At 43.7% G+C, this 144,179-nt stretch overlaps 1 protein-coding gene and 2 long non-coding RNA genes across 4 annotated transcripts; 1 reads left to right on the top strand and 2 right to left on the bottom strand.

Moving 5' to 3' along the window:
- Window positions 1-55,444: 55,444 nt before the first annotated feature.
- LOC115528362 lies at window positions 55,445-94,588 on the bottom strand. 2 transcript variants are annotated; one of them, XR_004344303.1, is made up of 4 exons: window positions 94,070-94,588; window positions 61,309-61,481; window positions 55,913-56,672; window positions 55,445-55,660 (listed from the first exon to the last, which is right to left on the bottom strand). It is a non-coding gene; the product is annotated as an uncharacterized LOC115528362 (long non-coding RNA). The 2 variants fall into 2 exon arrangements; XR_004344302.1 differs by lacking the exon at window positions 94,070-94,588 and having other exon boundaries at window positions 61,309-63,519.
- Window positions 88,519-93,917, bottom strand: LOC115528361. The gene is made up of 2 exons (XR_003973236.1): window positions 93,682-93,917; window positions 88,519-90,779 (listed from the first exon to the last, which is right to left on the bottom strand). It is a non-coding gene; the product is annotated as an uncharacterized LOC115528361 (long non-coding RNA).
- Window positions 94,589-94,922: 334 nt separating the features above from the next.
- On the top strand, window positions 94,923-127,176 carry GATA6 (GATA binding protein 6). The gene is made up of 7 exons (XM_030336443.2): window positions 94,923-95,187; window positions 96,582-97,747; window positions 102,297-102,463; window positions 106,079-106,204; window positions 107,064-107,151; window positions 107,245-107,348; window positions 125,816-127,176. The coding sequence occupies exons 2-7, from the start codon at window positions 96,619-96,621 to the stop codon at window positions 125,981-125,983; spliced, it is 1,782 nt and encodes a 593-aa protein (XP_030192303.1). The 5' UTR covers window positions 94,923-95,187; window positions 96,582-96,618; the 3' UTR covers window positions 125,984-127,176.
- The last annotated feature ends 17,003 nt before the right edge of the window (window positions 127,177-144,179 follow it).

Below are 144,179 nucleotides of genomic sequence, written 5' to 3'. Positions count from 1 at the left end.
ATAATGTGTTGTTATTGTTGTTGCTTCGTTGGAAAAATGCCGTTTGGAGGACCAGTGACCAGCTTTAACTGCAGGTTGATGGTGTCTGAACTCTAGGTGTGTCAACCCCATGATGATGAATTTATAGGTGGGGGAGACTCGGAGGTCCTGGGGTCCACAGGAGAGTAATTATGTGTTAATTTTTCACACGTTGCTTTGAACACACTAAGAGAGAAAGCCATAGATCCTCACTGATGAATAGGATCTTCATAATAAAGTTTTTATTGCAGAGGAAAGATCAATCTTTTAGGTAATTAGCAATAAATATTATCGAATGCCTGCCATATACATGACACTCTGGACAGCATAGGGGATGTGGCAGAATTGGATCCAGGCCCTCCTCCCTCAATAAATTTGCCATCTTGATAGGGGACAAGACATACATGTAAATAGATAACTAACAACTCAAGATAACATATGTCAAATACCAAATGGGTTGTATTGTAGCACAAATGTATTTGTGTCTTATCTTCTACTCGCTCTATGAAGACAGAATCCACATCTGTCTTGCTCACCATGCTACTCCCTCTGCCTGCATCTGCATTATGGCTAAGACTTACTGAACATTCACTACTCCCCAGGCAACATTCTAAGCCCTTTCTGGCTACTAACTCCTTTAAGGTTATAATACAGGCTGTCGTGGAAATGTTATCAACCACCCCGTTTTCAAGATGAGGACAGTGAGACACAGAGAAATTTAAAAATTTGCTCAAATTTACACAAGTCCACTCATTGCCCATATGCAACGTCAGGCACACATTCTCCCTGTGCCTAGTGCTGTGCCTGGCGCAGGCAGTGGGAAAATGCATTCACGAGGGGCCCACCAGTGTTCCAGACACTGCACCGGGCACCTTCATAGACCGCCTTGCTTCATCTTCACAAAACTCCATTGAGAAGGGTATGCGATTTCATGTTAAGGAGGAAGGGGCTCAGAGAGGCCGAGGACACACCCAAGTCACTGGCTGGCAAGGGGTGCTGCCCGAATGTATTCCTACACGAATGACCTGACCTGGACTGGGACAAATGTTTGGAGTTCAGAGGACTAGATGGTGAAGGAAGTTTTCTTCAAGATGGAGTGTGTCTGTTAGATTCTGAAGAAGGAGCCAGATATAGATAAGCAGAGAATGTGAGAGAGAGCTGGAAATGGTCAGAAGGCTGCACAGAAGGTCCGTGGCTTGTACCAGAGGATGGCTGGCATGAGTGATATGTGTAAGCAGGAAGTGACAGGGACAGTGAGAAAGGTAGATCAGGGACAGATTATAAATGGCCTTGCGTACTAAACAAAGGAGGGGACACTCTGAAAGAATAGACTCCACAGAAGTAAGCTGGGCACGTCTTGAGTGCTTAATCTTTCTGGATCTCTAGCTGGGACCAAACATTTGGTAAGACTGGCATGGCCTTTAATTTCTTCAAGCTACAGTTGTATTGAATTACAAACGTGTTTAATCAAGGCCACTGGAAAATTACACAAAATGTTTGCTTCCTGTGGCATGAGAAAATTTAAAAGGCTTGCAGAAAAATGCCAGTGTTCCTCTCTCCCTCCCTCTCTTCCTTCTGTACTTTTGGGTTAATGGGCACTCTGAAACGGGGCTGCCTTATCACTGAGGGAATGGAGCAAGCAATGAATCCCAAGGTGTGGACTTGTAACAGGAGTTCATGCTGCTAGCAACCGCTCATTTCAGTTCCAGCTTCCCTGGGGTTCCGGACCTGGTTCTAGGGAGTTTTGCCGTAAGCATCTTTGCCACAAATGTTTTCGCCATATAACGAATTGGCTGTAATGCAACTTTGCCATAAAAGATAGAAAAAAAACCGGTTAACCGTTTGGTTTGACAGTTTGTTGGTTTCATCAACTGGCTGACGGTTGGGTGTCATCTCTCCATTGACACAACACTCCCACTTTTATATAAATCTTAGCCACCATCATGATCTATACCGTGGCAGAGAGTTTTGAATGCACATTTCCCATCGAACTTTGCAATCATTAATGAACATGTGACAATATGCCAATAACAAACGATAGTGTAGAAGGCTTTCACAACGCCATACAAAGCTCAGTTACAAATAAGCATCCTGATATTGGAAACTGATACTTCCCTTGTTGAGGGAAGAAATTTTATTTATTTATTTATTTATTTATTTATTTTTATTTTATTTTTTATTTTTAGAGAGAGAGAGAGAGCACATGCGAGCCAGGGAGAGGGGCAGAGGGGGAGAGAGAGAGAGAGAGAAAGAGAGAGAAATTGAGAATCTTATGCAGGCTCCACATTCAGTGCTGAGCCTGATGTGGGGCTCCATTCCACGACCGTGAGATCACGACACAAGCTGAAATCAAGAGTCCAATGCTCAACCAACTGAGCCACCCAGATGCTCCATGAGGGAAGAAATTTTAGTGAAAAAAAAAAAAAGAGAGGGAAAGATGCCCAATGAAGAGAGAAATCAGCAAGCAAAAAATGTGTAACACTATGAATGAATGAAAGACGTTGAAGACTGTGCTTAGGTACAATCCACAAAATAAAATCGGTTATTTGAGCAGTATTACCATGAATTTACACACATTTTAAGTGCATTAAAATATTTTGTATTTTGCAGTAAAGTCTTTTTGCTTTTGTTATTCATTTTTCATGTTCCATTATGCCCATTTTGATGAATATCCCTCTTTTATTTTTCGTGATTTTATCTCTTACGGCAAAACTGCCTCATAGCCAATTAGTTAGGTGGCAAAAATGTTTGGTGTGAAAATGCTTGTGGCAAAGATGTTCACAGTGAAAATACTGGATGCGCCCGGGGCCCATAGCAGTCTGCCCCTCTGGCACTAGTTTGGGCTTCCAACTGTGGGTGTGACCTTTGCCACAGCTCCTTGCCACTCTGTTTGTTTTTCCACCCGTGGAACAGAGGATCCTAGTGGTTCTGTTCCCTTTGCTCACACGAGCATGGTGATGAATAAGGCAGTGTTTGCTGAGGCCAATGGGAACCTGGGCATCGCACAAGCACCTCAATTACGTCTCTGGGTAGGACCCAGATGGTGGAGGTGTTTCTCTATTTGCTCTGTTATAAAGGCAGAATCTCATCCGACGCCCAGACCCCTCTTTGTCTCTTCCAGTGAAGCCAGGGTTGGGGATGGACATGGGTGGAAGATGGTGGTATGACAGATGAAGTAAAGGCACCAGGACCGTTTCTTGCTTTTTGTTAGCATTTCTTATTTGGTTTGCTGTGCTTTCTGGACATTTGGAGAGTGTAAACAATTTAGGTAAATCGGGTATCTCACAATCCAATATGGAAAGTGTATAAACTTTGCCGACATTAAACGTTGGAAGGGTGAAGACGCTGTATTTAGTTCCCTCCTTTGGTATATAACACTTTGTGTTTCTTTTTCATTCATTCTGGGAAAACACTTTTTTTAAAGGAGAAAAGACAAAAATAGCTCCTTAAACTACCAAAAAGTATTTATTAACAGGTTCTTTGTAGGATCTTCTCTTATTTGCTCGAAGGCTCAGAAAAGTAAAATCTGAAGTGTACCCCGTGTTAACCATGGTTCCTATAGGACTTGGAACGGACAGGCAGACTCCTCTGGAAATACTTCACGCATTTTCCAAATGGATACTTGAAAACCTCTGCTGGGGCAAGCCAGCCTTCTTGTTTTCCTGTCCTCTATCAAGATTCAAACTAAGTTGGCCACCCACTGATATGAATCTGTAAATAGACTAAATCCTCCCTTTGAACACACTGGTCCCTAACTTGCTATCTTACGAAAATGTTTGGGAGATGACAACATCACAGGGCTCGGCAGAGACTAGCATGTCTGTCCTTTGCTAAGGAGACCTGGAAGGCTGTGGGTCTCTTGGAGATGATGGGGGTGTCAGGGAACTGACCACAAGACGTGCCTGCACAGAATCTAGGCTCCTTGACCCATTCCTATCGCTGTATGTGTGTGTATTGTTTGTGTCATAGGTGGTATGTGTTGTGTGTTTGGTGTGTGTCTGTGTTGTGTGCATGGCATGTGTGTTGTGTGTGTGTGTTGTGTTGTGTATATGGTTATGTGTGCTGTGTATGTGGTACGTGTCTTGTGCATATGGTATGCGGTGTGTGTGTGTGCGAGTGTGTGTGTGCGTGTGTTGGGAGTGGAGGATGCCGGTTCTGCAGAGATCTATATTTCATGTTAGCTTTGTGCCTTGTGGTGGGAGGGAGAAATTTAGAGAACAGAGCTCAAAAATTTTTTTAAATGAGCTATGATTGATACATATTAGTTTCATGTGTACCACATGATGATTTGATATTTGTACATATTGCAAAATGATCATCACAGTAAGTCTAGCTAATATCCATCACCCCACAATGACAAAAATTTCTTTTTTCTTGTGATGAGAATTTAAAGATCTACTCTTTCGGCAACTTTCAAATATAGAATACAGTGTTGGTACCTAGAGTCATAGTGCTGGACATTACATCCTCGTGACTGATTTTTTAATATTATTTTTAACTGCCACATTACTAAAGCCCGATTTTTCATTCTGCTCCATTCCCGTAGCTTCCAGTGTTGTATATTTTCTCTTGTTTCTTCATTTCACTGTTTTCTTTAAATAAATCCTTTCTGCTCCCACCTCCTTTAATTTTTCTCCCACTATCCCCTTGTTGTCTGTTTCCTAATTTTGATTTTTCCCTATTTCTCCTAAGTCTACTAAACTTCCTCCCTCCTATTTCTTTCTTGCTCCTCTCCCTGGGAGCTGTATGTCAGAGAACTTGAACTTGACCCACAGCACAGCCAGAAGCATTGGTTATACTCTATATCAAGTTTCTTTAAAATAAAGCCTGCCAGCACGAGAGCCTTATGGAGTTCGCTATGGCACAAGTACACAAGCCTCTGCCTTTGTTCTGAATTCTGAATCCACATTGTGACTTTAATTGCTGCATCAAACGGAGGTGGCTGTCTTTCTAGTTGATGGTGGGTTGCTAGGAGCAAAAGAACAAAAGTGTGACAAGGAGTTGGTGAGGAGTTTGAGCTGGAGAAATAAATGAGCTGCTTGTTGTCTTTCTTCCACAGTCTGTGCTGACCTGCGTTCGGTTTACCTGGTGGTTACAAAAGGGATCCCCAGAGTTTCTGAACTTAAAATAAAGCTTTAGAAGTCATTTACAAACCTCAGTTAACCATCTGACTTTGGCGCAAGTCATGATCTCACGGTTTGTGAGTTCTAGCCCCGCATCGGGCTCTGCGCTGACAGTGCGCCTGCTTCAGATCCTCAGGCTCCCTCTCTCTCTCTCTCTCTCTCTCTGCTCCTCCCCTGCTTGTTCTGTCTCTCTTTCTCTCTCAAAAATAAATAAACATTAAAAAAATAAAAAAAAATAGAAGTCATTTGCAAAAGATATTACAGCTGCAGAAAACTGATCAATTAACCAGGGTGGGGGTATCGGAGTCTGTAGAAAAGAGAAGACTGTTTGAAGTTAGGGACCATCTGAACATCTTTTCCATATGCAACCGGGAGCACCTCTGAGCCCTGCACCGCTCACCTTTTCCTCTCTGCCTCTACACTGGTGTCCGTGTTCAGTGACTCAGGGGCTCTGGCACAGTAGTTAAGGTTCTGGGGTGAGGCTAGCTTTGATTTTGCAGCAAATAACCTCTCTCGGTATCAGCCACCTCAAAAATAGGTACAATAGGACCTGTTGTTAAACGAGATGATTCAAGGAAAACATTTGGCATCCATGTCTGACACTAATAAGTGCTCAGCCTGTTATTATTACCCACTATCGAGGAAGTCTTGAGTCTCAAAAGGAGTTAATGGAGAGCTACCTGGGCACATGCTCCTCCCTCCCAGGGGGAGAGTCAGAGAAACTGAAACCACACCCGGGGCAGAGCCCCTCCTGATTTTGCTCACTTCCTAGTGAGCCAGGAACTACCTTGAAGGAAGGTGAGAAAGCCTTTTAGCGTTGTGATAGACATTTACCCTCATATCAGCTATCTACTACCGTGTAGCAGATCAACCCAAATGGCCTCAAACAACCATTCTTATTCACTCGTGACTCTGGGGGTCAGCAATTTGGTTTGGGCTCAGCAGGGCAGTTCTGCTGGTCATGCCTGGGCCCGCTGGTGGGTCAGCTGGGATGAGGGGGTCTCAAATGTCTTCACTCACATGTATGGCATTGGTGCGGCTCTTTGCGTGCCCTCTCATCCTCCAGGAGGCTAGCCTGGCCTCCTCACAAGGTGGCAGCGGTCCAAGAAGCCGCAAAGCCTCTTGAAAGCCTAGACTTGAATGTTGCATGTGAGCCACAAATTGCCTTTGCAGATTGAGAACGTGGAAAATAGGCTCTACCTCTTGATGGGAACCACAGCCACGTCCTGCTGCAAAGGGATGTGCATCCAGATATGGGAGAGGTTGTTGTGTCCATTTTTTTGCAAATAATCTACCAAAGTCCACCTCCGGCCATAATCAATCACATCCCTTCTCCATAAAAACCCTGAAAGGCTCATCCCATTGGCCTGAAGTCTGAGAGTCCTTCAAAATAGGGCCAGATCTGGATGAGGCCCCTCTGGTACATCACACAAAGCACCACAGTGCACTGAGGACCAGAATGGTGCAGAGAATGTGTATTTTTAGTTATATACTATGGTGAGAGATGCAGACAATGCTGTGGGCCCCCACCCAGAAAGGGAAAACTAGAGGCACGTGACAGTTGTGAGTCCTTGACAATTCTGAGACCCAGCTGGACACATATTCTCAGGCTCCTCTACCGTAAGGGCAGGAATTTTCCTCAGTTTTGCTCCCTGGGAGTAGTATCTTAGTTCACCGTTCCTCTTGACTCTTGGTTCTCCCCTCTGGGCTCTTGGCTGTGCTTTCTCAGATGTTATTTCCTCTCCTCTAAGAATTGCTGAATAGCATTCTCAGCTTGCTTCCTGCCCTAGAAAGTTGGGGACCCAGAAGACTCTTTCTGTTTTGAATGTACTCTCTCCTTTTTAGTGTCATATGGTATGCCCCCCTTAACAACGGTGTGGATTTCTGGTACGGCAGCCTGCAGTCCGCTCCAGTAGATAGACCTCTCTTCACTTTAGGCCATGAGTCAAGCAGCTGCCGGAAAATGGTTTTAAGATTTGGAGAGTTCCTGGGGCACCTGGGTGGCTCAGTCAGTGGAGCATCCCACTTGGGCTCAGGCCATAATCTCACAGATCATGGGTTCAAGCCCCACATCAGGCTCTGTGCACTGACAGTGTGGAGCCTGCTTGGGATTCTCTCTCTCCCCTTCTCTCTCTGCCCCTCCCCCTGCACTCTCTCTTTCTTTCTCTCTCAAAAATTATAAACTTAAAAAAAATATATTTGGGGAGTTCTTTTGTCCAGTTGAGACGGTCTACTGAGTTTTCTGAGGTATTCATAGAAGGTATTCAAGCGACATCTTTGGTTTCATGAAGGCATTTATCACTCTGAGACTCTTTTGCCAAATGGAGACACTTGGTGAAAAATGATTGTTTTTCAACCAAGCACGTAGCAGGCCTTCTACATTCCCTCTTTTTTTTTTTTTTAAATGTTTATTTATATTTGAGAGAGAGAAAGAGACAGAGGGCAAGTGGGGAAAGGACAGAGAGAGAGGGAGACACAGATTCTGAAGCAGGCTCCAGGCTCTGAGCTGTCAGCATAGAGCCCTACGTGGCACTTGAACTCAACGAGCCATGAGATCTGACCTGAGCTGAAGTCGGATGTTTAACTGACTGAGCCACCCAGGTGCCCCTATATTCCCTCTAATTCTGCTTGCACACTGCATAGTTTCTCCTTGAGCTTATTTCTTTCTCTAGGAGAGAATCTCCTTACTCAGCTTGTCGGATACATTTTCTACTTTCTGAGTTATTGTAGGCAACCTTTTGCTCCTGAGACTACAGACTTTTCTGGCAGCTTCCTCACTATGTGTCTAGGAGTTTGGGGTTATTTATGGCAGACCTTACTTCTAGTATCAACTTCTAGATCAGTTGTTTATGGCAGCTTAACAAACCTCAAAATGTAATGGCTTTAAGTGCTAACCATCCCTTTGCTCACAATTCTGTGGGCAGTTTGGGCTGGGCTCAGCTAGGCAGTTTTCTGCCAGCCTCATCTGGGGTCACTGGCATGACTATATCAGCTGGTAGATAGGCTGGGACTGGACTGTCTTATGGCCCCATTCACATGCCTGATATTGGTGTTGGCTAGCTCCTGGGCCTCTCTCCCCATTGTCTCTCACCCTCGAAGAGGCTAGCCTGGGCTTCTTCACAGGGGTGGCATTCAAAGAGGGCAAGAGTGGGAGCTGTAGGGTGTCTCCTGGCTTAGGCCCAGAAGTCTATGTCATTTCTGCTACATTCTATTGGTCAAAGGAAGTGGTTGCAAAGCTGGTCCAGATTCAAGGAGTAAGGAAATACACTTCACCTCTCAGTGGGAGGATTGGCAAAGGGGTGCGTATGGGGGCATCTGGTTGGCTCAGTCAGTAGAGCATGCAACTGTTGATCCTGAGGTTGTGAGTTCAAGCCCCGTGTTGGGCATGGAGCCTACTTAAAACAAAACAAAACAAAACAAAACAAAACAAAACAAAACAAAGACAAAGGGGAGTATATGAACAGAAATGGGGGAATAATCTCAGCAATTTTTGCAAGCCATCTACTACAACCGCAGTCTTGACATAATGTTCCAAGCCCATCTGTCCCCTCCCAACTCTACATGTCACATAAAATATTCTTCCTCCTCATACTTATTTTTTTTAAGTTTATTTATTTGTTTTGAGAGAGAGAGAGAGAGCAGGGGAGGGACAGAGAGAGAATCCCGAGCAGGCTCTGTGCTGGCAGTGCAGAGCCTGTTGAGGGACTCAAACTCATGAAATGTGAGATCATGCCCTGAGCTGAAACTAAGAGTCAGATGCTTAACAGACTGAACCACCCAGGCTCCCCTTCCTCCTCGTATTTATTAACCTGTACACCATTATCTGAGCTTCTCCTACCTCACCTCCTTATTCAATTCCCCTATTGGTTGCCTAGCTTAAATGTATTCAGGCATCAACTTAAAGCCAAAACTCCACTGTGTCTCTCCCCATTCCACACCTTTCTCATGAAAAGCCAATAAAAACGTGAGGCCTTGCTGTAGTAGTAAATTCTCTCAGGTACTCCTGTCTTTTTCCTGAGTCTACACATACAAGTCACTGTTTAACTTCCTGGGTATTATAGTTTACTGTCTGATGTCTTAGTCATTTCCAGCATCCTGGGAATAAAGTTGGAAGTAGGTAAGAATTATTATCCTTGACATACTGCTGAGTTTGTGGCTTAGTTAGAAATAAAACCAGCCACTCCTGATTCCCCACTGCCTCTCCTATTCGAGTTAGAATGTGAATAAAATGTTGTATTCAAATTCATGGATATTCTGATAATTACGAAATTACTCAGTCAACCAATTGTTAGTGAATCTCTGGGTAGTGAATTTCTGGTTTACATCATGAAGCCATTTTCTGAAGGTATCAAAACGAATCAGTCACGATGATTAAAAATGTTGATAAGAAAATCCTGTTTCATAAAGATGAAATGATTTCAAACCTTTAGAAATCAACTGGGAAGTTTGGGGTGTTATAGGGGAATAACGAAAAAGTCCCATTTGATGGATGATACAGTATGCTATTTTCCAATTCCTCCCAAAAAAAAGGAGAAGGAGAAGGGGAAGGGGAAGGGGAAGGTGAAGGAGAAGAGGAAGAGGAAGAGGAAGAAGAAGAAGAAAAAGAAGAGGAAGAGGAAGAAACCCCCAAACACTCTCTACCCGAAAAAGCCTCAATAACGCTGAGTTTCTCTGTGTACCCTGACTGTCCTTGCTCCATATTCCCAGCCGCTTTTTGTGATCCAAATGTCTGTTTACTTTCAGAAGAAACATGCAAAAAGGAAACACTGAAGGGCACCTCTTTCAACATTGACCTTCACCAACATTTTGGCTCATTCAGTTCAGCTTCTCTTTACTAAGAAACAACCGGCAACCCACAGCCTGTAAGGGGCCGTGGAGAAGGCAACAGGCATGAGAACAACTAGGAGGCTACCCTTGTGTGCCCTTGGACAAGCTCTCTTGCTTCTCTGCAGGCAGGAGTTAGGGCCTCCCTTTTCCCAGGCAGCTGTACTGGGTGCACAGGCACGTACAGTGTGGTGGGTAAAGCCTGGACTCAGGAGCTTGACTGCCTGTTTTTTGAAGCTGTGATCGTGACTTATGAGCTGTGTTATTTTGGGCAAGTTGCCTAACCTGTCTGTGTCTCAGTTTCTTCATCTGTAAAATGGGAGTAATTGTAACAATACTTCCCTCTCTGGGTTATTGTGAGGATTGAAAGATAAGAAGAGTGCTTAGCACTCAGAAATGTTATACATACTCAATAAATTAATTAAGAAAAAGAAGACATTTTAAAAGCCTCTTTGATGGATCTGTGCATACAAAGGGAATATTGTTAAATATAATTAAAATATCCAATGACTGTGAAGCTGTGTTGTGAAGAGGGGCTTTGTTTCCTACCTAGTGTCCTTGTTAAGAAAAACTGTTTTCTGGGGTATAAGATAAGATTGTCTGCCACTTGGACCAGGTCTCTCACAAGGCCAGACAACTCTGCAGTTTACATTTTCCTGTAAAATGGGTGTGGGGTTTAGTGTGAGGGTTAGAAGAGACAAATCAGTAAAGCACTTAACACCTGGATCCATAAGATGTGTTATTATTATTATTACTACTATTACTGGAAATGTTTCCCCTCATCCCAGATCATGTTGTCCAGACTGAATCTCTGTGAAAGCGGGAATGTTATCCTGCTCCCTCTTTCAGCCTCCTACAAAGGTCATTTATGTTAATCAGCAGGTGATAGTTGTTGATAATATAATGATGATTGATGCTAGAAATTCTGGAATTTTTTTGGAGGACCAAAGAAAGAGCAAGAAGAATCCTGGCCAGGAATTCCAGAAGATCCATCCTGAGGCCAAAAGGGAAGCAAAGGTATGGAGCCTCTGCTTTCCGTATCCAAAATTCTTTGGTCAAGAGCCCCATTCTTGATCAAAGGGAGCTATTAATAACTGATTTATGTTACTGTTGAAGTATCAGCTCTGTGTTATTATATTTAAACTTCGTTTTTTTTAAGATCCCATTTTCTAGCTTTACATGAACAATAATTAGCGTTAATGAATGAACTGTCTCACACACAGAGTCCCATTCTTGGCCTTGCCACTGAGTTGCTGGGAAAATCACCTGGCTTTTCTAGGTCCTGGTTTCCTCATTTGAAAACTATGAGGGTATCCTGAAGGACTTCTTTACCTCCGAGATGCCTGGGGAAGGAGGAAGGTCCCAGATGGAACTGGTTCCAGCCAGGTCATCCACCACTCAATACTGGAAAGGAAACCAAACAGCCAAAATGAGGAATTTCCTTTCAACAAATATCTTGTAATTATGCTGATTTTTAAGCCACATAATCAGTCTAAAAGCAAATCCCATCTCAATGGAATTTATAAAAGGATTAGGAAATGGAGAAAATGGGGGCATGTTGGCAAGCCCATTTGATTTAATTTAAGCCTATTTCCCTTGTCTTTTACTATTTTTTAACCAAATAGGGTGGAGAGCACAAACAAGTCATTGGCTTCCATGCCTGCGTTTAATTTTCTCTCTTCTTGGCTGGTTAGTATCTGACCTACTTTTAAGGGGCTCATCCCTTCAGTTCTGATACCGAAGGTACAAGAATAAAGAATCGCTTTGGGAGCGGCCTGTGTTGATACCCGAACAAGGAAAACCTCAGTAGGAAAAGACACAAGGACTTTTCGAGTCTCGATCTGGAAAAAAGGATGCAGGCCTCTTTGTCTCAGTCGTGCTGTGGGCTTGGAATCTAAGGCGGTCTTCTGCTTTGCTCTTGTTTTATTTTTGCAGGTAATGGCACATTCCGAATAATCAGGCTGTCAAATGAAATTCCAATCCATCTGATTAGCGCAGAGACAAGTTCATATGCCTTTTTGTCACTGTGGATTGAGTGGATTAGCTGTCAATTTATCCAAAGTCAGCCACATCCTAACCTCCTCCCTGAGATCTGGCCAAACTCTGGGTCACGTTGTCCTGTACAAAAATAAAGCAGTGAAAAGAAACAATGTCCAGCTTTTCATCTTTGGCTTTGGCTTTAACCTTGGAGATAGGACACTAATTGATTTCAAAATGGCACGGACATTTGGGTAGTTCTTCCAGTGTTCAAGCACCTTTATGTGCATGAAATAAATGTATCCCTGCAACAGTTCTCCCAGGCAGGTCCTGTTAGCAAACTTCTTTTTTTACTTTTATTTCTTATTTTTTTAATGTTTATTTATTTTTGAGACACACACAGAGAGAGAGAGAGAGAGTGTGAGTGGGGGAGGGGCAGAGAGAGAGAGGGAGACACAGAATGCGAAGCAGGGTCCAGGCTCTGAGCTGTCAGCACAGAGCCTGACGCGGGGCTTGAACTCACGGACGTGAGATCATGACCTGAGCTGAAGTCAGATACTTAATCGACTGAGCCACCCAGGGACCTCTGACCTTCTTTTTTTTTTCCCCCAGATAATTTACTTGTAAATGCTTTAGGATTTTCAAACTGTAACTTTATTTTTTATTGTAGTACAGTGACATGTGTTGCTACATTAGTTTTAAGCATACAGCATAGTGATTCAACAACTCTATACCTTATACTATGCTCACTGCAAGTTTAGCTACCATCTATGACCATACAACGCTTTCACAACATCACTGACCATATTCTCTGTGCTGTACCTTTCATCCCCAGGATTATTCATTCCGTAACGGAAGCCTGTACCCCCGGCTCGCCTTCACTCATTTTGCCCATGTCCCCAGCCCCCTCCCCTCTGGCAGCCATCAGTTTGTTCTCTGTATTTATGAGCCCGTTTCTGCTTTCTGTTTGTCAAACCACAACTTCAATGCTCTCGGTAAATTTTGGTGTTGTCATCGTGAGTTTTAAATAATCGAATTGCGATCTGTAGTTTCAGTGGCTTCCCCGAGGTTTGGGGCTACTCTGCAGGCCACGAAGGACCCTAGGTCTCAGTCCCAGCTCATGGGTGACACTGAGGCGTTCTGGCCCCACATGATACCAAGTCAACTCCAGATGAACTCCTGAGCCTTGGAACCTCAGCTTCTCTCCCTTCTGTAAATCTACCGATGCCCCCATCAGAGTGCTTACTTTATAATATTTTAATCGCCTGCTGGCCTGCCAGCCTCCCCTCTGTGAATTTAGGGCAGGAAGTGTTTCTATCTTTGCTTTATTAATGCCCAGAAGAAGTGTCTGACACATCTGGGAACTTGACAAATGTCTGTCAAGAAACAAATAAACAAATGAATTCCCTTTACTAAGCAGATTCCAAGGCCTACAAAATATTTTACAGGTATAGCAATTATTATTTTTTAAGTATCTTAGTGTAAAAATTAGAATTTTGACGACTCCTGATAAGAAGTATTAAGAGTTTTTGTGTATGAAACCATTCATTTTTTTTCCTTAGGCAAATGTTGTCCAGTCACTCTGATCTAAGCCTCGGAATCTTATCAATCAACAAATATTTGAGTATCTAGTATATACAAGACACTGTGCTAGGCGCTGTAGGGGATCAAAGAAATCTAAGAGGCGAGCCCTTCTCTCAAGGAATTTATAACTTTGTGGAAGGCTTGGCTTTTCTTTGTCCACTCAAAGTTTTTTCCATGGAGTTTCTCATACAAATAACAGTTGGGGGGTTGGGAAGAACCAGAGGGAATGTGAAGATGTTTTTCAGAAAGCCGTCCAATTGTCCATGTAGGGTCTTATAGTTCAAGGCCTTCAGCTACGGCTGGTCGGGGAGATGAGTGTATCCCTTAGAAGTTAATTCTCCAGATAAATAAGAGGGTCACTGCAGAAGCCTACATGTCACAAAATGCAGGAGATGGGGAAGTGCGGGGAAATAACCACCCTTTCATCTTCAAGGGGAGAGAAAGTATTGCCTGGGTCCAGGACAAGCAAGCCATAAATTTCAGGCTTGACCCTAGCAGAGCTGCCTAGTAACTGTGGCCCAAACTGCTGTCAAGACTGAGTCACTCTCGAGGCATGAGACACGAAGGAGGAGAATCTCTTCTCTACAGCCAGGGGCAGCCAAGTTCCCATGGGCTGACCCTGTCTCTCTTGCATCCAGCTTTCTCAACGGTTCCAGCATCAGAAAGTGACAAAGAAGTCAAAACCCAGTGGTGACAGCCAAGAACATCTCACACACCAGGAGGAAAGGGTCCTCCTGCAGCCAGAACTTGTTGTAAAATTCCCAGAGCCAGACAGAGAGAAGGAGCAGATTTCTTTGGGGGTTCTGTTGTTTATACTTAAGTGTTTGGTCTTAGAAGACCACAATGGTCCTGTAAAGGCCTTGCCATTAGAGATTACAAAGGGAGCTTCTTTGGTGTAGCCAGACACATCATTTGTTTCTATTTATTTCCTTTTCAGTGTCTTAGCTTTTCTATTCTGACAGTATTGGAGGCCTTCTATATGGTTCTGTGTCTCAGAATCTGCATATATTTTGAACAACGAAGGTCAACATTTATTAAGTACTTACTACTGCCAAGCGCTGTTGTAAATGCAACAGCCCTGTATGGTGGGTACTATTATCATTGCCATCCCCATTTTACAGGTAGGAGCTGAGTACAGTTGGTAAGTGGTGAAATTGGAATTTGAACCTAGGTCATGTGTCTCCAGAATCTGCTCACATAACCACTAAGTTATAGTGACTTTTAATAGCATGTATGGGATAGGTATGTATGGGAATTTTCTACCATGCTGTAGAAAATTCTTTCAGAAAGTGTCCTTGGAGACTCAAATTCTGAGGGCACAAAGTCAAAAGGGATTAGTGGAGCACTTCTTATCCTGCCTGTCACAGTCCAAGTTAGAGGGTAGAGGCCAGCCACACATCCCCACATGTAGCCTGCCTGACGTGCTCATGGAGAAACGGAGCCTGCCTACATTGGAACTGAGAGATCACTGGGGTATGTGTGTAGTGGGAGTTAGAAGCAGGTACCAAACACTAGGGAACAAGATAAGTCAGCATTGGTGGATATAAACTATAGAATTCTGTGCAGCATTTAGAGGTAAAGAATTTGATATAGATGTACCAACATATATTTTTAAAACATAGAATTGATTGAAACAGTAAGAAACAGAACAAGGTGTCAAATTACTAACATTAAGGCAGATTCAAAATATGTACACAAATGGGCACAAAGTATTTTACAAAGATACATATGCTTGGGAGCCTAAGAAAGGGAAGAGAGACTGGGAATGAGAATCTGAAAAAATAATTAATAAAAAAGAAAGGAGAAAAACAAACTCTGGAAGGGGATAAGACACAGGTGGTATAGGAGAAAAGTGCAAAGACTCTGGGATTAGGTAGATGGGGTTCCAATCCTGGTTCCATATGTATTTGTTGGGTGGCCTTGGGTGGCCTCCCAAAGATTAGATTTACTAGGTTGCAAAATATTTGGAAATAACATCTAATTCATAAGGTTGAAGGGAATAACGTACGCAAAGCTCCTTGCATGTAGTACTTGGCCCAGAGTATATATAGCAAGCCCATAGTAAACAGTTAACTACCAACTCTGCTATACTGGTGATCAGAACAAAGGAAGGGGCACTTGGGTGGCTCAGTCGGTTAAGCCTCCCAATTTGTCTTAGGTCATGATCTTGGGTTTGAGCCCCGGGTGATTCAGGCTCTGTGCTGTCAGTGCAGAGCCTGCTTCGGATCCTCTTGTCCTCCTCTCTCTGCCCCTCCCCTGCTCGCACTCTCTGTCTCTCAAAAATAAACATTAGAAAACAAAAACAAAGGAAGTTCCTGCAGTCCGGTGGAAAAAATAATCTTAAACACATAATTATATGAGAAAATTTAGTGACAGAAATTGGTGCTACTAAGGAAAAGGTATATATAGGGTGCGATGAAATAATTTCCAAAGTTCTGGGGGCGCCTGGGAGGCTCAGTCTGTTGAGAGTCTGACTCTGGCTCAGGTCATGATCTCATGGTTTGGTTTGTGAGTTTGAGCCCCACATTGAGCTCTGTGCTGCTGTCAGCTCAGAGCTGCTTTGGATCCTCTGACCCCTTCTCTCTCTGCCTGTCCCCCGCTCATGCTCCCTCCCTCTCTTTCTCTCTGTCAAAAATAAATTTAAAAAACATTAAAAAAAGTTCTGAACTTATTCTGGGGGCTTATTGTTAGGACTTGAAAGATACTTAAGACGCTGAATAATTTAAGAGTCAGATTGAAGAAACCAATCATGAACACTTACACAACAGTGTTCGAGGATACCCTGAGTGCCAGCAGGAGTGGCGATGCCAGGCAGCAAATGTGTGCCGAGGGCCAACCAGCACAGCATTCAGAGGAGGGCAGAGGTCTCAGAGAGCGCCTGGAGCTGAGGTAGCCTGTGGGCTAGTAGCAGGGGTGGAGGGCTGGAGGGAAGTGCAGACATAGTAAGTGCTGGAGGCAAGAATATGCAAGGTCTGCCTGCGGACTGGGAGTAGACCCCCTGGCCAGAGAAGGAAGCCCAGTTCAAACCATGCCCCCTTTTGATAAACATAAGAATCTTATGCCCTTCCCCCCACCCCCACCCCTAGAGATACTGATCTACTTTAAATTGGGCTGGTCCCTGGTTACCTTCTGTGGATCTCCATTGGCTAAGCTTTTATTGAGCTTTTCTTTCTGAAATTTATATTGGGACAGCAATAGGCATTTCTTCTCATTTTTCACATATAAAATGATCATACTAACTATGCCGTTCGAGTTATATCTCCCCCTCCCCCTGATTTTCCCTTTGGCCACTGATTGTAAAAAAAAAAAAAAAAAAAAAAGTAGTGTGGGTGGGGTGGCCGGGAGAGATAAACTCCTCTGGAAAGTAGGTTAGGGCCAGATAAGAGGGCCTTAAATGTTGCTAATGTCTCCACTACTATAACTACCCCTACCGGAGGCACAAATTCTTCTTGCAAGAAGAAGGCCAAGGGGAGGAGGGGCATTTGGGGGCACCCAGGGGTGAAGTGAGCTCACTTCTGTGGGTCCCCCTTCTGCAAGCTGGCACCTGGTCCTTGATGAATGAGGAGAGGGGAAGACTGATATGTAAAAGAACTTGGTTTGGTCCAACCTCAAGGCTGGGGAGTTGAAAGACTGATTTTCCACAAGATCTATCTCTGAGCCCACTAGCTTTTCTTATCCCAGAAAATCAGAAGAAAAGAATTCTTCCCATTCTGCAAGCTCCAAAAACTTCACTCCCTCAAGAGGAGCTCAATTTACCGTCTTTAGTTCTCACTTGGAATCTCTAGGTAGTACTGGCGGCAGAGGGCAGTCAGTGGAAGTTCTTGAAGTCATTTTTAATATTACAAATGGCAAAAAAATTAATGTACTGACCCGGGATGAGATGCACAGTTTAAAGAAATTCAGGGTTTTTTTTTTTTTGTTGTTGTTGTTGTTTGTTTTGGGTTAGAATTGCATCTACCCAATGTAGTGACGCTGGTCATCTATGCTGATTGCAAAGATGTGTCATTTAATAAATGCAGTTTGTATGAGAGGATCTTCAGTGCATGGAAACTGTGGAATTATAGTACTAATGATAAGAAGTAGTATTTGAGCAGATTGGGGTCCCCTGTTCTCAACAATTTGTTGAGGGGCGCCTGGGTGGCTCAGTTGGTTGAGCATCCGACATCAGCTCCGGTCATGATCTCACAGTTTGAGTTCGAGCCCTGCATCAGGCTTGCTGCTGTCAGTGCAGAGCCGCTTTGGATCTTCTGTTTCCCTCTCTCTGTCCCTCCCCCACTCCCACTCTCAAAAATACATAAAACATTAAAAAAAATTTTTTTTTAAAGATGTTTAAAAAATAAATAAAAGTCTTGTTGAATAATTGAAGGGAGAATCCAGTTCTGCTAAGAGGAAGTGGGAATAAGGATACAGGAGAGTGGCTAAGCCTTGCAGAGCCACCTTAAACCCAGGGAAGGGTCATGGTCAAGACCACAGAATCTGGGAGAAAGGAAGGCGAGCACTGGTGTTCTGCCACTCATTTTTTATTTGTCTTTGAGTGAGTTGCCACTTGCAGCCAATCTTAGGAAGATGATTCTGAATCTCCATCAGACTCCCTATCCAAATTTGGCATTAGCTGGTATCTACCTGTTGATGCATGAGTAGTACTGTGTTTACAAGGACAAGGTAAGCAGCCTGAAACCTACCTCCCTATTCCTGCCCCCAACCCAACTCCCAGTCTAGGGAACCACATTCAAGTTAGCTCTGTGCAGGAGTTGACATTTAATTCATTCAATTTTGATGGTAGGAAAGGCTTTCTTCATCCATCTATTTTCCTATTCATTCATTCATTCATTCATTCAACAAATGATATTTGTACACAGTATTGTGGGGCTATGGGGGCCTCTACCTCTGAGCCCAAGGTCCATGAAGTTGATGATGCCCTAAACATTGTGATATCAGCTCAGTGATGTGGTAATGTGGGTGCTGATTCTGACACTATTACAGCTTCAGTGATGAACTGTGTTTAGCCAGTGTTTGGCCCGGTAGTTAGAAGACTCCTAAGCCTCACTGGCTGGGAGAAAAGCCAGGCTGGAGTGGGGAGGCAGCTGTGGTGTCAGGAGGAAGTGAGTCTGTAAGCAGGACTAGATTCAAAGAAGTGGTCTGGCAGCATCAGTCTGAGACCCTGCTCTCTCTCAGGGGTGCACACCCCTACAGCTTCTGCTTCCACACCTGGGTAAGGGCTTCCTCCCAACCTATTTCAGGAAGTGGATCAAGAATGGATTGAGTGTGGGTCCTGAGTGCAAGATTCTCACACGTAATGCTTTTCTGAGCTGTGGGTGTCCTAGCAGGTAGTACTCAGGAGACCAGAGATCCATGTGCCCTTCACCTTCTAGCCTTTGTCCCCTAAAACTCTAAAGTTTGGGTGATTGACATCCTGGCAGGTGTCGTCTGCCAATGGATCTGTTGCCTGCATTGATGGGAGGGTCAGAAGCAGGTTTCCTGGTGTTAGCTAACCCCAGTGCTCTCAAAAAGGTGGCGAGTGAACATCAGTGCACTTGACTGAGCACAAGCCCTGGCATCCTCCAGCCTTAGCCAATGGTCCTGCCAACCAGAGGCTGATAGAGGTGGACTGCTCTTGGGTGAGAAGAAGGAAAAACAGGAGCCCCATTGAGGATCTACCAAGCTAGCTCCCGCTTTGGCATCTCAAATGGTCAATTTTAGCTGATTGGGTTCATTTCGCAACTTGGTTATGTGATTCCCAAGCATTACCTCTTATCTATAAACAGAGGTGTGAAAGCAGAATTGACTTGGCACAGACTGGCTGCCTAAAGGAACGTCTTTGTGTAAGGCTTGTAGGGTGGAAAAAGACACAGGATGCCGCCCCCTATGCTCCTGCCTCAACTCACCTATTTTTGGTTCCCTCCATCCAAAGGAGACCAGACACAGGGCCACTGCATAAAAAAGTGGTCCCTGTAGAGAGGAGAGTTAACACTTGTGCCATAATGTGGGGCTTTGGCCTCTGCCGGGGTTAACCTGTGGCCCCAAATGAACTACTCAGATAGCTTATGGACATTTCCCAAATGTGTAGTGAGGCTTACACACAAATATGCATCCAGCACTGTTCACCGCCTCTTGGGATTGAGAAGCAAGATGGCGCCATGCCAGCAGCCTCACAAAGCAGCGTTGTTAATGCTCCTTTAGATGCTCCTGTGTGGCTTCATCGGAGCAGAGGAGGATCTGTTTACGCCGCAGACTCCTGTTGATTCTTCTGGGGGATGGGAACTACAATGCTGGCCTCTGTTAGTCTCTGGAGTGTGGTAGGAGTGGCCAAGGCTTGAAGGTGTCCTGTGGTCCTCTTGGTTGATGTGATACTGAATTACACCGTTGGAGGGTGAGCTCATTCCGGGCCCCTGAAAACAAGTTTCTGACCAGGTTTGGGGCAGAGGGAAAACTTGAGGCATCGGATCTCTTGAGAGGCCCATTGTCTCCTTGCAGTGAGTGGAGGGTAAATGTTTTTCAGAGTTGGGTCCCTCGAAAACTGGACATCCAAGCTCATCCAAAATACACATGACAGTGAAATCTGTGGGGCTGAAACACATCTTTCTCCAAAATCACTTTAATTGTAGCCATGGTCTCTTTTGTTGAAAACCTTCAGAGGTTGTTTGGCTGTTATTTTCCCCCTTCAGAAAGGCTGTGGTAATTTCAGGCCCTTTGTTCTGCTTAAAGGGATTACAGACTGAGTAAAGGGAAGCCATCAGCTGGATCAGGAGGTAGGGCCCTGGGTCAGAGAGGATCCCAGGCCAGAGCTCAATAGCCAAGTCAGTCTTGAATCTCCTCCTACTTTCTTCCAGGGACTGTCCTTAACCCTGGGCTCTGCCCTAGTATGTACTTACTCCTTGTCAATTCTTACATGCCTTTCTTTCAGGAGAGTGCAAGATCTACTTCAGCTCCTTGTTGAACAGTCTTCATCACAAGAAATGCACTGTGTTAGTAAAATCAGTATATTCCCTAGTCACCTAAAAGGGACGGTTTCCAAAAAACTATCCCTCGAATCTCAACCCCTGGCTCCCAACCTACCAGTTGAATAAGGCACAAAATCCACACCACTCTTGTGCCTTGAAAGCTCTCCAATTTGGTTGGAGGGTCCCTTATCATGTCCCTATGTACAGAACTCTGTGACACGTGAGCCCATTTTGTCTCTAGTTGGGCCTCCCTTCAATCCACTCTCCTCCCTGTGGGCAAAGTGAATTCCCTAAAATGAAAACCTTCATGTCATTCCCCACTTTTAAAGGTTTTGTTTCCTGTAGTTTCTATCGTTTTTGAGAAAAGTCCTTATATGTCATTCAGAGGGTTTAAGGATCTGGCCTCTTCCTTCCTTTCTCTCTCCTTATCCCATCTCATCACACACCAAATTGCTTAAGTTTGGTGCTGCTCCATGTCTCTGGCCATCTTATGTTCTCCTGCAGCCCCTTTACGACTTTACCACTGTGACCAGATCTGCTTTTCCTTCCAGACTGTGAACAAATGAAGACAGACATGGCGTCATCTGTCTTTCTATCCTCAGCACTTTACAGAGGTGGCAAATACAGGTGCTCTGTAATTGTTTATTCATTTTATTTTATTAAAATTTAAAAAAAATTTTTTAGAGAGAGAGAGAAAGCTAGTGGGGGAGAGGGACAGAAGGAGAGACAGAGAATTTCTTTTAAGTTTGTTTACTTATTTTGAAAGAGAGAGAGAGAGAGAGAGAGAGAGAGAGAGGGAATGGGGAAGAGGAGAGGGAGAATCCCAAGCAGGCTCTGTACTGTTAACAGAGAGCCAGACACAGGGCTCCATCCCACGACTCTGGGATCATGACCTGAGCTGAAATCAAGAGTCCGACACTCAACTGACTGTTGCTCATTTTAAATAGAAATCTTCCCGATATGCATTATGGGAAGTGTTCTTGACACCAATTAAGAAAGCGTTCGTGACAACATTTACCTATTTTGGTTGATGTGTCGTTTCCCTCAAGAGACTGTGCTCCATCACAATTGTGCCTAGGAATTGTGGAGAGGGAGCTGGATCTGGAGTCCTTGTGCCCCAGACCTGGAAAGGAAAGCAAAGCATTTTCAGGGGGCACTCTTGTATTAAGGAACAGCTTTTAAAAATGGGCTTGACCAAAAAATTTCACTTCCAGGATTCTAAGATCTCATGGAAATGCCGTTTTTGAGAGCAAAATATTGGAGCTGATGGTTAAAAGACCCAGGAAAATTCATGCCACAGAAAATGATGTGACTATTAATAGGAAGGGAGTAGATTTGTATTTCCAACATGGCAGGATGTCCATGGTGTTGGGTGAGGAAGTGAGTTGGTGAAAAATTTCAACGGTATCACCTCAAATATCTGAATATAATATAAATGGTCTGGAAGGATACATACCAAATGAACCCCTTGTCATTCCTGGGAATAGGATACAGAAAAGAGCAGAGGTGGGGAGATTGTCAATTTTACATGATATTTTTTGGAGTGTCTTGAGTGTTGAATTACCCAAATCTAACGAGGATGGTGTAGGATTAGAGTACATGACCTTGGAACTTTGGCATTATTAGCACTGGCACGATTGATTTTTCTCTGCCTCTTGCCTGCTTTCTGTCAGAGGCTACTGTCCTGCCCTCATGGCATTTAAATTGGGATTCTGGAAGATGGGGAAGGTTTTCCAAGAACCAAGGCCCTGGTCTGCCAATGGAGAAGGTGATGGCAAAGGAGATGCTTTTGGTCAGGAGGCTTGCCTGAAGTGACCCATGTGGGGCCAGCATGGGTCTGGGCCTACAACAGCTCCTATCTCAGGTGTGACGGGCCTTGCCACAGCACCTTGCTCTCGTCAGTTATGGTGTCAGAGAGCTAGTCTGGGTTTGGGCTCATGTGCTGGGGTGCACTGGAAGAGGAGCAATATAAATACTAGTAACTATCATTTATTAATTAACATTTATTAATTCTGAGCACTTATTGTGTCAGCCCTGGACAAAATGCTTTATAAACATTTCCCCCACCTAAGCCCATGATTAATTTTTCCTCATATAATTGATAAGGGTCTTTTCTTTCGCATGACATGAAAATAAAGCTCCTAGATAAGTGCTGAAGCAAGATTTGAACCCAGGTTCCATGCCTGTTCCCACTGCAGGGCCTACGGGAGTATACAGAGAGTGAACCGTAGGCACAATCATACGGGCATTGGGGGTTCCCAGGAGATGCCTCCCTATATACAGAGGCAGGGCAGTGGAAAGAGCACAGACCTCATAGGTGGACACACCTGGGTTAAATTATGATGAACCTGATAACAGGCAGAGCAAGTACCTGTCTGGGCCTCAATGTTGTCATAAGGTGGACCCACAATCCCTACTTGGCACGCAGGGAAGAAAGCTACTGGCAATGTGGATTTGGACTCTATTTCCTGCTGTAAGAATAATGAACACTTTGGTTACCTGGGCCCTTTCACAGGCATTATTTCTTTTGACCCTCCCGAGGGGCCATCAAGCTATCTTCTGATTCTCTATGGCCCTGCTTCAGAGAAGAGTTGTTTACACTCAGTCTATGCTTCCTCACCTCCATTTACACCTCAGATCACTGGAATCTGGTCTGGACCACCACTCAGCCAGGAACTGCTCTGGCCAAGGTCACCTACTTACAGCTTGCCTGGGGCAAAATGGAGCAGATACTTTTCTGTCTCTATCTCGCCTGACCTCACAATTAACATTTTCCCTTCAGCTTCCAGATCTTGCTCTCTCCTAATTTTCTTCCTTCCCTCAAGTTGCTGCTTCACTAACTTGATCTTTAACTAATTTATTTTTTTTATGTTTGTTTATTTATTTATTTATTTATTTTTGAGAGAGAGAGAGATACAGAGCATGAGCAGGGGAGGAGCAGAGAGAGAGGGAGACACAGAATCCGAAGCAGGCTCCAGGCTCTGAGCTGTCAGCACAGAGACCAACACGGGGCTCGAACCCACGAACTGTGAGATCATGACCTGAGCCGAAGTCAGTTGCTTAACGGACTGAGCCACCCAGGGGCCCCACTAACTTGATCTTTAATATTTCCCAAACCAGGGGTGCCTGGCAGGCTCAGTGGGTAGAGCATTCAACTCCCGATCTCGAGGTTGTGAATTTGAGCCCTACGTGGGACATAGAGATTACTTAAAAGAAAATCTTAAAAAACAAAACAAACAAACAAAAAACACTTCCCAAACCCACTGATTTCTCTTTGCCTAGCAGCCAGAGTATTTTTCAGATCTGAATGTGCCTTTCCCTGCGCCCTCAAACCCACCTTTTGCTCTCAGGTTAAAGACCACAGTGTTCACTCACCATGGCCAGGAGGTCCTGCCTGTCAGGCTCTTTGACTGTCTTTCAGGCTTCACTGTGCCCACTTGGGTCTCATGCCCTGGGCTTTGCTGTGCTGGGCCCTGTGGGGGAAGGCTGTTCTTTCCCCTAGGCCCTTTGCACGCGTGCTTCCTTTTGCTACCTGCTCCCCCACAGCCCCCCTCCCCCCACCCTCCCACTTCATCTGCCTCCTTACTTTTGCCAAACCAACCTCCAGTCTTGGTTTAAATATCACTTCCTCAGGAAGCCTCTTCTTGATACCCCATACCAGCTGAGGCCCCCTGGTTATATGTTTTTCTTGGCACACGGTACCTCTCCTTCCTCATGTTTATCATAATTGCAATTATTTGTGTGATCATTTGTTGAATATTTTAAAATAATTCCCCCCAAGATGGAGGCTCACTGAAAGTCAGCCCCGTCTGTCCTACTCCCCCCTCAATGAACCCAGTGCCTGTAAGCGTCAGGTGAATGGATCTGCACCTCTGGTTCTCTCCTGGCAGCTCCCGTCCCCCACTCCAGTCCCCACCCAGCCTCCAAACCACAGAGTTAGGATTCGAAACACAAGCCTTGACCATGTCATTTCCCTACTTAGAAAACTTTGACCTCCAACTGCATAAGATCTTCATTCTGCTTCTCTCTCCAGTCTCATTAAAAAGTTTTTTTTTTAATTTTTATTTTTTAGAGAGGTAGAGAAAGAGAGAGAGACAGACATAGTGTGAGCTGGGAAGGGGCAGAGAGAGAGGGAGAACAGAATCCGAAGCAGGCTCCAGGCTCTCAGCTGTCAGCACAGAGCCCGATGTAGGGCTCGAACCCACGAACTGTGAGATCACGACCTGAGCCGAAGTCGGATGCTCAACCGACTGAGTCTCCAGTCTCATTTTAAAAAAAACAAGCTCTTCCTCGGAATTCTAGGTTTTGTCAGATTTAACTGAACTGCTTCTAGTTCCGAAAATTGGTCCTCTTCTGTCCTCTATCAGATTCCATATGCCCTAGTTCCTGCTGTTTCCTCTGCCCAGAATAGAATGAATATATACTCACCCCCACTCTTTTTCTGGCTACTTGGTCTCCCTGGCCTGGCTGGGGTGTGTCTGCCATGCGCCCCAGTAAAATCCAGCGCTACCCCAAGCACTGTGAGAAGCTCAGCGTCAGCTCACACGTCTGACTTTTCCATCAGGTGGCAAGTTCCTCGAGGACAGGACCAAGACTTGCTGAGTACTGTGTCCTCAAGCCCCTAAAACCAGAGCCTGGCACGCAGAACAGACATTCAGTATATTTTGCTGAGTGATTTGTATAGGCTGCGCTCACTGCCAGCTGCACCGTTAATGTCGGACCAACATACTGGTTCCTCTGGAATATCAAGGAACAATCGCTCCAAGGAAAGCTCTGTTATACGTTATCTGGTCTTGGGGAGAGGGGGGCTGGTGAGAGAGGAAAGAGCACTTTTTAGGGTACTCATCTCTCTAGTGCTCTTCTAATGCACGCTCTTTCTCCTTTTTCTAAGACAAAATGAAATATCTTTCTGCATTATCTGTCTTATCTCCTTATTATTTTCGAGGGCTGATTGGAAGGATCTGTCAGGACAAGTGGTGAAATATGTTATACAAGTACCAACTTAGGATTCTCTCTAGGTTTGTGATATATACAATAGCTTCTCCTTTTGTTTTCTGTCCTAGACAACAAGAAAGAAATCTGGCCAAAGAGAAGAAAGCCTTTAATACTTGGGGTTAGTACCAAGGCCCACTAATACCTCGGTGTCCCCAAGTCTGCAGGTTCTGTCCCCCCCTACTCACCTCCTATGCCCAACTCTGTACAGTGCAGCTCTCTTCTCCCCAGAAGTCCCCAGCGTGCCCCTCCTGCTTTACAGAAGTAGTTATCACCCCCAAGCTGTGCATTAGAATCATCAGGCTTTTAAATACAGGTGCCTGGGACCTTCTCTACATCATTTGAATAAGAATTTCTGTGATGAGCTTGGGCATCAGTAGTTTTGAAAGCCTCGCAGGTGATTCTAAAATGCAGCCAGTGTCAAGAACCATTGCCCTAGACCTTTGCTGGTCTTCCTCATGGAGGGTCCTCTCTGCCCCCGACCACACCCCCTCCTATGAGATGCTGCTTACTTCATACCTTATTCCCTAAGGCAGCAAGTCCAGATGGTTCTCTCATGGGGCCCTGGAGGGCACTCTGAGCCATTCTCATGATAGCTCATTATGGTTATTTGTGATGGGTAGACTATCTGCTTCTGGAGGACCCTCAGTAGCATAGATCAGAATGCCCAGATACTGTAGGTTTTTAATAACTATTACTTAATTGAAGTCAGTGGAAACTTCAGCTGCTTTTAAATTCCCATGGGATGTCAGGGGATTCGATCCTCCCTTCCTCATCCACTCTGGGCTGGCCAAGAGGCTGCACGCTTTTCTATTTTGCCCTCCTTTTTTTTTTAATTAAAAAAATTTTTTTTAACATTTATTTATTATTAAGAGACAGAACATGAACAGGGGAGGGGCAGAGAGAGAGGGAGACACAGAATCTGAAGCAGGCTCCAGGCTCTGAGCTGTCAGCACAGAGCCCTGCGTGGGGCTCGAACTCACAAACCACAGGATCACGACCTGAGCTGAAGTTGGACGCTCAATTGACTGAGCCACCCAGGAGCCCCTCTGTTTTGCCCTCTTAACTTACTTTTCATGATGTGGGTCACATTGACTGCAGTAAGTCCAATCTGGCTCAAACATTAATTTACAGGATTATTTTGAGGACCTTGGAATGCACGTGGAATGGTTCTGGCCAACATATATGAAGATACTACGGCAGTGAACTGGACACTGTTCTGCAAATAGATTGATCAATTGATGAACCTCATAGACTTTATCCTAAAAAAAAAAAAAAAAAGTCCTCCCAAGTCCCAATTGCTGTGACATCTGAAGCTTCCTTTTCCAAACTCCAAGTTGCCTATCATAACCGTAACCAGTTTCCACTGCTTCTTTTTATTTTTTTAAGTTTATTTATTTTGAGAGAGAGAGAGAGAGAGAGCGAGAGAGCGTGTGCACAAGTGGGGGAGGGGCAGAAGAGGAGAGAGGGAATCCCAAGCAGGCTCTGTGCTGTCAGCACAGAGCCCAAAGTGGGGCTCAATCTCACAAACCTCAAGATCATGACCTGAGCTGAAATCAAGAGTCAAACGTTTAATCCACTGAGTCACCTGAGCACCCCACTGCTCCTTTTTAAATATTCTATCCCGACAGACCACTAGCCACTCTGCTATAAATGTGCATCTTATTCCTGACCCTTTCCTCACACTCTTCCCTTACCTAGAATGGATTTCGTGTTATCACAGGAAATCCTACCCACTCTTCAAAGTCAAATTCAAATGTCATCCCCTGGATATCCCCAGCCAGGAACAATCCCTTTGTCTTCTGTGTTTCTAACATACTTATTTTCTTACCATTTAATCCCTCATTCATCTACAAATATTTATTGAGCACCAAATATGTGCCAGACTCATTTATCCATGGTCTCATTCTACACTCTGTTATAATTATTTTTGTTTTATCCTCTTGGGGGCAGTGGCTGAATTTTGTCTCTTTTCTCTCTCTCCTCTGCCCTCCCTTCTAAGAACAAAGCTTTTCATAGGGTCAGGTGTAATGATGAGGTTGACAGAATTGGGTCTTGTTAATAATACTCTTGGTAACATGAACTGGGCACAAATTTTCTTCTGGATAAAGGGATCGATTTGACCTATCAAGGCTCTATAAGTTGTGACATCTACAGAAGTGACTTTAGAATGAAGGAAAGTTTCCGTTTAGGTCTCATCATGTAGTGCTACCCTCCAAATTTTTCCAACTGTGTTTAATGGATAAGAAATGCCTTCTCCAGAGTCACTTCCTTGGCAGTGAGGACCGGAATAGTTTGGCAACTGAGGAGTGGTGATGACTTCATTGCGATCCTGCCTCCACTGTCTCCATTCATTTCATGTGATTTGTACATGGCTCTTTCCTGCCAGAGTCGGTGCTCTGTGTCAGCAGATGTTCTGAGCTAAATCGCTGGAGTGTTCTCACCGTGAGCGTGTGCACGGGTGGAGCATAAGTACAAAGCTTCACCAATCTATTCCTGGGAGGGTCGAAATTTACCCGAACTCTTGCCAAACACTCTCTTGGATTTCCTCTGCTTGTCTTTCACTTCACCTTTTGATGGCCATCAAAGGCTTCTCTGGCAAGGTATTTTGCTTTCCCAGTGACCAAGTGAGAGCTGCTGTTTGATTTCTTTTTTTTTTTTTTTTTTTTTTTTTAATTTTTTTTTCAACGTTTATTTATTTTTGGGACAGAGAGAGACAGAGCATGAACGGGGGAGGGGCAGAGAGAGAGGGAGACACAGAATCGGAAACAGGCTCCAGGCTCTGAGCCATCAGCCCAGAGCCTGACGCGGGGCTCGAACTCCCGGACCGCGAGATCGTGACCTGGCTGAAGTCGGACGCTCAACCGACTGCGCCACCCAGGTGCCCCTGCTGTTTGATTTCTTAACTAGACTGGGGTTTTCCTAATTCTATTTCCTAATTCTAAGACGACGAAGCCCCTTTTCTAAAATGCTGGAAATAAATCCCACGCTAACACTAGTTACAAATTTAGAACCCAACAAGCTTGCAAGCACCCCCCACCCTGCCGTCCCCAAGGTCTGTTCCAAAGTTACAAGGACTGGTTATGCCTTTCTCCTTCCCAACTTGAGAGTGCTTTCAGCTCTTCCAGGCTTGTCAAGGACAGGAGAGCTAAAGATGAGACAGAGACATAGAGACTGTGAGAGAGAGAGAGAGAGATGTCACAAACCAATGACAAAAGCTGAGAGAAATGAAAGATTACCCTGAGGAAAGGCAGCCCCTGGGAGGCACGAAGGGCTGTTGAATGGAAGGGCGGCCTTCAGGTGACTTTGTAGAGAACGTAATGAAAGAGGTTTTACAAAGTCAAGATGAATTAGTTGTGTTCGTACGAAGATTTTTTTCTTTCTTCCTTCTACAAATGATCAAGGAAAATGGATTTTTAAAATGTAAACATTCTCTTGTAGTATTTACAGCTTCTCTAATACAGGAGGACAAAGGTCTCAGAGTTTAAAGTAAAAAGCAAGAACAGAGAGATAACAGTTCTTTTACAGTTTGATTGTAATCTAAATATAACAGGAAAATCACTCTTTACATAAAGCACTATGATGGAGAAATATCTGGGTGAGGAGATTATTGGGTCTTTTTTCCTTTTTCCTTACTTTTTCTTCCCTCTGAGTTTTCTTTGTCTTTGAGAAAGGCCTTTAGTGATGAAGACAAATAATGCTTGAATGAATAGCCAATGTTGGGCTTTGCTGATGGAGGGTTTTGGGGAAACAATTTGTTAGGGCAGAGAAGCTAATAGATTAAGAGTGAGACCTCAGAGATCACCCAGTTCAATCCTTCATTTGACACATAAGGGTAAGTGAGCCCAGCAGGTGCACAGTCTGAGGAAGCACAAAATCTCAGTTCGGGAGATTTCAGGACTCACCTATGTCATGATATATAAGAAGTACACTTATTATTATTATTTTTATCAAACTGCTGGCTAATGATCCCCCCCCCCCACCCGCCAAGGAACAAAATCCTTAAATGACCTCCAAATGACCTCTACTCTCTTTGATAGCAAAGTCACTTGCTGATAGAAAGTTTGCTAATTGGGGAAGTTGCTATTCTCCACAGGCATCTAGTTCAACGTTTGCTGAATTTCTGCTGTGCTGGGTCTCTATTGCTGATCCTTCAGAGGTGTCCACACCTGTAGGTCTGGCTCCCCACCCCCTAGCTGCTCAAAGTGTCTCTCATCCCCCTGGGGAGCACTGGTGAGCATTGCGGGACCAGGGGCAGTGGGGATGTGCTGGTTTTCTTGTGCTCAGGGCACAGTTCTGTGGGCTCACACGTGCAGTGTGACAGCTGATTCCTGCCCCTCTTGGCTTCATCCACTGGTACCAGCCACAGGCCTCAGCCTTTGTTAATGTTGTCTGGGGTGAGGGCGTCCCCATCTGTGAGAAGGGTGAGCCCCCTCAGGCCAGGAACCCAGTGGCGAGTTTGGCCATGTTTTCCCTCCAGGGAGAGGGGTCCTGCCACCCTCTCTACTCCTTGCTTGGACTTCCTATCATTCTTTCATAGCTGCTTCCAATCTGTCTGCCCCCACAGAGCCCTTGGATGACAGTGACTCAGTGTCACGTATCTCTGTATCCCTGGGTTTAACCCAGAATGGCACTTGATAGATGTTTTGCAAGACGTGATGCTAAATGACCATTCAAGTCTGTGAAAACCGAAAACCCCAAACTGCAAACCAGACAAACAGGCCTTTCATTTCAATCCATTATTAAGTAAGGAGTCTTTGAGCCCATCATATAGGAGTGCAGGGTAGTGTTGGAAATATAGCCCTTGCTCTCAAAAGACTTCCAGGTAACTAATATGACAAACAGAATTGAGCAGCTCAAAGTGTGTTCACCAGTGGCCTCAAGATGGGACTAGACCTCATCTTCACCACAGGGGCACTAGGAGACAGTGGCTTCAAAGTCATCTTAGATATTGTTGCCGTTGATAAAGTTCAGCTGGTGTTTGGTAAAGTGAAGGTGAAAAGTAATGCTTGGGCTAGCCATTCGTGGTTTTGCCACCCATTCAGTCTCTGTGTACCTTTTTTTTTTTTAAATGTTTATTTATTTTTGAAAGAGTCAGAGTGCAAGTGGGGGAGGGGCAGAGAGAGAGAGGGAGGCACAGAATCCGAAGCAGGCTCCAGGCTCTGAGCTGTCAGCACAGAACCCGATGTGGGGCTCAAACCCAAGAACCGTGAGATCATGACCCAAGCTGAAGTCAGACATTTAACGGACTGAGCCACCCAGGTGTCCCTCTGTGTATCTAAAAGAATTTCTTCCTGCAGGAGAGAGGCAGACTCAAAGCTTTCCGTTAAAATCACTTGGCATCTCAGCAAAGACATTTATGAAGTGTCATATGAAAACACTGACTTGTCTCCTACGTCTTTCTCTATTAATCTTCAAGAAATTGTCTGGATGAGAGTTTATGTCCTCCTGGAGAAACTGCCTTTTACAAAAGATACATTGTGTGACACCAGCAGGCGAACTTGCAAAACGTGTCCTAAGCCCCAAATATACCATATTTGCCTAGGAAACTAAGCAAATTACATAAAATATGTTTTAGAAAATGCACTCCCCTTCCTCTGCAAAATATTCCTGAGTGGAGAGTATATTCTGCCCTTGTTTTGTCTGTTTTCAGGGAGGGAGACTCGGGTGGGGGGACGCTCTATTTGCTCAGCATCCAATGCCAGCCCTTGCTCGTGACCGTCCAAAATGTGGCTGTGAATAGCAAGTATATCACAAGGGTTCTCAAATACGAAAGTGGGGTTGAAACAAAGAGCAGGCACCAGACTTCCTCTGTTAAAGATTATCCAACATGTCACCTGGGTGCCAACATTCCCATAAACCCCAGCAGTTCTGTCTCACCTAGGGTAACTTAACGGCTTTGAAACTCTGCCCAGGACCTAGTAGCATTCCATGAAACAATCTCATCACAGGGGAATGAACTTTATCTCTAAGACTGTAAGTGTGTTTGCTTTAAAAATGATTTACCATGCTCAACAATTACCAAATTTCGTAAATTAAACCTGATCTCTTGTCATAATTATATATCTGACAATTTCATCCAGAGGAGTAGATCAATGAGGGAGGGTAAAGCTCTCTAGGTTGACTCAAATAAGCCTGCAGGCTGGTTCCCAGACCGGAGGAAGCAAAGAGAGGAAGGTTTCTCATCTGGGAAAGGCTGAAACCAGAACCAGCGCCTGGTCAGAAAGATGGGTTGGAAGAATCCTCCTCCCGACCTCTGCCCCATCTTCCTCTTTCTAGATCCTAATTCCTTGTCTCTTTTTCTTTTAGAAATTGAGGCTCTCAAGGTTCGTGATTTATGAAAGAGAAAATATGTTTCTCTTTTTCCTTTGTTAAGGCCAGTGGGAAAACCCAGTCATGGCAATGACTCCACCGAATTCGCAGTGACGCCAGTTCCTTCCCCAGTCAACCTCTGCGCTTGCTTGTTTTCTTCATTACCAGCAACTCGTGAACAGATAAAAGGCAGTAGAATTCAAAAGGAGAGTGGATGGTCCATAGGGGCTAGAATGGTCCGCAAGGCTTCGTGGAACGTGTCGATCCTTGAGCTGGGCCTTCAAGAGTGCGTAGGGTTTAGATGGGCAAAGAGCAGGTGTTCTGGATGAGGGAAGTGTCATGGCATCGGTAGAAGGCAGTACATGCTTATTTTAGAGATGTAGATTTTTTTGTGCCATTTTGTGGAAACGTGGCAGAGGCAGGCGGGTTTTTTTGGTTTTGTTTTGTTTTGAAGTTTATTTATTTATTTTGAGAAAGAGAGAGAGAGAGCACATAAGCAGGTGACAGGAAGAGAGAGGAAGAGACAGAATACCAAGTAGGCTCCATGCCATCAGCGCAGAGCCGGATGCGGGGCTTGAACTCATGAACCAGGAGATCATGACCTGAGCTGAGATCAAGAGTCAGACACTTAACCGACTGAGCACCCGGGCGCCCCAAAGCTAGGTGGTTTAGATGTAGAACCACTGCATGGTGCTTCTGAAATTGGGCAGCAGGCCTTGGGTAGAAGCTGGATTAGGGAACCATAGAAGTGCTTTTCCAGTTCTGAAAGGCAGGTCCTTTCTAGGTACATAGATGTGTGTGGGCACTGATCATCCAGGATACATTCTGCTAACAGGACATCACTTAGCGTTCTTTAGCTGAGGTCATCTATTACAGGTGACAGCAAGGGACTGCAGGTTCAGACAGAGCCAGGAAGAAATTCTGACTCCACTCTAACAAGCTTGAGCTATTTTGGGTACGTGACTTAAACTCTTTACAAAATGGGAATAATGATGCCCTCTTTCCAGAGTTAATCTGCAGGAAAAAATGAGGTAATGTATAAAATGCCAGGGGCTCCATAAATGTTAATGTCCTTTTTCCCTTCCTGTTTCCCTCTTCTGGAGGATTTTTCTCCTCCTCTGTTTTATTTTGTCTGGCTGGGACTTCCTTTCTCACCTCCCCCCACCCACCCCAAATTGTCCCTGGGCTCCATTTGAAGGACCCAAGTGTGTGTGTGGAAAGATTAAGCTGTCCTTATAATGGAGAAGTGTATTCAAAATGGGGCACATCAAAAGTGAATGTAGGTGACAAATGTTTATATTTGGAAAGTGCTTCTGCTTTGATCCTGGTTTCTATTTTTTGAGAGCTTGACAAATGTGCCCTCTGGGCCTTGGCTTCAAACGTCTTCAGTCAGCAGAGCACTTTAGAGGAGGTGAAACTCATTTGATCCTGTACTTGCTGCTCCTCCTGGCCCAGGAGAACCACAGTCAAGGAATAGGTGTCCCCTTGTCTCCCTGGTGCATGGCCCGGAGCTAGCATGGCTGGCGCCCAGGGGCCACCCCTTGCCCCAAGTCCAGCTCTCAGGGCTACCGATGCTGGAGGCGGTGGAGGCTGCCCCTGGTTCCATCCTCCAGAGGCTCTGGAGTGTACTTGGCCATCACAAATGGTTCCCTGACCCCTCTGCCTTCCTTCCTGCCCCATGAGGTCACACCGAACCTTTACCGAACAACCTCTGGCCCCCAGCTTGGGAAGGTGCCAAAGGTGACTCCCCAGGGGGAAATTCATCGGGGCTGACTCTGCGGTGACTGAAGTCAGGCGAAAGTCTCCACACAGCCCCAGAACTGATATTTCCGGGGTTTGGAAGAAAAATCTTGACAGGCTTTAAAAACCATGTTTAGTCACCATGACTTGCCCAATTCTTGTGAGTAGGGTACAAAATGTCTCCGTGTGGGAGATGGTACGTGCAGCCTCGTGGTGGTGTCCAGCACTCCAAACGTGAGCTTCCCTGCCCATAAAGCCGTTTCCTCCTGTCCAATTTCCTCCTGCTCTTGGATATTGGACTGAAAGCAGGACGGAAGGACACTGAGGTGGTATCTGCTCTTCTTGCCGGGGCAAGTGTGCAACCAGTGAAAACAGGACAACCCTGAGTATTTCCAACAGAAGGACTTTACTGCCAGGAGTCGCTTATGTAGGTCGAGGAATGGCTGAGAAGCCAAACGAGGGACAGCGAGGCAGCCAAAGAGGTTACCTACAGCAGGAAGCCACCACTGCCTCAGGCTGGAGGGACAAAAGAAGGAGGTGGCATTCCTTGCATGTAGAGGCTGGGGTCATCCAGCAGAAGCAGGATCTGCAGGGGTTCTATCATGCAGGAGCTGGGGCTGGAGGAGATGCACGCTCTATTTGCAGAGAGGAAGGGGAAGAGAAATGCTCTTCCTCCTCCTCACGTCCTGTGGGAACCCCTCATCGCCCATCGGAGGTTCCCATTGTCACCATTGCCTGGATAGACTGGATAGAAGTTGGTGACACAGACCCTGGGGAACAGCCTGCAGCGGTCAGCCACTCTCTCCCCACCCTTAAGCTTTAAAGCAAAGGAGGGGAGAGTGAGAAGATTCCCTGGCTCCCGGTGTCTAGAAACCTGCTTTGGGACTTTCTTCTCTGAAAACCAGGAAGCCACAGGAGGAGGGAAGGCCAGGGTACTGGAAAGGGAATTCGCTCACCCTTGTGCTAAGTGCAGACAGAGCCACACTCCCCTGGGGGATGCTCACCAGGCAGCCCTGTTCCCAGAGAAACACTCATCCCTAAATAACTTCTGGAGCTCCCTCACCAATGACTGTGATCCATGCCTCTGTTCTCAGAAGGGCTGGCTTGGGCAGGTGGCATTTCCAAGAATGCTCTGGCTGGGATTAGCAGGTTATGAATTCCCCAGGGGGTCACTGAGAAATGTGACATGCCTTGATAACTAGGAGGCACAGCTGTTTGGCTTCTTATGGTAAATGCTGGCTTGTGGTGACATTTGGGGTATGAGGACACCGCTGATTCTGGGAATCTGCAGTCTATTCCACATCTTTTACTTGATTACTCTCATAGAGCGTTACAAACACTGCCTGCTTTCTTATCTAGATGTGTCCCGTGTTTTGATGTGTGAGAATATATTTATTGAGAGGTTGGGGGGCGGGGCACGGGCTGCCAAGCAGCTCTCTGGAAACCAGGGCTACAGAGTTTACACTTCTGTGTCACCTTGGGAAAGGTGTTTGGCTGCCCTGGTCCTCGCTTGTCTCTCTTTGGCAAATGGAAGTTATAGGCACTTCCAAATAACCCTGCCACCCTCAAACATGCCTCTTAAACACACACTTTTTTATGGTGTTTAATAACATATTTTTTTCCCTGGGCCGCCTGGGTGGCTCTGTCGTTTAAGTGTCCGACTTTGACTCAGCTCATGATCTTATGGTTTGTGGGTTCAAGTCCTGTGTCAGGCTCTGTGCTTACAGCTCAGACCCTGGATCCTACTTTGTATTCTGTGTCTCCCTCTCTCTGCCCCTCCCCTGCTCACACTCTGTCTCTCCCTCTCTCTCAAAAATAAACATTAAAAATTTTTTTTAAAAAACATATTTTTTCCAGCTTTGTAAATATATGTTCATTGTAGAAGATTTGGAAAACAGAAATATTTAGAGAAGAAATTAAAGATTACTTACAATTCCATAACCCAAAAGTAACCATTGCTAATCATTTTGTGAATTTGCCTTCAACTTTTTTTTCTAATGGAGTATATATTTTACATTGGGGCCATACTATACATATAATTACATGCTTTCTCGTCTAATAGTCAGTAGAGGGCATGAAAGTATTTTATTTTTATTAAAAAACATGTTTTTTTAGGGGCACCTGGGTGGTTCAGTTGGTTAAGCATCTAACTTTGGCTGAGATGGTGATCTCGCCAACGGTTCGTGAGTTCCAGCCCCGCATCCGGCTCTGTGCTGACAACTCAACGCCTGGAGCCTGCTTAGGTTTCTGTGTCTCCCTCTTTCTCTGCCCCCCACCCCCCACTCTCAGTCTCACTATCTCTCTCTCAAAAATTAATAAACATTAAAAAAATTTTTAAAAAACAACATGTTTTTTTTAAAAAAAATTTTTTTTCAACGTTTATTTATTTTTGGGACAGAGAGAGACAGAGCATGAACGGGGGAGGGGCAGAGAGAGAGGGAGACACAGAATCGGAAACAGGCTCCAGGCTCTGAGCCATCAGCCCAGAGCCTGACGCGGGGCTGGAACTCACGGACCTCGAGATCGTGACCTGGCTGAAGTCGGACGCTTAACCGACTGCGCCACCCAGGCGCCCCAAAAAACAACATGTTTTTAAAATGAGTGAATAGCCTACTGGTTGCACAGATGTACTGTATTTTGTTTAGTTATTCCTTATTATTGGGTGTTTATACCATTTCCAGTTTTTTTTTCTTATAATTATAGTGTGATCGACCCTTGTCCCATAAACTTCAAAGTTGGTACATCTAAAAATACAAATACAATTGGGCTGCCTGGCTGGCTCGGTCAGAAGAGTTTGTGACTCGTGATCTTGGGGTCTGTGAGTTTGAGCCCCATTTGTGTGTAGCGATTATATAAAAATAAATAAATTAAAAAAAATTATATAAACACAATTAAGAGATGTTGAACTATGAAAAAAATATTTGCAAAAAAGCTTACAAAGGATCAATGTTCTTAATAAATGAAGAGCTCTTTTCAATCATTATGAAAATCACTATTGCCTTAATGGAAAAATGGACAGGGAAGTGAAATAGAAAAATTATCCAGTACCAGTAAATATGTGAAAAATGTTCAAAGGCACCGGTAGTCAAGAGACACAAATTAAGACAACAATGTGACCTTGTTTTTGCCTGTAAAATTGGCAAAGATAAAAGCAAAACGAAACACAGAGAGTGTAATGTTGGTGGTAGTAATCATTTAGATGAGAGAGAAGCCAGGATCACAAAATTCTTCGTGGAATAGTAGATTGATATGTCCTGTTTGTTTTAGAGAGATTTTGTTTATTCATTTATTAGTCAATGATCATCAAGTCCCTATTATACTTAAACATGTTTTTAGGTGCTGGGAGTCCTATAAAAATATGTGGGATATAGCCCCTGTTCCTTACGGAGGCTATGATCAAGTAAGAGATCACAGGTGTCCAAATAAAGATAACACAAGGTCAGGTGGACTGATAATAAGAGCATTGGATTTGGAATCAGAAGACTTGGGTTCTAATCTTGGTTTTGGCCTCTTGTTAGCTGTGTAACTTTAGAAAAGTCACTTTACCGTCTCGGGCTTTGATTTCTCCCTTTGTAAAATGGGTTGTAAGAGAACAAAATGAAACCAGAAATCTCAAAATAATTTGTAGATTGCTCAAGCTTTTCGCATGTAAAGCTGGTAGCTCTGTGATTTCAAAGGATGAAGTCATTATTTCCTGCTGCGGAGACTTGGAAGGCCAGTGGATAAGGACAATCATCCTGTGCTGTGGGGGCAGATTTTGACACGGTGAATCTGTAGAGAAAGGATGGGCCAAGTGGCAGGAATCGTATAAGAAAAGCTGGGGAGGCAGGAGAGGGTAAGGAGAGTTTAGGACCCCGTGAGTATAAGGTATCTGGCTGAGGTGTAAGAGACCTCTGGGGGTTGAGATAAGCCTGGGGAAGCTGGACTGGGAGCTAATTGCGAGAGAGCCTTGATGCTAGGCCAAGGAGCCTGGACTTTGTTCTGCAGATAATCAGAGCTACAGAGATGTTTCAGCAGAGGAGTTACTGAGAGTTAAGGGTGATGCCTGGAGTAGGCAGAAAATGATAGGTGAGCCCAGCATGCAGATCTAATACCATTTTCCAGTAAAAGGAGCAAGAGCTCCTTGGAGAAAGGCCAGTGTTCAGGCTGCGGCAGGGAAACAGAGGATAAGCCTGAAGCACCTCGTAGCATTGGAAAGTAAGAAAGTGCTAAAGCAAAGCAAACCCAAACAAGAGGATGGAGGCATGTCAAAGGGACACGGGAGCCAACCTGAAAGAGGTTTCAATGGCCAAAACTGGAACAATTTGAGCAACAAAATAAATAAATAATGTAGTATAGAATTATTACCCAAAGTGTAAAATAAATATCCATGTGCCTGTACTGATGTAAATAAACCAGGGGAGAAAAAGCAAACCTTTCTTGTCAAGGATTCCAAATACAGTAAAGCCTTCGATTGCGAGTAACTTGTTCTGTGAGTGTTCTGCAAGACGAACAAACGTTTCCGATAAATTTTAACTTGATAAGTGAGTGACGTCTTGCAATATGAGGAGTCCATGATGCCAAATGTCACATGATCACAACTGAGCCAATGGTTCTTCTCGCTCTCTCTCTCTCTGTGGGATTGTGTGTGATTGTCTCCCATGCTCAGATGCTCGGTCTCAGGCTACAATGTTTGGCAGAAAGCAGTGATTTTTCAGAACATTGGAAGGTGCTCACAAGTGGCACTAATGTATTTTTTGTCCCTTCAAAGCACCTATGGACAGTCCTTTGCTTTCCATACAACAGTAAACTTGGGAATGCTTTGCTTCATTCTAGGTCAGGCTGCCTGCAGATATAGACCCTTTGCTCTGTTGCCTTATTGCCAGTTACATTCAATACAGTATATGGCAAGAGTGGAATACTATACTGTAGTCAACATCCATGTGAGCATATACAATAGTCCTCATGCAGAACAAGGCTGACAAGAAAGACAGTAAGAAGAAGGAGATGGTTACAGTGGAATTTAAGAAGGAAATCAATGAGAAATATGAATGAGGTGTGCGAGTGGCCAAAATTGCAAGATCTGATAAGAAGTCTATGTCTGCATCTCATCTGCAGAGGAGGAGGACCAAAAGATGGAGGAACTCCTACTTCAAATGAGATCAGGGAGATGTGTAAAATGTGGGAAACAGTGTAAAATTTTGTAGAAAGCACCACCCGAATACGGCTGGAGCAGCGCGAGTGAAGAATCTGTTTCACGACAATGCAATGTCACATCTCCACAAAATCCTCAAAAGGAGGCAAAAGCAAGTGTCATTGGATAGGTTTCTTGTTAAAGTTGCACAAAAGTAATAAGATTCCCTTGAGCCAATACATACCAGTGATTCCATTAGTGACAGCGAAAGTCGTCCTACACAATAACCCTCCTCTCTCTTGTCTCCCTCACACCAGCCATGAAGGTTTTCAAAGGTAAGTGCAGGTTAATTTGTTTATTTTTCTTTACATTTTGTATTTTCTTTATTATTTTATATTATATTACAGTATTGTAATCACTTTTATATGAATATTTTTGTATTGTGGAACGAATCGTCTGAGTTTCCATTATTTCTTTAAATGATCTTTTACATTGTTTTCTCAAAATCAGACTCTTCTCTGAAGTGAGTAGTTTGACATCTCATATCATACGATAGGTTGGGGTTATCAAGAGGAACTGGCTGATGATCCCACATCAATTGTTATAAATTCAGTTGGCTCACCAGGGTGCCTGGACACACAACAGATCAGAATGGTCATCTCTCAGGCTGTGGTGCCCAAGTTTTCCCAATCTAAAATTGATAATGATGATTTCATATTTGATAATCATCTGATAATGATAAACACACTCACAGGGACAATAGCTCAGAGGGTTTAAAGGCAGGATCATTGCTCACATGCAGAATTTCTCTTGCTTTCATAGCAGGGGTCACTGGAGATATTCACCAGTCTTCCCCCTGTGGCTGTCCCCGTGCCCTTCTCTGACCTGATGGAGGCCCACTGGATGACACAGCAAGACCTCTAAGAAGCCAGGCTCCACCTGTCTCCTCATCTCTGTGCCTGGGTAGGTGCCTGACACATGTTAGGTCCACATGAAACACACTGAATGAGTTCATTAATGATTCCCACTTTTTTGTTTTTTTGCTTTTTCTTGCAAATAGCTTTGGAAGCACTCTCCTATTAAATCTTGCAAAGGCTTTGACTTGTGGGTAGGCAGAAAGAAAGTCCATTTTTCATGAAGAAAAGAGACCCAGTAAGCTAAGTGAATCACTCATAGACTGAGCAGACGGAGATGCTTCTGGGGCCACCAACCCAGCCTTCTGGTGCTTCCCCATCACTCTGGCACACAGACCAGCACCATTGCCTCAAGTTGTAGAGACAAACAGCGAGAGCAACAAATGTTGGCTATAAACTCTCCTGATACATCGGTTAACTATGGAACTTGCTAAGAGGAGCATCAAAAGCATTTGACAATTTACTGTGAACCTCCCTTGAGAACACATTTTTGGAAACAAGATGTTAAAACCCTCAATGGGGTAGAAAAGAGAAATGCCAGCTGAAACCCGATCTATTCTTAAGTATCGAAACTTCTCCTCTTACCTGTCCCCTCTCCACTTTTCTTTTTTTAATAAACAAGACATAAAGACTAGGAACAGTATGTCTAGGATCATAAGCCAATTTTCTATGATTTAAGGAGTATTTTAAAAACAAAACAAAACTCTGGAAGATAGTTTGAGGAAATAAAAGTCTTAACCTCACGACGAAAGAGGTCAGTGGTAGTTCTAGGTGTCTACAAAAGGGGAACTAATACATCCTTGTTATTAGGAAAAGCAAAAGGAGAACCAAGCTGTGACTGTGCCCTAAAGGACAGCAGAAAGGCCAAGAAAAAGAAGAGTTAGCAGAATAAAGCAGTCTTCATGGAGAAACGTACTGGGAGAAAAAAAAGACAAAAGAAGGAAAATCTGATGTTTAAATTTTTTTTCCGAAAAAAAAAATGTTTTTTTTTGTTTGTTTGTTTTTTTGTTTTTTTTTTAAGTAGGCTCCATTCCCAGTGCAGAGCCCAGCAGGGGGCTTGAACTCATGACCCAGAGATCAAGACTTGAGCTGAGATCAGGAGTCTGACACTTAGCCAACTGAACCACGTAGAGCCCTTGAAATATCATGTTTTTAAAATGTTGCTTATTTATTTATTTATTTATTTATTTAGAGAGTGTGTGCACACGAGTGAGCAGGGGAGGGGCTGAGAGAGAGGGAGAGAGAGTATCCCAAGCAGGCTCCACACTGTCAACACAGAGTCCAATGCAGGGCTCGATCTCCCAAAGTGTGAGATTATGATCTGAGCCTAAATCAAGAATCTGACACCTAATCAACTGAGCCACCAGGCACGCCATGAAATACCATTTTTAAGTAATACCACTTTCTCTGTCTCCTATGCACTCACATAGACAGACAGATAGAGGATAGAAAAATTCTGGCTTTTGTTTGGTGGTAGAAAAGTAAGTGGCAATAGAAAAATACATACACATGAACAACTCAGAATTTTGGAAAGGAATCAAAGGGCAGCCTTTTCTCTGGTAGAGGATGGATAGCCAACTGCCTAGAAAGGTTGAATTGCTCATTCGCTCCGCACCAGAGGACACTGTTTTTGGCCACCCTGAGGGTGGGCAGACTGCATGGCTCTAAGTGGCACCCAGCAGTTACGTGGCTGTGGAGACCTCATCATTCTTCATCATTGTTTACCTTTTTATTATCAGGTAACTTTACAGTTCTCATTCTGGAATAGGACTTGGCTCTCAGATCTAATAACTGTGCTTTTTTTCTTTTTGCAAAATATTTAATGTCTCTTTATGGGCAGAGCTGCAAAATGAATTTTCAATCAGCGGTTAAAATGCAGAAAAGTCGATACATTTTGTCATGTGGTTTGGGAGGTCAACCTTTCATTTCTGTCCTTCTGTCCGCCATTTTGCTTCTCATTTCTCAGTCTCGGTCAGATGGGCAAAACAGACAGAGATTTACCCATTGGCTCACTTGTGGTGGTCTAAGCACCAGAGGCCTGATTGAAAGCCATTGGAAAAATGTTAACTGTAAAAGGCATTAGAGAAGAAAATCAGAGTGGTTTAGTGAAATACTGACTCAGAGCAAGGACACGGACTCCCCCTTCCCTCCTTTCACCTTGGAGCTATGTCTCAGGTGGACGTCAACACTTTTCTTAGTGAGGTTTGGTTGGGGGAAATTAGCACTTCCCTACCCTCCCACCCATCCTCCACCCCTGGTTTGCTGGAGGGGAAAGGCTCTGAGGGCAACATCCTTCTCATGAAATGAAGCTCAGCTCCAAGCCCACATTTTTAAAAAATTGAGATATAATTGGATTATTTTGAGGTGTACAACATAATGATTTGATATAGGTTAACACAGCAAAATGATCACCACAATTTGTTTAGTTAACATCCATCACCACACACAGTTACAATTTTTTTTTCTTCTGATGAGATCTTTTAAGATAGACTCTCTTAGCAACTTGCAAATATACGATGTAATACTGTTCACTATAGTCAACCTTGCTGGACGTTATATCCCTAGGACATCTTCGTCTTATATCTGGAAGTCCAAACCCATATTTTACAACTCAGATTTATTTCCATTCTAAGCCAATATCCCTTTTCATGGGTCCTGACAGCTGTTGGTGCATCTGTGTGTTTGTGTGTTGGAATATGAATGGGGGCTAGAGATCACCATTGTGGAAGATGAAAGCCTCTAGTCTTGAGTCATTCTTGGCTCAGGGGTTTTCATAAAACAAGGTGACCATCACTCTGCTTTTTGAGCTGCTCACACAGGCTGGAAAAGGCTTTGAAGGAAAAGATCCCTTTCCACTCAGAAGTCTGAGAGCTTTGGTAGGCAGAACTTTCTTTGACTCATGAGAGCTTTGGAAAAGTGCCTCCAGACCAAAGTACCTGGGTCATGGTGGGCTAACACACTGATTTTATCCTGGGCTGCTTATAATGCATCTAACGTTATATTCCAGAATTAAAATTTAAAAATGAGTGTTTATCATATTCTTCTGACAAAATGGGGGAGGGGAAAAGGCTTCTTTTCTTGAGTTAGTTTTTATTTTCTTGTATCTTTTTTTGTCTGGAGGTATGAAGGATCTTTTGTGGGATTCAGTTTTGAGGAAAGGTGCTCTCCAATGGAAAAGGTGAAAAATAATGCTAGGAATTCCCCCACTTCTAGAGATATTTTTGACTAAGTCTTTCTGAGCTTTCTGGACTTTCAAAAAACCTAAAACCACAAGAAGAAAACAACTATGAATCTCTTGTTTCTTGACAGTTAAACCTGTAACTTATGTAGGGTTTCATAGCCTGATTCAAGACCAGGCTTTCCCTCCCTCCCTCCCTTCTTTCTTTCTTTCTTTCTTTCTTTCTTTCTTTCTTTCTTTCTTTCTTTTCCTTCCTTCCTTCCTTCCTTCCTTCCTTCCTTCCTTCCTTCCTTTTAAAAAATGTTTATTTATTTATTTTGACAGAGAGAGCACATGCGTGTGTGCCCGCAAGCTTGCACTTGAGCTTGCACATGAGCAGGGCAAGGACAGAGAGAGGGAGAGAGAGAATCCCAAGCAGACTCCACACTGAGCTGAAATCTCACAACTGTGAGGTTATGACCTGAGACAAAATCAAGAGTTGGATGTTTAACCAACTGAGACACCCTGGCACCCCGAGACCTGGTTTTTCTGTAAGTTTCATGGCACAGCAGGAACGGATGGGCTGTTGAAACCCACATGCCAGAGCACTGTCATAACAAGTTGGGTTAGAGAAGTTCTTGATAAGAAACGCTAGAGATTTTAATCCTCTTTTCCTAGTCACAGAATGGGGAGGACGTGGAGGGTGGGGAATGAACAGCATTTCCATGAGTAAGTTTAATTTGACCTTTAGGAATTTATTAACTTGTTATTGGGTTGAAGTTCTACCCTGACGTCTAAGGGTCCCATTCAACAATATGCATGATTTGGGGTGGGTGGGTGGGAGGTGCATTAGTCATGGATTCAGTTATCAAGAAAGCTTAGAGTTAGGACAAAGTGTGGCTCTGTATGCAAGTGTCTCCCGATACCGTCTGCCTGATATTTGGATTTCCCATTGTTCTCCTTGTGAGGTTACACCTTCCAACCCACTACCTGATCCCCTTTTGAGTTTCTTTGTTCTCAAATGCCTCTGAAAATAAGGCTGCCAGAGGGGCAGGCAGGCAGCTATGGTGTCTGGAATGCTCGCTTCCATGTTCTCTGAGCCTGAAGGTGGTAGGGATAACAACAGTTGCCCCTTGGCCAGCCCTGCCCCGATGCAGCCAACCTGACTTTGATGGTCAAGGGGACAGCTGGCCTGTGTATGGAAAGAACACTAAGGAAGAGGGACCACAGGTAGATCGTTTTGTTCAAGGGGGACGATGGGCTTCAAGACCAGTTCTGTCTGATTCCCATCTTCACTGGAATGACTATGTCCATCCTGCACAGGACCAATGCTGTGGTCATGCGAGCTCTGGCCAACAGGACTCCGTCAATTACTCAACTCTTCCTTTTCTTCCACTCCAATGGACAAAAAGATCAGGATTTCCTGGCAGAATTCTCCTCCTTTCCTTCTCCATTCCTGGACTCCCTTCACAACAGCTTCCCAGTCTCAGCAAAGATCCAGTTTGGGAACTCTATGACTTTTGTAGGAACTGGAGAGCCTGCTCCCTTGTGGACTAGTCTAGTGTCCGTGCCGTGTTGAGGTGAGTGATGAAGATAACAGGACCAGAGAGAGTCCCACAGAGCCCTAAGAACCTGCACCCACCAGCTCAATGAGGGAGGCCGTCACTGGGCAGAAGAAAGGACTTTCTCCTCTGGAGCCCGGTGAGAGGCCTGAGCAAGAGGAAATGTGCGAAGTTGAAAAGGATTTCATCCTCAAGAAGAAAGCACTTAGCAGATGTATGAACTCTCGTTTGGAGGAAGGGGAGATATTATGCCAATTAAATCAAGACAATAGCATCTTGTTCCCCCTGCAGTGAACCCTGATAAAATTGCCTGTCCAGGGGAAGGAAAGTATTTCATTATTGCACCTTTGAAAAAGGATAATCCTTTCTGTATTTCCTCTTTGGGGGATGGTGTCCTTTGTTCTTGCACCTCTGACTCACAGCTACTCTCCACCCTTAGTTTCGGGGGAAAATCTTGGTAGTTAAAAAAAAGAAAAAAAAAAAAGAGGGTATGATTAAATGACCAAGCTGTTAGACAAGTTGAGGACCCATCTCAGGATTCTCATCAATAAACCAGGGGTGATGCCACTGTAATTGCAGAATGTCCTCTGGGGCAGGGCACTGACACTCAGGAAGCTCCCTCCTCCCCGGGGGATCAGGGGCCTCCACTGGGCCCTGCAGAGTTGACTCCTGTGGGGCAGGCATTCTGAGCCTGGTAGACATGCAACTCTGGAGAAGACTTTTTAGAGCCCTGGGGAGGAGGGGGGGCTGTGGTGCCTGGGTGGCTCAGTCGGTTAAGAGCTGGACTTCGGCTTAGGCCATGATCTCACGGTTCGTGGGTTCGAGCCCCATGTTGGGCTCTGTGCTGACAGCTCAGAGCCTGGAGCCTGCTTCAGATTCTGTGTCTCCTTCTCTCTCTGCCCCTTCTCGGCTCACACTCTGTCTGCCTCTCTCTCTCTCTCTCAAAAATAAATAAACGTTTAAAGAAAAAAAAAAAAAGAACCTAGAGGCCACGGGTTACTACTCTGATGACCTCACTCTAGGACAAAAAGCCTAACAGGGGAAGGAACCACTCTTGCAGAATCACAAAACTTTGAAGCAGGAGGGGATTCTAAAGCCCATCAAGTCCAGTCTCCATTTTACAGCCGGGGACACAGAGGCTGGGGATGGACGAGAGACATTCCCAGGTCTGCTGAATGAGTCTAATGTGCTTTGCAGCAGTCAGGGCTCATCCCAAAATGTTATAGGTTCCAGGAGCATTAGGAAACGAAAGGGAAAGTTAGAAGCTCTGCTTAGCATAAGTTCTCCAAGTCACTACATTCTTAGCATGATCAGGAAATTTCAATCATCCTTTTATCAGTTGTAAAAGTTGTTTTAATCATAAAGTGTCTCTCGGGGCACCTGGGTGGCTCAGTTGGTTAAGCATCTGACTCTTGGTTTCAGCTCAAGTCACCATCTTTTGGTTCGTGAGTTATAGCCCCTCATTGGCCTCCATGCTGACAACATGGAGCCTGCTTGGAATTTTCTCTCTCTCTCTCTCTCTCTCTCTCTCTGCCCCTCCACTGCTCATGCTCTCTCTTTCTCAAAATAAATAAATAAACATAAAAAAATAAAATAAACTGTCTCTCACTGAGGGACGGGAGCCTTCCCAGGCATGAGCAAAGAATGTCTATTTCTCAGAGTGTCTTGCTTCTTCAGGGTGACCTTCTCTTCCAGGTTAAATGCAAAGACCTGGCCTTTGCTTAGAAGAGCAAGTGACTAGTTTTGTCAGACTGGTTATCACCTTAGTGTGGTCCTAACTCCAAAGAAGTGGTGACAATCGGGTTTCAGACCGCTAAGCTGGTCGTTGTCCCACCCCGGGGGTGGGGGAGACCATTTCTGGGAACAGTCTGGGTATCTTTAGGGGGATTCACTAATTGATAGTGTGTTGGGGACAGTGGCTTTCCTGGGGGGCTTGATCCCAGGTACCTGCTCCCATCCTCACTGTGTGTAAAAACCTAGAAGTATTGATTTTTGGATGAGCAGTATGTTGGAGAGATACGATGACACCAGCGAGGGTACAGTGTGTGCTGGGGATTGGGGGAACTGGACTTAATTTTGGGGGAAGGACATTTACTGAAAACGGTAACGGGAGGGGGGTGGACCTTGTGGAAATACCTATCTAACAGCAGATGTTCTTTGATGGCCACACAGAAAAATCTCCAAGTACCAAGAGCTAACCCTACTTAGCCCTCAGTACTGTAGTCACACCACGCCTGTTGCTTAGGATTTGGAGAATATTTTGAGCCCTCCTAGGGCACCTATCCTTGAACATTTTCCATCATAAATCCTGCCAACTTCTCTTCTTAACAAAAAAAGTCTGAGACCCTGGTTTTACTTTTATTTGGAATTAACAGTAGTTTTGATACTTTTGATAGTAAGAGGATAGTAAAGGATACCAGATGGAGAAATCTTCACTGCCTAACAACTCCCTGATCCCCCGTTCAGCTCAGAAATAGGGCAGAAGGACCCCAGGACAAGGAACGGCATGCATGAATGTGCAGTGGCACTGCTGGACAGAATTACAGTGCATGAGCACCCTTCCATTGTTCTTGCTATGACCTCTACATTCGTTAGACTTCTCCAGTATGGAAGACAGCAGTACTGGGAGGGAAGGGCAGAGCGCAAGAGGCAGCCAGAGGGGGTTTATTAGGGCTATTTATCAGCTGCTTGTAGCACAGACGGAGGCAGAGCACCGAACTCCTCTGAATTATGGGCAATGTCGTTACCACTTGTGAGATGCCTACATCAGGCTCCGAACAGCCTACTCAGACTTGATGGCTTCCCCTGGCAGATAGGACCACTGCCATTTTCTGAATCGTACAGAATTTCAATTTTTGGTAAACCCCCCGAAAAAGCTGCTTGAAAACCCCAACACATCAGTGCAGTGTCCCACCACGCCCCAACCATCGGAAACCCTCTGCCCTCTGGCATGTGACTAGCTTGCCAGAACTGAAAGACCAGCCTTTTATTATTTGTGAAAGCCCTCAGCAAGCCAGAAATAAACACGGACACTGATGGTGATTTGAGAACTAAAGGATATCTTTCAAGTCTAATAGATGTGATGAAAATAAACAACATCCTTTCATCAATTTCATGGAGCATGGCTCGGTGTTTATCTTGTGTCATGTACTCGAGATTACCCCACTGGAAGAAAAAAAACACTTGATTGATGCAGGGAGTCCATTTTGTAATCTTCAGTGGTTGGAAAATATTTTTCTACTTCCTGCCAGGCCCCTTTTTGCTTCTCTAAGGAAGTTATTGATGGTGTACTTTATAGTAATGAGAATGCAGCAATTTCCAGTGAGAAATCCAATGGGCTCCTTTGTTGCAGCCACTCTTCCATTTGGTGATTAGTTCAGAAAAGATTCTCTGCTCTCTTGCTTTCACTCTGTGGCTGAAGTTTTTCTTTGGGGGTTTATGACATCTGAGAATAATAATAACAGCAAATATATCTAGCACTTTCGAAGTACTGGACAAAGCACTTTTCATCAGTTGTTTGCCCACACAATCCTATGAGGTGAATACTGGTATCATTCTCAGTTTACTGATGAGAAGCTAAGGTTTTTGAGGTCAGATGTTTTGCTCAAGGTGGTACAGCTACATCATCCCCTTTGTTTTGCTCAAGGGGGATGACGGGCTTCAAGACCAGTTCTGTCTGATTCCCATCCTCACTGGAATGACTATGTCCATCCTGCACAGGACCAAGGCATTGAATGAAGGGTGTTCATCCTATTCATTCATTTATTGTGCTCGAATATGATTACAGCATCTACTGGGTACCAGCCCTTGTTCTAGGTACTGGAGATACCAGACCAAAGCAGACAGAAGGCCTGAGCATTTGGAGCTTACATTCCAGTGGGGTCCAGTGAAGTGAGATGTAAAGTCAACCAAATAAATGAACAAATATATACTAGTTAAATGGTGACTTGTGCTATGGAGAAAAATAAATCAGAAAATGAATATATAAGATATGAGAGCAGGAGTTACAATTTTAAATAGAGCAGTCAGGGAAGGCTTCGTTAAGATGATATTTCAAGAAAGAGCAGAAGGAAGTGAGGGAGTAAGGCCCGCGGCTATCTGGGGAAAGAACCATCTAGACAGTTGGAATGTGCAAAGACCCTGAGGTAGGGCTATGCTTGGCATGTTTCAAGAGCGAAAAGGAGACTAGCATGGCTGCAGAAGTACAAGCAAGGTGAGGAACCACTGATGAGATGAGAGAGGTACCTGGAGGTTGGGTGGTGAGAACCTTGTGAGCCATATAGGGCTTCACCATTTATGCAGAATGAGATGGGGGAGCCATTGGAGGGCTTTGAGCAGAGAAATGACATGATCTGACTTGGTGTCAAAAGGATCCTTCTGGCTGCTGTGTGAAGACAGACTCAAGAGGGCAGGGTGGAAGCCGGGAGTCCCGTTAGGAGACACTTACAGGAAACCAAGTGAGAGGTGGTGGTGGCTCCGACCAGGGTGGCAACGAAGGAGGGGATGAGCATATTGAGTGGTGGAAATAAATGGAGGCAAACTGGAGTTTGTCAATGGACTGTGGGGTATGAGATAAAGGGAAGGGTTAGGATGCCTCTGAGGTTCTCATCTCCGGCGAATTCCATGAGAGGGATTGTGAAGCAGAGACTTAAGGTCATACCAGAAATGTATTTTATTTTCTTTTTAAAGTAATCTTTATCTTCAGAATGGGGCTTGAACTCATGACCCCGAGATCAGAAGTCGCATGCTCCACCAACTGAGCCAGCCAGTTCCCCCACCCCCAGACACGTTAGAAGATCACAGAGAGGAGCTTGAGGAGGGAAAAGGGGATTTACAACAGATATGAGGCTTGGGCTTCCGTGAATGTCTTTTACTCTAGGCAGTCAGCTTCTTGACAAGCAGGAGACACTGCAAGGGGGCTCCTAAGAGTATACATGGTGGATGCAAATTGACAGGAGGTTATCCTGTGTGATAGAAAATTCTACAAAGATAAGGCCTTTTTCCTGTCTTTTTTTCCTTTTGAGAATATCTTGTCTAACTCACCCTGAGGGAAGAACATTTTGTCACAAACCATCATCACACAGGAACCTACAATTGTGTCTGAATGGGGACAGGTCAGCTAGTGGATTATGGGGGTGGATATTCTGAGGGTCAGGGTGGGTTCTGAGATATGCAAAGCTTGACTGCTCACGGAGATATGCTTATCAGAGCAGAATCTTGCAGGTTCCTAGAGGAAGTAAGGAATAAGGAATGGGGGAAGGTTTAAGGGGATCTGAAGTAGGGCAGAAGGACCTTTATCTGCTTTGGGAGACTTAATCCAGAAGCCATTGGGCATTCTAAAAACCAAGGCATGGGGTGGGGAGAGGAAGGGGATCATTTCCATGGATCAAGGTACTTTAGGGATTGGGAAACCAAACCATGCTAGAATTTCCGGCAAATGCTCTTCTCCTATCCTCACCCCCACCCTCGCCTATCACAGTGTTCTTGACTGGGGCATTGATTTTAAAATTAAACCTGTTCCTTTGAGGGAACTGAAACAATTTCTTGACTCTCAGTTGGCATACTTGTCAAGCCCTGGGCTGTGCCCAAATTGGAAAACTCTGGGAAAACCAGTGGTCTATGGTACAATAATGGCAACAGCTTACCTTTCCAGAACACTTGCTAAATGCCGGGCTCTGTGGCAAACAGCTGAAGTGCATTTGCCCATCTAATCCTCATACAATCTAAGCAGACACACACTACTATTATCCGTATTTTGCAAATAAAGAAATGGAGACTTGGAGGCTCCAGTGATCTGCCCAATCTCATCGAGCCAGTTAGAGGCACATCTGAGAGCCTAAAACCATCCAGTTGACTGTAAAACCTGTCCTGTCACACTGAAGCCAGGCACAGGGCACACACAAGGCAGACTGAAGGGCTATTTGGGGGGAAGAGGAATTTCTTTCCCGTGCTGTCTCAGAACCGGGCCACAAAAGGCTGAAAGCCAGTTAACCTTGATCTCAAATTAAGAAGTCGTTAGCGTTCTCAACATTTAACTCCGAAAGAAACACCTCCTTTCTTCCTTCTTGAAGTAATTTAATTTTCACATTATACTTTAAGGGATATCCTCTATTTACCTAATGCTTTCCTGTTCAGTCATTTCAGACTATGAATCTTGTATATTTTATATACACAAAGGTGACTTTTCCTTCCTTGAATGACCAACGCTTATCAGCACAAGCAACCGATACTGAGCTCATAAATATGTCACTTGGAGTTCAGTCTCTGCCCTTCTCTTTTCTAAGAGTAATTCTCATATGACACTTTTTCACCCCCTTTCTTTTCCTAACCTTGTGGAGACTGCACTTGTGCCCCCGAAGCACCCTTGGAGTCTGTTTTGGTTTCACTCCCCACTGGCATATATAAAAATGAGTGACCGATGCTTACACACCAAAGTCGTTTCAGCAGGAGTCTGCAGACAATATAAAACAAGGCCCGTGGAGCCAGCGCCTTCCGATTCCAATTAAATATTTCCTGTAAGCCTGTGCCAATTGTGCATCTTGTAAGAACATTTGAAAGCAGAAGTTTGAACTCACAGGGACCCCGTTGCCTTAAAAACCTGTTTCCTGTTTGACAAGATTTTACTAGTAGGAGCAAAGTAGCACATTCAGCAAGAAAAGTCATTGTTAGTGGCTGAGATGTGCAAAGGTGGTGGTTTCCTCTCCCCAGTGCCCCCCGTCATAGCCTCACTGGGTTGCAGATTTCTTTCTTTCAGATACATCTTTCTGAATATTTGAACCCTATTCCAAAGGGCCCTAATGACATTTCCAGGGTTAGAGAAAATATTTGCTTATCTCCCTATCTGCACATCCTACCTCTCGCTTTCTGGTGAAGTTTGAAAAAAAAAAAAATTAAAAAAAAGTTTTTTTTAACGTTTATTTCTGAGAGAGACAGAATGCAAGTAGGGAAAGGGCAGAGAGAGACACACAGAATCCGAAGGAGGCTCCAGGTATCAGTCCAGAGCCCAACGTGGGGCTGAAACCCATGAACCATGAGATCATGACCTGAGCCAAAGTCGGATGCTTAGCCGACTGAGCCACCCAGGCCCCCCACAAAAAAATTTTTTTTAACATTTTTTACTTTTGAGAGACACAGAGACAGATCATGAGCAGGGGAGGGGCAGAGAGAGAGGGAGACACAGAATCCAAAGCAGCCTCCGGGCTCTGAGCTGTCAGCACAGAGCCCAATGCGGGGCTCGAACCTGTGAACCGTAAGATTCATGACCTGAGCCGAAGTCAGACGCTTAACCAACTAAGACACCCAGGCGCCCCTATCTGATAAAGTTTGAAAAGCTTTCAAGACAACTTTAGATGTTATTGCCTCCATTTTACAGATTAGGAGACTGGGTTCATATGTTATTAAGTTTTGTATAGACCATTGTAGATTAGCAGGGACTAGGTGTCCAGGGTGCCTCTTGTGTTACCACTTTGCAAGTTACAAAAATGCTTGCTGTCTCAGTTTTCTAATCCATAAAATAGGGTAAATGGCAGCAGGAATTTGACATCACAGATTTGAAATGCCTCTTTTTTTTTTTAATGTTTATTTATTTTGAGAGAGAGAGAGTGCAAGCAGGGGAGGGGCAGAGAGAGAGAGGGAGAGAGAGAATCTCAAGCCAGTTCTGCTCTGTCAGCACAGAGCCTGACTCGGGGCTCGATCTCAGGAACCATGAGATCATGACCTGAGCCGAAATCAAGAGTCGGAAGCTTAACTGACTGAGCCACCCACTTGTTCTTCAAATGGTTTTAAGTCGTTCCCCAGAAAGTCACTACAATAATCACAAAGTAGTATTATTATTGGAGTATCATTATCATCATTAAAACACATTTTTTTTTTTACAGCGGAAACTCAAATTACTCCATTACCTGGCCCTAGCTAGCCTGGTAGCCTACCAGCCTTTTTTCCAGCCATAATCCCCTCCTGTCGTACCCCAGTCACCCACACATACCCATACGTTATACGCTTTCTTCAAACTTTGTCCTCTGGGTCTCTTCCCACATGATCCCTTCTACCTGGAACCCTCACGACTGCTTCTGTGAAGCCTTCCCAGCTCACTTGGGGATCAGGCTGGTGCAATACAGAGTTGGTACCACAATCAGAGAGCCACGCATTTGAAGCTTCACGTATTATCAATGTGGTTTAGGCAACTTACGTGGGTTCCCCCAGTCTCCGTGCTCATCTCTAAGATGGGCTAACACCCTTTACCTCACAATATTACTAAGACTCAATGAGATAACGCATGCAACACCCAGGGCACAGGACAGGCACAGAATACACCTGAGCCCCTACCTCCTACCCCTCAAGTAAAATTCCTCTCTCCCTCTCTTGGGCTGTGAATGTGCTTTGCTTGTATTTCTTTTATAACAGGCACCAAATCCTGCCTTGAGCTATTGTCCCTAGTGATGTCTCTGCTGCTCACATGAAATTGTGGGCAGGTCCTTTGAGATCCAGGAAGATACTGATTTATTTTTCTGTCCACCACTGTCCTTACCTCACAGTGAGTCCTCAGTGCCACTGATGGAACTCCAGAAATGTTATCAACTGGTTCCCCTGGACCTGCTTGCATTGTGGTGTGGGCCAGTGACTAACACTCATGGCTAATTTGTAGAGCATGGAAAACCAAGCCAAAGAGGGATAAAGTGAGTCAGACAAGAGGCCTGAACTTTCCAGAGCTCATTCGTAGGCTCTGCCTCCAAACTGTCTTCTCTTACCACAACAGCTTCGCAGAAATTTAAACACTTGAACTTTCCTCTCGACCATATGAGTATAATTTGATAAAGTAAGATACAAACATTCACTTAACAAATATGTAATATCAATATTTTTAATGGGTACGTACTACATTCTAGGCATCTAGACCTCTCACGCATATGATATTAATCTCATGGAAATCCTGAGAGGTGGTATTTTCCCCCCATTCTACAGCACAACGATGCTTAGACAGTACTTGTGATATCCTGTGCTAGGTTCTAGAGGTATCCATTGGTGAACATCAAGCTTCTGTTTGTTAAGATCACAATATACTGTCAGAGACAGGCAAACAAATCATTGAATGCGGTAGAAGGTACACACACTAAGCTATAAAGTGGGGACCCAGAATGGAGAATAGTTGACATTGGGAATGAGAAATTATCAGGAAAACGGGCACTATTTGAACGGATCCCGAAGGATGAGCATTCGGGGAGCAGATAAGGGGGAAACGGCAATTCTAGGAATAGGGAACAGTATGGTGAAAGTCAAGGAAGAAAGAACAGCATCTATTTCAGCTACAGTGGAAAGAGGATGTGAAAGTTAGCCTGGGGCAGGAGGACGGGCCTGATCAAAGAGCTTGGCCTTTTTCCTGTAGGCACTGGGCAGCCATTGAGGCTTGTACACAGGAGGAATGACTCTGGTGTCTTCAGACGATTGCTTAGGTAGCCTTGGAGTTGGAGGAGACAGTGAAGATAACCTGAGCATGTTAGCTATGAAGTTATATCAATGTTAAAAGTTATTCTAATGAAAATGTGTATGAGTTACTATCATTATTATGCCTGGGTATTAGCAAAATTAAGCTTTTCCTATTTCAGTGCTTATTTCTTCTTTGGATAAAATTGAGAGGAAATATGCTATATTCCAAAACACTCTTTTATAGGGGCAAAAGATCTCGAAGAAGTTTCATTTTGTGGGGGGAAAATGGGTGATGGGCATTTGAGGAGGGCACTTGTTGGGATGAGCACTGGGTACTGTAAGTGAATCATGGGAATTTACCCCCAAAGCCAAGAGCACACTGTATACACTGTATGTTAGCCAACTTGACAATAAATTATATTAAAAAAAAAAAAAGAAGTTTCATTTTGTGGAATGTTCTGGCCCACAGGATGGTAACTGTTAATCTTTTTTTTTAAAATGTTTATTTATTTTTGAGAGAGAGAGAGAGAGAGAGAGAGAGAGCAAGTAGGGGAGGGGCAGAGAGAGAGGGAGACACAGAATCCAAGGCAGGCTCCAAGCTCTGAGCTGTCAGCACAGAGCCTGGTGTGGGGCTTGAACTCATGCATAGTGAGATCATCTCACTAAGCCTCTGAGCCAAAGTCAGATGCTTAACTGACTGAGCCACCCAGGAGCCCTGGTAATTGTTAGATTGTATTTCTTTCATCAGTGAGAAAACAGTCTGAAGGTGTCTCTCAGGACACTTTCCCTGGCATTCTCTTTCCAGCGCTGGCCATCCCCAGCACCACGGCAGACACAGTTTTTGTAGCATCTGACCTTCCTGGCCCAGTCCCCTTCACCCAAAATGAACAAAATCTCTAGACACACACTGCATATGTATTTATATATTTTTAAGCAGGGATGGGCAAGAACATGTAGGATATGGGGAAAGATAATCCAGAAACTTTCAGAGAGCCCAAAGTTTCCAAAGATTTCCCTGTGCTGGCTGGTCAATTTCTGTCAAGCAAAGTCCTGAGCTGCAGAGCTCTGTGTCTGCAGCCCATGCAGCTCTTGGCTTGGCCCCAGGGAGGCCCCCGGGGTTCCTGCCCCTATTGCTCCCTTGTAGCTGCCTCATGTGACCAATCCTGCACCGGAAATGTCCTTGAACACCTTTTCTTTCTTTCTTTCTTTCTTTCTTTCTTTCTTTCTTTCTTTCTTCCTTCTTTCTTTCTTTCGTTTCTTTTAGAGAGAGTCTCTTGTTGGGGCTTAGGGCTTGTAGATGGGGGGAGGGAGAGGGAGCGTGGAGGGGAGGGGGAGGGACAGGTGAGGGAGGGCGAGGACATGAAGGGGAGAGTGCGGAGAGGGAGAGGTAGTGGAGGGGAGGGGAGGAGATGAGGAGGTGGAGGCGAGGGTGGAGGGAGGAGGGAAGGGGGGCTGATTTTGGGAGGTTGATAGGGAGGGATGTTATGGGTTATGTGTTAGGATGGGATTGGGCGGTGTGGCTGTCGGGATTTCCTGGCTTGGATTGGATGGATTCTTTCTACAGTTTTCTTTAGAAGTTTATTTATCTTTCGTTTTCTCTTTATTTTGATTTATTTATTTCTAGTTCTTTCTTCTTTCTTATTGCCTTTCTTTCTTTGTTTCTTTTTCTCTCTCTTTCTTCCTTTCTTTCTCTTTTCTTTCTTTCTCTCTTTCTTTCTTTCTTCCTTTCCTTCCTTCTCTTTCTTTCTTTCTTTCTTTCTGTCTGTCTGTCTTTCTTTCTCTCCTTCTTTCTTAACAACACCTGACTAATCTCGTGTAAGATGTTCTCAATGAAGTGAGCTCACCAACAGATGGTGCTGCTGGGACCCATCCTGGTACAAACAACATCTTCATCCCTTGGCAGGGCTGGCTCCTCCTGGCTTTCCATACCAGGCTTTTCTCATTCCTTCCATTTTCAGGCAATGGAGCTCTTGCAGTGACCTATAAGGGAGGCCATTGTGTGCATTAGGGCAAGTGTTTGCTGGGAATTTGAGTCTCCCACTGTCACCTGGGTGGGTCATGCTTCCTCTGTGGCCCCCACCTGCAAACCCCACTTTCCCCATGTGTGACCTGCACAGGCCATCATGAAGTTCTACAGGCTTCTCCCAAGATCGCCCGCGTTAGCTCTGGGTCAGCGGAGCTTCCTGAACCTTGGAATTCTGCCCTGCAGTCTGGTGTCGGAAGCTTACCCACCTTATGGTGGTAGGCAGATCTGACACAGGCCTGCTAACCCCTTCACATGGTGAAGAAGGCCTTTAGGGTGAGTGGCCACTGGGCTGGATGTTGCCCCAGGTGTGGTTCCTGTGGAAGTGGTGAGTCACAGCCCTGGTTGCTGGTCTGCTCCTTCATACATCTGCCTCTGGAGGCATCTCACTTCCTCCTGAAATGGAGAGAGAGGAAAGCCCCAGATGCTGGGGCATAAACTGCTTTGGCTCTGCCTAGTTACTTCATCTTCCTCAACTCACATTGCCTTTCACCAACTACCACCATTACCACTGGAATCACCCAGAGAACAGAGGAAGGAAACAGGGGAAAGCATAAGTGTGCCATCACATCAGGTGCTGGATCCGCTCAGGTAAGTTTAGAGATAGTTCAAGGAAACAACAATAGTTCAAAGTTCAAAGTTCAGGGAACCTGAACCCAGTTCATGGGTTGGGTGGAAGGAGGAGGTGTGGGGTGGGAGAGGCATGGATGTTGGTGTCAGGCAGACATACACTGGGATTCTGGCTTTCCTACTAATGAACCCTGTGACCTTACCCGTTACTTGAGCTCTCTGAGCCTCAGTTTCCTCATCTGTAAAGGGAGAGGCACAGTGTTTTCCTCACAGATGTGCAGTAAAGGTGAGACATGATGGTGAATATAAGGCATCATGTTCTTCTGTCACCGGCCCTGGCTCCAAGTCAGCCAGCACCTTCCAGAGCTGGGACAAGACTGTCGGGAAAGCGCCAACCACCTGAGGACACGCCAGAGCTTTAGGAGGCCGAAGGGACTTCACAGTATCTGGTAAACTCCCTGCATTCAGCAGGTGCCCAAGGTAACCTGGGAAGGGGAGCCAGGAGCCTGTTCGAAGGGGACCCCAAAGGCAGGGTAGGAGAGTGGAGTGGACCACGCTGGCCCGGGCGAGAGGGAGCCACTTGTGTGACAGTGCCATTTCCACTGATGCCTTTTTACCCTCCTCTGTAAAATGACACTTCAGAATAATTATTCCAGTCTTCCTTCAGACTTCATTTTTCTAGATCTGAGAGTCCTTCTTATCAACCTCGGTGTCTTATTTTGGATGACATTTCTTAAGCTTTTAAATGTCTAGAATGATAGACGTAATGATAGACATTTAAATGATAGAAATAAGGGTGCCTGGGTGGCTCAGTCGGTTAAGTGTCCGACTTCGGCTCAGGTCATGATCTCGCAGTCCGTGAGTTCGAGCCCTGCGTCGGGCTCTGTGCTGACAGCTCAGAGCCTGGAGCCTGCTTCCGATTCTGTGTCTCCCTCTCTCTCTGACCCTCCCCCGTTCATGCTGTCTCTCTCTGTCTCAAAAATAAATAAACATTAAAAAAATTTTAAAAAATAAATAAATAAATGATAGAAATAATGATAGACATAAATGATAGACATATCACGATATGTCTATTTAAATGATAGACATATCACGATATATCTATTTAAATGATAGACATAAATGTGTGTGTAAATTAAAATGATTTTTAGCTAGAAAAATGAAGTCCAGTTGACTGAATAAGGAAAATACCCAAAATTGCATTAGATAACTCATTTGATTTCTTGGGAGCCATATTTGCTCAAGAGCAAAGCATTAGTCACTGCTTAATTTTAATATTTTTCATAAAAGACATTAAAATTGTAAGCCAATGAGCTATAAATCATTAAAATTTTTTAATGTTTATTTATTTTTGAGAGAGAGAGAGAGAACAAGCCAGCATGAGTGGGGAAGGGGCAGAGAGAGACAGAGACACAGAATCTGAAGCAGGCTCCAGGCTCTGAGCTGTCAGCACAGAGCCCGGCACAGGGCTCGAACTCATGAACCACAAGATCATGACCTGGGTGGAAGTCTAGACCTTTAACTGACTGAGCCACCCAGGCACCCCAACTATAAATCATGTTTTAAATTAACAACAATAACAACAAAACCATTGCAACGCTCTGATTGTATAACAGAGAAGGCAACTTAATAAACATTCAAAATATGGCACAAAAACACTGAAAATAAGATGTGGATTCAAGACGGCAAAATGAAGATGTTTTTGCCCACTTTAGATTTTGGAGAGATACATTTACGTTAAACATTTCAATGAGCCTGGAGAAAGGACATTTTCTGAAGTTATTATTGAAATTTTATTTAAATACGGGTACCTGGTTGGCTTGGTCGGTTAAACGTCCAACTTAGCTCAGGTCATGATCTCACGGTTCATGAGTTCAAGCCCTGCGTCGAGTTCTGTGCTGACAGCTTAGAGCCTGGAGCCTGCTTCGGATTCTGTGTCTCCCTCTCTCTCTGCCCCTCCCCTGCTCACACTCTGTCTCTCTCTCTCAAAAATAAACATTAAAAAAATTATTAAATTTTTATGTAAATATTAGATATTGATGTATCTCATTTTTGCCATCTACTCTATCTGTTGATTATTCCAGCATTACTTCTAGTTCACTTGTGGCTCTGTGGAATTTCAAGCAGACATCTGGTTCTTCTGGTGAACATGCACCTGTCCCCAACTCAGGGTGAATTCCAGGGTCCTCACTTGATCTTCCATTGGCAGTTCCCTACTTCTGTGAGCCTGGCTTGCCTGCCCTTTCCCTGCTTGCTCTTGTTCTGTTAGGATCCTACCTTTCACTGACTCAGGATACTCACTTGCACCATGGGAGGAGGTAATGCAGTGGCTCAGGCCCAGCCATCAAGAGTATGGCCTTCGTGAAAGATATGTGTCCCCAGATTGAAACCAGGCACTCCCTCTACTGTCACCCTAAGAACCTTCACATCATAAGGATCAGTGGGGCCTTCATCAAGGGAGGTGGAATGGGTGAGCTTCTTCTGGTTGTGGGGGAGTGACAGGAGCAGTGACAGAGTGAGAACAGTTACCCTCCTCCTGTGCCTTCGTGGCCAGCACTTGCCATCAGTACTTGAAAAGTTCCCACCTGGATGAAGACAGCCTTAGCATCTGGACAGCAGAAATCCCCTTCTGAGTTGGAAACTGCTGTCTTCCTGTGCAGAACCCAAGCTCTAAGACAAGGGGAACAGCAGGGTTGCCCAGATCCTACAGGATAGGGATAGACCTTCCAGTGTCAGTGTTTTATCGCTCCATGGATAAGTGTGGTTGTTGTGAGTCTTCAATTCATTGTAAATTTTAATATACTTTTGGTTATATTAAAAGTGCATTTTCACAAAAGTAGAGTTTTGGCCTTTTTTTCATATATTTTTTAAAAAGTTTATTTATTTGTTTTGAGAGAGAAAGAGCATATGAGCAGGGGAGGGGTACAGAGACAGAGAGAGAGAGAGAGAGAGAGAAAGAGAGAGAATCCCAAGTAGGCTCTGCAGTGGTGGCACAGAGACCAACTTGGGGCTCAAACTCACGAACCGTGAGATCATGAACTGAGCCAAAATCAAGAAGTCAGGCGCTTAATCAACTGAGCCACCCGGGCGCCTCTTGGCTTTTTTTGTCTTTAAGTAGGTTCCGTGCCCAACTTGGGGCTTGAACTCACCACCCTGAGATCAAGAGTCTCATGCTCTACTGACTGAGCCAGCCAGGTATCCGTTGGCATATTTTTTAGTAAACAAATATGGTTGGCTCTTCTGTTACACTTCTAAATACATGTCAGGGATCGTATAAATCAAACTGATTTCTTTTCAGGTATATATTTTCAATGGCTCTATTTCCACTGAGGATTGAAAGGCTCTCACACTGGCGTTAACCGATGGTTAGCATTATATGTGTGCAGGCACCTGCTTTATAAATATATTGGGAATTTCCTCGAAAGTCTGAGATGTGAGGCTGCTGTGCAGGGAGCATTTCCTACACTGTGCTATGGCTTGCCTTGGATGGATGGCTGCCACACTTTATCTAGAGTTATCTGGAACATGTGGGCCTCTTTGATTTATGTGAGTGAATGAAAGAAAACCATTAATATATCTAAACAATAAAGATAGCAGGTGTGACAGCTGAACCCCGTAGTGAGGAGACCAGATTCCTGCAGTTGCCTGCCTGCTATGGCCACACCGGAGGTACCCTGTACCTACGGGTAACTGGCATCCCCCTGGGTCATCAGGCTACAGCACTCTGGGCATCCAGTCTGAGGGTGGGGAATCTGCTTTCACCAAAGAAGTTCCGAAGGGGCATGTGGCTTTGTGTAAGGCTCATTTCCTTAAGAGACAAATGGCCTCCTTGAGGTCTAATGAATTCAGATTTAGCTGGACTTTTGTCATTAAGCTTGAGTGTGTGGGAGAGATATATATATACATACATGTCACTTGGAGTGACCTATATGGTGACTCTTTCTGCATTTGAAGACCTACCCATAAGGCATCCCCGAAAGGGAAAATTATGGGGTTCAAATGAATAGGATCCTTGTAAAAGACCTACAACTTATACACACAGAATTATCCCATAGTACTCAGCATCCCGGTCTAGGGGATCAGGGACAGGAGGCAAATGTTCCCGTGCTCGTCCACATCTCTCTGGATTTGTGAGACAGCTTTTCTCCCTTTTGGTCTAAAGTTAACTTGCAACAGAGTTCATCTGTATGAACATATTCGTGGGAAACAGGGAGGTGGGTGCCTAATACCCTGTCAGGGACAGCTGCTTCTCTAACATGCTGGCTCCAGGGTCTGGAGTTCCGGGTAGTGCCTATTTGAATACATTCCAAGCAGAGGGACTGACTTAATGCACTTTCTTCAAAAGAAGAAGGGCGCCTGGGTGGCTCAGTCGGTTGAGTGTTCAACCTTCGTCTTGGCTCAGGTCTTGATCTCAGGGTAATGAGTTCAAGCCCTACATTGGGCTTTATGCTGGGCCTGGAGCCTACTAAAAAAAAAAAAAAAAAGCCTTATTGATGGACAGGTGTCTATTTGGGAGGGGGAGACTAGTATTCTCAACACTGGCTGCCTGTTAGAATCATCTGGAGAGCTCAAAATCTCAGGGATTTTATGGTTTCTTTGATGAATTGAAAACAGAAAAAAGATGATTCTAACAGACTATTTCTTTTGGAAACCAACCTCCAACACCTTGCTTACTCTTAATTAATTTACTGGTGTTGACCCAAATAGAAAGGTATCTCACCTCATCCACCTCCCCTATCTGTCACTCACTAAGGAAGAGAAAAGGCTTAGGAAGCAGAACTTGGCACTATGCATGCTGGATGACACACAAGCCGATGGAGGATACTCTGGCGAATCAAGAGCGACCCTTCCCTCACCCAGAGATTCTTCCTGCATGGTCCGCGGTACTAGGATTTCTACACCATCTCATGTCCCAATCTGTACGCCTGTTTCCAGTCACTTCAGTAGAAAAGAAAGTCAAGAGGAAAACAGCCCCTTTCTCTTGCAGGAGGCATCTAAGTAACTGTACTTAGCAACAAAGACAAAAAAAACCCACCACACCCTGAAGTGTTTCAAAGAAGAGGGTCAAATTCTCCCGGTGATGAAGATTGCATCCTGGCTGAGAAAGAATCTCCAGGGATGGACGGCTGGAGAATCAGAAGAAGTGGGAACTAGGGACTTATTTGTTCTTCTCGATGGCGCATCTTTCAGTGGGTTCAGTTGGTGCTTCTGTAGAGCAAGACACAAGAAAAAAGAAGGGGAGGGGAAGTTAAGTCTTGGGAGAACCAGAGACTCAAGCAATTACTTTTTGTTGTTGACGTTGCAGGTTGTTTCTTTCACGGTTAGTCCATAAAAGAAAATAGGAAATTAAACCCTTATTCTGCTGCTTTTCTGAGCAGCCTGGGGAGGAAGAGCCCAGATGGAATATATGGGGAAACTCTCAGATGGGTTTGGGTCTCCAGAGTGTGTTTTTCCTCCAAAACATATCTGTTGTTGCCCCTCTAAGTAACTGTATATAGTTTGACAGATGTCTCGGTGGCAATGTTGTAAAGGAAAACCAGAGACACAAACTGCCTTAGCTTAATTGCTGCCAGCATTGACGTCACTTAGAGTATAGGGCATTTAGGAGAATCTTAGAGTCACACAGAGGACACTGTCACACCCTGTCATTGAGGGCTGGCTGTGCTAGATCAGTGACAAGGTTTGATCTCGTCACGGTTACAGAAATGTTGTAAAAGGTAAAACAAATTAAAAACAAAACCACACTTCAGAGTGGACGTTAGTAAGGAATATAAAAGGGTGGCAAAGTCACCATGGTCATGTGACTTCCAGCTTCCGAAGTCTGTGCTGGTGCTTTGTGAGTATTTAGGTAGGAAGGAAGGGTTTGGTCAGGCTGGAGGGGAGACTAGAGGAAAGGGGTGGGGGAGCTGTTCATTGCGCTGGGAATGTGAGAGGGGAGCATGGCCAGAACCTCCCAGGCTGGGGCTGGGGAGCCAGGGCAAGATCCAGGTAACTGTGCACGTTGTGTATCCCTGAAACATGAGTACAGTCCTTCAGGGAGGGTGTTCATGCCTTTAACTGTGCTAGGCAGGACCCAGGCCCTTTTGGGCTATCCTGTACCCTGAATCCTTCCCAAATACTTTCCAGGGTCATAAATACTTTCAAAGAGCAGTTCACCTATTTGGGGGACAACGCCGAACTTTGATCTGACCCTTTAAACATGGAAGTTTTAAGAAATGTATTAGTATGATCATAGATGCATGGGGAAGGTAAACTTAAGTCTCCATGCATCATCCAAAGGTGTCTCGTGTTGCCTGTTTTACAGTTGGAAACTCTATAGATTTACATGGTTGGGAAAGATAAAAATGAGATCTTTGAATGTCTTTTGAGTATTTGCAGGGTGGGAAGGGAAAATAGAACTAAACAGAAATAGTATATTTCTTCACAGGTAACTGCAGTTTCCAAAAACACTTCATGTCACATTAAAAAAAAAAAAAAAGAATTTTCCAGGTCAAGAATATGTTCCCAGAGTTATGAAGTAATGTAGGAAAATAATTGTGTCCCCATAAAACAAATCCATTCAAAAGAAGACATAAAAATACCCTCTAGGAATGGCGAAGGAAGGAAGTTGTGCCTTGTGTCCAAGCCCAAATGGGTGAGGTTGACGTTAGTAAAAATCACTCCCAATGGAACAGTGCAACTCACCACACATCCAAATCGTTTTCGTTTCCACTGGTTTCCTCCTCAGTAATCGGATCTTCTAATTCACGTTCGGAAAAGAATACTGAAAGTAGACTTGCATCTATATTCTTTTAAATTCATGGTCCCAACATGAATATATAAATATATAAAGATAATAGTTTGATCCAGTGTCCTGACAAGTGTTTCAAGTTTGACCAGGAGAGTTCTCACCTACCAGACTGCCACCTGCTTTAAGTCCTTCTGATCCCAAGAAAGACACGGTAACTCACAGGCTTGCTGAAGCGCTCTGTATCATGTCACATCAGGTAAGTGATGATCCAGCAGGTGCCTGCTCTTTAGACAAGTGGAGAAAGATGAGGAGCACACAACTCCCCGTAGACAATTTGCCTTCAAGGCTCTCTCTTCCATCCACAGTATTATCTCCTGAGCACTTCCCAGTGGAATTTTAGGAATTCTCTATTTTAATTCTATTTTCTAATAATAAGAACAGAAACTCCTTCTTCATTTCAATGATAAAATCAAATTTGTTTCCCAGATTTTTTCCCTTCTGCTTTATCATCATCATTAGTATTTAATGGTTTCATCATTGGACTCTACTATAATTATTCTTTAAAAAAAAGTTTTATTATTTTACAATTATAAATAAAAATGTGGGGAAAGAAGCAAAAATAAGAAGGGGAATGTCACAGATTTTTTCACCAATGAAAAAAAAACAAATGAAATTTGTTTGTTTGTATTTTGAGATTATTTATGCTGTCTTTTTTCCACATAATGATTTTTTGGAAAATCCAATATAGACATAGCATAGAGAGTGAAAAGGCAAGACATTCTTGGGAAAAGATACTTGCAGTAAAGTGACACAAGCCTCTTACCTAGAATATTAAAAAGTTCCTACAAATTAAAAAGAAAAAGACAATCTAATAGAAAAATGGGCAAAAGGCTTGAATGGGCATATTGCTAAAAAAGATATTCAAGGGGCCCCTGGCTGGCTCAGTGGGTGGAGCATGTGACTCTTGATCTTCGGGTTGTGAGTTTGAGCCCCACATTGGGTGTAGAGTTTACTTTTTAAAAAAGATATTCAAATGGCTAATAAACATATGGAAAAGAGTTCAAACTCATTATTCATAAGGGGAATGCAAATTAAAACCACAATATCATACCACTACATACTTCCTGGGATAACAAAGATTAAAATGACTGATAGTATCAAATGTTAACGGGGAGGTAGAGTAACTGGAACTCTCATACGCTTTTCATGACAGTATAAATTGGCACAACACTTTGGAAAACTTTAAGTCAGAATTCACTAAAAATGAACACACATATACCCTACAACCAACAATTTCTCTCCTAGGTATATACCCAATAGAAATATGTACATTTGTGCAACAAAAGTCATGTATAAGAATTAATGCTTATTGAAGCACCATTTGTAACAGCCTAAAACTAGAGAGGCAAAATGTCCATCAATAGAATAGATTTAAATGCTATACTTACATAAGGGAACACTACACAGCAATCAGAAAGAATTATTGCTAAAGGTAGCAAAGTAGATGAATTTACAAATGTAAATTAAGCAAAAAAGAAAGACACCAAGAAGTACAGCTGACCCTTGAACAACAGGGGTTAGGGGCCCTGACCCCCCATGCAGTGGAAAATCCACCTATGACTTTTGACTCCCCAAAAACTTAACTACTAATAGCCTACTGTTGACAGTCAATTAGCACATACTTTGTATGTTATATGCATTATACACTGTATTCTTACAATAAACTATAGAAAAGAAAATGTTATGAATAAAATCATAAGGAAAAGAAAATACACTTACAGTACTGTACTGTGTTTATTGAAGAAAGTCCATGTAGAAGTGGACCCTCACAGTTCAAGCCCATGTTGCTCAAGGGTCGACTGTACATATTCATGGTCCCACTTATATACCTCAGAATTAGGCAAAACTTATTTATGATGATGAAGTTTGGTTATTTTTTTGTGTTGTGGTGACTGAGGGGGCCTGAGGGAGCTTTTGGGGTACTGGAAATGTTTGATTTCTTGTTCTGGTGTGTACATGTCGGTGCTCACTTAGAGAAAACTTATTGAGCAATAAATCCATGGTTTTATATTCTTCTGTGTGTGTAAATGTCACTTCATAAAATGCCATTTAACAAAGAAAAAGACGCTGTTTTCAAGGTATTCATAAAGAGTTAATTTTTCCCCCTAAGCTGAGTGGGAAAAAAGCAACATTTCAAAATTACCATTTTCTTTTATATGGTATCTGATTTTGAACATATGAAACAAAATTAAAATTAAACACTATAACTAAAACTACATAGTTTTAAGTCTTGTAAAAATGTCATATCTCACTTTTTTTTACTTAACATAAAAAAGCATATTTAGCGTTCCTAGAGATTCATCATAAATATAATCTCTAATGTATATTGTTGGATCAAAATTTGTTAACCCTTTTCCTCCTGTAGGACTGGGTAATTTTAAATTTAGGGATATTATTAAAAATGCTACAATGAATATCTTGGTGCATAATTTCTTTCTAGAGTTCAAATCATTTGCAGATGTGGAATTACTGGGTTGGAGAGCACAGAGATTTTTAACTCTTAATGTATATTATCAAATTGCTTTTTTATTTTTTCAACGTTTTTTTTTTTTTTTTTTTTTTTTTTTTTTTTGGGACAGAGAGAGACAGAGCATGAACGGGGGAGGGGCAGAGAGAGAGGGAGACACAGAATCGGAAACAGGCTCCAGGCTCTGAGCCATCAGCCCAGAGCCTGACGCGGGGCTCGAACTCACGGACCGCGAGATCGTGACCTGGCTGAAGTCGGACGCTTAACCGACTGCGCCACCCAGGCGCCCCCAAATTGCTTTTTTAAAGGGCTGCTCCAATACACGCTCCAGCGAGATATGATTGTGCTTACTTGATTTAAGTTTCACTGATGCTATTTTTTTTGTTTCTTTAATCTTTGATAATTTGATTTGTAAAAATGCATCTCATTGAAAAGATCAAAACTTATCCTGAAAATGCTGCATGTGCTGAAAATTTCTCTTTTGCATTTATCTGCATAATAGATTTACCAGCCACGTAAGACTGTCGTTAATGCAAATAATGTTGTCCAGCATTAAAAATGCTTATGTTGACCAGACATTTGAAGAATCATTTCAAACCTTGTTGCCAGTGGTGTCTTAGAAATAAAAAGTATGGGGCGCCTGGGTGGCGCAGTCGGTTGAGCGTCCGACTTCAGCCAGGTCACGATCTCGCGGTCCGTGAGTTCGAGCCCCGCGTCGGGCTCTGGGCTGATGGCTCAGAGCCTGGAGCCTGTTTCCGATTCTGTGTCTCCCTCTCTCTCTGCCCCTCCCCCGTTCATGCTCTGTCTCTCTCTGTCCCAAAAAATAAATAAATGTTGAAAAAAAAAAAAAAAGAAATAAAAAGTATTAGTATTTCAGTATGCATTCTAAAAGATAAGAACTCTTAAAAAAATATAGGCACAATAACATAATCATACCTAAAAATATAATTCTTTAATTTCATTAATTATCCAGTCAACATTCACATTTTCTCATTGTCATAAATGTATATCAGTGGTTTTTTTCCTTAAATTCAGATCTAAATAAGTCCATAATTGTGATCAATTGATACATCTGAAATGTCTCTTAATTTATGGTTTTTTGTTTAATTTCTTTTCCACTGTACATTTATTGTTGTGGATCATGTTGAGGACAGTGGTTGTTAGTCCTATACGGTTCCTATAGTCTGGATGTACTGATTATATTCCTGTGGTATTTTTAGAACATGTTCAATATCCTCTATTTTTCCTACAAATTGATAGTACCTGAGACTTGATAAGATGCAGATATTTTTTTAAAAAAATCAAGATTACTTCATAGGTAGTATGTATACTTCCCTTAGGAGGTACATAATGTCTGGTTGTCTCTTTTTATGCTGTTTGTAGCCATTGATGGTCATTGCCTGGACAATGAATTCATTAGGACTTGCAAAAATTGTGATGAGTTCTATTAATAAAGGGAATCTCTTAATAAAGGGAATCTTCTCCCTCACCTATTTAGTTCCCCCGAGATACTGTTTATGTAGGAAAAAGGCACATTAAATGCTTTGTCTACCAGTTTTCAAAATAATGACTTTGTTCCCTGCTATTTTCCACAGGCGAACAACGAGTTTCTTTATTAGTATCATGATTTCAAAGACTTAAACACATTTGCTGTGTTTCATTCCAATGCATTTACCCTTTTTGATGCACAAATGGACACATCTTTGTCCGGTAGGAGTCCCTCCAGATGGGCTCTCATGTCTTTTTGACACGACCCTAATATTCCTCCATAGTTTTTTTTTTTTTTTTTCTTTCTGATATGACAGGATGTTCCAGGCTCTTTAGAAAATGTTTTAGGGGCTCCTGGCTAGATCACTGGTGGAGCATGAGACCCTTGATCTTGGGGTTGTAAATTCAAGTTCCATGTTGTGTGTAGAGGTCATTAAAAACACAATCTTTAAAACTTGAATTTATCCTTAAAGGATGAATATTTTCAGCCATTGAAAACACTCAGAAAGGGAGCCTTTGAATCTGAATACAATTCTCAAACTGGAATCCTCCCAAAATATTCTGAGCAATGGCAGCTTCCTTCAGGAGATGGAAAAGTTGTCTACTTGTATGATACAACTGTCATCAATTTGTAAGTTTTTTGTCTTTTTTATAAAAGCCATTTACATTCTTTCCTAGTTAGTCATAGATGGTTTACATGTCTGCCTCCCTTGCTAGTCTGTATTCTGAGAACAAAACCTTACCTTATTCATCTTTGCATCCCTAGCACAGCACTTATCACTTAGTATTTAGGGAACACATTTCTTTTTTCATTTTTGACTTTAGAATTAATATAAATTTAAAAGAGCTATATAATATGGGGAAGTACAGTAAGGGAAGCAAACCCCTACATTTCCAGAACCACGCATATTTACTGTTAGCATGTCACATGTCCATCTGGGTGACTGGCTATGCACGAGAAAATAAAGCTTACACTTTGCCTTAATACAGCTTGTGATTTCTATAATAATGTTTACACGCACATTTAAAAATCTATACAATTGGGTGGGAGGGAGGCGAGGGTGGGTGATGGGTATTGAGGAGGGCACCTTTTGGGATGAGCACTGGATGTTGTATGGAAACCAATTTGACAATAAATTTCATATATTGAAAAAAAAATAAAAAAATAAAAATCTATACAATTATGTTTAGCCTTAACATATTTTTATATTTATTACCAGTTTTTTACCCTCCAGATGACTGGCAAAATATCTAACACAAACATAATTAAGGCCATTTTTTAAGTTGGGAGCTAAGGAATAGAACAGTCTAATGGTTCAACTGAGGACACAGAGGAAAGGTCAGAGTCACCGGGGGAGCGCAGGTGACTTTGTTCTCAACTCCATTACTGGCGCCTCTCAGAGACTTTGGGGAAGAACTATTGGGATCACTCTGGCCCTTGCTGGCAGCATTGACAGAACTGGGTGTTCTGGGGGCGATATTACTGGCCTCGCCCCTTTAGGACAGTATTCCATGTCGAGAAAAGGAACAGAATGTGGGTCTTTTCAAGGGAACAGAAATGCCACCCTTTCAGGAGGATAAATTTTGCCTACTTTTCAACACTATTTCAGAACGCAAGTTACTCATTCCACTTCAAATGAAATTACTTAGGAAAAAACACTTTCACATAAGGTATAAAGGGCAGTTTTTGGAAACAGAGACCGGTTCCAAATGCTGGGTCTACCACTTATTAGCTTCTCGACATGTCAGTTTTCTCATGTGTGGAATGGAGATAACATTCACCAGAAAACATCCGTGTTAGGATTCACTATCTGGAGGAAGGAACTGCATCAGGAAGGGCTTGTGGGTGCTGGGGGGCCAGGTTGCTGGGACAAGGTCACCGTTTGACATTAAATGAAAGAGAAGAAGGATTTGAGTCCTGAAGATTTCTGAAATGGGAGCCAAGATAGGCTGTGAATTTTCACTTTCTCGAGTGGCGAACGATTCAACTGCTCCCAGTCTCCAAAGTGGGGGGATATGGTGGCCGGATGGCCAGGTCAAAGATGTGGCTGCAGTGGGGTGAAGGTCTGGGCTCACTCAGATCAATAGGTGCAGTCTGGTAGCAGAGGGGTCTGAACCTGGGAAAGTGATCCCTGTGGTGGAGATCTGTGGTGCCCTGTGGAACCAGGTGAGGTGCTGATGTCCTTGGAGGCCACTTCCCAGGGGCGGGGCTGCACCTGTGAGCAATTGTAGCGCACCATTGCTCCTAGGGGCGGGGCGGGTGCAGCTCTGCAGCTCAGATTTTTGCTCCACTTACAATGTCCTTATTCAAGCTTTCCTTGGGCAGACCCGAGGCTCCAGGGGGACCCCTCCCCTGACGGAAGTTGGGATATTTTACTCCGGTAGTCCTGTCCCCACCTGGTGGCTCCAGCCCATCCCTCCCGCCCCGTCTGGTGCTCAGTCAGGCAGACAGAACCACCTTTACATTCAAAGGGCTTTTAGATCCTGGTAGGGCTGCTGCTGTGCTTTGGGAAGGACCAAATTCATCAGACTTAATATCCTAGGTACTGTGAGTCAGAAATTTAGTGACCTTTTTCAGTTCATCTTTTTCCTTCAACCTTTTTTCCTGGAAACGTTCAAGGCTACATAAAAGTTGAAAGGATAGGGGCACCTGGGTGGCGCAGTCGGTTAAGCGTCCGACTTCAGCCAGGTCACGATCTCGCGGTCCGGGAGTTCGAGCCCCGCGTCAGGCTCTGGGCTGATGGCTCGGAGCCTGGAGCCTGTTTCCGATTCTGTGTCTCCCTCTCTCTCTGCCCCTCCCCCGTTCATGCTCTGTCTCTCTCTGTCCCAAAAATAAATAAACGTTGAAAAAAAAATTAAAAAAAAAAAAAGTTGAAAGGATAGTGCAACGAACACCGTGATATCTCCCACCTCTTCCGCAGATTCCGAGCAGAGGGAAGCCCAGGTGCCCGCACCAGACGCATCTACAATGTACAGCTGGCTCTGGGAGATACTGAAGCTGACCACACCAGAGCTGTACGCTAAAATTGCTTTTTGAAATCAGTGAGGCGATTGCCTATGCCCATTCGGGAAAGAAAAATAAAGTGGCTGCAGGGCTGCTGGCTGTCAGGGATCGCACTTGAAGAGTCTATTGGTGAGTCAAGGGCACTGAATTTGCCAGACTGGCTTTGCTGCTGTGTCAGCCCGGGTATTGGTAATGCAGATGTTGGGGGCCCCTGGCCTTGGTGAGTTCTTGGGGCCTCTGCCCTCTAGCAATTACTTGCTTCCCATTTCCTGGAATCTGCCAGAAGTGAGCCTTATAGTATAATTACCCTAAATCGTTACAGCGAAGTTTTGAATGAAAGGGAATGAACCCTCTTTACTTACTTGAAAAGAAGTGAAGAAAAGACATTCAGAATGTCAGGAAGACTTTTAAAAAGACGCAGGACTCATTTCTCCTTCAACGGAGAACACCACCTCCTAGTTTTTCCATATGGCTCTGAAGCGATTGCAGGTACAGGGTAGCCATATCTGCAATTTCTCATCTCTGGGGAAGATTTAATTGCCTCTGTCATATAGCAATTAAGAGGACTAAGTCCTCCCATGTATACCCACATTCGCTTGAACTTTTTCATTCAACACTTAAGAAAACAACTCATCAGAACTGTGAGCTGTGACCTCTGTCACCTCGCCATGGATATCCAAATTGCATCATGTTATTGTGGAAAGGCCTGGCCTCACTTGGCCTTAATCTATACTACAGCCTTTCTCTTAGTGTCTTTCAGATAGGATGGTGTGGTGATCTCACTTTATGGGGGACTGTGGTAGATAGTGGGGCAGGGGTTGCTGGAAGACTCCCTCCTCTTTCTGCTTCTTGGAGGTCATAAAGAAATTCAGCTGCGCTGGACTCGTTAGATATGACCTCTTCTGAAATTTGGGTCTGCTACCCAAGCTGGGCGTCTCACTTTGGCCCTCAGGCTGTACACAGGGTCTTGCTGGGCACAGCTGCAGATTTACCGTCACATGGTAGCTCCATACCCACAGAGAAAGACTGCAAGGCATAGAATCTCTGTTTTCTGAGAGCATGGAAGTTCTCTCCTATACTGGATGGTTCCAGGCTGGCAGAGGGGAGCAAGGAGGAATAAAGTCTTAACTACCTAAAGACATGCTAACAGAGAGAAACACAGCATTGTTCCCTTGTCTTTTAACCCTCACCCCAAACACTGCAATACCCTGAGAAAATCAGAGTTGCCTTTTATATAAGAAACAAGGAAAAAACTCCAATCATTTTTATTATTGTTTGCATACCTTCAAATCTAATGGTATATTCAGACTGCACTAGTAGGTTTTGAATCAAAGAACTACACAACTGACATTTTTAGGATCTGTTCTTTTCATTTGATTTTGATTTTTTTCTAGCTTTATTGAGACGTACCTGACATATAACATTATATAAATTTAAGGTGTACAACATGATGATTTGACATATGTATATATTGCAAAGTGATTACCACAATAAGGTTAGCTAAGGCCATCACCTCAAATAACTACCGTTTGTGTGTGTGTGTGGTGACAACATTTAAGATACTCTCTTAGCAACTTTCAAGTATAGAACACAGTATTGTTAACTACAGTCCCCATGAGGTACATTCGATCCCCTGAACTTACTCATCTGAATGAGGGTCTGTTCCATAGAAAATTCAGGCATGATCACTCTCTCCAAACAACTTAACGTCTTACTAACACAAGGCACAAAGAAGTTGGAAATGATGCAGTTGGTGCTGAAGGAAGTCAGAGGAGTTGCAAAGGTGATGTCAGAAACAGCCAGAGAAAGCTTCATGGACAAGGGGCAATGAACTCACGGGCTTAAACTCAGCACCTGTTATAATACATAAAACATGTGAAAGGGGGTCTGGAAGATACACACCAGAGTGATGAATTCTGGGAAAGAGATTGGGGTTGCATATGGCGGCTATTAAATGGGACCGTTGATTTTTATTGCACCCATGTATCATTTGTATAATCAGTGGTGTGCTGGTAAATGTTTCAGAAGCAGCTCTCTCTCTCTCTCCCTTTCTCTCTCTCAAAAAAGTTCTTATTGTAGTGTTTTCCATGGTGCAAATACTTCCATAATGGCTAATTTCAAGCAACCAACGTAAGAGTAATTACCTCACAGATTCTTGGAAATTTAATAATCAAGTTCTTATATGCCAGGCTCTGGGTCAAGTGCTGGTGGAGATGGAAAAAAAATATTGATGCAATCTTTGTCTGCCAGGCAACAGAGATATAGTGGGAGAGCTCAAAGAGGAGCTAGAGGAAGGATGATTAACCTTGGCTAAGTACAGAGAAGCAGGCAGACCACAGAAAGGTCTCTGAATCAGCTTTGAAAGATGGCGTAATAGCTAGGTAATTAGAGAATGGGAAAAGGCCCCAAAGCATGGATGTATATGATACATTCAGAGAACTGCAAGTTTCTCTTTTGTACAAGATTATTGGCACAAAAAGTAGGATGAGGCCTGGGGCCATATTGTCAAAGGCAATAAATTTCACTGTGTAGTAATGAGAGCCACGGACAGTTTCTGAGAAGCATCCGGCAATAATTCTGATGGCAGCGTGGAGACTAACCTGTAAAAGAGATCACTGCGATGTTTCAAACAGAATATAATGAGAGCTTCAATTAAGGCAATGCAGTAGGCATAGAAATGGGGCAGATCCAGACGGGATATTGGGATTGGCTGAAGTGAGTGAGGGAGATTGGCTGCTTTTGAAGATAATACCCAGGATTTTGAAAAGTGATCACTCTGCCCCCTGTGGAAATGAGGGACTTGGGAGCCCAGTCCATCATTTCCTTTGTATCTTACTGCCATTTATGAGTTTGAAAGCAAGAAGGTCTGAGACATGAGTGGCAGGTCATGAAGATGGTTTTGTTTTACTATATTTGGATTTATACTATATTTGGATTTATCTTCATTCTAGATAGTTGTGTTATAAAAATTATGGACTTCTGATTTGGGATGGAGGGCATCTCACAAAATTGGGAAATAATAATGGGCCCAGGTGTTTACTGGATAAATAATAATTTACAGATGGAGCTTGAAAAGAGAATAAATAAGGGAAGGGAGGAAAGCACCCAGGTGAACCTGTGAATCCCGTTACTTTGAAGAGTAATAGGCATAGTATGGAAAGAATAAGGGAGCGGGAGGTGTTTCGTGATTCACGTGAGAAAACAGTTGGGAAGGAGGCCAGAAACAATAGTTGGTGCCTTAGATGTCTGTGTACAAACACACAAGGCATAGTGTAACAAGCAAAGTAACTGTTACAACATCAGGTGTAAACATAAAGTTCTCATTGAAACCTTGTGGATGAGACTTAAGACTTACACATAGTGAGGAAATCAAACCTGTGCCCTCTTCAAAGGAAGCATGTCTATGAAGTGGGGAAGGCGATTCATGTGTGTTATAGGGGAACTAAGTAGAAGCCCAGTGAAGAGCATAAAGATGAATATTTAGGAGGAGAGAATCAGAACATTACTATATACCATTTGGCCAGAAGGTAATGAGGAAAAATTAAATTTCACATTTGTCTTTTTTTTTTAAATGTTTATTTATTTTTGTGAGAGAGACAGAGCGCCAGTGGGGGAGGGGCAGAGAGAGAGGGAGACACAGAATCTGAAGCAGGCCCCAGGCCCCGAGCTGTCAGCACGGAGCCAGACACGGGGCTCGAACCCACAAACTGTGAGAACATGACCTGAGCCAAAGTCACTTTACCAACTGAGCCATCCAGGTGCCCCATCATTTGTCTTTTTTTTTTTTTTAATTTTATACATGTTTGATTTATTTTTGTTAATGTTTATTTATTTTGAGAGAGAGAGAGAGAGGGCAGGGGCAGAGAGAGCAGGAGAGACAAAGAATCCCAAGCAGGCTTCATGCTATTAGTGCAGAGTCCAATGTGGGACTCAATCCCATGAACTGTGAGATCACGACCTAAGCCAAAATCAAGAGTTGGATGGTTAACCAACTGAGCCATGCAGGCACCCCTGAATTGCACATTTGTATAAAATATCTCAACAAAATTCTTCCACAATTTTTAATGAAAAATCTGACCCTGATCTCAGGAACATAAGATTTTCATATCCATTTTTATGCTTGAAACAGCCACATGTGGTTCCTGACAAAACCTTTTTTTTAAGTGACCTCTTAAAATGCTCAATAATCTCTATCAAGAAAAAGTAATTGTCGTATAAATGGGTGACAAAAAAATTAAAATGTTTTTATAATTATTTAAAAATGTACAATAGTACTATCCATAACTATTTAAATATGCACAATAGGACTATAGAGAATCAAACAGTACTTCCTTTTTTTTCCATTGACAAATGTAATACTGAAACTTGTATGATAAGGCAAATAGATTCTTTATGATGGGCAGATACACTCGACTCACCCATGGGGATAGCCCTCTAGCCAGGTTAATAACCCCCTGTAGCCAAAGGATCATGAGTCTGTTCAAAGGGATCTGATAAAAAATTCAACAGTGGAAGTCTCTAGAAAGTGTCAGTCCAGAGGCGTGTTGATGCTCTCAGGTGATCTAATCGCATGTGAAGCCATAGTCTATTAGTAGCTCGGGATGTGAGTGTTATAGGTTGAATTGTGTCTCCCCTGCCACAAATTCCAGTGTGGAAGTCCTAACCCCAGTACCTCAGAATGTGACCTTATTTGGAAATAACGTCTTTGCAGATATAATCAAGTTAAGATAAGGGTGGGCCCTAATCCAGTGACTAGTCCTTTTAAGAAGAGGGAAGCTTGGACATAGAGACACATAAAGAAGAGACAATGTGAAGAGACATGAAAAAAAGATCCAAGGGGAAAGGCCTGGAACAGAGACTTCCCTGTCAGCCCTCAGGAGGAACCAATCTTGCTGACATCTTAATTTTGGACTTCTGGCCTCCACAACTATGAGATAATACATTTCTGTTATTTAAGCCACTTGGTCTGTTGTGCTTTGTTACAGCAGCCTGGGCAAACTCATCCCCTGGAAATAGAGTTCAGCCCCCAAGAGTTGGGAGTGGGGGTGGGACTGGTGAGAACCAGACAGTATGTAAGGATGACAACCAGCAAAGGAGTGAAGCTTCAGCCCCAGGGGAGGAATGAAAATGAAAAAGGTGAACAGAGACAATTTCTAATGAGTTTTGGGCAAATGCTAGGAAGTTAAGGCTGCTCACATGGGCTTTCCCAAAACTTATCTCCCAAACATGAAAGATCTTACATCAAATACAAAGTGGTAAGAGCCCAGGAAGGCTGGTTGCACTCGGGCACAGTGGCCCAGGGGCTGAGCCACATCATTGTGTGTGAGGTCTCTAGTATCTATGGCTGAGGAGGCGGTGTATGCAAGGCAGTTGTGTGAAAGCAGATTTAGGATTTATTATATAGAAGGATAAATTTTCGCTCAAAACGAAGAGAACTTCTACTTTTTCTCTATAAAAACATTTGCAATTTAAAATTTCATAGGAAATTTGTAAAATAGAAAAAGGAAAAACATCTCCCCACAATTCCACGTTTAAAAAAAAAAAGTAATCTCTACATCCAATGTGGAACTCGAACTCATGACCCAAGATTGAGAGTCCCATGCTCTACTGACTAAGCCAGCTAGGCACCCCCACAATTCTAGCATCTTAACTGAATTCACCATGCATTTCCTTTGTCTTTCTTCATGTATGCATATTTTAGGTAGTTGGCTATAGAGAGTGTACATATATTTTGCATCCTGATTTTTATTTTTATTTTTCCCTGATATCATGACCTGAGCTGAAATCAAGAGTCGGATGCTTAACTGACTGAGCTACCTAGGTACCCCACATCCTGATTTTTAAAGGAATACAATTATGGTATAAGCATGTTTCTATTTTGCTACATGATTTCTCACAAAGATAACTTTAGATTGTTGCTTCAGTCCATGGAGTGTGTGAAGCATAATAAATGATTCCCTGTTGTTGGATGTTAAGGTTGTGGCTGGTTTCTTCTTTATCAATATTCCCTTTGCGGTTCCTCCCAGCAATGAGATTCTATGATTCTTTGGCAAAGGGAAATAAAAACCACTTCTCAAATGATCTTCTCCATCTTTAATTCCTTTTAAGAAGGGGTCTTTTGAGATACCCTGACATGTTACATTAAGTAAGTCAGATTTCTGTTTATTTCCTGAGTATCACTTCACAAAAATAATTTTAAGAAATTTCTATCCAGTTGCCTATCCTGGACAGTGTTTTTTCTAAATGTATCCCCCCAAATTAAAAAATAGAAAGTTAGTACCAAGAATTTCTATATACCCTTCATCCAGATTCCCTCAAAGATAACATTTTACCTAACTACAGTACAATGATCAGAACTGAAAAAGTACCATGGATACAATACTCTTATCAAATCTATAGACCTGATTCAGATCGCACCAATTGTTCCACTGTGTCCTTTTTCTGGTTCCACATCCAATGAGGGATCACAGGCTGCATTAATCCTTGTGTCTCCCTAGTCTTTATTAATCTAGAAAACTTCCTCAATATTTCTTTGCCTTTCACACCTTGATACTTTTGAAAAGTACTGGCCAATCATTTTATAGAATGACCCTCAGCTGAGTTGTCCTGTATCTCATCTCCTCATGGACTTTTCATAGCACCATATCGATGTTGGGTTCTTCTCAGAACATCTCTGTGGGAAGCACATGATGTACATCTGTCCCATTACAAGTAATGTTAACTTTAATCACCTGGTGAAGGTGGTGTCAGATTCTGTTACTGTAAAGTTACTATTTTTCTCTTAGTATTGTGGGGATTTGTTTCTCATTATACTTTCACTGACAAATTTTAGCTTTTGTTGATGATACTTCTCTGAACCAATTATTACTGTTTCCAAGTGATGATTTTACTATTTTTGTCATTCATTCTATTGTTATTAGTTGTAATTTCCTTGGACAGGTTTCATAGATTTCTGTAACCCATATAGCCCTAGGTCATCCTTCCATTAGAGCAAAAGAAGAGAATATTTATCTAGTGCTCAGCCTGTGTTGTTCCTGTTATCAAGACACAAGGGGGCTGCCAAAGGCTTGGAGATGACAGAGCACCCTCATGTATCTGCACTGGCTCCTGATTTTCTGAATCTTCCTCGGCTAGTTATAGCTCATTCTGCCAAGGAACCACACCCACTTTTTCATACATTACCCTTTATTTGTTTATTTATGTATTTTGAGAGAGAGAGAGAGAGAATGAGAGAGAGAGAGAGAGAATGAGAGAGAGAGAGAGAGAGAAAGAGAGAGAGAGAGAGAGAGAGAGAGAGAAAGAGAGAGAGAGAATCCCAAGCAGGCTCCATGCTATCAGCACAGAGCCTGACGAGGGGCTCGATCCCAAGAGCCATGAGATCATGACCTGAGCCAAAAGCAAAAGTAGGACGCTTAACCAACTGAGCCACCCAGGTGCCCTTTCATATATTAGTTACTCTTAAATCATTACTGTAAAATAATAAAGAAGTAGCAATTGCCACTTCAATTCTACAGATGAGAAAAATGAACCCTAAGGAGGTAGATACATTGCCTGGATCAGATAGCGGCACAATTGGAACTAGTTTCCAGTTCCTAGAGGTTTTTTACTTCCTATCAGGGATGGTCTAAAAAGTATATTACTTCCATTTGTATATGGATAACATGATATGTCTTCAAGAGAAGATGTAGTTTTGAACAAAATTATTATCAATCAGACTATCACTCTTGGCTTTTTTTTGCACTGTTCATCATTATAATCTACTCTATTATTTGCAAATAATAATAATAATATTTAAACATAAGCTTCTTACAGATGTAAATTTCATTGACTGTTTTCATCTCAAGCTGAATTCCTCATGATTCCTCATTAAATTCTAAATATGGAATCTTCCATTTAACCAGAATGGTTAAGAGGTTCTGGTTAACTGAACATTACCCTTTAAACACCATTCTTCAAAGAATCCAAGCACAAAGATGAAGGGAAGGTATTCTTTTTTTTTTTTTAATTTTTTTTTATTTTTTAAGTAATCTCTATATTCAATGTGGGACTCGAACGTACAACCCTGAGATCAAGAGCCAGCCAGGTGCCCCGAAGGGAGAGTATTCTTTAAAATCGGACAGTATCATATATTAGTATGAACAGCAACTCTCATTGCATGGTGCAATTAAAACATGAGGTAGGAAATAAGCTAATTAAAAAATTTATATCTACGTTATCTTATTTCCTTGTTATTTATCTTCTTTCCTAAAAATAGCATGTAGGAGAAAGAAATTTTAGATTAGGTGGACTTTCTGATGATCGGTATCTTGGATTTTAAAAAGTTACTAATATGTCTGTTAAACTAGTTTCTTTTCTTTAGGGCACCAGTAATTAGCATTTACCGATGGGACAGCAAGCATCTGCATTTGCTCACACAATCAAGACTCACTGTGAACTCAGTGCCTCAGAGCAGGTACCCCTCCTGGTAAGTGTTGTTTTGTTTTATTTTTAAGTCATTTGTGTCCCCGGTGTTTGTCCTTGTCCCTGGCACAAAGTAAGCACTGGATAAATATTTGCTGACTGATCTACTGACCCACTGACAGCCAGACTTCATTCACATCCAGGGTGAGGGCCCAGCCTGGGCCTTCCTGAATTCCTGGGATTTTTTTTTTTTTTCTTATTTCAAAAAAATAATACATGCTCATTATAGAAACTTGTAAAATAGAAAAACTCACACACACACACACACACACACACACAGAGGAAATAAAGGCCCTTCCTTATCTTGCCAGCCATAAAGATGATTACAGCATAAAGATGAGCATTTTTCCATTTATTAAATATTCTTCAAAAACATGTTTTTTAATGGCAATAGAATGATCCATTGTGTGGATATGCTATATTTAATAATTTCCTTGTTGTGGGTCATATAAATTCTGTACAATTTGCCACCACTGTAATGTTACACAATAAGTTCTCCAACTAGTAAAGCTGATTATCAAGTTACTTTCCGAAAAGATTATATCCGTTGAAGTCCACTTGCTCCATAGATTTTCAATGCTGACAGTTGAGAAACAAGGGTTTCGAAACTACTCCTTTCCTTTTGAACGGCCTTCTGTGTCATGAGAATGAGCTAGCCTTTTCCTGCAGACTTAATTCTGGGCCCCTATGAAGGGTAGGGTAAATCACCGGGGAGTGGATAATTTGGAAAACACGCCTGGAAACCTCAGTGTAAAGTGAAGAGAGAGCATTAGCCCTTAAAAAAAAAAAAAAAAAAAAAAAAAAGGTTTTGGGATACAGCAAAGAGCAATAGTACCCCAACCAGAGTGATTAATAACACAAAACAACTAATATTTTTTTTATTTTTTTATTTTTAAAAAAAATTTTTTTTCAACGTTTTTTATTTATTTTTGGGACAGAGAGAGACAGAGCATGAACGGGGGAGGGGCAGAGAGAGAGGGAGACACAGAATCGGAAACAGGCTCCAGGCTCCGAGCCATCAGCCCAGAGCCTGACGCGGGGCTCGAACTCACGGACCGCGAGATCGTGACCTGGCTGAAGTCGGACGCTTAACCGACTACGCCACCCAGGCGCCCCAAAACAACTAATATTATTATGTTGGTTGTGGTCACTTTATTCATGCCCCCACATTATTTTACAAAAGATAAAATCATGCTAGTGAAAAGGAAAAAAATATCTGGGCTGGAAACTAGTCAAAAGGAGAGAGTACTTTAAAAAACAATTAACATTCAATAAATAAATTAAAATTTAAAATAAAAAAAATTAGGGGTGCCTGGGTGGCTCAGTCTGTTAAGTGTCCCACCTTGATTTCAGCTCAGGTCATGATCTCACGATTTGCAGGTTTAAGCCCTGAGTCGGGTTCTTTGTGGACAGTGTGGATGGAGCCTCCTTGAGATTCTCTCTCTCTCTCTCTCTCTCTCTCTCTCTCTGTCCCTTTCTTGCTTGCACACCTGCACGCACACACATGCTCTCTCTCTCTCTCTCTAAATAAATAAATAAACATTTAAAAAATAAATAAAAATGAAAAAATATTAGCATTTGTTTCTGAGGAACAGATTTGCTTCACTCTGAAACAAAAACTTCATTTTCAAAAATAATGTATAACAAAAATTTCCAAAAACAATTGGCCACTATCATAAACAAAAATTCTATTTTGGCCCTTGTTTTTTTCTGCATCTGCTGATTCCACCTCCAAGACTGGTAGATCAGGTGTCAGACTGGAAACTTTGCTCAGTTCTTAAAGGTATCCTTCAGTTCCTAAATATCGGACATACACATCTCTTTATTAAGTCAGCATTCAAAACGACTGTGAGCCATTACAAACATGTAAAGTATTATTATTGCAAAAGAAGAGCTTAACTATTTAAAATTTAACCCTTGGTAGGACAATTCTATTTCCAGGTGTCCAGTCAAGCAAAGGCTGCAATACTTGGAACTCTGTGGAAAGCTCTAGAGATTGAGCTCTGGGCTCTGAGCCAGTTGTGTGGTGGGAAACCACCATTTTAGAAAGTGGGATTTTTAGAATACAGTGGGAGTGAGACTGAAATCAATCTTTATGTGGGACAATTTTACTGAGAAGCCTGAGTGATTGACCCTTTATTTTATTTTGTGTTTTCACTGATTGCCATGAATCCCATTCCAGCTTCTTTTTCCATCACAAGCCTATTTATTACATTTTACAGCTCGATGGCTCATGAATAAACACTGTAACCGCCATTAGTCAAAAAGAGGATACTCTGTAGAGAGTTGGGGTAATGTGCTTTTATTAATGTGAGGGTAGTTGGGAAAGCAGTGTTGACCCCCCTTTCTTTGTACATTTCTTTAGACAGTCTCTCATGGTTAACCTTGTAATCTTAGTGCATGATTGACTAAAGACAGACCATCAAAAGTGAACTAAAAGCCAATATAGTTTTGTCCCAAAGCATGCTGGAAGCCAATGGATGCCAAAGCTATTTTTTCAGGAGACAAAGAATAAGTCATATTTCTGGGGCCCTTATGTTTCCCTTCAACAAGGAAGTGGAATGGGAATGGAAGGTGAAAGACGCGTGACCACTTTTAAATGATGCAAGAAAAGATATGTTTTTCTATTGACATTTTCCTTTCTAGTGGCGGTGGTTGATCCAAAGGTTCTAAGCTGGAGTGAAGGTTTAAGTAGCCAGGATTTGGAAAAGAGAGGGGATCTGTGGTTCGGGGATCCTAAAGGATGGAACTCGATTGTACTTTAGGGTGAAGTGAGCAGAAGTAAAAACATCCATTTCCATCCTCTGATCCCCACACGTGTATGCCTGCCCTTGTTCATCTAGCTTTCTTAGCTCCATAATACCTTCCTTGGGGGGCTGGGGCTGGGGGCAAAGGGAAAGATGGTTTAGTGGATATTGTTGGTATTCTGCCCATTTCTCCTCTATCCCTATCTCAACGGACCCACATTTTCATTTTAGTTGACACCATCACCCACGCACTTTGAGGCAAGATGATCTTGGCTTACTCCAATCAGCCCATTCCACTTCCAAGCTAAGGGCAGTGGTTTAGGTGAGGGTATCTGACCTACAGGTCCCATCAAGGTGAATCTCAGGATTCCTGCTTGAGATCCTATGACTGGGGTGCTCTCTCTCTCTCTCCTTGTTCCAGGAAGTACAGGAACCATTGCAGTCCTATTGCCATCGGACAAGAATGACCTAAAGATGAAGTCAACAAAGGGGGCAAGCACATACAAGGAGGTGGTGGAAAAATGGAGCAGGAGCTCCTGGGTTAAAATGATTCTGAAGCTTGCCCCACTCTGAACTTCCAGTTACACGAACACATGAGTATCCTCACTGTTCGATGCATTTAGAGAAGATGTCTGTGTCTTAGAACCAAAAACATTCTAGCTCTTCACAGAGGGGTGGAGGTATCATTTACCTAAGCATATTAAGGTTCATGTCTAGGGGCTGTGTCTTCCTTCTTTTTCTTCTTCTTCTTTTTTTTTTTTTTTAAGATTTTATTTTTAAGTAATCTCTACATCCAATGTGGATCTTGAACTTACAACCCTGAGGTCAAGAGTTGCACACTCTACTAACTGATCCATATTGCTCATATTAACCTACAATGTAGATTCAAAACACATGCAGTGAACAACACTAGAAGGTAATACTGTTCAGGTATACAGTGTATAAAAAGAGGGGGAAAGACAGATTTGGGTTCTAACCATTAGTTATCATGTTATTTCTATGGGAATATCTGCTCCAACTTCCAAATAAGCAACTTACAAATGAACTTTTGGGGACCCTCTGGATCTCAGGTTTCTCACCAGGATGTCACATCAGAGGAAGTTTAAGGTATCTTCTAGCTTTATCATTCTATGATTCTTTGTTACCAGTTCATTTTAGGTGAGTAAAAGTGAAACCCTGTAATAGGGCAGCATTCTTGAATAGTATGGCACTTGAGGATTGTGCATTTCCTGGTCAGCAAGCTGTATCTTGTTTGTTTTCACAGCAGTTGAAGATTTGCCATCATTATTTTAACCATTTTTGAAATTCTAGGATATTGCTCACATCTTGCCTTTAAATATTTATGCACAGAATACCTTATTTCCCACAGCAAACTCATTTTTTGATTTTGTCAGCTTTATGGAAACCTGAGAGATCCAAACAGGCTTGCATTTCTAAGCAAAAGCTTAGTGTGTGCCAGTCATAAATCTGTTCTTTTATGTTATAACTGATGGCAAAAGGCATTGCTCTTGAGACTGAAATCCGTTCTTTATTTTTTTTTAATTTTTCAATGTTTATTTATTTTTGAAAGAGAGAGAGAGAGAGAGAGAGACAGAGCACAAGCAGGGGAGGGGCAGAGAGAGAGGGAGACACAGAATCTGAAGCAGGCTCCAGGCTCTAAGCTGTCAGCACCGAGCCCGACGTGGGGCTTAAACTCAGGAACCATGAGATCATGACCTGAGCTGAAGTTGGACGATTAACTGACTGAGCTACCCAGATGTCCCCGAAATCTGTTCTTTAATATTGGCACAATGGAAACAAAAGAGGAGCGTGTGGCCAGACTTGAAAAAGGAAGTTGCATTTCTGCTTCACATTCATGGTAATGGAGATGCCACATTAATGTTTAACGAATTCTTCCTGATTTGAACAATTAGCCATTAATTCTTTTTTTTTAAATTTTTTAATGTTTATTTTTGAGAAAGAGAGAGAGAGAGAGTGGAGGAGGGGCAGAGAGAGAGGGAGACACAGACTCTGAAGCAGGCTCCAGGCTCCCCAACATGGGGCTCCAACTCACAAACTGTGAGCCAAAGTCATAAACTTAAATGACTGAACTACCCAGATGCCCCAGCCATTAATTCTTTAAGTTTATTTATTTATTTTGAGGGAGAGAGAGAGAGAGAGAGCATGCATGAGCAGGGGAGAGGCAGAGAGAGAGGGAAAGAGAATCCCAAGCAGGCTCTATGCTGTCAGTGTAGAGCTCCACTTGGGGTTGGATCCCACGACCCTGCGATCTTGACCTGAGTCGAGATCAAGAGTTACATGCTTAACTGACTGAGCCACCCACATGCCCTGTGCCATTAATTCTTTTAAAGTGCTCTTTCCAGCCCAAATGTCCATCAGTGGATGAATGGATAAAGAAGATGTGGTATATATATATATACACACACACACACACACACACACACACACATACATACATATGATGGAGTATTACTTGGCAATCAAAAAGAATGAAATCTTACCAATTGCAACTATGTGGATGGAACCAAAGGGTATTATGCTAAGCGAAATTAGTCAGTCAGAGAAAGACAAATATCATATGACTTCAATCATATGTGAAATTCAAGATACAAAACAGATGAACATAAGGGAAGGGAAGCAAAAATAATATAAAAACAAGGAGGGGGACAAAACACAAGAGACTCTTACAGAGAACAAACTGAAGATTGCTGGAGGGGTTGTAGGTGGGGGGATGGACTAAATGCGCAAGGGTCATTAAGGAAGACATTTGTTGGGATGAGCACTGGGTGTTAAACAGGGGATGAATCACTGGAATCATTATTGTACTATATGTTAACTAACTTGGATGTTATATATATATAATTTATAAATAAATTATAAAAAATAAAAAATGTGCTCTTTCCAATTGGCTTAATAAATTATTGGCTAATATAGAATTCTGAACACAGGCAATATAATATTCTAAGTGGTTGAATTAGGAAGAAAAATGTGGAAAGTACTCTAAAGTTGGAAGGTAGTAGAATACTGTGAAATAGTCCATAAAAACTAAGTCAAAGCCTCAGCTGCAATGATAGTCCCAAGATAGCTTCTTTAAGGAGTAGAAAATTTCCACAAACTCACAAGCTGTAGTCACAATTTGTTTGTATTAGGATTATTGGATCAGAAAATGACTCGTGTACATATCACTTGATAATCAGCTATAGCCAATATAAAATCCCCTGCGAAAGTAGCTGTTCAAACATTCTGGTTGAGGATTCTATTTAGGAGTAGAAAAAAAATTGAATTTTAGGAAGTCATATAAAGAGATCATTGTTTTGGGATGCCTGGGTGGCTCCGTCGGCTAAGCATCTGACTCTGGATTTTGGCTCAGGTCACAATCTCAAAGCTCATGGGATCGAGACCCATGTGGGGCTCTGTGCTGACAGGGCAGAGCCTGCTTGGGATTCTCTCTCTTCCTCTCTCTCTGTCCCTCCCCTGCTCATGCTCTCTCTCTCTCTCACTCGCTCTAAATAAATAAATAGCGAGTGAGTGAGTGAGTGAGATATCATTGTTTTTAATGCGAAATGATGTGGTGTCGATAATGCTGGACTTTATGCTTTGAGTTTGGAGCGTTGTATCTGAAATTTTCAATATTATCACACTCAACAGTTTATTCAACAAGCTTTTAGTGAGTGCCTTGTGCTAGACACTGTGTGTGTTAATGGGGAGATAAAAATGAATGAGGCATGATCTGTGCCCCTCAGGTCTCACAGATTAGAGGAATACAGGGATGCAGTAAAGACAAGCCACCGGTGATTTACTATATGTCACAATGACCACAAAGTGCCTACGCAGAAAGGGGGCAGCCATAATCTTGGGGGGTGCAGGGGGGTGGGTGGACGAAGAAGAGGGCCACTGTGTTTGAGACACGTTGTGGCATTCTTTGCTGGTTTGGGGATGGATTTTACAGTCACTAGAATCACGTCAGTTGTGACTGTGGGCACAACCTGGGGAGCTCATGAGGACAGAACAGGTGCGGAAACCCCAGGCCAAGTTGTAGCCATCATGCGGTGCTTTCTCAAGGGAGAAAGGTTATTGACTCTGCCAGAAAGAAGAACCTTTTTCATTTGTTAGACATTCAAACATTTGTACCCTGGAAGAGATTCATTGCCTCTGCAACTTTCACTTTTGCCTCTGATGTAAACATGCCATGCTGGGCAAAAGCCTATGGCTCCATTCATAGATCAAATTGTTGGCATATCTGGTATTGTGAAGACAGCATATTGGAAGGTGCTATACATACAGAAAGGGTGAGTTTATGATCTTAAATAATCTGCAGAAGGAAACGTTGGATATTCCCATATCTTTAGTTTTCTTTATGCCTTTGATCGCCTTCCTACCTAATTTTTTGAGCGCTTAATACCTCCTCTCTTCCTCCTCATCTCCTTTCCCCTTAAGAGCTGGCCTTAAGTAGAAATTTGTGTTTTTACTTATTTATCAAACAGTTCAAATCTGCATGTCGAGCCAGGCACTCTTCTTTATAAAAATCAACTTACTTAGCCAACTCACAATTCTTTGGGGATGGCTACTGTTACTACAACCCCCTTTTTACAGATAAGAAAAATGCGAGGTAGAGATATTTAAAAACTTGCTTGAGGACACACAACCAGAGAGCAAGCTGCAGAGCTGGGATCTGAACCCAGAGCTCCACACTCTCAACCTCCACGTGTGCTTAGTCTGGCCACAGTGCTAAAGTGAGGATATATTCTGTGCTGCCCACCAGCTCAGCCACTGGGTAGGCTCTTTCCTATTCACCAAGGCTTTTTCACTGCTGCTCAGAGCAGGCTGAGCTCTTTACAGAAAGATGCCTTTGAAATGCAAAGGTTGACAGCTTTATTTGTGGATCCACACTGTGGTTTTTGGCTGGAGTCAGGCTGGGCACCAGCTCTGTGGTAGTCAGCCTTTAAAAATGGTGTAATATTCACACTGTTTTTGTTGGATAATTGCGTGCCTTTAATTTGTGGTATTATAAACAGAGCAGTAATCTGGTTTAGGAGTATCCAGAAAGTTATTTGATATCCATTAAGTCAAGTTGCTATTTTTATTCACCTCTGTAGAGGTGAATATTATTATGGTCCAGAAAAAGCAACACTGTAATATATTCTAATGGATGTATCCTGACAGATTGGGGTGGGGGGGGGGAACTTCTGAAGAAGGTAAGGAACAATTCTGCTTCCTTCCTTAACAGGTGAGCACAATTTTCCCTTTAAATAGTATGACAGTTTAGCTTTCTTTAGAATATGAATTTTAAAAGGAAAAAAAAAAATCACACCTTTTTTAGTTCATGGATTTGAAACAGTGATTTTTTTTAAAGACCTACTTAAACCACTGCTGCCTAAAATGTTTACCTTACTCAGAAAATTCTGAGAGTTCAAGACATTTAAAAATATTAAATCATGTCCAAATAATTATTTAGTAAATGTGAAGTCCCCATACAGTAACCATATGGGAAATAAGAATATTCATCATCAGTAGTTGCTTTTCATCAGTATCCTGTGATTTAAAGTTACTTATTATACACTTATAGACAAAGAATAGGTTATTTAGATAGCATCTTCCATCCAGGCATTTCAGTGGTTTGCAAACTTGAGCCTGAGTTAACTGTTCAGTCTTTGGAGATGAATCATTCCTTTTGTTTAGCCCATTGGTATAGTATTTAGATTAACTTGTAGGTTTGTATTCAACCTGACAGAATCCAAAGAGCCAGATCAGACATATGCTAGCAGTCTTTCCTGGGGCCCTGACAGAGCTACACGCAGGGAGGAGGGCTCAAGTCATTAGTTTGTGATTAATGTTTGTGGAAAGTAATATTTCTACCATTTTATGGATGGAGCAACTGAGGCACTGAGAGGTTAAGTGGCTTGCCCTTGATCACAAAGCTGTTTAGTAGTTCCAGGCAAATCAGGCACTGATGCAACTCACCATGATTTTGCATCCAATTCTCACCAATTTAAAATTTTGCAAGTTACAGTTCCTGTACCTGCCGGTGGGCAGGTTACAAACCGGAAGTTGAAACTAACACGAGAGAATGTTGACCATCATTTTCTCCAGGAAGGAAGCCACCAAAGTTTGCTTTGGCTAACGGAGCTGGCATGGGGGCTATCGACTCCATGGACCCAGCCCTCTTGGACTGGCTGGCTCTCTGCTGATCCCCCAAGGCTTCTGTCCATGAGGATTCAATCAGCTTCAGGGCTGCTGGCCGGGGTGGGGGGCAGGAGGACTGTAAATCTGGGAAAGCTGCAAGTATTCAGGGTCTTGAACTTTATCAGGTTTGAATGTGTGATTGTGAAAGTAAAGAGCAGAGAAATGACAGCACTCAGTAAATCAAATATAGAGAAGATCAGGACTGTCAGAGACAAGAGAAAAACAGGCTCTGGGCACAAACGCCACTGAAAACCTGCAGGCAGGAGGAGACTTTTATGTTCCCTCCAGACTGTGCCTTCTGAAAAACAAATCTCTTTCTCTGTCACTTTATCCAGAGAACGGTGCTCTTTGTTTTGTCCCATGGATTTCTCTCTTTAAGTTTTCATTATTGAAGTTTAGATCTTGTTTTAGAAGATGGGGTGCTATATGGGGGAAAAACCCCGACAACAACAGAAAGAAAATTAGTTGAAAAATGTCTGAAATGGCCTAGATTTTCCTCTATCAATGTGTTCCATAGCTTATGAGTGATCTTTAATATTCTATTCCTTAACAAAATACGACTGTAAATAAGTGTCCTGCATAAATAGTGATACCAAACTTAAAGGTGAAAAGTGTGAGGTGACCTAGTCAGATGACCAGGTCAATTTAATTAGTCCCCCCAACCCTTTTATCTAATGCCAGTCCACAGGTTCCCCTCCTTCATGGCCCCATCTGTTAACTCACTCCTATCTGCTGCCAGAAAGAAGGGGGGAGAGGGGGGTGTGCTGTTGCCGACCAGGATACTTTTCTCAAGGGATGAGCCTCAAGATTACTATCTTCATCCTGGAGAAGAGGCTGGAGTCTGCTGCTGGGATTTGCAAGGGAGAACAACAAGGAACGTTTCTTCTTCAAAGGAACCAAAAGCAAGTAAAGAACTATGTTTGTCTCAGCCCACACTTTCCTACCATAATGCAATAAATAAAATCCTCAGTGCTGGTACCTAGAAAAAGCCTGAGGCCTCTAATGAATGGCAAGACTCAAAGTTGAATGGGTGCTGAAAGAAGTTCTTTCTTGGAAATTAATTCACTCCAGGGAACAGCTGGGTCACACAAGAAATTGAAATTCGGTGTAGTATATGTGAGTCTATTACAATATAGATATTGGTAATAATAGTTCACACTTAACATAGTGCTTACTATGTGCCAGGTACTCTTGGCACTTTCCATTTAAGAAATCTTTTAATCCCCTTAAACAATCCTATCAGGGAGTTACTTTTATCATCCTCATGTTACAGATGAGAAAACTGAGGCACAGAGAGGTTAGGCAATTTGTCCTGGTCACACAGTTAGAAAGTGGCAGAATCAAGATTCCAACCCAGGCAATTCTCTTAGTCTGTGAGCCAGAGTGACTCGGTTCTTTACAAACTCACTGTGAAGCCTAGAAGACAATATGAGCCTGGGTAAACTCTTCTAGGGAAAGGCTCAAACACCTCCCTCCATCTTTGAAACTGTCTGTGGTACTTTGCCTAACCGGCTCCACAGAAGTCCCAAACTTCTAGACTGTAAACACTTCAAAACTAGGAGCTAACTCTTCTAGTTCTCTTTGTGCAGTATATATACTCAGTAGTGTTGTTGGGCAAGCGCAGGAAACTGGAGGGCTGCATATGGGTAGACAACTCTCGGTCCTGATTCTCTGCATATTTGCAACATAACTGAATGCAGAGGTCATAGTTCTGGGTGGCAAATGCAGTAATTTTTTATTTTGGGGGCATTTCTCTCCCCTTTAATTGACTCAAGGAGGAGCATTAGTTACTTAGCAAATCTCCAAAAGCTTATCACCTCCTTTTCTGCTCCCTCTTAGCAACATTACCCCCTCCCCCCCAACTAAGAAAAGAGAAACAGAAAGGTCTCTGAGCTGAGACAGCTCTGGGGCAGTGGCATCTGGACTCTGACCCTAGAATTGGCATTATCTGCACATCTAGTGATACCAGCAAAATTCAGGTCTTTCATGTCTAGTGTGTTGGAAATTTCTGTCTCTTTCACCTTTGGGGGAGCAGAGATGATCCCTTTCCTTCTGATGCTCTGGTTTTTCCTATCCCCCCCACCCCCCACCCCGGAGGGGTGGCTGGATGAGGGGGAAGGATTAGATGAGGTGGATGGCTTTGGAGTTCACCTTATTTGGAGGAAGGCAATGAGAAAAGGGAGTCATCTTTAACTTCCGGGACCCAGCATGAGGTGACAGACAGAAACCGAAGATGTTAGATTGCCTTTGGAATTCAGAGTCCTGTCTCCAGCTTCACCATAGAACAGAAGGGGACAGCACAAGATCTAAGAGGAATGAATCCCCGTTGCAGGGAAGCCAGCGCTGTCTCTCTAACCTGCCACCCCTGAAGGTTCTTAACTACCCATGTTGCAAAGTGGCAGAAAAGGCTTAGGTGAGACTAGAGTCCGGGGGAATGCTACATCTACTTAAGGGAAGAAGAAATGGCTCAGCGCGGAGACCTCCAAAACGTGGCACCTGACTCCCCAAGCCCCCTCTTCAGTCCTGGATCAGGAAAGTGGATAGTCCTGCCTCGCTTTAGTGAAAAGGATCACCCCAGGGGCAGGGCCTCGGCCCAGCTGGCAGCCCTAGGCTTTGTGTAGTTATGCCAATAGTAATTAATAATGATAATAAACACCGCATTTCATAACCAAACCCAACCTGGGGATGACAGAGGGATTGGACCTCTGCCTCCCACCTGCACGCTCTTCATTTGCGAGTCCACACCCGCCGCATTGGCCTCAGTCTAATTCAGCTGTCCAGTTCCACCCATCGGTTCTGACCGGGGTTCCAAAGAAGGGCTGCTCCAGACAACCAGAGATATGGAATAACATCGCCCCTCGGCAAAACCCCAGGGAGTGGGGGGTGGGAAGGTAGAATTATTCCACATCAGAAAGTAATCAAAACGGGACGGTAATTCAGGCCCCAGTGAGCTCGGTTTAGTTTTTCTGGTAAGTGCAGGGTGTCTGTTTTGGGAGCCCAGCTCCGTCCGGCCTGGAGTTCCACGGACCCCGGGACCCAGGCAGCCTGGGGACCTCCACATTCCCGGTGCAGCGGACACAGGTCCCTCCGGGCCCGTGGAGGTGTGCGCCAGTGAGGCCGCGATCTCAGGGTGTCAGGGCGCAGCCAGGCCGCGGGAAGGGAGGCCGGCGCCGGGTGGAATGTCTTTATCGGGATCAGAGAGCCACAAGCTTTTCCTCCGCTTCTTTAAGCGATCACGGATAGACACCTTTCGATCTTTTGTCAGGCATCTTGGCCCTTAATAGCCAAATTTATTTGGGTTAAAGCGGCCTTGGGAGAAGCCGGGAGGGAAGATCTTTCGTCGGTCATGGGTGGCCTAGATAACAAGCTTTAAAAGAGAGAGGGAAGAAGAAAGTAAAAAGGTTAATGGATGAGGGGAGGGCTAGGAGGCGCCCAGCGTGGGGCTTTTACAGCGACCCTTCTCTGGTCGCCCGCTTATCGCGGCCCTAACTTACCCGCGGCGTATGAAGTACATTAAGTCACGTAAACAGCGCGCGGGGAGGAATGCCACCGCGGTGACCTCTCCGCGCCGCGCTGGCGGCTCGGGGCGGTGCGCGGGGGGCGGCCCGGGGCTGCGGGGCGAGGGGCCGCCGGGCCGGGCCTGCAGCAGCCGCGCGCGCGCCGGGACTCGGTGCCGACCGCCCTGGCCCGGCGTTGGCGCGGCAAGTTCCCAACTCCTGGTGACCAGCGGGGCGAGGGGGCGGGGAGCCGGACGGGGGGGTGGGGGCGACCCGGCTTTCTAGGCTGCGCAGTTCTCGAGCTCCCGCCGCCACCACCTGACTTTCCTAAAGAGTGTTTTTGGGCTACCGAGAATTAAAGAAAAAGAGAGAGAGAGAGAGAGACAACCCGCCCTCCCCCACCCCAAACACCGCCTGGACTCTCTGGACGCGCTTGCATTGGATTGGCAGCCGCTGAGTCCGGGGGACAGGCCGCCCCAACCCGACTATTGGGGCAGGATGCTGGCTGGGGTGGGGGCACCGGGGCGACCCGTGTCCTTCGTCAAAAGCGTCCCAGGGACAGCAAGAAATACGGTAACGGCAAGAAGGCCCCAGAGATCTTTTTTAAAACTCTCAATTTAAAACTACGTTTTAAATCAGAAATTGTATTCTTTCTTTCCGAAACCTCGCTGGAGCAGCCGGGAGCTTTGTGAACTGACAATTTATTGAGCTTAAGGTTTCGGGGGGCGGGTAAAGGCGTGTGGTTTCTCGGTCCTCACCCGGGTCTCGCCCTCCTCTGGAAACAGAGCACCACTGGGTTCCCAAACACCCCTTCGCATTTGGCAGCAAAGCCTCCGCCCCCTGCCCAATTGGCTGCCGGATTCCGGCTGGATTCGAATCGCAAATAGTAGTGTGGCGCAGCCCAAATAAATCAGCCTTGGGGACAGGTCGCATTTCGGAGCCAGCACCTCTCCGAGGGCGAGGAGGGCGGCTTGAGGACGGAAGGCTCACTCCAGAGGGGCCCCTCCTCGAGTCTAAATAGTCCGGGGAGAAATAATTTCGTTTCAGTTTAGTAAATCTCCTCAAAAAGGAGACAGACGGAAGGAAAAGGAAAGGAAAAAGATAAAGAAAAAACCGCGAAGAGAATAGAACTTCTAGCAGCCTATTCACTGGGGAATTATGGGGGACTTCTCCAGCTCTCGGGTTCCTCCCTAGTTTGGGGTGCACTTCTTCCCTCCGCATCCCTATTCTGCCCTCCTTTTTGGACCAGCTGGTGTGCTCAAAGGAAGCGCGGGACCCAGGGTCCCTTAGGGGTGGCTTTGAAAATGTGCCACTACTTCCGGGGGTGTTTTCCCCAGGGCCAAATCCAATGCATTGGGGAAATGGTACACTGGATGGGTCAGGCAGCCTTAGCTTGTTGTCTGGATAAACTCTACGGGTTAAACGGTTTTGTTTTATTTTTAAGCGAACTGAAAAGAAAAAAAAAGAAAAACCATTTTACTACCCCTCGTTTCCTTTAGTTGGAAAACCAGTCTAAAAAAAATTGTGACCGTGCAAAGGAGCAAATTGCAACTGCCCACCCTTGTTTTAGGCAATGTTAAAAAGAGATTGGGAATCTGGAAGGTAAAATCCCGGGCGCCTTCTCGAGCCATTTGAGACCGCACGTTGTGGGGTCGGTCACGGTCTGTCCCAGCGGTGTCAGGGCCGGTGCACCCTCGTACAGCTGCTGCGGAGCTGCGGGGAAAGCACGTCCCTGGGGGCTTAGCTATTGTCCAAGGAAACTCAGACACCTTCATACTTCCTAATATAAAGAAACACACACAACAGGAATCAGGTTCGGGTCTGGGTCTTCTCAGGGCTCAGGCTTGGAGGCCATTCACATCCTGGAATCTAACTTAGCCAGAGGATTTTTAAAAACTCGTCCGCATTAGAAATCACCTCACTGAGATATGAATTAAGAAAAAAGAAAAAAAAACAAACCTTTGCTTTTAAGAGTAAAACTGAGAAGCACTTGGCAACAGTTGGCCCCAAAGAAAATCAAATGTCCACAACGTTTCTGTAACTGCTTACAAATGAGCTTCTGAAAAAACTGAGTCTGTTAAAAACTTGGTCGGAAACTCACGAAAAACCCAAAAGAAAGTAGCTTTCAACCCTGGTCGGAGTTAACTGGCAGGCGGACGCCAGGTCAGCTCTTCTGCCAGTCCCATTCGATCGAACTCAGGTTAAAATTTAAAGCCCTGAATCCTGCTCCGGTCGCCGATCTCTGTTCCAGAGTTTTCTACCTTCACTGGTTCCGATTGTGGCCACATTGAAACTGGGAACCGCCACAGTGATTGGGGGAAGCAAAGAGGAATGTAATAAAAGTGACTAAATTGGATGAGAACGGTTTATGGACCGTCTTAGTAGCAATTTAAAAGTCAGAAGTGTTTAGCAGCAATTTACAACGAAGAACGGAAAACAAATTTAAAAAAGAACTCTCTTTGACTTCCTCGATTCGGCGACCTCCTCCCCCTCATTGCCAGGGTCTGTCCCCTTCTCTCCCTACAATACACAGGTTCACAGCTCACTATTATAGTGAGGAAACATACTTTCAGCGACTCAGTCTCACGACCTCTCTAAACCATATTTTACAATGTCCCTACCTACCCCGGTTCAACTCTCTTAGTCTTGTCTTCCTTTTCCAACTGGAAAAACACAATATTAAAAAAGGAGAGAGAGAGAGAGAGAGAGAGAGAGAGAGCCCAAATGCTTTCAGGGAGACTGACCTTTAGAAAATCATTTACTTCGATTTACCTGGAAAAAAATTGTAAAATCCATTCTCACAAAGCAACTCCTCCTGCCCTAGTTAAAATTCTCTCTCCGCGGCCTTCTGGGGTCACGTCTGTCGGAAGAAATGTTTTTGTGCGCTAAAGGGAGCGAGACATATATCACAGCTCCTGCGGACCAACCTGCGGCCGCGCGCCTCGCTGCTGACAGATCGGCGCTGATAACCCTGCGACGTTCATTTCCAGTCCCTTTGCCGGCTCAGGACCGTATCAGTTTGTACACAGTTGTGATAACCATTTGGAGGGAGAGAAGAAGGGGTGTGTATGTGAGGGTGGGGGTGGGGAAGCGGTACTTCCCGCTGGGTCCAGGGAAGTTGACCCCCCTCCCCCTTTCCAATGACTTATCCAAGACTTACCTGAAATTCTCCAGGATAAGCTCAGAGCAAACGGGACACCAAAACTTGGAGAGCATCTTGGGGCGCGACTGGGGTGGAAGCCCTTTTTTCCATCACGCGCACCTTCAGGGACTAGCCTTTAAGTACACCAGGACCCCGAATCAAAAGGTTTTTCCCAAAGGTTAGCTGGTGAGTGCAGACGTGAACTCCCGAAACCTCCTGGGAATTTATAGTCTGTTTCTAAAAAGCAGGGTAGAGATAAGAAGCTGGGCACTGGAGTTCCTTCTTTTCCATATATTTGGATCCTCGATCCCCGGTGGCCACCACGACCCGAGCCCCAGGGTCTCGAGAAGAGGTCGGGGAAAGTTTAAGGTCAGTCCCATACAGCTGCAGAACAACAAAAACTCTTCTAACGTGGACAGAAGAACGGGGCAGGCCCAAAGAGCAAAGCACTTTCCCCCTCATTCTGGGGGGCACGTTGACCCGAAAGCTGGCGCATCCCTCCCGCCGCGGTGGCAGCGCGGGGCTTTGCACAGCCACTGCTCCCCCCACCCGCCCCCGTGAGTGCGTGTGTAACTGGGGGCGGAGGAAAGTGCTGCGCCGCCGGATGGGTGTGGGTCGCCAGCCAGGTCAAGCGTTCCTCCACCTCCGCCCCTCCCCGGGCGTCCCAGGGCTCTGCGCCCCCTCGAAGGGCTCGCCCCCACTCCCGGGAAGGTACTCTGGGCTCGGCCCACAACCGAAGGCTGAGCGGCGCTCATTGTCTGCCCTGGCGGCGCGTTCCCCTCCCCCCGCCGCCCGCGGTCCCCTCCCCACCCTCTTTTCTCTCCTCCCCTCACTCCCTCCTCCTCCTCCTCCGCCTCTTCACCTCCAGCGCCCAGCTGCTCGCGCAGCGCAGTTCCGACCCACAGCCTGGCACCCTTCGGCGAGCGCTGTTTGTTTAAGGCTCGGTGAGTCCAATCAGGAGCGCAGGCTGCAGTTTTCCGGCAGAGCAGTAAGAGGCGCCTCCTCTCTCCTTTTTATTCACCAGCAGCGCCGGGCAGACCCCGGACTCGCGCTTGCCTGCCGGCGCCCTCAGCCTCTCTCCGCGCTCAAGAGCGGTCTCCGCGGTGGCGGTTCTCCATGCGCAGCGCGCACCCGAGGTTCGGCTGCTTCCTCTCTTGCTCGGGCTCCCCTCTTTCCTCTCCCTACCCCCCACCCGTAACGGGCCCTTCAGCCCCGGACTCTCCGGCCCTCTGCGGGCCGCGGTCGGCTCTGAGGGTGTCTTCCTTCTGTCGCGGCCGACTGTAGCGGCTCCCAGGTTCCTGGGACACCGCGGACCAACTTCTGCTGTCTCTTCCTCTCCCTGAAGCGCTTATCTGCGCACAGCCTTATCTCCGAGTTATCTGGCGCAAAGGGGCGGGAGCCGGCAGTCAGGCGAGCAGAGAGACTTCTTTCTTGCTATCTGGCCCGGGTCTGTGTGTGGGCATTAATTTTAGTATGGTTATCTCCGATGAGACGAAGCGATTTGGAAAAGTAGCTCCGAGGAGGCCCTCCCGGCTGCAGTTCGCCTCCCTTCCCCACTCCCTCCGAGTCTCCCCGTCTTTCTTCCTGCTCTCCCCTTTGGGGTGGCCTCGGCTCCGGGGCGGTCTCACACGCACCCCCCCCCCCCAACCCTGCATTTCCCCCTCCTCTGTGCTCCGCTCCACCCCGCTACGTCCGATTCCGGAACGGTCTGGCCTTTCCGCGTTTGGGGATGACCACAGGGTGGGAGGGGGTGGCTCAGCCGGCGTGAGCGCACGCGCTGGTGGTGCAAACTCGAGCCGTGTCTAAGGTGTGCGGCGCCACGGGGACTAGTGTTGGGCGTGAGACTCGGGCCCCGCGGGCAGCCAGCAGTGCCTGGGCCCGGAAGGTCAGAGACTGTCGTCTCCGCCCCGGCGCCCCACCTTCCCTGGGCTGAATTGCGCTTCTCTCTGGAGCTCGCACTGCGTCCCATCAAGCGTAGTCGGGGAAGCTCTGGGAAAGTCAGTGTGGGAGAACGCGGCGGTTTCGTTTTCGGGGACAGGTTGCCTTCCTTACGCTAACGATTTTCACGCGGGTAGACCTCACACTGAGGCACTCCGGGCTAGGGGCACGTGTAGCGAGGCGGGACAAGGCAGCGCCGACTAGCACAACTACTTTAAAAGTTCTTTTGTGTGTCATCGGCCGAGAGGGAACCACTTTGGGGCGGAAGGGAAACCTCCGCCAGGCTTCTCGTCACCCCTGGGATCTAGCGCGCCGCAGATGAAGGATGCTGCGGAGAGGGTGGGCGGGAGGACGAGGGGACCCAAGTGGTGCAGGCAAGGGAGGGCGGATATCCCGGTCCTGGGAGGACCCGGCGGAGACTGCCCAGGCTCCGTTCCCCTCTCCTTCCCCAAACCCCGCGCCCAGGGCAGAAACGGGATGTTTGAGAAATCTCATTAGCTAGAAAAGGCAGTGGAGTGAGATGTGTGGCCTGCGCGTTTGTAACCCTTTTTGATTTCTCCTCCCGTCCCTGCCTCCCCTCACCCCGCCTCAGGAACTAGAAGTTAGCTTGGAGAGGCGCCGGACCGTGGATGGCCTTGACTGACGGCGGCTGGTGCCTGCCGAAGCGCTTCGGGGCCGCGGCTGCCGACGCCAGCGACTCCGGAGCCTTTCCAGCGCGGGAGCCCTCCACGCCGCCTTCCCCCATCTCCTCTTCTTCCTCCTCCTGCTGCTCCCGGGGTGGGGAGCGTGGCCCCGGCGGCGCCAGCAACTGCAGGACGCCTCAGCTCGATACGGAGGCAGCGGCGGGACCCCCGGCCCGCTCGCTGCTGCTCAGCCCATACGCCTCGCATCCCTTCGGGGCTCCCCACGGACCTTCGGCGCCCGGGGTCGCAGGCCCCGGGAGCGCCCTGTCGAGCTGGGAGGACCTACTGCTCTTCACTGACCTCGACCAGGCCGCGACAGCCAGCAAGCTGCTGTGGTCCAGCCGCGGCGCCAAGCTGAGCCCCTTCGCCCCCGAGCAGCCCGAGGAGATGTACCAGACCCTCGCCGCCCTCTCCAGCCAGGGGCCGGCCGCTTACGACGGCGCGCCCGGCGGCTTCGTGCACTCGGCAGCCGCCGCCGCAGCGGCCGCGGCCGCGGCCAGCTCCCCAGTCTACGTGCCCACCACCCGCGTAGGCTCCATGCTACCGGGCCTGCCGTACCTGCAGGGGGCGGGCAGCGGGCCCGCCAACCACGCGGGCGGCGCCGGCGCGCACCCCGGCTGGCCTCAGGCCTCGGCCGACAGCCCCCCGTACGGCAGCGCGGGCGGCGCGGCCGGCGGTGGGGCCGCAGGGCCCGGCAGCGCCGGCTCGGCAGCAGCGCACGTCTCTGCGCGCTTCCCCTACTCGCCCAGCCCGCCCGTGGCCAACGGCGCGGCTCGGGACCCCGGGGGCTACGCGGCGGCGGGTGGCGGTGGCGCTGGCGGCGTGGGCGGCGGCGGCGGCGGCAGCCTGGCGGCCATGGGCGGCCGCGAGCACCAGTACAGCTCGCTGTCGGCCGCGCGGCCGCTGAACGGGACCTACCACCATCACCATCACCACCACCCGAACCCCTACTCGCCCTACGTGGGTGCGCCGCTGACTCCCGCCTGGCCCGCAGGACCTTTCGAGACCCCAGTCCTGCACAGCCTGCAGAGCCGTGCCGGAGCCCCGCTCCCGGTCCCGCGGGGCCCCAGTGCAGGTAAGAGGCGCGCCGCAGCCCGGAGGCCTGAAGCGCTGGGGCCTGTGGGAGGGTGTGGAGCAGCTGGTTGACTTGGGCCTTGTTTTTAGAGCTCTTCTGTCTGGGTGCCTAGAGGTCCGCCTGGCCCCAGGCCGGATTTGCAGAACTTTGGCAGGGCCACCCAGAGTCTGGCAGTGTTGATGAAGTGCTTCTATTTTGCGGATTGTTTCAGTTCCTTTCCACGAAGGAGACAAGGTGCGCGTATTCATCTCAGTGCCTTGGAGAAGCTCGAGGGACTTTAACAGTGAATGGGGTGGGCAATTGGAGAAAAAAAGCCAGGGAAGGAACTGACAGGGCCTGAGATCTGTCACAGACCCTAATTTGCCTAAATGGGAGAATGAGACTCTACTGGGGTGGGTAAGTTTAGGGGAGTGTTGGGCCCTTGATTCACCCTCTCCTAAAACACAGTCTCACCCAGTTCAGCTTTCCAGAGGGGAGGAATTGTGTTTTCCTCAAGGAGAGTATTTAAGAGCCCCACAGTGGAAAAGGACCTAAGGACCAAGTTGGCTTCCCCTTCAGTGGGAGGGAGAAAAGAGGGGGATACCTGGGCTGGTCAGCCTTCTGACTATCCCGAGGGAAAGCTGGTAGAGAGGCCCTTTGGTTGGACATCACCTGGGCCGTGGTGTCTGGGGCTGCTGCCCCTGTCTGCCCCTGCCAGGCTGGGACCCAGGGATCCTGGCACTCCCACATCTGTTTTTCCTCCAGAGTTCAGCCTACCGATTTTTCACCAGTTTTCCATGCCACCCATACTTTCATTCCAATGTCTGGGGGCAATTTTGGGTGAACTGGGAAAACAGAGTTGTAAAAATACCTGGAAACACCCCATTTTTTCTGCTCAAGCAGAGGAGGTTATGAACTGTGTTAACCTGGCCTGACCACTCTGGCTTCTGTTCTCAGCTGCTGCAGTGTTCTGGGTACTTTGTGGTGCTTTTACAGGTCTCTCGCTTTGTGTTTAACCCGTTTGATAAACTGACAGACTCCTAAGACAAAACTTTTTTTGGGGTAGGGGGGGCTGTTGTTTGTTTGAGGCGAGGTGTGGGAGTCACTGAGGTGGCAAAGAGGCAGGAGGCATGTCAGCTTAAATTATCCTAACTGGTGTCCTCACACCCTAGGTCTGGGCTTTTCCTGGGAGCCTCAGTGCTCGGTTTTGGGACAAGTCTTCTGGGGCCCCTACTTAGTTAGGATCAACTGAGGAATTGCCAACCTTGTACTCAAAAGACACACTGGAAATGGCAGTGGCCTGAAAGTGAAGGATCTGACTTGAAAAGCCCTCCTGGTAACACTGGGAGGGGGCAATGGGTTATTTGGTAACAAGCCCTCCCACTCTTTCTCTACCTCTTCTAAGACTCTGGTCTCAAAATTCCCTCTGCTTTCCTCTGGGAAGCTGGCCCTGGAGACTTGTCTTCACTGTGGTGTAGAGTGGGTAGGGAGGGCCCTGTTGAGTATAGACTTGAGACAGCGCTGTCACCCTTTCTGTGGCACAGGAACCTGTGGCTGGCTCCCTGGCTGGAGCTGAGAGACTGGGAGGTGAGGAATCTTCAAAGCATGGGAAGGGGGGTGGTGGTTAGGGTGAGGCTTTTGTCAGTCGGGAATCCAGCGGGGAATCCAAAAGAGTGTGTAGGGTTGGGTAGGGGCAACGCAGTGGGAGCTGGATCCTGCAGCTCTACTTCTCTCCTGACACACCTTAGTGTAGTCTCCATGCCCCTCTTCCCCTAGTCTTCCAGCATTTCACAGGACAGAAAGAGAAGTAGCCCAAAAGTCATAATCAGAGTCACTGGATGTTTTAAAGAAACTTATTTTGTATAGAAAAGCTTTTCAGAGGCAGTAAGGTGCAGTAGTAGGCGAGTTACAAATTTCATTTTAAACCTAGCTTCTCCTTTCACTAACTTTCACTAACAACAACCCAAAACTAGGAAGGGCTTGGGAACACCCAGCTTCTGCATAGAGTCTTTTAAGTCAGGAAGCTACTGAGAATCAGCCAGTCTGGGGTTGGGGGAGGCAAAAGACCTCTAATTTCGGTTGTCTTCACCAGGTGTTCTCTTGCTAGAGAAACCTTGACCTCCAAAACCTCTCCTCCCAGCTTCCTAGCTAGATTCCCTGCCTCTCCGCTTCGATTTTTTTCTTTTTTTAAACAGACTATTTTTGAAGACACTCTTTAATAGATTTAGGCAGACAGCAGGGCTAAACCTTAGCGCTGAGCTCTTTCTACCTACACAGTGTGGAGGCCTCTGGGAACGTGCTCCATACACCTCTCCCTGATTTTGACGGTGGGTAGGTGGTAGGGAGTCCTGGGGGGAGTCCTCACAGTGCTACAGTCCTGGAGCCCAGCGCCCTCCTGAGCTCCCGAATTGTGTTCCATTATTTTCAGGGTCCTGCGACGGCATTCACTGGCTGTGCCCCTCTCCCCACAGCCTTTTTCTCCCCCGGGGATCCCAAGTCATCGTATTGGGAGACGATAATGAATTGTGGGGGTGAGGGTAGATGGGGAAACTGGTGAATGAATGTCTAGCACAATCAAGATTTTTGTAATTGTTAAAAAAAAAAGTTTTCTTATTTTAGTCAAAGGATTGTAGCTGCTGGGTAAGCGGTAGGGAGAAAATGGGAGCTGTAGATTTGATTTAATTAAAAATAAACAAACTTTGGAAATTTTATTTATCCAAAGTGGACTTTAAGTTTTGTCTTTGGGTTTTCAGATGACTAAAGAGATTTACCTGGAGTGTTCACGCTGTCTTCTGGGAGTCTTTATTGTTTCCAGCCTGGGGGAAGGAGGCCAGGCATAGGGCTGGGTTCTCCAGGGAATGCCCCACTCCTCTATCGAGAGGGTCTCTGATAGGTAACATTTTAAAGTCAACAACTAAGACAAATACCTTGTTTAACTTCAGTGTCCTTGAAGTCCTGAGCATTTTACTGATTACCGTAGTCAATAGTGGCTTTTAGGGCGGAGAAGAATAAATCTTTGTGATGTGTTGTAAGTTGCTGTATCCCCATGACAACTTTGAACTCCAGTTATGTAGGATGCTAGTTTCTTTTAAACTTATTTCTTGAGGAGGAAGGAGACTTGTTTTGTAGGGTAAATAGTATTAATGGAATTAAAAACTATTCATGCCAAAGACACATTTAAATATCTTTACAAGTAGAGTGGTAGAAACAAGCTGTGAATTGCTTGGGAATGAGAAGGAATAGAAAGGTTTGCTAGCACACAACTTCAAATAAAACTTTAAAATGTAATGTTTGTTTATTTTAAAAATTGATTCAGAAATGCTTCTTAAAGAAAGCCAAATTCAGACATTTAAATCCTCTATAAATAACCCTAAACAGAAGGATATTTTTATTTTTTACGAAGTCTATTTTAAAAGTACTTATTTAATTAATAAGTACCTATCTTATTTTATTTGTCTTTTGTACATATCTCATTTTAGATGGTACTTATACATTCATAGTTAATCAATTTTTTTCATAGGTAATCAATTTAAGCAGACGTAATAAATGTTACAATCATTTATTTTCAAGATTTTTTTTTTTTTTTGGTTATGAACAGGTTTAGGTTAGTTGTAAACACCAGAAACCACCCAAATAGCAAAATGACATAAACACAATTTAGATCGATTGCATGAATTGAAGTTTTAGTGTAGGAAAATAGGAAACAGTTTTATTTAGCACTGAAATGGTTTTAATAATGTTTGAATCAGTAAAATAGCAATCATTTGTAGAAATTTTGCAGATAGAAGCAGTTAGACCCACGTGGAAGTCAGAATGTTTTAGTGTTCGGTCCTTGTGGCATGAACATAAAACTTAACATTTATGTCTGTGTGTTAATGTTGGTGTCTTTTTTTCCCCTTAGGAGACCTGAGTCACTTTCTAATCGATAAAGTGCTCAAGAACAGTATTTCTCATTTCACTTGTCTATTTTTTTTTTCAAGAAAAGGAAGGGGGCAGTTATAGTAAATACTTTAAATAAAAGTGACTTGGGATTTATAGAAATAAAAAAATTACTTGGGCCCTACTCTGTCCCAGGATATTTGTGGGTTGCTGCAGGGGTCAGTGATCCGTGTTGATATTGTATGGCTTGCTCAGTTTTGATAAGTGGCACACTGTAATTAAGATAGATTTCAGTTTTGAAACGCTTGGGAACAGCCCAAAAGGAGGGGTCAGGGGACCCAAAGTGACTTCCCCACAGCTCATCTCAATTCCGAGGTCCTTGGAGACAGAAGGAGGATGATTGGGACTCAGCCTTCAGCACCATATCCTCCTGCTCCTTTCCTGGGGTTTTACTGGTCACTCCCAGGGCTGCAGAAGTATTGGACAAATGCTGAACCAGAGCAATAGTGACCACAGCCGGCTCCTGGCTTGGCTGCGGAGCAGAAAGATCCGTGGGGAAGGGCGCGGGCGGGGAGGCGGGCAGCGCGTCGCCAGCACGCGGCCAGGGGTACCGGGGGTCTTCCGGGGGGGCCCGGGGAGGGCAGGGAGCAGCGCGACCTCACCCAGCCTCTTGTCCCCGCTCTCGTCGCAGACCTGCTGGAGGACCTGCCTGAAAGCCGTGAGTGCGTGAACTGCGGCTCCATCCAGACGCCGCTGTGGCGGCGGGACGGTACCGGCCACTACCTGTGCAACGCCTGCGGCCTCTACAGCAAGATGAATGGCCTCAGTCGGCCCCTCATCAAGCCGCAGAAGCGCGTGGTGAGTGTGAGCGCCGCCCTCCCCTGCGGCCGGGCCCCGAGCGGCGCTCCTCCAGCAGCCCGGGCGCTTCCGGCTCGCCCCGGGCGCCCCCCGCGGGAACAGGTGCGGCGCGGCCCGGGGCCACCAGGGTCTGCCGGAGCGCGGGAACCCAGCTGTCCCCCTTCCTTCCTCGGCCACTTGAGCGCTCGCCCGCGCGCGCCCGAGTGGAGGTCGTCCAGAAACCAGCGTCTGGGGAACGAAGACAGCCTTTCCCCACATTTACACCTAGGAAATGATGTCTATAAAAGGGGGAGGGGGAAGGTGTAGGGAGCTACCATTTTCAAAATATACAAAAGTCAATATTTATATAAATCTAGATGTACTTGTAAATGCCCTAGAATATTTTGGAGGGAGACACAAGAAATTGGTCATGACTGTAACCTCTGAGTATACCGACCCAGGTCAGATGAAGATCTTTTTCTCTGTGTACTCTTTGGTGTGGTTTGGATTTTATTATGGAAAACTGTGCTCGTTTATACCCCCTCACCCTCCATAGAACATGACAACTGCAAATCCACATTCCCTTACTCCCCACAGCCTCGTCCTGGGTTCCTTTGATTTTGTTCCTTATACCTTTGGGTCCCTTCTACCTCTTCTGGGAGTGAGACAGATTTTAGCCCCCATTTCCATCCCTCTTTTGGATTGTCTTTGAGTTTGATGAAAATTTAACCTTAGTTATTTTGAAATCTGGCTGTTCAGAAAACTACATAGAACTTGAGAGAAAAATGCAGTCATGTTCTTCTCAAGTTGGGGATTTTCACCAATCCAAACACATTTTTAACTACGTTTTAAATTATGGGAATTCTGATTTTCTTCAGGGAAAAATCCCTTATTGTTAGGTGTGGTTTTAGGAGAGGGCATTTACTGCCGTAGTGATTAGAGAGAATAAATGAAAATGTTCACAGGCCCCACTGTAAGGCTAACATTTGTTTAACCAAGCACTCAGGCTCTTAATACCTTTTAAAGTAAAATATTTTACAGTGAGATGCCAGACTTCTTAAGTATCCAAGTAATTTATTTAATTGTTATACTCTAATTAGCAGGAACAAATGCTACACATGTTGTTTGTGTTAAATAGATTAGGGTGAAATTGCATCACAATGGAAGTCTGACACCTTAAAGAGAAGCAATTAGTTTTATGTTATGGTTGTTTTGTTTTTAATGCATTTAAAATAAAGTGGCTGAGGTTAATTTAACGTGCGTATGTGCCTTAAACTTGTTATATAGCCTCCTGCAGCTTAACAATCGTCTTCAAAGGGCATCCTCAACTTCAGCGTCTGACTCCCTATGGTTTTCATTTCTTACGCATCATATTCAAAAAAGAAAAAGTAGTGGTCAGAAAATATTCCAGGGAAGTTCCCTGTTTCCGTGTATGAACAGTGAAACTGATTTTTTTTTTTTTTTGAAAGGCACACTGAGCTGAATACTAGCTGAGTTCAGCAAGACGACATTTTCTTGAGATTGAAGGAAATACTGATAGAATAGTAGCCTTTTGGGTTCTAGTTGCAATCTAAATTTGATATAGTAACATCCATATTTAGATTGTGCCATTTTGCATACTTACTGGTAAAAATAACTGTTAGCAGAAAAGAGTTTTTAACATCTCTGAATCTGTTAGTTTTCCTTCTGTGTGGCAGGTGTTTTGGCAGTGACCAAGGTCAGCCATTGTGCTTTGTAAATGGGTTATAAATGATACCAATGGAAGGGCGTGTTCATCAATTAGTTCTCGTGAGTTTCTTATTTATGGTTTTGATGGATCTAGCTTAGTTCTCAGAATGTTGAACCCAAGTTTGTTTAGCCAGCAGTACAGAACCAATCACTGTGAATTTGAACTTGTAATATATTGCAAAATAAGAGATTTATGGTGTAACTTGAATTCCTTGTCAGTGATGAATATAACTGAGATCATTTGTTACAAGGAACTTTTATAACCCATTCACCTTCATTTCACATGTTTATGGAGACTGGCTTCACTTATGATTTGCAGTTGACAGTCATAAAGTTCTTTGTTATAATGGCAAATTCTGATAACAAGTTTACTTCACGTTGGCTTCAAATTCCACTGGAAACTGTCATAAATGACCTGTTTATAAAATGAACCTTCTTGTCCTTTGTTTAATGATTTCACATTTACACAGAGAAAGCAGTGCTCTCCTAGGAAATTATTTTATTTTAACCATAAAAGAAAAAAGAAAAAAAACCCCGATGCGTAAGATTTTCTGTGTTTTTTTTTATTGTTTTAGCAAAGCAATTCCCCAAATAGTTTGCCTGTCAGCCAAGCATATTCACTTCAACCAAAAGTCAAATCTATTTTTTCTTAGCACTGACTTCTTAAAAATGTTGTAGCGCTAAGAGGCTTACTACCAGTGTCTCTTTGTTTTTATGACTTGTCTATAAAGAATAATGTGAAAGTGATACAATAGGATGTGAATTGTAAATGGAAAATTCAGTTTTATCTTTTAAATTTGCCAGCAAAGGATTTGAAAAATCTGTCCTTTCATTCTGAATATTCAGTACACCCTCAATTCATATTTTTGTTATACATTCTTTAAAACTATTCCTTTGTGAAATTAATCTATGTAGCTAACTTCCCAAATTCTGTTAACTTTCAACTTATTTTGGTCCTTGGATTTTTCCTCACAGCTTGTTTACTGAAGTCATGGCACTGTTTTTTAGTTGCTTCTCTAGGTAATTCAATAACAAATTTAGATTTTGGCATTTTGGAGAGTAACTTTTACTAGCTTAAATAATCTCTTTATAACTTACACATAATAATTTAGACGAGATGAATTCCCTTTATAGATATTTTATAGGCATAAAGGGAACATGGAAATCAGAATGACAGTGCCCTTTCTGATAATACCATTTAATCCTTTGTATGAACAAAAGTTGGGTATTGTACTGATAGGGTGAAGAAAATATATCCCTATCACTGTATGTAAGGTAATGCCAGCATTAAAACAATGCCATAAAATTTGCTTATCCTTTGTAAAATGAATAATACAAAAGCTCAGCAGTCAACTGTGATAATTATAAGACATGTATTAAAATATATTTCTTTATAAAAATATTGTACACTTTCCAAGATCCGTTCCTATCAGTATAACATATATAGGCCCTTCTAAAGTTTTTGGGTTGTTTCTCTGGATTTATCTGAGAAATAGACGTGGTTATCTCTAGTTTCCAGGTGAAGTGGAGACTGCACAAAGCCACTTAAGAACACTGGCAGGCATTTGTGATTTGTGATTGCATTTCATGACTGCTATCTCAGACCTCTGACAACAGTGAGCACAGTTATTGGCCAACATTGTGACTTCGTTCTGGTTATTCTATCATCTACGCTAATATGCTGGAGCAAACCAAACACACACGTGGGATGGAGCACTGCACCTGAAACTCCAGTTTCTTGGTCCAGAAAGGTCAATCTAATTACCCTTCAAATTCTTTTCCCAAGGGACCTTTGATTTATAATAAAGTACATGCTTGTTGATGACAGGGACACGCTGCATGGTTGTACATAGCATATACATAAAATCACTTATATCTGTGCACTTACTGTCTTGTGCTACTTTTTAGCCTTCCTCCCGGCGGCTTGGATTGTCCTGTGCCAACTGCCACACCACAACCACCACTTTGTGGCGCAGAAATGCTGAAGGCGAACCTGTGTGCAATGCTTGTGGACTCTACATGAAGCTCCATGGGGTATGCCGCGTATTCTGCTCATGTGTATACGTGTTTAGGGTCTTATTTGTACATGGTTTTAGTCAAGAAAAAAATCAGCCAAGGAGAGGGGATGAAAGTGAAAAATCTGATTTCCTATGTACGTGTTTTTGAATTTAGGATGTTATTAATTATAATATAAACTATTATCTCATATACTAGTAAGAAAAAATACTGCCAATTGAACTGTCACACACATCCATTGTAAGACATCCCAATTTTAGAAATACTAAAATGTGAAAAATGTGCATTTTAGAGTCGACAACGTGGTAGTAACCTTTTTAAAAAACTGTATATTCAAAGGAAAAAAAGGCATGGAACCAACTAGAAATGCACAATAACTATATCTTTGACATTTGGGGAATGCAGCAAGTACTTTTATGCAAAGGAGCAATAATATATTTGGTAGTTATAGTTAGCAACATTCTGTTACTCATTTTAAGCATAGCACAAAATATTATAAACACATTAATCTTAAAAAGGATATTAACCTTGTATGTGTAGGAGAGAGAGAACACATGATCTCTTTGAAATAAAAATATGTACTTCTTGGTTTTACTCTGTAATTGAAGCTGTTTAAAACAATAAACAGTGAGTTGAGGGAATAAATTTTCCCTGGCAAATAACCCCATTCTCTCTGAGGGAATCTGCATTTGATCGGGAAAGTGTAGCCTTTGTCCAGGTTGGAATCTGTTGCGCATGTATCAAAATTGGACTGAAATTCATGCCAGCTTCTTTTATAAATGAGGGCTTTCAGTACCGATGTTGAGTCTTTAGTTAAAAGTTGTGTTTTCTTCCATATAATGTTAAACTTAAGGCCTATTTGAACATTTTTTTTTAGGTGCCTCGACCGCTTGCTATGAAAAAAGAGGGAATTCAAACCAGGAAAAGAAAACCTAAGAACATAAATAAGTCAAAAGCTTGCTCTGGTAAATACAGTAAAATGCTATTTGATTGTAAAGCATCTGCTAGCTTGAACAGTAGAGTATGTGTGTGTTTATGAGGTTAATTTTGATTTGCAGGTAGTAGCAGTAATTCTGTTCCTATGACTCCAACTTCCACCTCTTCTAACTCAGATGACTGCAGCAAAAACACTTCCCCTACAACACAACCGACATCCTCAGGGGTAAGTGTTAAAGCAGTATGTAGACTCATTCTAAGCTAGGGGGTTGCGCTTGCTCTCTAGTCTATTATCTCAAATTTTATCTTATCTGGTAGTACAATAATCTAAACCAACAGTTCGGTTTAGTTAGCTGATACCTAAGAATAGTTTTTAGAGGAGATTACATTTGAATGTCAACAGAATGACAAACGTAAGTACTTTACAAACCTCTTAATTAAGATCTATATCATTTTTTATGGTTAAATTAACCCAAGTAAAAGCAAGAAGTTTTGAAGTGCTTTCCAGAGTTTTAGTTGCAGGTTTCTATCTGAGCTGCCATATATATGTATTTCTAACGTAGACCAGGAGAACTAGGAGTCAGAGGTTTTATAGATCTCAGTGCCCATGGCACTTAAATTGCTTTTGCTTATCATAGAGAGACTCCCATCTTTTTTCCCTTCTCTCTTCTCTTCTCTTCCTCCCCCCGCTTTTCTTTTTTAATAAAATCATTTACCCCAAGAAAAGTTCATCACAGTTTGTGCTGTGCTGCTATATTCACCGATCTTCCTTTATCCACTGCCCTCCTGCCTTGCCGCCTTCTAACTCACCTTCATGGCACCCAGGCTCATTTCAGCCTTGCCGCAAGCCAGGGAGCAATTCTGGTTGTGAGTAATTACTTCTCCTGAGGGTAGAGATGCAAGGGTCTTCGCGAAGATCACAGTTTCTGTAAAGCTGTGACCGGAAACTCCGTTTTTCTCAACTGCCGAGCACCTAGTGTTTCCCACACTTACCCAGTGTTTCCCACATTTACCCAGAATGCTCTTTAAAAATGACCAGGCCTCACCCTAGACCACAGCGGGTGAGGTCTGGGCTGCAGGACTGTGGCAGTGAGCGTGCCTCGGTGATTTTAAGGATTACACCGAGACTAGTTTAAGTCAAAACACGAGCATTAAAATCCCTGTTTACTTAGTAATTGTTTTTCACATTTAGCTTTGCCCTGTTTGGGGTCCTTTGAAATGCTACAGATTCCTGGGCCCCACCCTGGATTTTCTGAGTCAGAGTCTCTGGGGGTGGGGCTTGGAAAGTTGTGTTTTTGAGCGAGCGCCCCAGGTGAAATTGAAACTGTTGCCCTCGAGGTGTCTTCTGACGGGGGTTTGGGAACCATAGAGCTGTTTTCTCTCCGTCATATTTCGAATGGTTTAATAAGCAAAAATGAAACGTGAAAGAAGTTTTTTAGGCTGCTTAAAATTATATTTGATATTTCTCGTCCTCCATCCCAAATTCTGTTGGGCTTTTGCTTTTTGCTTTAATCACACAAGAAGTCTGTTGAGTTTCACAAGGCAAAAAGCCTTTCCATTGTTTTTTGTTTGTTATAGATAGATGTTAAAGAACGTTTCTAGCCTTTATGAAAGTGGACTCTGGTGTATGATTTTTTTTTTCTTTAACAGAAGGGTTAGGTGTAATTTTAAGGGTCCAAACTGGTAAACAGAACATTTACCTGTGTGGAAATGGAAAGATAAAGATTATTTAAGAATGTTCTTTATTACACCCTAAGTCCTCGGCCACACTTATGTAGTAGTAGCTACCTACATAGGGCAAAACGATGAACCGGTTTTTGAAAGCACTAGGGTAGCAGCCAGGTTTTCGGCTTCAGTGTGATGTCAGTCTCTCCCAGCTGAAATGAAGCTCGCTGCCAGCTTCGGGTCACTTTTGTTTGTTAAGGTGAGCTTAAGCATGGAAAAAGCCAAATGTGAGTGGTAAATGGCACAGAAATACAGGTGTTTGCCCCTCGTCGGGCTTTGGGGGCTTGGAATCGCAGTGAGTGGGGTTCGTTTTGCTCTGGTGGTTTTGACCAGAAGGGACCATTTGCAGGTCTGATCAGTTGTCCTCCAGGGGAGGAGCCATGGGAAGTCAGTGATGGGCTGCGGCTCTGGCCTGCCTGGAAGAGGGACCTCGGGAGCTCTGCTACTGAGCTCTGGGTGCTTCAGTGGGCATCTCTCACCTGGGACTCAGCATGCTGGAGGTGGCTTGCCGGTCAGTGCCCTTTGGAGGAACGCTCCATTCCCTGCTAGAGGCCAGGAGGCAGAGCAGTAAGGATTGTGGAGGTTGGTGGAGTTTGAGAGCAGTTCCGTGCAAAGTCTCGTGCAGCAAGCCCCCAGCATTCCCTTAGCCTGTGCAGCCTCCGCGGGAGCCGGGCCGCGAGCTGCGGACCTGACTAGGGGGGGCAGCTTGCAGAGCCCAAGCAGCCTCAAAGCCTCTGTGACACCTTTTCTCACAGCCGGGGCTACAGTTTGCTTGCCCTCCTCCCTTCCCTCTGTAGGGACTCACCTCCCACCCTTCCCCCGCCTGGGCTCCACAGGCACCCGGGCTTTCGGGGTTCTCTCGAAGGTTAGTCCATCACGGATGTCTCCAGCAGCCCCTACCTGACATGGCTGTTGTGGGGAACCAGGCCTACCGCACAGAAGGCAATCTACTGGCTGCCTTTGGAAACTGTCCCTCTCCAGGAATAATTGTGGTAGACCTGAATGGTCTTGCCAGGTTACTGCCGAGGAGTGCCACTGTGTGTACTCAGTGGCCCCTTAGAACCTTCAGAGCCTTCCCTGGGTGTGTGCGGCCGGCCAGGGGCTGGGAGAGCTGTGAGGAGGACCATGCTGGGGGCGCCGTCTGTGAGCAGCTGGCCAAAGCATTTGTGAAAGGTGGCTGCGCTGACAAGATGTGTCCCTTTCCCATTTTGGTCACAGTTTGTGATGTTGGAGGGAGCCGGTATCGTGACTGGATGCTTCTAGGAGTTGGGGAAGTGCCACAGGTGAGGGAAATGTTACGTGTGCAAAGCAGGGCTGTGCCTGGTACTAGCACACGGCACCCTGGTGGGCTCCTTTGATGATGGGTCCGTCCCACTGATCTCCAGTGGCCCCTGTGGCCCACAAGTGGCAGAAGTTAGTAGTTCAGGGTTATTTCACTGTAACTGGGACAACGGAGCTACAAAACAAAGGGCAATCTTAGGCATACTCCCGGTGGAAGGCAGGAACTGGGGGCCACCTGAGATGTAAGTGGTGACATAACTGCTTGTCCGTCTTAATGATTGTAACAGCAAGGAAGTCAGAATGTTTGTTGCAAAGGTCCACGTCAAACCTGCTGTTCCTTTTAATTCCCCCCTGGGAAAGTGTAGGACATGATCAGTACGCATTCCCAGCAGGCTTCTTTTATTTATTTTTTTAAAGTGTTTTTTTTTTTTTAAGTTTACTTATTTATTTTGAGAGAGAGAGAGCTTGCACAAGCAGGGGAGGGGCAGAGAGAGGTGGGAGAGAGAGAATCCCATGCAGACTTCTCGCTGTCAGGGCAGAGGAGCCAAATGCAAGGCTTGAACTCACAAAGTGTGAGATCATGACCTGAGCTGAAATCAAGAGTCCGAACACTTAACCAACTGAGCCACCCAGGCGCCCCTAACAGGCTCCTCTTAAATCCTGATGTTCCTACCCTGTCCTGCATGTGGGCATGTTCATGTGGGGACACCAGGTGTCTGTGGCTGGTTTCTGAGCTAGCCCAGCAGGAGCTGAATATTCTGGAGAGAGGGAAGCTGCTGCTGTGAGCAAAAGCTCCAGGGTTCCCTCCCCAACAGCAGTGAAGGAGTGGGCAGGATTCCTAGCACGCAGCATTTGGCATTCTTCCTTGATAAGTGTCTAAGTGCCACAGAAATCATTTTTGCAGTGCTCTGAAGCCTCATTTCTTTCCTTATTTGTCGTAAAGCTGCAATGTCTTAGCTTTTTATATACTTGTTGCTAATTTGTGTTTTAACTAGATCTCTTGTAAAAGGAGACATTCCTTCTGATGGTCATCAGGTCATTGACCCAGCTACCTTATTATGACTCAGTTTCTCTTTGTTGTAGGTTTTGTATGTGTGGTGTGTATATGTTAGAGGTGTATATGTTAGCCCTTGCCCACAGAGCCCCTGGGTGGCTCAGTGGGTTAAGTGTCTGACTTCAGCTCAGGTCATGATCTCCCAGTTTGTAAGTTCAAGTCCCGCGTGGGGCTTCGTGCTGACAGCTCGGAGCCTGGAGCCAGCTTTGGATTCTGTGTCTCCCTTCCGCCGCTCATGCTCTGTCTCTCTCTCTCTCTCTCACTCTTTCTCAAAAGTAAATATTTAAAAAATAAAATAATAAAATAGCCCCTGTCTTGTTTGTTCCTTTGGAATGCTTGTGTTAAGAAATGTGTTAACTTGATTTTTGTGCCCTTTGAACTTAAAGATACATTTTCCAAGAAAAGTCTTTCATGCTAAAATTTTCTTACACCTGTAGGTTTACTGAAAAATATGTATTTAGTTAACTTAAATAGATAACAGATTTTCTTTGGCATATATGTATATATGTTCTCTGGATTGTGAGAATATTTAAATCTTTCATTGAATTCCATTTATTGACTAAATTACATTTTATAGTTTTGTTTTTTATTATTTAAGAGGGAAATAGGGGAACATGTTCTATTTTAGCAATTCCCAAGTAAAATTTAATAAGTATAAAATATTCTTATTCCTCTAAGACTTGTAGCTGAAAATTAGCAAAACTAGAGAACACTTTACGTATATGTAAAACCTATATGATATGTGTATGTAATAGGTATATATATTATATATGTAATATATATTTATTATGTACATATATATAAGCTTTATCTCTTTATCCTCAAATTTTATAGGTCAAAAGTATTTCTCTTACTTTCCTTTGGTACAGGAAGGGTTAATTTGGGGTTGAAATCAGCAATAAGACTTAATGTCTGGGAATAAGAAATCACCGAACATATTTGCCTGCCTAGAGGTAGTTCTGTAACTAATTACTGAAAAAAATTAAAAACTACTTAAGTTTATATTAAAACTTTAAAAACTTTTTACTTAAGTTTATATTAAAACTGCAAATGTTGAAGTCCTCATAAATTCTATAATGTTGGAATAAATGGAGATGAGCTATATCTCACTAATCCTTGCTTTATGGTCATTACTCCATTTAAATAGTATTGTGCTACGGGAGGCCCTGTTCACAATGGAGTAAAATAAGGTATCTGACCTCAGATTGTTTAGAATGTGGTGGTAGTGGTGGGGAGCAGGTGTAGACAGATCTCACTGCTGGTTAGATGTGGAAGTGCGTTAAAGGAACGACACAGTAGAGTATGTAGGAGTCGAAAGGAGGGAGCTGTTGATTCAACCTCAGAGTTGGAAATGGCTTCACAGAGAACTTTTGAATTAGTTGGGTAGGATTTTTGCAGGGGAAACCCTGGGATGGAGCTTTCCAGAAGGAAGAGCATGGTATCTGAGGTACTTCAAGGACAGTTTCAGTGGCCAGTGTCACAGAGTGTAGGGTGTGGAGCCAAAGGCAGCAATGGGGCCGGTGAATCGAGTGCAAGTACACTTTGAAAACTGGCTCAAATCAATAGTAGGGCGCCAAGTACCTTCATTTCTAAATGATGGACTTGGTCTAGCACCCAACTTTAGTGACAAATGTGTTTCTTTTTCTGGATTGCTGGAGTCCAACAATTAAAGCATTCTTAATGGCGTATTTTGATAATTGATGTAAACAAATGCTAGCATGCTCCCGCTTGTATGTTTTACAAGCAGGTTTTCCCTTCGTAATTAGAAAAACCCTCCCTTGGAGCTAGTGATGTGCTCTGGTCTCATGGCATGCGATGTAGGCCTGGGGTTTAGTTTCTCTGTCTCCAGGGCTTCTCAGGGCAAGACGGTTTGTGGTGGTTGCCGGGTGAATCTTCCTCTGAATGGAGACATGTTAGGCATGGTGTCTTGGGGATAGGAAATGTTTCCTCACCTCTGTGGTTTGTTGCTGGTAGTAGACAGCTTCCACGATGAGAGGCACACCTCCTTAGACTGAGGCAAGGACCTCATCTCAGATTTGATGCTGGCTGGTTCTGTGTTTTTGAGGGTGGGCCTTACTTTCTGTTTGGTCATTTTCTCGATGTGAGATAGGTGTCTTCATTCCTGCCTCATTTATTCTTCTGGGATGCTAGGTGCCTAGCTAGACCTGTTTCCCGACTGCAGTCACTCCTTGGTAATAACTCTATTCAACAACCTTGTCAGAAGTACTTCTGAGCTGCATGGTGCTAAATGTTGGGCTACAAGTGGTTTGAAAGAGTTAATGTGCCCTCATAGTGCTTGTGGCTACAGCAGTGATTTAGGGACTGACACTTGTTAGGATATCTGGATGTTCTTCTGAAGAACAATTTCAGACAACAGTTAACATCTTTAAGGCATTCTGGAGAAAGGTTATGTACTTTGTAGGTTAGTGGTTAATGTTTAAAAATCTTTTTGTAGATTTTGTGTATTGATATTCGCATCCTATGCTGCAAATCGGAAAACACCACTTTAATCACAGCTTCTTTATTAGCAAATTTATACTCCACTGTCTTTTTGTCCAAGTAATTATTCACACTGGATTTATTATGGCATTATGGTTGGTCATAAAATAATAGATCCTGCATTATTAACTATTCCTACAATAGTTAAGTAGCTGAAAGGTACATTCGTGAAGGACTTACAAAAACGGTAAGAGTTGCTTTCCTTCAGAAGAATTGGACTCTGCAGAGCAGTTCTGGTTCAGGAGGCTCCTGGAGCAGGACAAAAAATTACTGCTCGCCTTTTTTTTTTTTTTTTTTAATGTTTATTTTTGAGAGAGAGAGAGAGCACGAGCAGAGAGATTGGGAGACACAGAATCTGAAGCAGGCTCCAGGCTCTGAGCTATCAGCACAGAGCTGGACGCAGGGCTCGAACACCTGAACTGATCATGACCTGAGCCCGAGTTGGACGCTTGACCAACTGAGCCACCCAGGTGCCCCTACTGCTCATCTCTTAAGCTGAATATTTTACAGGTGTCCTTAGGTTGCAGGAGAGTTGGGTATTAGTGTTAGCCTTGCATTTTATCATTGTACTCTTGCTTCTGAGAAATCTCTCCTTTTTCCATTCTTCATCATTTATGAGATACTGGACATAGCAAAGCAGAAGTCTGCTTCTAAGTACTTGTACATGTCAGGTGTTTTAGGTACCTTTTCTCTTTCATAATTATCACTCTACGTATGTTGTTTTATCTCCATTTTCGGTTTGTGAAGGGGGGAGTGAGACTCGGAACAAAGTAACAAGCCCAAGGTTGTGTATATGTTAAGAGGCAGGGCTTGGATTTGGACCCGGGTCTGGCCATCAGTGTTATCATTATGGCATACTAGATTAATATGTGATGTTATGCAATATTGAAATCTTCAGAGAGAAAAAATAATATTTTCTTAAAGAAATCTGACCAATTTTCATTAGTAGTTTGAGCGTCAGAAATCATCCTGCCGAAACGGGTGGGAAAACGGTGCCAGAGAAGTGATTTGCTTGCGACCAAATACATAAGGCACATTATACAAATCTTCTTGTCAATATCGTACTTCTAAATAAAATATATTATGGTACTAAGACTATGTCAATTGGGTAATAAAAGAATAACAGGCAGTGAAATTTACTGTGGTTGATGTCCCTAATGTGATTATAAAAAGCTCTCTTAAAAGTATCAAACACAAGGTTGCAATAGTAACATCCTTCTAAGGGTGTGATTTCAATCTGATACACAGTGAGTGCCAAGTTAGGTGGAACTTTTAAGAATGTTCCAATTGCCTTTAGTTAGTTTTTATGAAATCATTGAAAAGCATTTAATAGGCAAGTGTCCATTTCCCTCAGAGTTTATAGTCTACGATACTCTTTTCTAAATGAATAAAAACAGATTTGAAAAGTCATTAATCTCCCACAAGGGTCTGTGAGAGTCTTGCAGTTAGGTATCATCATTGCCTCATTTACAAACCAGAATCCGCAGTGACTCCATAAGGTCACAAAACCAGCCAGTGTGGAAGCTGGAACCGAGGTCTCTGGCCTGCTACCACTCCCAGGGAGCTGACCAATCATCACAGTTATTAACATCCCACTTGCCTCTTGCTACAAGCCATGAACGTAAATATTTTGTTGGCATTTTATCTTCATGCTCCCTATGTGCCAGGCTCCCTTTCTTCTTTCAGTTCCTTCTAATAACTCACGTTCCTGTCTGACCACATCGGCCTTCACTGTGAAAGTCACATGCCAACCTGGCAAGGAACACGTAAGCGTGTGGGGTTTACATACTTTCATTTTGATCTCAAGGCCTCTTCCAGACTTCCCTCTTTCTGTGTTGTGTGTACGTGTGTGTATGCGCGCAGGTCTGTGTGTTATGGGGAGGATGGTGAGGAGTCCTTAAAAATGCATTGCGCTACATTAATATCCAATGCCTTTATCTGTATATTAGGAAACAGCACAACTGTATCGTTCTTTAAATAGTTTATGATATATTTGTCCACCCAATTTATCACAGGACTGTGGTTTATTTAATAAGTGACTCATCATCACAACCTGAAAGCCAGAATACTAGGTAGAGCATAAGTGTGGGGAGAATGTCACACACCTTCTCATATAGCCTCAGGTTAGAAGGCTTCATTTCAGAACACAGAGTTTCTCTGTAGATTACAAATTATTTGCAGTTGCCCCCCCACCCCCCAACCCGGGCCTCTGTAAGAATATACAAATTGTCACAAAACATGAAATAATGTTACGGGAAAACATGCCCAAATTTAAGAAATCTGGCTTAGAATGCTCTGAAATGTTATTGCTAAATGAATCTTCGAAGAAAATGAATTCCTTTACTGGAACAAAAGTAATTTATTATGCGTTTCATGGGCGTCTGCCAAAAGGGTTACTAGCGATATGAAGATCTAATGGATATGAACTGAATACAGTCTGTTTGCTTTGTTCATGTTGAGATCTACCTGTTAATTTTTTCTGAAATTTTAATAACTTTAAAAAGCATCTACAAAGACAGGCGTTGGCATATGTGATAATTCATAATTCAGCTACCTATCGCACCAGACCCAGCACTTGGGATCTGTGGGACTGAGCACAGAGTATTTTATTGACTTCAGATTTTAAGAAAGATTTGAACAAATAGACGACAGGTATTGATCTCAGTGTACTGTTGCAGTCCTGTGAGTAAAGAGTTTCAAGTCAGTAACTGAGGATGTTCAAATGCCTGTTTACTTACTGTGCTGCAGTTTTAGGTGTTGTTAGCATGGCCTGGTTTCACCAGAGCACACGTGCCAGAATCATATTTTTATCTTATTAAGTACAGACACTTTTAATTTAAAGCTCTGATTAAGCTTATTTGCTTGATTCATGGTGTAGCCTTAGTATGGTCTGCAGTTTAGTCTGGGGTTCACGGAGTAGCAGCTGGAAGGAAATCGATTCAGGCATCCAGGCACTAGCTCCAGCCCTATGTGTGACTGTAGTAAAGCTGCCAAGGTTTTGTAAAGCCTCTGTTTTCCTCCTACTAAAAGGGAAAAGTAATTCCTACCATCTGGTCCTTAAGAGCATTGTGTAGCATAAGTGGGAGATGCCTGCAGACCTCTTTGAAGCTCAAGGAGAACAGTATTATTTAAATATAATCTTGGAAGTTAATAGTGATGTGCTTTATTTGCATGGCATTTTTTTTTCATCCCAAGGCATTAGAAATAAATCCTTACTTTCCTTTAAGAGATGTAGAGCTATTGTGTTAACAAAGTAACTACATTTTAAATAATTTTATTCTGATCACCACAATTTTTCATTCCTTGTGACAGTACTTTCATAACGCTTTCTTGTAAATGCTGCTTGGTTCTCAGACCATGGTCTGCTTTTTCTGATTGAAATGGGGAGATGAGGATACTCATCCAATCTGAAAAACCAGTTGTTTATTTTTTTTAAATAAAAGATCATAATTTACCAGGTTTTAAATCTTTTCTCAGGATCCTTTGCCACCTAATTTGACAACTAGAATAGAGTCATCCATTTTGATTCATTTTAGAAGATAGACTTTTTCTTTAGAATGCTGGTGACTTCAAGTTGTGGGGCACCCCAGCTCCCGTCATTTATGTTTGTATGTTAACATTTTACTGATAGTCCCAGGGCACTCATAAACACTGGGTGTGCCTTTCATCACCGTGACAAACCTGGTATGGGTGCATAGATGCATGAAACAATGGGATCCTTTGCCCAGGTTAGATTGTATAGAATTGTCTTTACCTACTTGGAAAGGGCAGCGTCCTCGGGTCTGGATATAACCTGGGCTACTCAGGCCCAGAAGGGGCGTGAGGGCCCAAGGGGACAGCCAGTGAGTTCTCCATTAAAGAACTTGCTAGTTAAATTACAAGGAAATAAGTAAAATATTTTGCTAAAAACTGAGTTAGGTCATTGGCTGCAGTGATCATGACTCTCCCGGCTTGTGAGAGAAGGCGCTATGTTCTCTTGCTTTGAGTTGTTACTGGAGACGGGTTTCACGGGTCCTGATGGAGACAGAACTCTTGTGTTTCTGTATCCTGTGCCACTTCCTAAACTATTAGTGAGTCACTTTTGTGTCTGGTCCTATGACCTCCATCCAAACTGCAATGAGTGTAGTTTTTAGGGTGGAAGTTAAGATTTATCTGAAAGTGTTTCTCCTTTGTTGGGATTAGTTTTTTGTTTTTTTTTTTAACTTGAGGCAGGCCGCTATAAAGCACTGCAAGAGCCTAACCTAGAGGTTACAAAAGCAGAGAAGAGAGCGTTGGCAGTGAGGGATGGCTGGCTTCCCCTCACACAAGAAAAAGCCGTAACCACAAGCTTACTTAGATGTGTAGGAAGGACAGATCAGAGGCCATGGAAGCCGACAGTCTGAATTCGAGTTAAAGAGGCAGTGTGATCATCATCAAAGTCTCATGCTCTGGGAATGATCACACACTCACCCTCAACCTGCCTGGGGTGCAGTGTTTTGTTTCTTCAGATCAAGGCTCCATCGAGAGAGATTATGGCATGGAGGACTAAACACACCCCAGTTGACTCCTTTTTGGTTTCCTTCCTCAAAAATGAAATTTATGTTTATAATTCATAAGCTAGAGGATCTGTGTTATTCTTCTGTGGGGTGGCTGTGTTCTGTAAGGGTTTCCTTAGCTCTGATGGGTTGCCCAGCCGACGCTGCCTTAGGAGGGGTCTCTGGGCCTGCCTGTAAGGGTGTGTGTGAAGTAGAGGCCGAGAAAGAGAACTAACAGGGTGGGTGAGCCCACTGTGAGCCAGACACTGCTGGCCACTGACTCTACGAGTTTATCAGATCAGAAATCCTTGACTTTTCAGATATATGTCCGAAAATTATTCTCACATGAAAAGAAAAACGTCCATGTGACCTACAGGTGAGCTGTGTCTGCTTCACAGGCTAGTGGATATTTTCCGTGTCCTGGCTGCAGCAGCCTGGTTGTCCCTGAAGTCATTTATTCCTTTAAGAGGGAGATTTCCAGCCCAGCTGCTCTGCCAGGTCTCCTACCTAGCCTGGCCTGGGTTCAGTGCTAAGCCCAGGCTGAGTCTGGTGCTGATAACACATTCTTTCAACAGGAAGTGCCTCCATTTTCAGTTGTCTGTAGGAGGGTGGAGGGCAGATAAGCTGTGAATGGAAACACAGAACAGATTTAGGCCCCACCCTCAGAATGTACTTTGATCAGAGAAAGAGCCAGGACCTCCGCCTGCCTGAACTGTCCACCAGAAGGAGGAAGGATGGTTCAGCTGTGGGCAATCTGAGGTGCTCCCCTCTGCCTCTGTCCAGAAACACTGGCTGGGTTAGATGGGTGTAGGTGAGTCAAATACCTGCTTTTGCTGAACTAAAGTCCTTTCAAGGTTTCAACTAGTGTGGGAAAACATTAGCCAATTGAAATTTATGCTTGTAATTTTGTGTGCATGTCCTTGGGTGTAGGGTCTTAAGTTTTCTCTGATTTTCCCCCCCCCAAATTGTACTGATCTTGATAGGTAGCTCTTGAATATACTAAAGAGGAAAAGACACTTAAGACGAACAATGATGTGACAAGCCAGGTTTCTAAAGGAGAGTTGTGCCAATTCTAGATTTCTTATATGGTTAGAATACTGGTTTTGAGTGTTTGGTGTTTTAACTTACATGCAACCATGTTTCACGTGTACATGGCTGGCTAGGTTCCAACCGATGCTAGGTGGCATGGAGGTAGGTGACTTCAGGGGTACATGGCCCTTCTGGCCCTCCTTTCTCTCTGTTACTTCCTCCTCTCTGGTTCCTCTCTATTTTTTCCCCTGCTACTTTATGACTCTTTCCAGGCTGGCTCATCCCTCAAGTGCTTTTGCATCATATTTCTGGTGCTAATGTCTTCAACCTTCCCCAAAGTTAGACAGCACTACTCCTTTCAGTTAAAATATTCAAAGGAAGGTATAGATGGCTGATAGATGGTCCCCTGGCCCTACCTCTCTTGGATTCCCCTGAAATACTTTCGCTTGTGCATAAATTTTACTGATGACATAGTTATATCCTTCTGTTTTTCATTTAACATTGCATTATAGGATTTTTCCCACTTTGCCACATGATCTTATTTTTAATAATTGCATCATAGTTCACTGAGCGGATGGACCTTGCTTTTCCAAACCATCTCGTATTTTCAGTATTAGATTATTTACGTGATTCCCACTATTGTAAATAACTGTGCCATGAATGTCTTCCCATGAGGAGCCTTTCCCTTCCTTTGAATTCTTTCCTTGTAAACACATCTCCAGAAGTGCAATTACAGAGCTCAGTAGGATATAAAGTTCTTGATGGCTCGGCTTAAGGCATGTACCAGAATATAGCTGCACCAGCCATGGATGAGGGGACTGGGGTTATCAGAGTCTCATCAGATCTTATCATGTGATCTCATTATGTATCATTACATAAAATTTTTATTTTATTTTTATTTTATTTTTTTATTTAAGTAAGCCCTACTCCCAATGTAGGGCTTGAACCCATGACCCTGAGATCAAGAGTCTCATGCTCTAGGAGCACCTGGATGGTTCAGTGGGTTAAGTGTCTGACTTCAGCTCAGGTCATGATCTCTCAGTTTGTGAGTTCGAGCCCCGCGTTGGGCTCTGTGCTGACAGCTCGGGGCCTGGAGCCAGCTTCTGATTCTGTGTCTTCCTCTCTCTCTCTCTCTCTCTCTCTGCCCCTCCACCGCTCATGCTCGCGCGCTCTCTCTCTCTCCCTCTCTCAAAAATAAATGAACATTAAAAAAAAAGTACCGACTGAGCCAGCCAGGTGCTCCATAAACATTTTATTTTTTATTGAGGTATGATTGACATACAAAAGAAAGCTGTGCACTGCAGTATTTCATGTTGAAATAGTGTATCCCCATCTACAAATAAGGGTCTCAGTTGTTGGGCACAAGCACATTTTTTTTTCTGAGAAAGTCAGATGTCACTTTTGATTTCAAATGAGCTGATGTTTTTCAGGTACTCATCACTCATGTAATTTGGGATTTGCCTGTCCTTTGACGTAGGAGTCATTTTTGACTGATCAAAGAAGACAATAGGTATTTCAGTTGGTAGCTGTTAGGATTATTGCTCAGGTGTTAAGAATAATGTTCAAGGTATTAGGATTTCTTTAATGTGGTTTATTTGAAGAAGGCCCATGAGCCTTTTGAAGGGCTAAAGAAGCACCTTGTTTTGTTTTGTTCTCTGAAGAGTTGTCAGTAACGATTAGAAGAAGGTCATTAGAAGAAGGGCACCTGAGTGGCTCAGTCGGTTGAGTGTCCAACTTTGGCTCAGGTCATGACCTCATGGTTCGTGAGTTTGAGCCCCGCATTAGGCTAGATGCTGCCAGCGCAGAGCCAGCTTCAGATCCTCTGTCTCCCCCTACCTGCCCCCTGGGCTCATGTTCTTCCTCAAAAATAAAATAAGCATTTGAAAAAAAAAAAGATGGTCATTGTTGAGGTGGTTTTCAGTTAGCTCTGAATGAGTTCCACCTTTGCTCCCACCAAGTGATGGTGGTAAGTCTCCCCAGCCTGGAAAAGGTGGGGAGATTAAATTAGGTCTGTGCTCCTTAACAATAATAATAAAATAATACTAATAGTGCTGTTTGCTTCTGTCATTTTCCTGTTGTCAGATACTGTTGTAAAGGCTTTATGTATCTTAATGAATTGAGTTCTTGCAATAACCTCAGGATACAGATGCGTCTTTTTTAGCTTCCATTTTCAAGGTGAGGAACCTGAGGCATAGAGAGTTTTAGATGAGGCCTTCTCGGTTACCTCTCCCACATTGTGCCCTTGCGCCTTTTGCTTAATCCTTCCGTTTCAGCTGGCTTTGCTTGGGAATGTGCCCTGCATGCCTCCCCTTCCGAATACCCTTTCCTTACCAGTAATAATGGCTTCCCTTGATGCTTACCATGGCAAGGTGCCATGCTGATGCTTTTGCAAACATTGAATTGTCACAGCCCTACTTGATGGGTGATGTGAGGGCTAGTTTCTAGTTTCCCCAGGAGGAGGCTCGGAGAGGTGACCTCACTCAGTAGGCGGCTGAAGCAGGGTAATGCTTGCAAGTCCGTCCATATTGGCCCCCAGTGTTGCAGGCTGCGTGTGGCCCACCCCCGGAATCCTTTCCCCTCTGTGGTTCCTTTTTTGACCTACTGCTCCCTTCCAGTGTCTCAGCTACTCATTTATCATCTGTGATGGGCAGTTGACCATTCTTACTTTCAAGTATGTATGTGGCCTGGGAGCTCACCCAGGGAGCGTCTGTCTCTTTGGGCTCATAGATCCAGTGCCTGGCTCTCATAAACATCTTGCTAATGTTTCTTGTTGCTCACCTGTGGTGGTGACGATCCCTCTGCTATATCAGCATGTCTGGCCATGTGAGGCGGGCTGCTTCCTGGGCCGATCCGGGTGGGTACCCTCTTTCTTTCAGAAAGGCTCGCTGTGGTGAAGTCAGATTTAGTCAGAGAAATGCACATGTGCTTTTTTCTGGGAATAGGTAGATCAATATGGAATTGGGTGTGACCCATCACTTACAAGTGCATCCACTCTGCTGGTTGTATGATAGCTCCTTTCTAAAATGCGGAGTAATGGAGTATCACCCTTTTGTTTATTTTTTGGGGGGATTAAATCTGAGTCTGTGATGGGTTTGCTCATAGTGGAGTTTCTGGAATTAATGACTAAAGTTACTTTACCCTATTTATATGGGTAACCAAATGCATAGTTTTGTTGGTGTGTTTGACAGGATTATTTCAGCTATTTCAAATTCTAAGTTTTTGACATCTCAGTGACTTTGTGAAGTTTGCTTTCTTATGTACCCAAAGCCCTTAGTTTAAGTCTTATGTTAAAATGTTAATTAATTAATCAATTTTTAAAAAATGTTTATTTATTTTTGAGAGAGAGCTTGAGCACGCAAGAGTTGGGGGTGGGACAAAGAGAGGAGGACAGAAGATCCAAAGCAGGCTCTGCACTGACAGCAATGAGCCCAACGCAGGGCTCGAACTCACCAACTGTGAGATCATGACCTGGGCCAAAGTCAGTTGCTTAACCGACTGAGCTACCCAGGTGCCCCTAAGTTTGTGTTAATTTAAAAAGAAGTTTGAGTGTGGCAGTACTGTTGTCGCTGCATTTTTACAAACCCACCTTTTTGCCAGGAAAGGGATGGATTGGTTAGCTGTGAGGGGCTGGCTTTGGTCTGTCCATTTGGGAGGAAGTGGAGATGGGCAGATAGGAAGTCCCATGGCCAGACCCTCCTTCCCAGCCTCATGTGGTTATTGTGAAGATTGGAGAGAAAAACAAGATTTTTTTTTCCAGAAAGAGCAAAACCACTCTGACTTCCAGGCCCCCAAGTGGAGCCAAGGGGGCTTGGCATAGCTTTCATTCAGTTCAGCCTGTGTCTGGTGCCCCGTGTTTCTCTGAAGGAGATATAACATCAGCTCAGCCAGACAAATGGATGTTTTGAAAAGCACAAAACATTCTAGCTGTGTCAAAAAAACAAATATCCAGTGATTTGTGGGATTAAACCCTGAAAGCTAGGAAGAAATAATGAACTTCAGAGCTTTCTAGAAGGAAAAAGCCATGATTTAAGTATGGGATCATGGCTACATTTTAATTTTTTTATTATTTTATCTTTATTTTTTTTTTTAACGTTTTTATTCACTTTTTGAGAGACAGAGAGAGGCAGAGTGCAAGTAGGGGAGGGGCAGAGAGTGAGGGAGACACAGAATCTGTAGCAGGCTCCAGGCTCTGAGCTGGAGCTCGATGCGGGGCTCGAACCTATGAGCCGCGAGATTATGACCTGAGCCAAAGTCGGCTGCTTAACCGACTGAGCCACCCAGGAGCCTCTATCTTTATTTATTTATTTAAAAAAAAAAATTTTTTTTTTTCAACGTTTATTTATTTTTGGGACAGAGAGAGACAGAGCATGAACGGGGGAGGGGCAGAGAGAGAGGGAGACACAGCATCGGAAACAGGCTCCAGGCTCTGAGCCATCAGCCCAGAGCCCGACGCGGGGCTCGAACTCACGGACCGCGAGATCGTGACCTGGCTGAAGTCAGACGCTTAACCGACTGCGCCGCCCAGGCGCCCCTCTATCTTTATTTTTTAATAAACTTTTTACTTTAAAGTGATTTTAGGTTTACAAAATCACTTCAAAGTAAGTTACAGAGGTCATGCAGAGGTCTGCTGTACCCCTTGGCTCAGTTTCCCCAGATGCCAGCCTTGGGTTTCCATGATGCTTTCATCCAGACCGTGGAAGCAGCATTGGTTCGTTAACTGACACAAGGCCCTGTCCCCTAGGTGTCCTTCTCAGACCTGACACCTTAGGCAGTTCTCCTGAGCTTGCTCTGGGCTCTGATACTTTCTCAGTGAGCCTCATTCAGCAATTGTGTGACAGTAAGGCCAAGTTCCAGGCTATCAGGCCTAAGACCACAGAGGTGACTGCCCTTCTCAGTGGGGTGGTGCCACATCTTGTCACTGGGATGCTGGCCCGTGGCCCCTCTGTAGCCACAGTGGCTTACATTCTTTCTCCAAAAAGGTGTGGGCTTGCTTGAGAGAGTAGTGGTCTTTCCTCTTGTCTTTTTCTCTTTGGAAGGAAATGAGGGCCCTGTGGATGAGGTGGTTAGCATTCAGTTGGAAGGAAGGCTGGTTCGTGCAGACTTCTAAGCTATGCCAGCTGTCACTGTACCCTGTTCTTTCCCCTGGAACCCTGCGTGTTCCCTTGTGTCCTTATAGATCTTGTAAGTCCTTATCTAAGTGTAGCATGCATACAAATCCCAAGGGAAACACAGCTGTGTTTCCTGTACCTGGCACAGGAGGGGACAGCGGAATGTTCTGCAGGTCTAAGTTGTGGCTGATGCATGTGTGTGGGCTGAGTTCCGACACCAGAGGGGGCATGTTCTAGAACTCAGAGTGGTGAAGGATGAGGCAGGAAGACATGTTGTGTTGACATGTTGGGGCTTCTCAACCTCTGGGGGCACTGTGTGTGGACGGGGCACTGTCTTTCTGGGTGTTGTTGATGTCACTGACCCCTGTCCTCGGAGCCACACCAGGCCACACCCAGGAGCCACGCCTGGGGACCATGCTAGCCATGGCTAGATTTTTTTTTAAGTGTTTATTTATTTGGGAGGGGAGGGGCAGAGAGAGGGAGGAAGGAAGAGAGAAAATCCCCAGCAGGCTCCATGCTCAGCACAGAACCTGATGTGGCGCTCGATACCACAAACCAAGAAAATGACCTAAGCCAAAGTCAAGAGTCAGACGCTCAACCGACTGAGCCACCTAGGTGCCCCATGCTTAGAATTTTTTAAAAAAGTCAAATGCAACTGTTTTCTTAAACTGTAGTCTAAACATGATTTTAGTTATTTTGGTTTGATTCTACTAAATTATACCATGTTTTCTATTTGGCCTTTCTCATTTGGATGGAAGGAATGAATGAAACAAGAGGAGTGATCTTTTGTTTCAACAAATGATTGCCACCACCATGACAGATATAAGATGTTAGCATTTTCTTTATAATGTGGTCTGCCTTCAAAATGGCCGGTTCTCCTTGAAAAGAATTCAGGTAAATGCGGTAGATACTAAACCTGTGTACACGTGGGTTCATTTTCCATGAAGTCAGTGCTCAAAAATTTCATTTATCATGCCTCGCTGAGCTGTGTGGCTTTCCATATTAGACTTTGGCATAACTGCTAAGGTTGTAGCTGTGCTGTGTGTGTGCCGGGGCGGGGGGGGGGGGGGGGGGGGGGGGGAGGCTCCGCATTTTCTCTTTTGAAATGATTAGATTGTGTGGGCGTCATTAAGACCTACTTACCTAGGCGGTGTGGTTTGTTTCACTGCCAGAGAGCTGAGAGTTTGGTACGTTTTACAGATAGGCCTCCTGCAGTTCCTTTTTCCTACCTTTGTCCAGCTGTGCATCTTGCCAGGAATTACTGCTGTGAGTTCTCAAGTTCACAGGAGAATGTTTCTAAGAGTTTACGTGGCCAGGGGTAGGTCAGTGGCACCATGCAACATGGTGGGCAGCTCTTGCCTGGGCCCCCCTGCCCATCTCCTTTGTCTCCATGTGCTTAGCTTGCAAGATGGTGCCTCCTGACAGATTGATCGATAACTGTCTCTCCCCTTCTCTCTCCCCCTCTATCCCTCTCTTCCGCCAGGCGGGCACCTCAGTGATGTCTGGCGCGGGAGAGAGCACTAATCCTGAGAACAGCGAGCTCAAGTACTCAGGTCAAGATGGGTTGTACATAGGCGTCAGCCTGGCCTCTCCGGCCGAAGTCACATCCTCGGTGAGACAGGATTCCTGGTGCGCCCTTGCCCTGGCCTGAGCCCGCTGCGGGGATTTTGTCAAGCCGTCCAGACCAGGGCGAGTATGCTGACAGAACATTCCTCTGACGCGTGATTTCCGTGCCTTTATTTCGAAAGAGATGTATTTCCCAAGAGGCTTGCTCTGCCTTACCACCCTGCCCCTGACTCTGAAGAGCCAGAGAGAAGATGGAGGGCTTCCAGGGAAGGGCCAGTGCAGCCCACAGCACGTCACCTCCTCCTGGACACGGCCACTTCCAGCCGCCAGCCTGCCTCTGGGTGTGCCGGGGGATCTGACGTCCTCTGTGCCACTTCCAGAAACTGGGACTAGGAACGGGGCCTTGCCTGCTAAGGAATATTGAGAGATTTTTTTTTTAAAGGGTTTTATGTGTATTGCCCCAAATCATGTGCTTCTTCTGATCGGTTTTGGTTATTCCAGAATTTCTTCGTACCTTTTCCACACCTGAATTTCACGTGCTTTCATGGAGAAGACCATTTGAGGCCATTTGGTACACACCTCTGGAGGCTGAGTCAGTTCGTGAGGTTTCTCGTCAAAAATATTACTCCGTGTGCAAGACTGCATTATGACTTAACGTACACTGTGACTGATGTCTCAAAGTTCACATTGTGGGACTGACCTGAGGTCAGTCGGGATTTGTAAACAGGGTAGCAAACAAGATATTTTTCTTCCATGTAAACAATAATTTTTTTAAAAAGTGCAATTTGCGTTGCAGCAATCAGTGTTAAATCATTTGCATAAGATTTAACAACATTTTTTATAATGAATGTAAACATTTTAACTTAATGGTACTTAAATAATTTAAAAGAAAAATGTTAACTTAGACATTCTTATGCTTCTTTTACAACTACATCCCATTTCTATATTTCCAGTTGTTAAAGAGAAATATTTCAAGAACAAATCTTCTCTCAGGAAAATTGCCTTTATCCATCTGTTAAGAATTTTTATACAAAAACACCAGTATCCCCTCTTTATTTTACTGTGGAATTTGTGCTGGAAAAAATTCAACAAAACTTTACTACCTAACAGATAACATTTGTAAATACTCTAGGCATCTGTACACACTACGATGAAGTCTATCGTGTGACTGACCCACAGGCAGGTTGGTTTACATTAAATTTTTTAAGAATGGGATGTCCTATGGAAACCTATTTCACCAGAGTTTTAAAAATAAAAAGGGTATTGTTTTGTCTTCTGTACAGTGAGTTCCTTCCCTTTTAGTTTCATTTTGATACTGTATGTGGCTAGAGATACGCCTATAAAACAAGCGCATGTGATGTTTGCAAATTGCCTGTTGGCTTTCCTTTCAATGAATTGTCCTTTTGGAGCTGCTTTATACCTTGGTTTATTTGAAGTTGGCACATGGAGTCCGTTATCATCTTCAATTTGCACTGGGGACAACTTTTATAAGTGAAAAGGACCCAGTATTATATGGCTGTCTGAGATTGTAAGCATTCTATTTAGGACTAATCCCTAAAAACATTTAAAAAGTCCAGAGTTTCTTTCCCTCTGAATGAAATGTACTCTAAGACCCAGAAACAGAATGGTTTTCCTTTCTAGTTCCTGCTTTTGCAAAGTGCCACCAAGCCTCCACATTCACCTGAGGTTGAAGTCCTTAACACTCAGCAGAAGAGGGAAAAGGATCTGAACAGTCTTGGATTTCAGAAAACCGGGAGACTGTTTCATAACTAGTGGTGGCATTTCATTTTGGCTCCTTAAGTGTGGGGCACTTCTTACTTCTTTTCGTGTATGATTATAGCTATTCTGTGGGAGCCCGTCTGAGTCTTTCAAGAGAGGGGAAGTCTTGCTTTGTGGTGGGTTGTATTGCCAGTGAGACCCAAGGCTGGGGAGTGTGTGTGTCGGGGGAGGTCCCTGAAGCCCACACACACTGTACAGCGGGCTAGAGCAACGGTCTTGGTGTGGAGTCAGACCACAGGAGGTCTGTGGCCTTGGGCAAGTTGTCCCATTCTCATTTTCCTCACCTGTGAAATAGGGCCAATTAACATATAACTCCTAGGATAGTCCATGTGAAGTGCCTAGAGCAGTGCCTGGCATGTAGTAAGCACTAAGAGTTGACTTTGAAGGGGGAGTGACAGGAGCTCTTACCACATGAGGGTTTTGAATGTCTTACTCCCTGTGGGGTATTTAAACGTTTATGGTGTGTGAGGGTCTGGTGCCCCTTGGCTCACTTGCACTGCTTGAAAAAAGCTGGGGTGAGTGAAATGAGGGATCCCCAGCTCAAGGGATGGCAGAGATGGAGGGAGGGAGCACCCTTGGGAGACACCAGTCTCAGTTTGGCTTTTACAGAACAGGGTTGGTGCGACAGCAGAAGAAAATCATTATCCCGACTGACTCCTTTTTTCCCTCCTCCCTTTTATGGTTCTCGGTTCTCATTACTTTGAGTGCTTTCTGGTGGGTTGGGAGTTGTTAAGAGTTAACATGCTCTGATTGGAAAATGAATTTTTCTTATTGGGGCTTCCAAATAATCTTTTTTCTGGGGGTGGTCTCAGATGTTGCTCCTTCCAAACCTAAGACAACATTGGGTTCCTAAGGCTCTGTTTTTGTTTTTTTGTTTTTGTTTTTTGTTTGTTTGTTTTAAATATAATTCTTTCCCCTCTGTGTTCTGGCTTTCATGAAATAAATTACAAGGGTCAGAACAAGGGGAAATGGGGCTTCTTGTCCTAACACAACAAAATCCCTTAATCTGGGGCCTTTTCAATCGTAACTTTCTCACCTGTGATTGCATAAAGAAGCTTGATAATTTTGTTTTTAATTTTTAATATTTTTATTTATTTTTGAGAGACAGAGCATGAGTCGGAGAGGGGCAGAGAGAGAGGGAGACACAGAATCCGAAGCAGGCTCCAGGCTCTGAGCTGTCAGCACAGAGCCTGGTGAAGGGCTGGAACTCACCAACCACGAGATCGTGACCCGAGCTGAGGTCAGACGTTCAACCAACTGAGCCACCCAGGGGCCCCTCAAAAGGGAGTGCATTTAAATAGATGGTGCACTTCAGCTTAAAATCTTCAGACACATTTCTGTGGGTTGCAGAATTCCTGTCCTCTGTCACCATGGCTGATTTTAGTCCGTCTTACATAACTGAAGGCTCTGTCTGGGGTCTCTCTTCGGGGTCACTTTGTGTTGTTTCCTGGTGCCTATGGGAGAGTCAGGAAAGCAAAGGGAGCCATTCATTTCCCCCTGCAAATAAATTAACTTGTTGCTCACGGGGAGTGTTTTCCCCTGTCCTTGGGAAATTTGATGTAATTTCAGATTATAGATAAATTGACTGTTAGGAGGGCAATACAGCATGTCTCTGGTGGCCATGCTAGATTCCAGGCTGCTTTTAATTGGGGGCAGTGTGGTAGCTTTGCTGCCTTAAGTTCTATGTACTGGCATTTTCCATGGGGTCTTCAGATCCTGTGACTCTGAGAAGGAGATAATAGGTGTGTGTATAATCGAGGCAAGATGGGGGAGCAGGGATCAAACATTCACACATGGTAAGGCAGCTCTTGCTGATTAAAATGCATTTTGTTTCTGGTCTGAAATGTCAAGTCAGCTTGGCAAGACTCCTTATCTATCCTCTGTTGTTTGGAAGCTTTAATGGGCAGTAAGGTATGAATCTGATTATTTTAAATGAGAAACAAATATTGATAAATTTGCTAGACCACATCTTTCAAAACAGGGTCTGTGGTAAAAATTTGGTACCTACAGCTCTGGCCACTTGAGGCTTCGAGATGGATCCTGTGCTGCTTGAATCTTTAGCTGCAGTTGAAGCAGACTCTTTTGCTGTGGTCCCTGGAGGTGGTGGGGGGTGGTGGGGGGTCAGGGAGAAGGTGGTAGCCACCTGTAGGACCTGCAGAGGAAAAGAATCACATGGTGTCTTCAGTTGGTTCAAATGTAAGCTATTAGTAGGCTGAAAGCCTAAGTAAATTCATAGGGACTTTGGATAAAATAAATTATGGTTGATACCTACAAATAGCTTCTAAAGGAAAAAGTTAGGATGTTGCAGATACACATCGAACCTCTGAGTTAGACGTTAGAGCAAGCGACCACGCTCCCACCAAGGACACTGGCATCTCCCACGTCTGCACTGGAGAACTGGTGGGTGAGGGGGTCTGCACAGCTCTTCCTGCCCAGTAGCCGGCACAGGGAAGTGAGCGTTCCACAGCTGATGTCACTGTTTCAGTTCAAGAGATACTTATTTTGCTTGGAACCTTTTTTTGTGTTTTTGCTTGTTTTTAAAGAATCAACTTTTAAAAAATGGCTACAATATAGCAATTAAAGGTGAAATAATGTTTAATTAGTGGAAGGGCTTATATTTCAGTCATCAGCGGTTCGCTTTGGCAAAGACATTTCCTCTCTCTGGACCTCAGTCTCCAGATCAGCCATAAAATGGAGAAATCAAGCAGCAAGTTTGCTCACAGATTCCTTCCATCTGCATTCGCTGCCCACGGTCTCTTGTGTAGATTACATGCAAGGGTGATGGTGGGTTTGTGGGAAGCTGGTGGACCTGGAATGTCCTTCTAGCTCTCTTCTGGTTCCCTCACCACCTCAAGTCTTGATCTGTGGAGGCCACGTCCTCCTGTTGCCTCAGACCGCAGAGGGGGAGAATCCTGGTCGTATTAGTGAACTTAGGGGCTTTGTGAGAGGTGCTGCCCCACCCCCGATGCCAAACCTGCTTGGTCTGGGGCCCCTGATATAAAACTTATACAGCGATACGGACCCAGACCGGAAAATGGAAACGTCTGGCAGCTGAGCAGTCCACAGAACAAGGAAAAAACAGCTTTGCTTTGCTTGGCCCATTGCTTCAATATCTTGTAGTTGGTTTTTTATTTCTTGGAAACAACCAACTTTTCATTGTTGTTTGCCTTCTGTGTCTTCTCTTTAGCCATTAGGAGTTTTCCTCCCTGTCTCTCCACCCCTTCCCCGGCTTTTACTCTTATTTTTGTGAATTCAGTTCCTTTAACACTCCAAGACTAGTCTAAAACAGTAGTAGCAAATATTTATCTAGCGCGATGCACCAGTTTCTATACAAAGTGCTGCACGTATGTCGATTTATGTAATCCTCATACCAGGTGAATGAAGTGGTGCTGTCCCCATTTTACAGATAGTGTCTCCAGAGGCACAGAGACGTTAAGGTTACAAGGTGGCACAACTGGAATTTGAGTCCCAGCAGTCTGGCAGTCCAGCTCCAGAGCACATGTTCTTAATCTCTCCGCCATATTGTCTTTTCATCTTGATTTAAAGGAGAAGAAATTGAAGAATGCAGCATGGAAGCCAGGACAGCCTGAGAATTAAGGCTAGGTTTTTTCATCTCTCCCCTAGCATCTCAGAGATAGTTGTGATTCGCAGCACAGGTATGCCCAGCCTAGATGGAAGACCCCTTGTCAATGTCTGTTTGTTCCTATTACAGGTTTCTTTAGAATGTGGAAGGTAGTGTGTAGTTGTTAGCTGTAAAGTCATGAGTTTGGAGGTGTTGTGCGGTGTAGGAGCAATTCGCTTGCCTTCTTTTCACAGAACTTCAGGTAAGGCTACTTATGCTCTTACCTAGCTTGAAAGATTAAGGTAAGCCATTTTGCGAAGTATAACAAGGCAAAATTATTAATTGTAGTTGAAACTGCACATGAGAGAACAAGGAATATTTTATTGCGGTGTCAAATCTTTCTATGCTTGGTTGTGCCAAAGAATTTTTTTTGGAAAAAAAACTTGTGCAAGATGTTGGCAGTGATGTTTTAGGCTTTATCTTTTTAAATAAGTGTTCATGGTGCTTACGTCATTGTTGCTGTTATTATCTTGATACGGGTGCATTACTAATGATGCTCTCTGTCAGGGGTTCTCAAACTTCTGTTTGCTTGAGAATCATGCATAGTGTTTGTTAAAATTGCAGAGACCTTGACTCCTTCCCCAGAGAATCTGATTCTGCAGGTCCTGTGTGAGGCTGAAAAATGCTTTTTTTTTTTTTTTTGGCTTTGCATTAATTAAAATTTCTTGAATAGTACAAAATTTGAAAGTTATAAAATGCCCTTCTAACCCCTGCTCTAACAGGCCACTCTGTTCTTCTCCCAGATGTAACTTCTTATTTCTTGTATTGATTATACATATTGACTGTCGGTGCATACACAAGCATATGCAAATATATATACTCGTTTTTTTGTTTGTTTTTTACACATGTGGTAGCATACTACACACATTGCATTTTGCTTTTTGCACTTAGTATACCTGGGTAGTTCATTATTTAATCAATGCCCTATTGAACATTTGTTTCCAATCTTTTGCTTTTCGAGTACTGCTGCAATTATTATCCCTTATCTGTGTCATTTCACTCATATGCAAATATACCAATGAGATGAGTTTCTAGAAGTGGTATTACTGAGTCAAGGGGTATCTCTACTTTTAATTTTGATAGATATTGCCAAATTGGTCTTACAGAGGTTGGTCCAATTTGCACTCTCATAGGCAGTGTGCAAGAATGCGTGTTTTCCCTTAGCCAAATGATTTTGTTATCCTTCTGATCTTTGTCATTTTCGCATCTGAGTTTTGTTTTGCATTTATCTTGTTGTGAATGAGGTTGAACATCTTTTCCTATGATTAAGAGCCTTGTGTAGTTCCATTTATGTGAACTCTTTGCCTGATTCTGTTCATATTCTTTACCTATTTTTTTTCTATTGGGTTATTGGTTTCATTGATTTGAGAAGCTCTTTGCATATGAAGGACATTAGCCTTTTGTCTGAAATATACTTTAAAGATATTTATTCCTGGTTTTTCATTTGACTTTGTTTATACTTTTAAAAAAATTATGATGATCTTTTCTTTTGTAAAGGTATTTCAGTTTATCAATCTTTTCTTTTATGGCTTTGGAATTTTGTATAATATTTAGGAAAGCCTTCTCACTGTTAAGATTATTTTTTTAATCCTATGTTTTCTTCTAGTACTTTCATGGTTTTGCTTTTGAGGTTTACATTTTGTTTCCATCTGGAATTTTTGTTTTTGGTGGTTGTAACATGTAGAGTATATATTTAACCTTATATTTTTCCAAATGGCAACCAAATTGTCCTAGCATCATTTCCTGAATAATCCATTTACCTCCCACTGATTCAAAATGGGAATTAAAAAAATATGTAAATTCTCATATGTACATGTATTCTTGTATAAATTCTTATGTGGATATATATAATATAAATTTTTATATATATTTGGCTCTATTTCTGGATTTTTCTATTTTGTACCAATGATCTGTTTATTCATGCTTTGATACCAAATTTCTTTGACTATTCAATATAGAGAGAGGGCTAACCCCTTCTCATTAATCTTTTAAGAAATGAGAAATTGATCACATTTTCACTTATTTATTTTCCATATAAACTTTAGAATTGTTAAGTTTTTAAAAATCCTTTTGGTATTTCTATTGGAATAATATTAAAATTTTGAATTAATTTAGGGAGAATTAATATCTTAATTTTGTTAAGTCTTCCTGTCCAAGATGAAGTATCTTTTCATTTGTTTAGATATTCTTTGTGTCCCTCCGCATTTTAAACTTTTCATTTAGATCCTGTGCATATTTCCAGTTAAGTTTATCCCCAGGTGTTTCACACTTTCTGCTGTTAGTCTAATTTTTCGAATTGGTTGTTACATCTGCTAAGTGTATATTAAGCTTGTTTCCAAGAATCATCCTGAATTTTCATATCTTTTTTGGTTGATTCTCTTGTGCTTTCTGGGGCGATATGCAGTTTCTATTTGCATTGCTGGCGGCTTGGGTGTTGGTGGGAAGCCCTGCTCTTGGTATTACTTGGATAAGGAAATACATACCTTCTAATGTACTTCTTCACTTAAACCATAGATTCATTTAACTTTAGAGATGGAAGAGACCTGGCTGAGGTCCAGTGGAGGAAATTGAATCTTAAGAGGTTAAGTCCTGCTAGCCAGTGTGGACCCTGGGTTTCCAGACTCTTGACTCAGTGGTCTTGGCTCTGGCTGGGCTAGGCTGAGAGGTCACTAAATGAAACTCGAGACCCAAGCACTGTGAGCAAAAGTTTGACTTTTGGCAGAGGTTAGTAACTTCTGCTACTCTGAGCATTGCTTCATTAATCAGTTTAGGAATTAACAAACTACTGAGACTTAGGCCAGTAAAGTTTTTTCAAAGATTGCATATGTCCCCAGACACCAACTTTGAGTTACCTCCAGGGAATAGCACAAATGACCACTGGTCTCCAATGAATCATCAGGCTGCATTTGCTGGAATAAATGAAAGCATTGTGAGAGCAGGAAATCAGGACAAACACCTACACTTGCTAACCCAAACAGCTTCCCTTTCTTAGCCCCTGGAGATCACTTATCACCAAATGGACAGATACACTCTGCAAAGTTTTTGTAGGCCTCACAGCTTGTAAATAAGAGACTGCATTCTTTATGCTGCCTTCTTGTTGAATCTGGCAAAGGGAAGATCTCTGACTCCAATCAGCTGGTCAATGACCAGTAGCTAGGCTGGCTGAGAGTGATGACTCCAGTCAAATGAGCTTTGTAAACCCACTATATTTAATTCAGAGCACCCTGTATTTTTAAAACACAAGCCGTCCTAGTCATGGAAAATCATCTTGGGAACACCGGTTATATATTATCTATCATTTATAAAGCCATACTGAATACCAATTGGTCTGTGGGGAACACACTGGCATAGATTACATAATATTTAACATTTCTATAACTCATCATCCCTTTGCTCTTTCTTACACATGTATTATTCCTTATATGCTTTTACCAAGACTTCTTTGTTTATTCTATTCTTCCATTTACATTTTGTCTCATACTTGAGTCTACACAAACATTTCTGATTTTTTTGATACCTCTAGATTCATTGGTGAAATTTCTAGTTGAGTCCTTCCAGGAGAAATTCCAGAAGGTGCTTCCTTTCCTTTACAAATGGGTGAGAGATTCTTTTATTTTAGAACTGACCATAGAAAGCCTTGGTTGGTGGCTGTATCTTGGACTGGGGCAGGGGAGGGAGCTGCTTCTCCGTTCAACCTTCCTTCCTTGACCTCTTTGAAGCATTTGACATCATGGCCTACTCCATTTTTCCTGAGACCTCCCCTTTTGACTTTTCATGATGTTATAAATAAATCAGGAGTGTAATGAAGTAGAAAGACTGTGGACTTTGGAGTCATGCAATCATGGGTTTGAATCCTGACTACAAACACCAACTCTGTGGCTTGACCAAGTTACTTAAACTCTCCAGGCTACAGTATTCAGTTTTCAGAAAGGAGAGCAATATTACCACTTCATAGCCCTTTCATCAGCTTTAGCCTCACCAGCTTCAGCTTTGTGAAGGGAAGAGCAGCTTTTGTAACTCTGGGCATGGTGGTAGTTATGAGATAGACACTAACTAATTTAGTTGCTTTTTATTTCCCATATGCAGCCTAGAAGAACATCATTCATTGATTCTCCATCTATTAAGGTTCTCCAAAGAAACAGAACCGTGTTATGTGTATGTATATGTGTATGTGTATGTATATGTATATATATATTTTTATGTGTGTATATATCTTCTCTCTCTCTTTAAGAAATTGGCATGCAGTGATTGTGGGGGATAACAAGTCTGAAATCCATACAGCAGGCCAGCAATTTGATAACTCAGTTTAAGAGTTGATGTTGGATTGGGACACCTGGGTGGTTCAGTTGGTTAAGCATCCGACTCTTGATTTCAGATTTCAGATCAGGTCATGATCTCACACTTTGGTTCGTGAGATGGAGCCCTGTGTGAGGCTCTGGCTGAAGGTGTGGAGCCTGCTTGAGATTCTCTCTCTCCTTCTCTCTCTACCCCTCCCCCACTTATGTGCACACATGCTTTATCTCTTTCTCAAATAAACTTAAAAAAAAAAAGAGTTGATGTTGAATCAACACCCATTCATGATAAAAACTCTCAACAAAGGAGGTATAGAAGGAATGTACCTCAACAAACTAAAGGCCTTGTATGACAAGGCCTCAGCTAACATCATACTCAATAGTGGAAAGCTGAAAGCTTTTCCTCTAAGATCAGGAACAAGACAAAGATGCCCACTCTTACCACTTTTATTCACCATAGTATTGGAAGTCATAGCCAGAGCAATAATGTAAGAAAAAGAAATAAAAACCATCCAGATTGGAAAGGAAGAAGTAAAACTGTCACTATTTGCAGATGACATGATATATAAATATATATATATATATATATATATATATATATATATATATACATACATACACATATATATGTAGAAAACCCTCCTAATGGCTCCATCAAAAAACTAATAAATGAATTCAATGAAGTTGCAGCATACAAAAATCAATACATAAAAATCTGTTGTGTTTTTATACACTAATAAGAAACTATCAGGAATAGAAATTAGGAAAACAATCTCATTTATAATTGCATAAAAAAGAATCAAATACCTAGAAATAAATTTACTCAAGGAGGTGAAAGACCTGTACAGGTATATTGAAAACTACAAGACATTAATGAAATTAAAGAAGACACAAATGAAAGACACTCTGTACTCATGGAGTGGAAGAATCAATGTTGTTACAATGTCTATACTACCCAAAGCAATATACAGATTCAATGCAATCTCCATCAAAATTCCAATGGCATTTTCACAGAAATAAAACATATAATCCTAAAAATTGCATGGAACCATGGAAAGAGAGTCAAAGCAATCTTGAGAAAGAAGGACAAAGTTGGAGGCATCATGTTTTCTGACTTCAACAAAGCTATAGCAATTAAAACAGTATGGTATTGGCATAAAAACATATAGATTAATGGAACAGAATAGAGAGCCCAGAAATAAACCCATGTATAAATTGTCAATTAATTTACAACAGAGGATCCAAGAACATATAATGGGAAAAGGTCAGTCTCTTCAATAAATGGTACTGGGAAAACTGGACCACTATCTGACACCATACACACAAATTAACTCAAAATTAAAATTGAAATGAATTTAAAGACTTGAATGTAAGACCTGAAACCATAAAACTCCTAAAACATAGGTGATAAGCTCCTTAACATAGGTCTTGGTGATAATTTTTTTGAATCAAACACCAAAAGCAAAGACAACTAAAGCAAAGATCCATCAAACTAAGAAGCTTCTGTATAGCAACTGAAACTATCAAACAAAATGAAAAAGCAATTTACTGAGTGGGAGAAAATATTTGCTAATTGTATTTATGATATGGGCTGATATCCAAAATATATAAAGAACTCATACAACTCAGCAGCAATAAAACAAAAAATCCAATTAAAAATTGGGCAGATCTAAAGAGACATTTTTCTAAATAAGATATACAGATGGCCAACATGTACATGAAAAGGTGCTCAACATCACTAATCATGAGTAAAATGCAAATCAAAACCACAATGAGATATCATCTCCCGTCCGTTAGTATGGCAATTATCAAAAAGATAAGAAATAATGAGTGTTAGTAAGGCTGTGAAGAAAAGGGAATCCTTGCATTGTGTTGGTAGGAATGTAAATTGGTGCAGCCAATATGGAAAACGGGATGGAGATTCCTCAAAAAATTAAAAAATAGAACTACTATGTGATTTGGCAATTCCATTTCTGGGTATTTATCTGGAGAAAACAAAAACATTAAAAGATACATGCAATCCCATGTTCATTGCAGCATTATTTACAATAGCCAAGATATGGAGGCAACATGTATCCCATTGAAGGATGAATGGATTAAGAAGATATATCTATACATCTATATACATACATCCATATATATATATATACACACACACACACACATATATATACATATACACACACAAATATATATGATGGAATATTCAGCCATAAAAAAGAAGGAAGTCTTGCCATTTGTGACAACATGGATGGAATGGATGGACCTTGAAGACCTTATTCTAAGTGGAATAAGTTAGGCAGAGAAAGACAAATACTATATAATCTCTCTTATATACGGAATCTAAAACAAAAACAAAAACAAAGCCCTCCCCTAAAACCTAATAGATACAGAGAATAGATTGGTGGTTGCCAGAGGCAGGGAGTGGGAGGTGGGAGAAATGAATGATGATAAAAAGAAAAAGAGATGATGTTGGAGTCTTGAGTCTCAATTTGGCAGGGCAGTAATCTAGAAACTCGGGCATTTCTATGTTGTATTCCTGAAGAAGGTTTTTTCCTTGGAAAACCTCAGTATTTGCTTGTAAGGTCTTCCCTTGATTGGATCAGGCCCACCCACATTAGGGAAGGTAATCTGTTTTACTGCATCTCCTGCTTATATGTTAACTACATCTAAAAAATACCTTCAGAGCAACATCTAGATTGATCCTGGGAACTCTCTTAGGTTTCTTCCTGGGTGGGGAAAGTTTTGTAGAAGGGGTGCTATCCTGAAGTGCAGGAGCTGTCCACACTCATCTGCTGAGTTCTGAACTCAGCTTGCCATGGTCTACTGTGCGACTCTGGGCAAGTCACTGGGCTCTTCTGGGCTTCAGCTAACTTGTCTGTAAAGGGGGACATGTAGCCTTGGTGTACTTGAAGTTTTCTTCTCCCTTTTTAACACTGAGTTTCTCTGCTCCTCTTGTGTTGGTACAAGATTTGCAGAGACTTGTTAGGAATTCACAGCTTGCGATTGCTTCACTTTTTTTGGATATGGCTCCATGTTTTCAGTCAGTATTAAAAATTGACATCACATGTTTATTAACCATAAAAGGGATGTCTTTTTATCACTATCACTATGATGTGATGATGTCATTCATCTAATCAGTACTTGAGAGGTACATTTATTTATTTATTTATTATTTTTATTTTTTTAAGTTTATTTATTTATTTTGAGAGAGAGAGAGAGTGGAAGCAGAGAAGGGGCAGAGGAAAAGAGGGAGAGAGAGAATCCTAAGCAGCCTCCGTGCTGTCAGCCCTGATCATGTCTCGGGCTCAATCTCACAAACCATGAGATCGTGACCTGAGCTGAAACTAAGAGTTGGACGCTTAACCGACTGAGCCACCCAGGTGCCCTGAGAGGTGTTTTTAGATTTAAAAATATTTTTAGGGGCACCTGGGTGGCTCAGTTGGTTAAGTGGCCAACTCTTGATTTCAGCTCAGGTCATGATCTCACAGTTTGTGAGTTTGAGCCCCGCATCAGGCTCCACACTGATGGTGCAGAGCCTACTTGGGATTCTCTCTCTCTCTTCTACCTCTCCCACACACACTCTCTCTCAAAATGAATAAATAAACTTAAAAACATAAGTTAAAAAATATTTTTAAAAAATATGTCTCATTAAAAAAGACTGGGTGGCTCAGTCGGTTAAGTATCCGACCTCAGCTCAGGTCATGATCTTGCAGTTTGTAGGTTTGAGCCCCACGTTGGGCTCTGTGCTGACAGTTCAGAGCCTGGAACCTGCTTTGGATTCTGTGTCCCCTCCCTCTGTCTCTCCCCCCACTCATGTTCTGTCTCTCTTTCTCTCCCCAAAATAAATAAACATTAAAAAAAAAAAAGACATGTTCACAGCCAAGCTCTAGGTAGATTCATGCTCTGTATTAGCTTTCTTGACATTTAGGGAACAGTATATTGGAAAGAAGCAAGGCTTTGGACTGAGATTGAGACTTAAACCCTGGCTTTTCCACCTACCAGCTGTGCGACGTTGGTCATACTATTTAACTCCCTGAGCCTCAGTTGACTCATCTGTAAAATGAGAGTAATGGGATATCTTCTAGGGTTGTTGTGAAAGTAAATGAAATGCTGTATGTGAACTGCCAAGCATAGTACTTGACACAGACTGAACTTGAAGTAGAGATGAGCTCCTTTCTCTTCCCTTTGATTGTTTCTGAAGTTCTGGGGCCCTATGTGCCATTAGTAAGTCTGAGGCAAGAGGCTCACTTTCAGAGGTGTGAAAGAATTTATCTGCTTTAAACGCTGCCCCCTCCCCCAAAAAAACCCCACACAAAGAAACCAAAATCCCATATCAGGGTGTGGCTACCATCTAGGTGTGTCAGATGAGAAAGGGGAGGTTAGGCCAAGTAGTGCTTTGCTTTACTTGTAAAGCAGACAATCTGTACTGTAGGAATTAGCAATTCTTCCATTCTAGGAAGAAGTGATTAATCATTACAGGAAATAGTTTTGATTTGCTTTGTTTTTCTCAAGTACCTTAGCAATGAAAGTAATTAAAACTAGAAACTTCAGTTGAGAACAATTTTAGGAGAAGTCTGGATGGAGATGGGCATCCCAGGATTGAAGTTGACATCTTCAAATTATTTAATCCTGTCGTGGTTTTCATCCCTGACATGATCTCTCCAAGGCCACAAAAGGCTTCAAATTTTTTGAAACACAAAAAAGGTTTTTTAATGCTACTTTATAGCTAAAGACTTAGAATACCGTCAGCTATAAGAATAATGGTAAGTAATGATAACTAACTAACTAAAAATTAGCCTCTTTTCCATCTGCAAAAAATGGGGAAGGCACAGTGCATCTGGAGCCCAAGGCTGGCTTGGTCAGCACAGGGCCAACCCTGTGAGCACAGGGGTCTGACCATTTTCTTGATAGCATCATTTGTGCTGGACTGAGATGTCTCACCCTCTATTTCCACCTGGTTTCATTCAAGCTCTAGCTTGCCAGTAGTTACCATTAACCAGTTTCTTTCAATTGTTCTGCTCTTCAAAGAAGATAGGTTCTAAATTATTCTTTCCTCTAATTGTGGCTGGGGGTCATTTTACTACATTATGAATGTGATTTTAGTTGACATTCCCCAAATGGCTGCAGTTGGGAATTAGTGTCACGTGTGACCTTAGGCTCATGGCTTCTTTGGGCTGGCCTACATGGCCAGCCACTTGTTCCCACTCCACTTTCACGTGGAGCAAACAAAGCTACTTCTGACAGGGTTGATTTTACCCAGGGGCCAAGGATTTGGGGCTCCTTGCTCTTCTTTGTAAAGTGGAAAGGCAAGCTCCCTTTTCTCATGAATCTTTCTCTGCAGTGGACACTTCCCTGTGCCTCAAACGCAAGCGGCTCTATCTGAACTGATGGCTGCCATTTATATGGTGAATGAGAAAGGAGAGAGAAAGGGCAGTAAAGGTGCTTTGAATGAACTGTTTCTGTAGAGCCTGTGCCTTTTGGCATCCCTTTCAGTGCTGGGCTGGGCTCCAAGAGGCTGGAGTTTGTTGCCTGTCCAATAGCCAGCTTCTTGTCTCTCACCTTGGGGCACCTCTGTTCCCTGGCCTCATCTGTGTCTCCCTCCAGGCAGTGGAGGGCAGGAAGGCTGGTCTGTGGCTCAGCCTCACTCCTGAACATACAAAGACTGAGACTAGCCTGAGTCGTGTTCACAAATTCTCTTCTCAAAGGTTTGCTGCTCACATTCCAGCAGGGTCAGGAAACAGGAAGCCACACAGAGGAAAGAAGTACAGAAGGAGAGGCCTACAGGGAGACAAAGAAAAGATACATTCTCAAATCTGACCCACTAATTGGCTCCTTCTGTTAACTTCAGGTAGGGAAGGCAATGGAAATAGAGAAGACTTTAATTAGATATTTTATTTTGATGAAATATATAATCAAAAGAGCATATATATATTTGCATTTATTCAGTTTAAAGAATAATAATGAGAGGGGCACCTGGGTGGCTCAGTCGTTTGAGCGTCTGACTTTGAGTTCGAGCCTTGTGTTGGGCTCTGCACTGATACCCCAGAGTCTGCTTCAGATCCTCTGTCTCCCTCTCTCTCCCTCCCCGACAAAGTCTCTCTCTCTCTAAAAAATAAATAGACATTAAAAAAAAAAAAACTTGACCAATAAAGAGATGCTCAGGTACCCACCACCCAGCTTAAGAAATAACGCATTAACGGGGTTAATCCCTCATGGGTCTCCGGGGAGTTTTCAGTTACCTATGGCTACATAATCAATACTCACGTGTCTGAATCTACCATACATTTATATTTAAATATGTCAAATATTCACCTCTTTTGGCATTCTCCAGATAAGAAATGGTTTTATTTTATTTTATTTATTTTTTTTCAAGTAAACTCTATGCTTAATGTGTGCTTGAACTCACAATCCCGAGATCAAGAGTCACATGCTCTACCAACTGAACGAACCAGGCACTCCAGATAAAAATTGGTTTTAATGATTTGAAGGATTCCCTACTTCCCCAAAGCCTTCTCATTAGCCTCTCCCCCACCCCAGCCACCATTAAGGGTTTTTCCCAATCTTTGTCTGCAAAAAAACGGGTTGATAATCCATCTAGGGAGACCTATATGTGTAAATAGCATCCATTTAGCTACCTGATCTTCCTAAATTCTGCAGGTGTCAGAGCCAGGAATTCTACATACTTAAGAAAGAAGCAAATGCCTTTCTTTCAGGGGGAGAGGGGTGGAAGGGGGGGTTGCAAGTGTGATTTTCTTCTCTTTAATGCACAGGCGTTAAGGCTTGCAACAAAGATCACTTTTCCTTGTCTGGTCTTCTCCACAGGGATACTGTAGAATGATATATTATATGTTCTGTATGGGTGACCTTAGGAACTACAAGCTGGGTGGATGGATTGATGCAGGTAGGTTTGATCATATTAAGACAGACATGGCTGAGAAGCCATTCTGAGCAGTACTGATAGTCTACCTGCCTCTGAAGGTCGAGAAGCTTCTCCCATTGTTCATCACTCAAAAGCAGGCTGTGATGCTTTTGTCACCCACATATGTCATGGTGTGCGTGTACCTGCCCGTTCATCATTTCGTGGGTGTTACCAGACACTGGTTCTGGGATTTTTAGGTGCCCTCCACCCCATTCTGATACCATTGACCACTGGACTGAACCTGGACCAATTTTAGCTCTCCTAACTTCTGCTGCCTCTTCCACAGGGCTTTGAGAATGATCTGGATATGAGACGTAGATGGACCTAAATCTGGTCCTGTTTCAGAATGACCTTTACTTTTTTTTTTTCAGTCTACTTCCCAGAATCCCATGACCTTACACCACCAAGTGGGGCATTTTGGTCCTGGACCCAGAGGAACTTTTGGGTTTGAGGCTTTTTGGGGAGGGGATCTTCTTGTATTTGGCATTATCATTAATGGGCAGGGTCCAGGCAAAAGAAGAAACTCCTTCTTATTCCTCTCAGGAAAGTTCAGACCAACTGTGCTGAAGGCTAGCTCTGATAGCCTTAGGGCTTGAGAACAGGACCTTGCCCTGAGTCTCCTGCAGTTTGCAGAGGATCGCAGATCCATTAAAGATGACCAGAGGATGAAGTCACTAGTGAGTCAGGTGGAGACGAAATTACCAGCTAAGAGCAGGTGATCTTGACCCGGGACCTGCAAATATCTGGACTTTCTTGAAAATATTGCATGTACGTAGGTATGTACATTTTTTCTGGGGAAAGCTCCATTGTTTTCCTCAGGTTCTCAAAGGCATTTATGACACAAAGTAGATTAAGAATCAGTGTTCACTTCCGATTACTCATTTGCAATAAAATGAGAAAAATAGTGGCTATAATTGAATTTTTCATAAACCTAAAATGGGAGAAATGTCCTCTATTGTGGGATTATGTCCATTCTATTTTTTTTGGGACTTAAAATATTTTATTTCCTTTTATGGGATAATGGTGATAGTGAATGAGAATAACTACAGAAAAAAGTTCTTTCTTGACAAAGTCAAAAATTGGTAACGTTCCCAATTACAATCTCTTTTTGTTTTTTCTGGCCTGTGAAATCTCACATCCTGGGAACCACTAATGTAGAGGCTTGCCTTTATACTTGTGTGTGGTTTCCAAGGGTGCTGTTGTGAAGCACTGTCCCCCAACTGTCCCCTGTACATGAGAGTTGCCTTTTATTATGTGCAAAGCTGTCTTAAAGAAAATGTTAAAAGGGGCACCTGGGTGGCTCAGTCAGTTGGGCGTCTGACTTCGGCTCAGGTGATGATCTCACGGTTTGTGAGCTCGAGCCCCACATCAGGCTTGGCAGTGACAGCTCTGAGCCTGGAGCCTGCTTCGGAGTCTGTGTCTCCTTCTCTCTTTACACTTCCCCTACTCACGCTCTGTCTCTCTCTGTCTCTCTCTCTCTCAAAAATAAATAAACATTAAGGAAAAAAGAAAAGGTTAAAAGATAAACTGAGGCATGTTACAAATTTTAAAAGTTTATTTGAACAAAAATCAGTTGGAGCTGGGCCACACCAAATTGGAAGTGGCTAGGAGTGCTCCTTAAGTCTTAGGACAAGAATTTTATAGGGAAGATGCATAAGCAAAGCAA

This window comes from Lynx canadensis, chromosome D3, assembly GCF_007474595.2.
Source record: "Lynx canadensis isolate LIC74 chromosome D3, mLynCan4.pri.v2, whole genome shotgun sequence".
Classification (NCBI taxonomy): Eukaryota; Metazoa; Chordata; class Mammalia; order Carnivora; family Felidae; genus Lynx; species Lynx canadensis.
Note: the sequence above shows the minus strand (reverse complement) of the source record. Positions and strands in the feature narration are given on the sequence as shown.

What these genes read in the sequence shown, in the direction of transcription:
- GATA6 (XM_030336443.2), top strand. Translation starts at nt 96,619, where the DNA reads ATGGCCTTGACTGACGGCGGCTGGTGCCTGCCGAAGCGCTTCGGGGCC. An exon ending in TCAAGCCGCAGAAGCGCGTG is followed by an intron (nt 102,464 to 106,078) that starts GTGAGTGTGAGC and finishes GCTACTTTTTAG; the next exon opens with CCTTCCTCCCGGCGGCTTGG. An exon ending in TAAGTCAAAAGCTTGCTCTG is followed by an intron (nt 107,152 to 107,244) that starts GTAAATACAGTA and finishes TTTGATTTGCAG; the next exon opens with GTAGTAGCAGTAATTCTGTT.